Raw genomic sequence first — 144,179 nt, 5'->3', positions numbered from 1 at the left:
TACTTAATAAATATTAACTTCCAATTTTAGCAGAAAGATTCCAGTTCTTCTCCACTATATAGATTTATATGATTAAAGTGTTTGGTCGATACTTTTTGTCAGAATGAAGAAATCTTAATTTAACCCTAGTTTAAAACGATGAAAAAGTAAAAACTACAACCAAGAATACTCTACCCAGCAAGGCTCTCATTCACGTGTGATGGAGAGATCAAAAGTTTACAGATAAGCAAAAAACTAAAAGATTTCATAAGCCCAAGCAATCTGTTTAAAAAGTATTAAAGGGACTTATAGCAAAATTAAAAGGCTAAAACTAGAAACATGAACATTGCACAAGGAAAAAGTATTAGTCACTCAATCATGTCTTACTCTTTGCAACCCCATGGACTGTAGCCCATCAGACTCCTTGTCTATGGAATTCTCCAGGCAAGAATACTGGAGTTGGGTTGCCAACTCCAAAAATACTGGGTTGTCATTCCCTTCTCCAGAGGATCTTCCTGATCCTCAGGAAGATCGAACCCAGGTCTCCTGTATTGCAGTCAGATTCTTTACCATCTGAGCCATCAGGTAAATATATCATACAGGTAGTAAATCAACCACATATAAAGCTGCTGCTGCTGCTGCTGCTGCTGCTGCTGCTGCTGCTGCTCCTAAGTCACTGCAGTCATGTCTGACTCTGTGCAACCCCATAGACAGTAGCCCACCAGGCTCCCCCGTCCCTGGGATTCTCCAGGCAAGAACACTGGAGTGGGTTGCCATTTCCTTCTCCAATGCATGAAAGTGAAAAGTGAAAGTGAAGGCACTCAGTCGTGTCCGACTGTGCAACCCCATAGATGGCAGCCCACCAGGCTCTCCTATCCATGGGATTTTCCAGGCAAGGGTACTGGAGTGGGTTGCCATTGCCTTCTCTGACATATAAAGCTAGTATAGGTTAAAAGACAAAAAAGTAAAATAATCCACATCCATAAGAAGCAGATATGACATACATAAAACTAATAAATGTAAAATGGGATGTCAAAAACAAATTACTATGGGAAGACCATAAAAATGCAGGATTGTTAAGATGCATTTGAAATCAAGAGATCAGCAACATAAATTAATCACACATATATAGACTACTGTGTATCAAACTCGTGGTAATCACAAATCAAAAATCTCTAAGAGATACACATACAGAAAAGAGAAATGAATCCAAACCTAACACTAACATAACACTAAAGACATAACACTGTCATTAAATCACAAAAGAGAAAAAAAAAGGAAAGAAAAATAACTACAAAATAGTTCCCAAACAATGAAAAAAATGGCAGTAAGTACAGATGTGAATTACGACTTTAAATGTAAATAGACTAAATGCTCCTATTAAAAAACATAGCATGACCAAATTGATATAAATGCAAGACCCATATATATATGTGTGTGTGTGTGTGTATATATATATGGCCTAGGAGAGACTCACTTCAGGTCTAAAGGCACATGCAAATTGAAAGCATGTGGAAAAAGGTTGTAAGTAGTATGTGCTCAGTTGTGTCTGACTCTTTGCAACCCCATGGACTGTAGCCCACCAGGCTCCTCTGTCCATGAGATTATCTTGGCAAGAATACTGAAGTGAGCTGCCATTTCCTCCTCCAGGGGATCTTCCTGACTCAGGGATCAAACCTGCAGCTTCTGTGACTCTGGCATTGGCAGGTGGATTCTTCACCACTGAGTCAAGGTATTCCACGAAAGTGGAAATCAAAGCTGGAATGGCATTACTTTCATCTGACAAATAGAATGTAAAACAAATACTGTTACAAGAGACAAAGAGGATATTACATAATGATCAAAAGATCAAATCAAGAATATGCAAACAAAATAAGGCCATTTAACAGATGAAGTAACCGATAAAGGGAGAAACTGACAGTAACACAATAACAGAGGAGCTTCACATTCCTCAGATCATCCAGACAGAAGATCAATAAGGAAACACAAAATGACACAGTTTATAAGCTGGACATAATAGTTAAATGTGAACATGCCATCAAAAAGCAGCAGAATACACATTCTTTTAAAGTGCATATGGAAGAGTCTCCAAGACAGATCATATGCAAGATCACAAAACCCCTCAGTAAATTTTAGAAAGCTGAAATCATACCAAGCATCTTTTCCCACCCCATGCTGTGAGACTAGAAATCAAATACAAGGAAAAAAAAAACTACTGAAAACACAAACACTTAAGAGTGCAAGCAATAATCCACTAGCAATGAAAGAACCATTAATGAAATCAAAGAAGCAATTTTAATAAATACACGCATATGGATGAAAATGAAAACACAACAACCTAAAATCTATGAGATACATCAAAAGCAGTTCTAAGAGAAGTTTATAGTGATACAAGCTTACCTCAGAAAACAAGAAAAATCTCTAATAACTAATGTAGCCTTACACCAAAAGGAATTAGAGAAAGAAGAACAAACAAACCCAAAATTTAGTAGAAGAAAGAAATCATAAAAATTAGAGCAGATATAAATGAAATTGAGGCTAACAAAACAGAAAAGATCAATAAAACGGAAAGTTCATCCTTTAAAAAGATGAAAAAGTTTAACAAGCCTTTGGCCAGACACATTAAGAAAAACAAAGGGCCCTAATCAATAAAAGTAGAAATAAAAAAGAAGTTAGATTTAACACCACAGAAATATAAAAGATCTTAGAAGACTACTATGAACAACTATACACCAATAAATTAGACAACCTAGAAGAAATGGATCAAATCCTAGAAATGTACAATCTCCCATGACTGAAACAAGAAGAAACAGAACATATGAACAGACCAATTACCTGGAGTGAAATTCAATGAGTAATAAGTTCCTAATAAATAAAATCCAGGACCAAATGGCTTCACAGGTAAATTCTACCAATCTTGCAGAGAAAAGTTAACACCAAGTCTTCTCAAACTATTAAGAAACATTGCAGAGGAGGGAACGCTTGTCAACCCATTCTATGAGGCCAGCATCACCCATATACCCAAATCAGACAAAGACACTACAAAGAAAGAAAATTACAGGGCAATATCACTGATGAACATAGATGAAAAAAATTCTCAACTAAATACTAACAAACTGAACACAACAATACATTAAAAGGATCATATACCATGATCAAGTGGGATTTATCCCAGGGGTGTAAGGATGGTTCAATATTCATAAATCAATTAATGTGTCATATTGCCAAACTGAAGAATAAAAAACAAATGATCATGCTATTACATGCAGGAAAAACTTTGGATAATATTTAATACTATACATTTATGATAAAAACTCTCCAGAAACTGCATACAGAGAGAATATAATAAGGGCCTCAGAATAATAAGGGCCATCTATGACAATCCTACATCTAACATTATACTCAAAGAGGGAAAGCTGAAAACATTTCCTCTAAAAAACAAGCAGGACAAGGACGCCCACACTCAAAACTGTTATTCAATATAGTATTGTAAGTCTTGACCACATCAAACAGACAAGAAAAAGAAATGAAATCCAAACTGGAAAAGAAGAAGTAAAATTATCACTATTTGCAGATGACATGGTACTATACACAAGAAATCCTAAAGATGCCAGAAAAATATTACTAGAGCTCTTTAATGAATTCTATAAAGTTGTAGGATATAAATTAATTACAGAAATCTGTCATTTTTCTATACACTAACCATGAACTATCATAAAGAGAAGTTAAGAAAACAATCCTATTTATATCACATCAAAAAGAATAACATACCTAGCAATAAACCTACCTAAGGAGGTAAATGACCTGAACGTGTAAACTGTAAGACACTGACGGGCAAACTGAAGACAACAAAAACAGCCTGAAAATACATCATGTTCATGGATTGGAAGAATTAATATTGCTAAGATGCCAAACTATAACGCTTTTTTGGATCTGTCTTTTAAAGCAAAGGAAACAAAAACAAAATTAAAAATTGGGCTTAAAACTTCTACACAGCAAATCTAAATCACTGACAGATCAAAAAGACAACAATGAATGGGAGAAAATATTTACAAATGAAATGGATGATAAGGTGTAATTTCCAAAACATATAAACAGCTCATACGAATCAGTATCAAACAAATAACTCCATTAAAAATGGACATTTAAATAGACATTTTTCCAGTGATGACATACAGATGGCCAACAGGCACACGCAAAGACCCTGAGTTCTCAATAATCAAAAAATAATCAGATCCTCAATAATCAGAAAAACTCAAATCAAAAACACAATGAGATATCATCTCAATTCTATAAAACTGGCAATTGTCAAATGACAGCAAATAATGAATGTTCACTAAGATATGAAGAAGTAGGAACCCTGCACTGTTGGTGGAACTGTATATTGGTGCAGCCAGTGTGGAAAACATTATGGGATTTTCTCAAAAAATTCAAATACCCAATGATCCAGCAATTTCACTTCTGGGCATATATCCAAAGAATACAAAAACACTAACTTAATCAGATACAGGCACCCCAAAGTTCACAGAAGCATTATTTAGAAAAGCTAAGATATAGAAGGAACATAAGAGATGATGCATAAAGAGGATGTGGTCTATATATACAATGGAATGTGACTCAGACACATAAAAGAATGAAATTTTGCTATTTACAGCAACATGGGTGGTTCTGGAAGGCATTATGCTTGGTGAAATAAGTCAGACAAAAACAAATAGTATATGTTATTACTTATATGTGGAATTTAAAAATAAGCAGTGATTATACAAGAAAAAAAAACATTCACGGATATAGAGAACAAACTACTGGCTATCAGTTAAGTGATAGAAGGAAAGTAGTAACAATTTGGGATTAGAGGATTAAGCAGTAAACATTACACAGTATAAAATAAATAAGCTACAAGGGTATATTGTACCGCATGGGGAATATAGCCAATATTTTATAACTGTAAATGGAGCTTAATTTATAAAATTTTGTATCTCTATATTGTATATCTGAAAGTAATGTAATATTGTAAATCAAATATACCTCAAAAAACAATTTTAAACAGAAAAAAAGTGTCCTTGAAATTTCATTATGAATTACTCTCAGCCCAGAATCCATTTCTCTCATCACTTTCTATAATCAACCCTCCTTTTTTGATGGTAGTGCTAAATAATTCAACAGTAGTTCCAGAGAAGAATCACCAGAATGTTGAAGTAACTTGATCAGGATTTTTCTATTAATTAAAAAATTTTTACAATGTTGTGCTGGTTAACACCGTACACCACCACAAATCAGCCACATAATTTAAAAAGATGCTTGCTCCTTGGAAGAAAAGCTATGACAAACCTAGACAGCATATTAAAAAGCAGAGATATCACTCTGCCAAAAAGGGTCCATACAAGCAAATCTATGGTTTTTCCAGTAGTCATGTGTGGATATGAGAGTTGGACCATAAAGAAGGCTGAGCACCAAAGAATTGATGCTTTCGAACTGTGGTGCTAGAGAAGACTCTTGAGAGTCCCTTGGACTACGATGTGATCAAACAGTCAGTCCAATAGGAAATAAATCCTGAATATTAATTGGAAGGTCTGATGCTGAAGCTGAAGCTCCAATACTTTGATCACCTGATGCAAACAGCCAACTCACTGGAAAAGAAGGAAGTGATGAAGGAATCGATAATATGAGCACTACTTCAGTTCAGTTCAGTTCAGTTGTGTCGGACTCTTTGCGACCCCATGAACTGCAGCATGCCAGGCCTCCCTGTCCATCAACAACTCCGGGAGTTTATCCAAACTCATGTCCGTAGAGTTTGTGATGCCATCCAACCATCTCATCATCTGTCGTCCCCTTCTCCTCCTGCCCTCAATCTTTCCCAGCATCAGAGTCTTTTCCAATTAGTCAGTTCTTTGCATCAGGTAGTCAAAGTATTGGAGTTTCAGCTTCAGCATCAGTCCTTCCAATGAATATTCAGGACTGATTTCATTTAGGATGGACTGGTTGGATCTCCTTGCAGTCCAAGGGACTCTCAAGAGTCTTCTCCAACACCACAGTTCAAAAGCATCAATTCTTCAGTGCTCAGTTTTCCTAATCTTCCTTCAAAAAAGTGTATTGCTATCTACTGGGAGGTTTTAGTCCAAGGAAAATAGTTACAGCATCTCCTTAACCTGAAATATTAGAAATCTAGACCCCATAGAAATAATTAAGAAAGAATTAATGAAGAATTAAACAATTCAGTTCAGTTCAGTATCTCAGTCATGTCCAACTCTTTTTCAACCCATGGACTGCAGCATGCCAAGCCTCTCTGTCCATCATCAACTCCTGGAGCTTACTCAAACTCATGTCCATTGAGTTGGTGATGCCATCCAGCCATCTCATCCTCTGCCATCTCCTTCTCCACCTGCCTTCAATCTTTCCCAGCATTAGGGTCTTTTCCAATGAGTTGGCTCTTCTCATCAGATGGCCAAAGTATTGGAGTTTCAACTTTAGTATCAGTCTTTCCAATGAATATTCAGGATTCATTTCCTTTAGGATGGACTGGCTTGATTTCTTTGCAGTCCAAGGGACTCTTGAGAGTCTTCTCCAACACCACAGTTCAAAAGCATCAATTCTTCAGTGCTAAGCCTTCTTTATGGTCCAACTCACACATCCACACATGACTACTGGTAAAACCATAGCTTTGACTAGAAGGACCATTGTAGGCAGAGTAATGTCTCTGCTTTTTAACATGCTGTCTAGATTTGTCATAGCGTTTCTTCCAAGGAGCAAGCGTCTTTTAACTTCACGGTTGCAGTAACCTTCTGCAGTGATTTTGGAGCCCAAGAAAATAAAGTCTGTCACTGTTTCCGCTGTTTTCCCATCTATTTGCCATGAAGTGATGAGACAAGATGGGACCAGATGCCATGATCTTCCTTTATTTTAATGTTGAGTTTTAAGCCAAATTTTTCACTCTGATCTTTCACCTTCATCAAGAGGCTCTTTAGTTCCTCTTTGCTTTCTGCCATATCTGCATGGCATAGTGTTATCTGCATATCTGAGGTTACTGATATCTCTCCCTGCAATCTTGACTCCAGCTTTCGCATGATGTCCTCCGCATTTAAGTTAAATAAGCATGGTGACAATATACAGTCACACTCCTTTCCCAATTTTGAACCAATCCACTGTTCCATGTCCAGTTCCAACTGTTGGTTCTTGACCTGCATACAGGTTTCTTGGAAGGCATGTAAGGTGGTCTGGTATTCCCATCTCTTTAAGAATTTTCCACAATTTTTTGTGATCCACACAGTCAAAGGCTTTAGCGTAGTCAATGAAACAGAAGTAGATGTTTTTCTGGAACTCTCTTGCTTTTCCTATGATCTAGGATGCTGGCAATTTGATCTCTGGTTCCACTGCCTTTTCTAAATCAAGCTTGAATATCTGGAAGCTCTCAGTTCACATATTACTGAAGCCTAGCTTGGAGGATTTTGAGCATGACCTTGCCAGTATGTGAAATGGGTGCAATTGTGTGGTAGTTTGAACATTTCTTTGGCATTGCCCTTCTCTGGGACTGGAATGAAAACTGACCTTTTCCAATTCTGTACCCACTGTTGAGTTTTCCAAATTTGCTGGCATATTGAGTGTAACACTTTAACAGCATCATATTTTAGGATTTGAAGTAGCTCAGGTGGAATTCTATCACTTCCACTAGCTTTGTTCATAGTGATGCTTCCTAAGATCCACTTGACTTCCCACTCCAGGATGTCTGGCTCTAGATGAGTAATCACATCATCGTGGGTATCTGGGTCATTAAGATCTTTTTTGTATAGTTCTTATATGTATTCTTTCCACCTCTTCTTAATATCTTCTGCTTCTGTTAGGTCCATACCATTTCCATCCTTTATTGTGCCCATCTTTGCATGAAATGATCCCTAATTTTCTTGAATAGATCTCTAGTCTTTTCCATTCTACTATTTTCCTCTCTTTCTTTGCATTTTTCACTTAGGAATGCTTTCTTATCTATCCTTGCAATTCTTTGGAACTCTGCATTCCGATGGGTATATCTTTTTCTCCTTTTCCTTCCACTTCTTTTCTTTTCTTGGCTACTTGTAAGGCCTCCTTAGACAACCATTTTGCCTTTTGCATTTGTTTTTCTTGGGGATGGTTTTGATCACTGCCTCTTGTACAATATTACAAACCTCCGTCCATAGTTGTTCACGCACTCTGTCTATCAGATCTAATCCCTTGAATCTACTTTTCACTTCTACTGTATAATCATAAGGGATTTGATTTAGGTCATACCTGAATGGTCTTGTGGTTTTCGCCACTTTCTTCAATTTAAGTCTGAATTTGGCAATAAGGAGTTCATGATCTGAGATACAGTCAGCTCCCAGTCTTGTTTTTGCTGACAGAGCTTCTCCATCTTTGGCTGCAAAGAATATAATAAATTTGATTTCAGTATTGACTGTCTGGTGATGTCCATGTGTAGAGTCATCTCTTGTGTTGTTGGAAGAGGGTGTTTTTTATGATCAGTGCGTTTTGTTGGCAAAGCTCTGTTAGCTTTTGTCCTGCTTCATTTTGTACTCCAAGGCCAAATTTGCCTGTTACTCCAGGTATCTCTTGACTTCCTACTTTTGCATTCCAGTCCCCTATGATGAAAAGGACATCTTTTGATGTTAGCTCTAGAAGGTCTTCTGGGTGGGTCTTCATAGAACTGTTCAACTTCAGCTTTCCCCACAAACAGCCCTTCCCATCAGGAATCTTCCACAACCCTCTTACTTATCCTTATTTATCTGAGGGCAGACTGAATGAAAATCACAATCACAGAAAAGTAACCAAACTGATCATATGGATCACAGCCTTGTCTAACTCAATGAAAGCATGAGCTATGCTGTGAAGGGCCACCAAAGATGGACAGGCCATGGTGGAGAGTTCTGACAAAATGTGGTCTACTGGAGAAGGGAATGGCAAATCACTTCAGGAATCTTGCCTTGAGAATCTCATGAACAGTATGAAAAGGCAAAAAGGTAGAACACTGAAAGATGAACTTCCCAGGTCAGTAGGTCCCCAATATGCTACCAGAGAAGAGCAGAAAAATAGCCCCAGAAGGAATGAAAAGGCTGAGTCAAAGAGAAACAATGCCGAGTTATGGATGTGTCTGGTGGTGAAAGTAAAGTCCGACACTGTAAAGAACTGTATTACATAGGAAACTAGAATGTTAGGCCAATGAAACAAGGTAAACTGGAAGTGGTCAAACCGGATATGGCAAGAGTAAACATTGACATTTTAGGAATCACTGAATTAAAAGGAGGGGAATGGATGAATTTAATTCAGATAACCATTATAGTTATTACTGTGGGCAAGAATCCCTTAGAAGAAATAGAGTAGCCATCACAGTCAACAAAAGAGTCCAAAATACAGTACTTGGGTGCAATCTCAAAAACAACAGAATGATCTCAGTTCGTTTCCAAGGCAAGCCATTCAATATCACAGTAATCCAAGCTTATGTCTATGGGGTCGCACAGAGTCAGACATGACTGAAGTGAATTAGCAGCAGCAGCATGACCCAACCACTAATGCCAAAGAAGCTGAAGTTGAACGGTTCTATGAAGACCTACAAAACCTTCTAGAAATAACACCAAAAAAAGATGTCCAAATATCCTGGATCCTAATTCCTTTGCTGCCCCCTGATTAGATGTTTGACCTTAATCAAACCTGTTTCATCATCTATAAAAGAGATAATAACTGTATCTACCACAGAAGACTGATATATGAAATAATGCAGGTAAAATATCTAGAAGTGTACTCAGTAAGTGTTAGCTTCTTTTTTTCCCCTGGTTAACAGATACGTTTCATCAGCATAGCAGTCAAATGTATAAAACCAAATGTCAATGGCATTAACACAATAGTCTCACATGACTATTTTTTCCTAGAGCAGAAGCCACCTTTTCATTTATTGTTGTGATTTATGATGGGATTATATTTGTGTAGGAAATGACTTTACAATCTAGGCCTAACTTTTTTCTTAATAAGCCAGGAAAGAAAATTTCTTAGGAATCATTGAATGACACTGAATTATATCTTATAAAATCAAAAGGGAAGAATAGCATTCCCTTTATCATGTGAAAGCAATTAGCATTCATACCACAGGCTGCTGCTGCTGCTGCTGCTAAGTTGCTTCAGTCGTGTCCAACTCTGTGCGACCCCATAGACGGAAGCCCACCAGGCTCCCCCATCCCAAAACAACTTAAATTTTGAAACTTTTTCAGGATTAACCTAATTTAAGGTATGTTCAACAGAAATGTTATAATTTTCCTTTCCACTTGTACCAGCTTTTCTCCATGCTTAAAAGCACAGCCTGGGAAATTACACTTTTTTCCCAAGACATCTGCCACCTAGATGAGAATAATAAGAATGGTATTAATAATTATGATAATAAAAGCACTTAAGAAGCACCGTAAGTATTTCACATGACTTATCTCATGGAATTACCATACTGATATGATTATGTAATACAATTACATACAAAAAAGACACATAAATGGTTTTGAGAAGTTGATCCCAAGAATAAGAAGAGGGCATGAGGTAGACATTGTGCTGTGCCACCCAGATTCTTCTTCTTGATGAACTTGTTGCCTCAGCTAGGAGTACTGTTGGCAGACAGTCTTGCCCATGTTAACACCTTTCAGGAATTACCTCAGTCAAGCTTCTGCTGTCAGCCAACCCATTCCAGGATTGCCTCAGAAGCAAAGAGCTTTGTCTAAAACCATGCCCCTTCCAGCATGGCCCCTATACAATGGCTGGCTGATATAGGAGTATAAAGACTTAGCCATCAAGGGCCAACTTAGGACAACCCTGAATGGCCATGACTAGCTACTGAGCTCTTTGTGGGGTCAGCTGAGACTGTGGTTGGTGTACACAGCTGGATTTATCCCTCTGCTTCCTTCCCCATGTTTTGACAAGTTTTAATCCCAAGGGCATTGCTTAATAAACATCCTGCATGCTGAGCTGTGTCTCAGAGTCTACTGCCTGGGAAGCCCAACTTGCAACACTGCAAGTACACTACCAAAAAACACCATTTTTACTCACACAAAACATCTCACATCTTTAATCATCTATCTTACTAAGTGTAGTTATTGGGGGGGGGAAAGGAATCTCAAACAAGTTACATTATTCTTAGTCTTATTCCACACACTTGTATAACCAGCAGGTTGGAGGGAGATGGTCATGGTGCAGCTGTGCTGTGACACACTTAGCACACGTCCCAGCATGTTGCTGTAGGTGAATGCTAGGGAACAAAATCTGTCAGTCCAATACCTGATCCTCTTAACCGAAATAAAATCTAAACAAAGAAAAGTAGAATCTTCTTCTGGAATAAAATTAAAATGTAAGAAATATATTCCGATTGGGTAAATTTCAGTTACAGAAATTTTATAAGACCAAAAAGGAGTGATCCATCTCTTTCCTTACCTCAACGCCTGCCCCATTCCCCAGAGGTAATTGCTGTTGGTTTGATGTGAGTTATTTCCAGAACTTTTTTCCATGACTACTAATTTATAAGTGTTTGAATATGAATTTTTAATAAAAATGGAATTTACTCTATGTGCTGCTCAGCAACCCACATTTGATAATCTGCTCTATTCAAAATACTGATTTAAATGCTAATCATATCTAAAAAATACCTTCACAACAACATCTAAACTGACACTTCAATGAAACATCTGGGAACCACAGACTAGCTAAGTTGATACATAAACTGTATCATTACAAGTATACCCCTTGTCAATTTGGCACTCTTTAAACTATACTTAATACCTAAATAAAGACAATAACAAGTGTCTTAGTTCAGGCTGATACAGCAAAGTACCATAGACTGAGAGGCTCATAAACAACAGAAATGTATTTCCCATAGTTCTAAAGTTTGGAAGTCTGAGGTCAGGGTGCCAACATGGTCAAGTTCTGGTGAGACTGCTCTTTTAGCTACTCTTCCAGTTACTGACCACTGATTACTTGTATCCTCACATGGCAGAAATCAGAAAGGGATAGAAATTCTCTTGCAAATCAAAAGGACAGTAATCCCATTCCTGAGAGCTTTATCATCCTGAAGTGAAGCAGTGAAGTTGCTCAGTCGTGTCTGACTCTTTGTTACCCCATGGACTGTAGCCTACCAGGCTTCTCAGTCTATGGGATTTTCCAGGCAAGAGTAATGGAGTGGGGTTCCATTTCCTTCTCCAGGGGATCTTCCCGACCCAGGGATCGAACCCAGGTCTCCCACATTGTAGGCAGACACTTTACCCTCTGAGCCACCAGGGAAGCCTTTTATCATCTTGACCCCATCTAATCCTAATCCCAAGAATCCTACCTCTTAATATCATCACACTGATGGGTGAGGTTTCAATTTATTAATTTTGGAGGGACACAAACATTCTGTCTATAACAGTAACGTTATACTTCCACACAATATGGTATAAGTATCCTTTGTTCAACTGAAAAAGTACTAAACCTTTCTCCAAAGGAAGATGCAAAGCTCTTGGGTGGTGTTCACTCTTCTTGATACCGTGCAACTTAAACATTATAATGTAAAAAAACAATACATCTTATGTTATATAAGAGGATAAAAAGAGAGAAAAAAACAAAGATACTTGCTAAGAATACACACATAACAAAATAAGGAAGAAATACTCATGACAATTACAGTTGTTATTACTACTGGTCATGTGGTCACAGCTGGTATTTAGAATACATTCTTCCACTCCCTATTCTGTATTTCCCCTTTTCCTCTGTAAACACCTCAGCTGGTTGTGGTTCTTTACCACACAGATAACTCAAACTCATTCATAAAAGGTCTGGGTCATTACTAGTCCTGTCTGAACTGGGTTGTTGCAACTTTCCATCGACTCTGAACACAGGGCGTGGTAATAATAAGAGACACCTTAAGAGATCTCCCTTATTCCAAACATACTCTTTCTAACTGCACTGTGAAGCAGTAGACCAATTTCCCCTTCGTTACTAAGGTCAATCACCCCAGACAACATAGTAACTCTCTTCTTTGTCCATTTATAGGCATGAGGAGCCCAACGTAGCCCGGTAACAGTCTTAACTTACAGTCCATTTTGTGTCTCCTGGTAAAAGCATTCTTCCATTTAAAACTAAGATACAAATAAGTTCACATTTTTCACTTATTCAGAGAGATCTATCCATATATTTCCTCCCCAAATTTCTTTGTTACCAGTTTTCCAGGCATACTCCTTCCAAATCTCTGACCATCCAGCCAAACAATTGGCCACAGCCCATGAATTAGTTTATAATCAAACATCCGGTCATTTTTCCTTCCAAGAAAAATGAGCTAATCCTCTTGCACTGTTGGTGGGAATGTAAATTGATACAGCCACTACAGAAGACAGTATGGAGATTCCTTAAAAAACTAGGAATAAAGCCACCATATCCCAGCAATCCCACTCCTAGGGAACAAAAATTGAAAGAGACACATGTATCCCATTATTCATTGCAGCACTGTTTACAATAGCTAGAACATGAAGGCAACCTAGATGTCCATTGACAGACGAATGGATAAAGAAGTTGTGGTACATATACACAATGGAATATTACTCAGCCATAAAAAGGAATGCATTTGAGTCAGTTCTAATGGGGTGGATGAACCTAGAATCTATTATATAGAGTGAAGTGAGTCAGAAAGAGAAAGATAAATACCATATTCTAACACATATATACAGAATCCAGAAAAATGGTACTGAAGAATTTATTTACAGGGCAACAGTGGAGAAACAGACATAGAGAATAGACTTATGGACATGGGGAGAGGGGAGGTGAGTGTGAGATGTATGGAAAGAGTAACATGGAAACTTACATTACCATATGTAAAATAGATAGCCAATGGAATTTTCTGTATGGTTCAGGAAACTCAAACGGGCTCTGTATCAACCTAGAGGGGTGGGATGGGGAGGGAGATGGGAGGGAGGGTCAAAAGGTAGAGGATATATGTAAACCTATGGCTGATTCATGCTGAGGTTTGACAGAAAACAACAAAATTCTGTAAAGCAATTATCCTTCAATTAAAAAAAAAATGAGCAAGCAGATGTGCCACTTGACATTCTGCCCACTGGGAGGATTTCCTTTTACCACCATCCTTTAGGGATGTCGCAGAAAGGGGTTGTAGTACTATAGCTGTCCATTTTCAAGCAGTGCCTGCATGTTGCACAGAATCATCTATAAACCAGACCTAAGATTTCTCTTCCTCTTCAACTGATTGTAGGCAACTCCTGATGAGGCCACAGACACAGGCTGGAAGAAGGTAATGTTGCAGGAGCAGGAATCTTTTTACATTTATACTATAAATCTAGCTCTTTCATTTTATCATTGTATCCCATTTTATCACTGTACCATAATACAGCCATCCCACTATAATGAGCTTTCAGCTTGTCTTCAATTTTTCTCCCTTTAAAATGTTCCAGGGAATTTAATAGGAACTGCATTGAATCTATAGATTGCCTTAAGTAGTACTGTCATTTTTACAATATTGATTCTTCAATCCAAGAACATGGTGTATCTTTCCATCTGTTTGTGTCATCTTCAACTTCTTTTATCAGCATCTTATAGTTTTTAAAGTACAGGTTTTTGGCCTCCTTCAGTTCAGTTCAGTTCAGTCGCTCAGTCATGTCCGACTCTTTGTGACCCCATGAATTGCAGCACGCCAGGCCTCCCTGTCCATCACCAACCCCTGGAGTTCACTCAGACTCACATCCATCGAGTCGGTGATGCCATCCAGCAATCTCATCCTCTGTCGTCCCCTTCTCCCCCTGCCCCCAATCCCTCCCAGCATCAGAGTCTTTTCCAATGAGTCAACTCTTCGCATGAGGTGGCCAAAGTACTGGAGTTTCAGCTTTAGCATCATTCCTTCCAAAGAAATCCCAGGGCTGATCTCCTTAGGTAGGTATTCTTATTCCTTTTTGCTTTTTCTTTTGGCCATGTTAGGTCTTTGTTGCTGTGTGCAGGCTTTCTCTAGTTTTGGTGAGCAGGGGCTGCTCAATAGTTATGGTGCACAGGTTGCTCGTTGCGGTGGCTTCTCCTGTTGCAGCGCATGGGCTCTACAGTGTGTGAGCTTCAGTCATTGTAGCACATGGGCTACATCCATTGCCAGGTGGCATGTGGAATCTTCCCAGACCAGGGATCAAACCCATGCCCCTGCAGTGGCAGGTGGATTCTTAACCCCTGGACTACCAAGGAAGTCAGGTATTTTACTCTTTTTTATGCAATGGTAGATGGAATTTCTTTCTGATCTTTCATGGTTAGTGTAAAGACGTGCAAATACCATATGATATCACTTTTTTGTGGAATCTAAAAAAATGATACAAATGAACTTATTTACAAAACAGAAAGAGATTCACTGACACAGAAAAGAAACTTATGGTTACCAAAGGGGAAAGGGTGGGGGAGGGATAAACTGGAGCTTGGGATTAACAGATATACACTACTATATGTAAAATAATCAATAAGGACTTACTATATAGCACAGGGAACTCTACTCAATATTCTGCAATAAGCTATATGGGAAAAGAATCTGAAAAAGAATAAATTTATGTATAACTTAATCACTTCATTGCACACCTGAAACTAACACAACATTGTAAATCAACTACACTCTAATATAAAATAAAAATTAAATTTAAAGAAATATTCTGGGGGAGAATATATATATCCCTGTGCACCTGTGAGATTTTCATAGAAAATAAAATATCAACCAAGACAACTAGATTGGCTACTCTGAAACACTCAAGGATGCATTAGGATCCTTAACCATTTTGAAATCTATTACAGGTATCCCTGACCACTCAGAATGGAAACTAATGACATTCTCGAGACTGTGTGTGCGTTAATGTGTGTAGACGCTTCAACATCAAACCCTCCAAGCAGTAGAAAAGCCACATATAAATTATAATAAGCCCTCAATATTCTGAGTTCCTCTGTATCCACAGTTCAGCAACACTGGCGTCAACTAATTTTTAGTCATGTAATATTGTATTATTAACACTATTGAAAAAAATCCACAGATAAGTGGACCTGTGCAGTTCAAACCCATTGCTGTTTGTGGGTCAATTGTACTTTACTGTTTATATTATTGAATTAACATTTAAACCAATACAGGAGTATTTTTACCAAAAATTTTGAGGTGAATTAGCAATTATTGCCACTCAACAAATTTGGGGTATTCAACAGTTAGAATATAGTCCAACTTATTTAAATTCTTCTGTTCATTGCAAGTACAGCTCCACAAATTACCTACTTGATCAGTTAGGTATTTAGTACTCTTTGATGATTGCTTCTATCTCAAGAGATGATCAAGTCTTGGGGATAATTATTTAAAAAATGGATTTTAAATTCAATAGAAGTCTTATACTAATGCATAATAATGTATCTTTTCTAACTTTGCCAAATTAGTGATCTTAATAATTTATACTTTATAAATCAAAAAAATTCATTCCACTGTAGCCAGGAGTATAATTTTTCAGTTTCTTTTATGAAGGATATATAAGTTTCATGCTTTGGTGGCTGGTTATATTTCATTTCACTGAACTAAAACTAAAGCCACCTCATTCATGAACAACCAAAATGCATTATCTCTATTTACAAATCATTGAGTTAGTAGAGATTTCGCCTCTTACAGAGCAAAAACTTCAAGTAAAGTGCTTTAAATCTTTGCCAGTTTCAAAAGAAACCAACTGCACAGGGCTCTCTTCTTTGGTGGGCCTTCTGCAAGCAGAGGCTGATTGTTACTTATAAAACCTTAAAAGTGAGTCCACTTGTGAAAAATTGCTCCATATTCTTTTTTAAGTTGCTTAAATTCCACTATCTGAGATTTTATTAGAAGTCTTTAAAACCTTTCAGTCTTCTAGGAAAAAAATCTCTTAAAATACAAATTCCTGGGAGAGTTAATCCCTTAAGTCAAGAGAGCAGTTATCATCTTCATTAAATAACTTAGAAATGAGATGGCCAAAGAGCCAAAGAAAATTTTTGGCCTATTCTACAATTTTACCAGTAATCTACTCTCATAAGATTTCAGGTAAAATAAGCCCATACTAAGTTAAGACAGATTTGGATGTGAATTTATCTTCTAAGATACTTCAGAATTTTGATCTGATAACTCTAGATGATACCTTATTATAGATAGCTCTTCTCTTAGACACAATTTCTTTTCAATTCATGAACTTTCTATACCTTGTTCCTTCTAGAAATTATCTATACTTGCTAACGCTAGAGAATGGATCTTCTGTTACTCTCCCATCCCCCTAGAGTTAACCATTATCTTTACTTTTTATCACAGTCATGTCCTTGCTTCCTTTAGTTTTACCACCCACGTATGTATCCTTAAATAAAACAATTTAGTTTGCTATTTTTGAATTTTATAGAAGTTGAATCATACTACATGTATTCTCTTTTGCTCCACATTGTTGTTTATGGCTATATTTGTTCATTTCACTTCTGCCTAATTTTCCAGTTTAAAATATCCTTTTATTTCTCCATTGTACAGCTAATAGACATTTATGATGTTTCAATTTGGGGACTACTAGAGACAAAGCTGCTATGAAAACTGTTAAACATGAACTGTGATGAATGTAAGCACACAGTATATCTCTCAGACTGGAATTCTTATACCACAGGACATGAGTATCCTTACCTGATGGCGCACTCTATTAATTTCCACAGCAGTTGTGCCCATTTACACTGCCACTAGAAATCTATGAGTGCTCCAGCTGCTTCTTATCCTGGCTAACCCTTGATATTGTCAGATGTACTAATTTCTGCAACTCTGCTGGGTGTGTAAAGGTATCCCACTAATCTGCACAGCCCTGGTTAGAAAGAAGGTTGCTAACCTTTTTTCATAAATTTCACCAGCCATCTGGATATCCTTTATTGTGAAATGGCAAAATGTCCGTTACATGTTTTGGTCTTTTTCTATAGGCTTGCTTTTTTTTTTTAAGGAGTTCTTTGTTCTGGGTACTAATAAATACTTGATTGGTCCTACAGGTTGCAAAAATCTTCCATTTTGTGTCATGTCTTTTCTGTCTTTTTAAAGTTTTCTCTTGACAAATTGTAACGTAGTCCATTTTTCCATTATGTCTAGTGACTTTTGTTGCTTGTTTAATGTCATTTAGGGGCTTCCCTGGTAGTTCAGTTGGTAAAGAATCCATCTGCAAAGCGGGAGGCCTGGGTTCGATCCCTGGTTGGGAAGATCCCTGGAAAAGGAAACGGTATTCTGGCCACTCCAGTATTCTGGCCTGGAGAATTCAGGACTGATGCTGAAGCTGAAGCTCTAATACTTTGGCCACCTGATGCGAAGAACTGACTCACTGGAAAAGACCCTGATGCTGGGAAACATTGAAGGCAAGAGGAGAAGGGGACGACCGAGGATAAGATGGTTGGATGGCATCACCAGCTCAATGCACCTGAGTTTGAGCAAGCTCCAGGAGCTCCATTGGTGATGGACAGGGATGCCTGGCATCCTGTAGTCCGTGGAGTCACAAACAGTTGGACATGACTGAGCAACTTTCACTTTACTAATGTCATTTAAAGCTTAAGGTATTCTCCTATATTTCTCCTAATAGCTTTATAGCTTTGACTTTCACATTTCAGTCATAAATCTACTTGGTACTGATTTTTGTCTAGGTGTGAGGTAGAAGTCAATTTCTTTTTTTCCCATAGAGATACCCAATTGTTCTAGCACTGATCTTCTAGAACAAGAAGAGTATCTTCTGAGTTGTTTTTCTTTTCTTTTAATCCAAGTGTAAGAAACCTCTAGCCCTTGACATCTGTTTCCATCTTACAGAGAAGGTAACAAGAAGGGGTTCTATTTATTACAATAGTTGTTAAAACTCAAAAGAGTTTTCTTTATATTGTTACTTGTAATCATTTAAGAGAGGCTAAATGTGGAAAAGACTTTGATGCTGGGAGGGATTGGGGGCAGGAGGAGAAGGGGGCGACAGAGGATGAGATGGCTGGATGGCATCACTGACTCGATGGACGTGAATCTGAGTGAACTCCGGGAGTTGGTGATGGACAGGGAGGCCTGGCGTGCTGCGATTCATGGGGTTGCAAAGAGTCGGACACGAGAGAGCGACTGAACTGAACTGAACTGAAATGTGGAAATAGGATTTCCTACCTAAAACTGAGATCTAGCATGCCTATTTTATAGTATAGAAAACAGGCTCAACTATATTAAGAATGAAAAAATGGATAAAATATTTATGGGCTTATAACATTTAACCTAATTCAACTCAACAAACACTTGAGAAGTAAATAAAATATTTCACAACAAATGGTTTTGGGACTTCCCTGGTAGTCCAGTGACTAAAACTCTGTGCTCCCAATGCAGGGCGCCTGGGTTTGATCCCTGATCAGGGAGCTAGATCCCAAATGCTGCAACTAAAAAGATCCCACATGCCACAATGTAGAGTAGAAGATCCTGCATGCCACAAGTGGGACTCACTGCAGCCAAATAAATACATAAAATGAATATTTTTTGAAATACCTAAAGATTATGCATGTTTAATTCTTGCTTATTTTCACAATCTTTGCAAATAATTGAGTTTTGAGGGGTTTTTTTCTGTCAAGATTCTGGCAAAATTGAGGCTATATCTCTATCTCATAAGCTTGATCCTATTGGTATGGCATCTTTATATCAAAATCTTCTCTACAACGTACTGCCCAATAGCCAACTATTTGAAGAGCTCACTACTAAACCAAAATGTGACGTATTTTTTTCATTCAGTAAACAAAATTCAACTTGGAGGGTCCTTCCAGAAGAAGCCTGATCCTTCTTCATCCTCTTGACTCTTCTAGTTTTGCCTTCTTTGGATGAAACAACACTAAGATTCCTTCATTCTTCCTTGATGTCTTAATGTCATATTCCCTGAGCACCCTAGCTCTTCTGAAGGAAGGGGCTGATCATATAAAACTGACTAGCAGCCTAAAACTCTCACCTTCTTTACTTCACATATAACACCTTCCTTAAATTGTTTCCTTTTTTCAAGCCATTTTACACCACTGTTTGTAATGCCATGCATAACTAGCCATAATAATAAAATTAAATGCTTATTTCTTAACACTGGCATTTTGTTCCTATTTAAAAAGTGACTGGGACATCCCTGGAGGTCCACTGGTTAAGACTGCATGCTTCTGCTTGGGGCTGGTGCATGGGGATGACCCAGAAAGATGTTATGGGGAGGGAGGTGGGAGGGGGGTTCATGTTTGGGAATGCATGTAAGAATTAAAGATTTTAAAATTTAAAAAATAAAAAACTAAAAAAAAAAAAAAAAAAAGACTGCATGCTTCCACAGCAGAGGACACAGATTCAATCCCAGGACAGAGAAGTAAGATCCCATATGCCACATGTTGGGGCCAAAATAAATAGATAAAAAAATTTAAAGTGACTGAGTCTCCTATTCCTACATTTCTCTCATTCTTAAAAAATAACCCCAATTATGTTGCTTATTAAATTGAAGAAAGTAGGGGAAACTGCTAGACCATTCAGGTATGACCTAAATCAAATCCCTTATGATATACAGTGGAAGTGAGAAATAGATTTAAGGGCCTAGATCTGATAGATAGAGTGCCTGATGAATTATGGAATGAGGTTTGTGACATTGTACAGGAGACAGGAATCAAGACCATCCCCATGGAAAAGAAATGCAAAAAAGCAAAATGGCTGTCGGGGAGGCCTTACAAACAGCTGTGAAGAGAAGAGAGGTGAAAAGCAAAGGAGAAAAGGAAAGATATAGGCATCTAAATGCAGAGTTCCAAAGAATAGCAAGAAGAGATAAGAAAGCCTTCTTCAGCGATCAATGCAAAGAAATAGAGGAAAACAACAGATTGGGAAAGACTAGAGATCTCTTCAAGAAAATTACAGATACCAAGGGAACATTTCATGCAAAGATGGGCTCAAGAAAGGACAGAAATCGTATGGACCTAACAGAAGCAGAAGATATTTAGAAGAGGTGGCAAGAATACACGGAAGAACTGTACAAAAAAGATCTTCATGACCCAGATAGTCATGATGATGTGATCACTAATCTAGAACCAGACATCTTGGAATGTGAAGTCAAGTGGGCCTTAGAAAGCATCACTACAAACAAAGCTAGTGGAGGTGATGGAATTCCAATCGAGCTGTTTCAAATCCTGAAAGATGATGCTGTGAAAGTGCTGCACTCAATATGCCTGAAAATTTGGAAAACTCAGCAGTGGCCACAGGACTGGAAAAGGTCAGTTTTCATTCCTATTCCAAAGAAAGGCAATGCCAAAGAATGTTCAAACTACCACACAATTGCACTCATCTCACATGCTAGTAAAATAATGCTCAAAATTCTCCAAGCCAGGCTTCAGCAATACGTGAACCGTGAACTCCCTGACGTTCAAGCTGGTTTTAGAAAAGGCAGAGGAACCAGAGATCAAATTGCCAAAATCCGCTGGATCATGGAAAAAGCAAGAGAGTTCCAGAAAAATATCTATTTCTGCTTTATTGACTATGCCAAAGCCTTTGACTGTGTGGATCACAATAAACTGTGGAAAATTCTGAAAGAGATGGGAATACCAGACCACCTGACCTGCCCCTTGAGAAATCTGTATGCAGGTCAGGAAGCAACAGTTAGAACTGGACATGGAACAACAGACTGGTTCCAAATAGGAAAAGGAGTACGTCAAGGCTGTATAGTGTCACCCTGCTTATTTAACTTCTATGCAGAGTACATCATGAGACATGCTGGACTGGAAGAAACACAAGCTGGAATAAAGATTGCCGGGAGAAATATCAATAACCTCAGATATGCAGATGACACCACCCTTATGGCAGAAAGTGAAGAGGAGCTAAGAGCCTCTTGATGAAAGTGAAAGAGGAGAGTGAAAAAGTTGGCTTAAAGCTCAACATTCAGAAAACGAAGATCATGGCATCCAGTCCCATCACTTCATGGGAAATAGATGGGGAAACAGTGGAAACAGTGTCAGACTTTATTTTTGGGGGGATCCAGAATCACCGCAGATGGTGACTGCAGCCATGAAATTAAAAGACGCTTACTCCTTGGAAGAAAAGTTATGACCAACCTAGACAGCATATTCAAAAGCAGAGACATTACTTTGCCGACTAAGGTCCGTCTAGTCAAGGCTATGGTTTTTCCTGGGGTCATGTATGGATGTGAGAGTTGGACTGTGAAGCAGACTGAGCGCCGAAGAATTGATGCTTTTCAACTGTGGTGTTGGAGAAGACTCTTGAGAGTCCCTTGGACTGCAAGGAGATCCAACCAGTCCATTCTGAAGGAGATCAGCCCTGGGATTTCTTTGGAGGGAATGATGCTAAAGCTGAAACTCCAGTACTTTGGCCACCTGATGCAAAGAGCTGACTCACTGAAAACGACTCTGATGCTGGGAGGGATTGGGGGCAGGAGAAGAAGGGGACGACAGAGGATGAGATGGCTGGATGGCATCACGGACTCGATGGACGTGAGTCTGAGTGATCTCCGGGAGATGGTGATGGACAGGGAGGCCTGGCGTGCTGCGACTCATGGGGTAGCAAAGAGTCGGACACGACTGAGCGACTGAACTGAACTGAACTGAACTGATACACTTATGTGTGTGTGTGTGCTAAGTCGCTTCAGTAGCATCCGACTCTTTGAGACCCCATGGACTGTAGTCCTCCAGGTTCCTCTGTCCATGGGATTCTCCAGAGAATACTGGAGTGAATTGCCATTTCCTCCTCCAAGGTATCTTCCCAACCCCGGGATCGAACCTGCATCTCTTACGTTTCCTGCATTGGCAGGTGTGTTATCACCAGAGCATCTGGGAAGCTACTTATGTACTTAGATGATCACAAATGGTTTAAAACATATACACACTTCTTGAGAGGCAACAGAACTCTTTCCAAGAGACTTCTATATTTCACTCTTTATATAAAAGTAAAGATTTTTTGGTCACTATTTTCTTCACTATTTTTTTCTTTTTTTAAAAAATAGAACAAGGACAATTTTGTTTCTCTGCTTATTCACAGTCCCTAGCATGTGAATACCCCTCTGAGAAAGTTTTTTTCTAGCACTGCTGCTGCTGCTGCTGCTGTTCCTAAGTCACTTCAGTTGTGTCCGACTCTGTGCAACGCTATAGATGGCAGCCCACCAGGCTCCCCCGTCCCTGGGATTCTCCAGGCAAGAACAGTGGAGTGGATTGCCATTTCCTTCTCCAATGCATGGAAGTGTGAAAAGTGAAAGTGAAGTTGCTCAGTTGTGTCCGACTCTTCGCGACCCCATGGACTGCAGCCGACCAGGCTCCTTGGTCCATGGGATTTTCCAGGCAAGAGTACTGGAGTGGGGTGCCATCGCCTTCTCCGATCGCCTTTTCTAGCACAGCCAACTATAATTTTGAAGTCTTTCCTTTATTCAATCATACAGGGCTTTTTCTTTTTGGAGAATTATGACTGATGATCAAAAAAACTCAATTATGCTTAGCAAAATTCCATCATCTAATTTTCCAAGGGCTACTGCCCCACAATCCAGAATACACAAGAACTCTGTTTTAAAGCAGCTCCACATGATTCCCCGATTTCTCCCTTGTGTTCTCCATAGCTGGGAATTACGTCTTTGAAAAACACAATGCCATGCTGAATGTGCATTTTTCATTAAAATGTGGCCTGTTACCAAGCTGGTATCTGAGCTCCACATTCAAGTAACTAAACCTTTGGCCAAATCCACACCCACACATCTTGGACATTCTTTTGGTCTAAAGCTGTCCCCAGAGCATCTGTCCTGTGCAGAATGATTGATGGGAAAAAAAGTGTATGTGCAGGTCAGGAGTCAGTTTAGTGACTGCACATCTCCTTTTGATGCTTGATCAGCCTACAAAATGTATGAGGAAACTATCAGCCACGTGGAGTCTATGGCTTACTCTAAAATCTTAAAATGTATGATTTCCCATTGTAAATACATGGCAAAGCAGCAAGAAAAAACACTTAGAGAACATTTTCTCTGTTTGTTTTAGTTCTTTGACATTTGATAGCCTCTTAGGATTTCTAATACTAGACTCTTAAAGAAAGCCTTTTCCTTAGGATTTTCTATTACAATCAAGAATCTAAAAACAGTTAGGATTTTTTTTCCCACAAGTGGAAAGAACAAGGAAAATACTATTTTAAATTTTTAAAATTAAGGAAGAAAAAAAGTTTATATCCATCTCCCTTTACCTAGAACTCTTTCTTTCTCTCATTCTCTATATCACCTCTAGGAAAAAGAAAAAGCATAAAGGTAACCAAATCTTGGAAGTGGAACCCAACATATATTTAAGAAAAATGTATTTTTAAAATGTAGATGTTGATACTGACATATCTTTTTTTTTAATGAATGCCATGCTCAAAGAGGACACTAAAAAGTGGTGAATAGATATTATTCTAAAAAGTCCCCAAGTTGGGTTGGCATATACACATCACTATGTATAAAATAGATAACTAATGAGAACTGACTGTACAGCATAAGGAACTCTACTCAATGTTCTGTGGTGACCTAAGTGGGAAAGAAATCCAAGGAAGAGGGAATATACGCATACATGTGGCTGATTCATTTGGCTGTACAGCAGAAACTATACATTGTAAAGTAATTACTCTCCAATTTAAAAAAGCTTCCCAAAGTATACTAGATAAACCCTCAGCCTCTATATACATTTCCCTCTTCTATACAGAGATGACTAAAGAAGCCTTACCAAGCTACGCCTGAGGAGATGGGTTTAGGGAATATATAGAGAGAATTACTCTTTTATAAGCAAAGATATAACATTTCTCTCTATCCCTCTGTTATATCCCAGGGCTATTTGCCACCCAGGCCATAAGGAGCCAGCACCTTCAGACATCCTGTGGTAGAACCTAATGAGTTCTTTTGACCAAAACAATGAAGATCCCCTGTTCTGGCCATCAGATGTTGTAGCCATCATCCTGAGGGTCCTGCTAGTGACCCTGACTAGTAAGTTGTCCTTCACAGCATTCTGTGCTTGGAAGAGCTACTATGATTGCCTCTCATTTTCCCTTCCAGGCTATAAGAACAGAGTCAAGTTTCCTCCTCACTGTGTCACCTCCCACACTCAGGAAGGCAAGAACAGAACCTCAGAGCTGGTCAATAAATGTTGCAGAAGTTAACAGAAGAGGTTACAGAAACACTGACAGAACTTCAGAAGAAAGTAGTTTCAACTATATTGCGTCCCCACAGCACTAGCCAGAGACATAGTGAAAATAATGCCACAAAAAAGAACCAAAAGAAAAGAGGAAAGACTAGTTCTCAAGATCAGGCTTTAGTTCCCAAGCCAGCAGAATTTGAGTGCAATTCTGGCTTACTGCAATTGTTATTTCTTTAAAAAAGAAGCAAGGGTACACACAAAGGGACACTGGTTATCTTAAACAGTTTTTACTATCTTTTCACTGTTCTAATTTAAACTGACACCTTTCAAAGGCTAGTGAATCTAGATCTCACTAATGCTTTCTCACAAACCTACACATTCACTTTTTTTCAGGTCACCAAGTAGAAAAGACGAGGCTTTGCTGAACAGTATTATCCCAGAGCACCCCCTTATGGCTAACTGCACTAAGGAAAGGACTTCCATGGGAAAAGTCAAGGGCTTCAAATCTTCAATATAAAGAGGTAGATACTGCTTTTCCACTCTTATGACTTTTCCCCTTTTTCGATGGGAAATTAGAAATCGCCTTGGCACTCAAAAAAATAGTCTCAGTTTACTTTATAAGTAGATTCATACACTGTTTCGAAAATTAATTTTTTTCATGCTAGAAGAACACAGAATCCTATACTTTATAGATTCATTCAATCATGGCAAACCTGATGAGCTTAACTCCTAGATGGATTCTTATACCACCAGCTGGACTTGAAGTATTCTGTGATATGTTGACTTTCATTAAACCATTCATACCCACTAATCTCTGAACTCCTCTTGGTTGCCAGCTTCAGAGCCCATTTATTAATACCCTCTGACCTGTCATTTACTGAACAGGATCATTGATCCTTATTGTTAAGATCATGAATGACTACAGCTATAAACGTAGTTCTCTGGAAGGTTCTTGCTGCAGCTGGAAACATAAGAGATGAATTAATAATTCTGAACCAAACAGGCAAATGTTTGTAATAATTTAGCACGACAGGAAATTCACATGTAACTTTTATCTCTTGTTATTTTTAACCCATTATTTAGACTTTTCAAATGTTCCATATGTTAGGAATAAATCTCTATGGTTTTTATGTTAAACATTAGAAAAAGGCATTCAGATTTAAACATATGATTAAGAGTTTGGTTTAATAGTATTTTTAAATGCTAATCAAGACAATCTAAACTTAATATATATTAAGTTTTTGTATTCCAGGTGGCTCAGTGGTTAAAAAAAAAAAATCCACCTGCAATGCAGGACAGGCAGGTTCAATCCCTGGGTTAGGAAGATTCCAGGAGGAGGAACTGGCAACCTACTCCAGTATTCTTGCCTGAAAAATCCCATGGACAGAGGAGCCTGACAGGCTCCAATCCATGGGGTTGCAAAGAGTCAGACATGACTGAGCAACTGACCACACATGCACACCTACGATCATTTCAGACTGGAGACACTATAATATATACCCCACTATACAGGGCTCCATAAGGTCAGCCCTAGCTAAAGAAGCCTGAGCCCTGCCGAGTTAGATGAGATCTAGGTGTTCAACACGGGACTAAGCCCAGGAGACTGCGGCTTGAGAAACAGGCTCACAGGTTCAAGACTAAACACCAGGTTAGATGCGGCAAAGGCAGGGGAGATTATTAATAGACAGAAGGCTCAAACCAAATGTCCAGACCAGCTGTTCCCTACCGTGAATGGGTCAGCTGCTGCCAGGGTTTGGGTCCTTGTGAACAGAGCTGAGGCAGCATAACCTCCCCAGAGCAAGCTAAAGTGAGCATATCTTGAGAAGTCTGTCCAGTAGATACTCTTAAGGAGTTTCAAAAAGCAAAGCAGATAATCAGGGTCAAGCAGGTCCAGTGGGCAGGCAACATGATCTAAAGCATGACCCTAAAGGGGCCAGACTGGACCCTGGGCACTGACTGTGAACAAAGTGGGCCTCATTGCGGTGGTTGAGTAAGGATGGATGAAAGGTACAGACTGAGGGTGAGACAGACAGAGACTGGGAAACTGAGAAACTATTTAGCCTTGAGTTGGAACTTTTAAAATGTTTGTTTTCTTCTCTTCCTCCTACCAACATGTCCCACCACTCAAAATAGAACATAACATGTGGAATACTTACTCCCTCTGTTTGTCTACAAAGCCCATTATGACTTTAAATCCCTCTCCCTGTTTATTATTTCAAAGAGAAAGCTTTTTTTTGCCTTCTAAAATCAATCCAGTGGGTTGGTCATAACCTAATCTTTGGTCCTTTAGAGAAATGTTTCTTCCAAGGGACTCAAGGTCTCTTGAAGTCCCTTTTAACCAGTGATGAAACTTGGTTCATTCAAATGTACCTCCCTCACCTGCCCCAGCCTTGGCCTTGAAGATGACTGTACATCCAACTGAACTTCAAGCACTAGGTAGCTCAATAGTTGCTCTAATTTCAGTGGTCTGTCCCTCCGGGAACAATGATGGCCCCTTATTCCAGGATGTCCCAGAAACTACCACAGAAGTCTACTAGAGGTCACCTTACTGCCACGTGCAAAGGATGGAGAAATTTCAGAGCTTCATTTCCCCTAAAAAGGTTATGAAACAGTGTTGGTATTGAAGTTCTTAAAAATATACAATAACAAATTGGAAATAAATTCTCTCTCCCATAGCGGTTCAGATAAAGGGTGAAAAAATCTGCCTGCAATTCAGGAGACCTGGGTTCAATCCCTGGGTCAGGAAGATTACCTGGAGAAGAGAATGGCTACCCTCTCCAGTATGCTTGCCTGGAAAATTCCATGGACAGAGGAGCCTGGGAGGCTATAGTACATGGGGTCACAAAGAGTCAAACAGGACTGAGAGACTAAACACTACACTAAAAAATGCCAGAGTACACAGAGCTCCCAGAATTTCAAAAATGAAGTTAAAAATGCTCATGGAAATAATGGGAAAGTGAGAGGAAATCAGCTTACTGCTTCTCAAAAGCCATATTCACTACTTATTCCTTCATGTTAGATCAGAACATGTAAGACTCTAGAAGGACACCGGTGCAGACAGGGTTCCTAACTTGAAGGTGGTACATTCATGGGCATCAGGAAGTCTGTAAATCTCTAAAACTGCATTTTTCTGAGGACAGATCCTCAAAGAGGTTTAAGAGATGAGAGAGAGAGATTCAAAACCACTGGAAAATTATGCTTTTCCCACTCTTTCCTGACACCAAAAAAAATTCAAGGAGACATCTGGACTCAGAAACCCCCTCCAGCTCTAACTACTTTAGCCAGAGAGAGATCACGGAATTGATGTTTGAGATCCTTTTCTTTAGAAAAAGCCTGAATGACAGAACTGAAAGGCTAGCAAAGCCTCAGCATTCACCACCAAACTAAAAGGTACAGAATAAATGATAATTGTCGATGGTTAAGGCAGAATGCAGATCAAAAACAAAAAGAAGATAAATGAGAATGGCTCACCAGGACCTGTAACCCCAGGCCCTGGGGACAAATGGTGATCACTGACATAGAAAAAGGGGTGGAAATCCCCAGTGTGATGCAGATTTGTTTGAAGCTGAGTGCCCAGCTCCTAGAGAGTCCCCATAGGCCAGCTCCTCCCTCCCCCACAGACCTTGTGAGCTCACAATACCTAGCCTTCTGATGGCAGTTGCCTTATAGGGATTTAAACAGATGAAAATGGAAAGCTTTGGATGAGTGTAACCGGAGTCAGCTATTAGCGTGAAGTCTGAGAATTCAGAAGGCTCTGAAGTGTGGACAGGTAAGGCTGATGGGAAAGAGAATTCAGGGAATTCTGATTTATTTCTGTTCCTTTAGGGATTGAAGTTTTGGGCCTTGATGTTTACTTAAACTGTATTTGTGGCATTTGGAGTTTAGGATGTATTAAAAAATAAAGGCCTTTGGTTTTTCTTGACCTTTTCCATCTATCAGCTAAATTTGACTTATTAACAATATCTAGCAAAAAGTGGCCAGCATACACAGAAGAACTATACAAAAAAATATCTTCATGACCCAGATAACCATGATGGTGTGATCACTCGTCTAGCACCAGACACCCTGGAATGCGAAGTCAAGTGGGCCTCAGGAAGCATCACTGCAAACAAAGCTAGTGGAGGTGATGGAATGCCAGTTGAGCTATTTCAAATCCTAAAAGATGATGCTGTGAAAGTGCTGCACTCAATATGCTGGCAAATTTGGAAAACTCAGCAATGGCCAGAGGACTGGAAAAGGTCAGTTTTCATTCCAATGCCAAAAGAAGGACAATGCCAAAGAATGTTCAAAGTACCGCACAACTGCACTCATCTCACATGCTAGCAAAATAAGAATTCAGCTAAAATTCTCCTAGCCAGGCTGCAACAGTACGTGAACTGTGAATTTCCAGATCTTCAAGTTGGATTCAGAAAAGGCAGAGGAACCAGAGTTCAAACTGCCAACATCCAGTGGATCATCAAAAAAGCAAGAGAATTCCAGAAAAACATCTACTGTTGCTTTATTGACTACACCAAAGCCTTTGAATGTGTATATCACAACAAACTGTGGAAAATTTTTAAAGAGATGGGAATAACAGACCACCTCACCTGCTTCCTGAAAAATCTGTATGAAGGTCAAGAAGCAACAGTTAGAACTAGACATGGAACAACAGACTGGCTCCAAATTGGGAAAGGAGTACATCAAGGCTGTATATTGTCACCCTCCTTTTTTAACTTAAATGCAGAGTTCAGTTCAGTTCAGTTCAGTCACTCAGTTGTATCTGACTCTTTGCGATCCCATGAACCGTAGCACCCCAGGCCTCCCTGTCCATCACCAACTCCCAGAGTTTACTAAATTCATGTCCATTGAGTCAGTGATGCATCCAACCATCTCATCCTCTGTCGTCCCCTTCTCCTCCCGCCCTCAATCTTTCCCAGCATCAGGGTCTTTTCAAATAAGTCAGCTCTTCACATCAGGTGGCCAAAGTATTGGAGTTTCAGGTTCAACATCAGTCCTTCCAATGAACACTCAGGACTGATCTCTTTTAGGATGGACTGGTTGGATCTCCTTGCAGACCAAGGGACTCTCAAGAGTCTTCTCCAACACCACAGGTCAAAAGCATCAGTTCTTCAGTGCTCAGCTTTCTTTATAGTCCAACTCTCACATCCATACATAACCACTGGAAAAACCATAGCCTTGACTAGATGGACCTTTGTTGGCAAAGTAATGTCTCTGCTTTTTAATATGCTATCTAGGTTGGTCGTAACTTTCCTTCCAAGGAGTGTCTTTTAATTTCATGGCTGCAGTCACCATCTGCAGTGATTTTGGAGCCCAAAAACAAAGTCAGCCACTGTTTCCCTATCTATTTGCCATGAAGTGATGGGATTGGATGCCATTACCTTAGTTTTCTGAATGTTGAGCTTTATGCCAACTTTTTCATTCTCCTCTTTCACTTTCATCAAGAGGCTCTTTAGTTCTTCTTCACTTTCTGCCATAAGGGTGGTGTCATCTGCATATCTGAGGTTATTGATATTTCTTCTGGCAATCCTGATTCCAGCTTGTGCTTCTTCCAGCCCAGTGTTTCTCATGATGTACTCTGCATAAAAGTTAAATAAGCAGGGTGACAATATACAGCCTTGACGTACTCCTTGTGAAATGCTAGGCTGGATGAAGCATAAGCTGGAATCAAGATTGCCAGGAGAAATATCAATAACCTCAGATACACAGATGGCATCACCCTTAGGGCAGAAAGTGAAGAGGAACTGAAAAGCCTCTTGATGAAAGTGAAAGAAGAGAGTGAAAAAGTTGGCTTAAAACTCAACATTCAGAAAACTAAGATCATGGCATCCAGTCCCACCACTTCATGGGAAATAGACGGGGAAACAATGGAGACAGTGGCAGACTTTATTTTCTTGGCCTCGAAGACCACTGCAGATGGTGACTGGAGCCATGAAATTAAAAGACGCTAGCTCCTTGGAAGAAAAGCAATGACCAACCTAGATAATATATTAAAAAGCAGAGACATTACTTTGCCAACAAAGGTCCATCTAGTCAAAGTATGGTTTTTCCACTGGTCATGTATGGATGAGAGTTGGACTATAAAGAAAGCTGAGCACCGAAGAATTGATGCTTTTGAACTATGGTGTTGGAGAAGACTTTGAGAGTCTCTTGGACTGCAAGGAGATCAAACCAGTCAATCCTAAAGGAAATCAGTCCTGAATATACATTGGAAGGACTGATGCTGAAGCTTAAACTCCAATACTTTGGCCACCTGATGCAAAGAACTGACTCATTGGAAAAGACCCTGATGCTGGGAAAGATTGAGGGCAGGAGGCTAAGGGGACAACAGAGGATGAGATGGCTGGATGGCATTACCGACTCTACGGACATGAGTTTGTGTAAGCTCTGAGAGTTGGTGATGGACAGGGAAGCCTGGCGTGCAGCAGTCCATGGGTTCAAAAAGAGTTTGCCATGACTGAGTGACTGAACTAAACTGAGCAAAAATCCTGTCTATTTGAAGACAGGATTATGTATCCTTAAACCTAGCTACTCTCCCTAATCCTTTGAGGAAAAGACCATATTCTCTTGTTTTAGCACCAAGCTCCATCAGAACTGGCCAGGCAAAGGAAAGAACTGGGTTTTATACTACGTCTTAAAAGCAGGTAAACTAGAATCCCTAGAGTGGAATCATCTCCAACTAGAGGCATAGTAGTGTGGAGCAGTATTTCATCCATATACTCATAAAGATACCAACCAGTTCTTTTTAAATTAAAGGATCAATTGGGCATCACTGTCTGCAAGCCTTTTGGGGAAAACGAGTCAAATTTATCCTTTCAAGCTAGTGACATCTGGTAGACCACAAAAAGCAACCAGAAACAAAACCAAAGCCTGCAAGACTGATTCCAGCTCCAAAACAAGTTCTGTAACTTTATCTACTCTTTACCACAGATAATCCATTTGACCCGACAGTCAGCGTAATACAGTGAAAAAGAGCAAAGATCTAAAGCCCAGACATTTATCCTTTGGAAACTTGAGTTCTAAATGCCAATGCAGTCACTTTCTAGTTGGATGATTTTGAAGTTATTTAACCTAAGTTTTTTTGTCTGTAAAATGGGAATAACAAAGGTTTTGCATGTGTGTGTGAGTGTGTAAACTATCTCCCTCTCAGATAAGAGGGAAAGACAAAATACAATGTAGTACACAGAAAGCACTTTTTAAAAATGAAAGTACTACATAAAGTAGTACCCTCAATAATGTAAGGATTACCGAGGGCATACTTCTGCCATCACACACAACGGAAGTAGATTAAGACTTGTTTCTGTCTATTGAAGTGGCTCTTTCAATCACTTGTAGGATAAACAAGAAGCCACCAGAAGACTAATTCCCATGCAACATCAGGAAAAGTTAACAACAGTGGTCCTAAAACTGGCTGCTTCTGGAGACTGTGAGTTCTTTGTTACTAGTAGCAGGACCTTAGGAAGGGGAATAAGATCAGAGGGGAATGAGCAAGGGACTCAAGGACATCCACATCATCTACTGGCCTGTACTGTATGAGGCATCTTTCAAACCTAAAAATTTCTCTTCGCTAGAGAAATTACGGAAGGAAATTCTACATGAAAGTGATGCTCTTGACAGAGGCTTCCCTGGTAGCTCAGTCCGTAAAGAATCTGCCTACAGTGCAGACCAGGGTTCTATCCCCAGGTCAGGAAGATCCCCTGGAAAAGGAAATGGCAACCCATTCCAGTATTCTCACCTGGAAAATCGTACAGAGGAGCCTGGTGGGCTATACAGTCCATGGGGTCATAAGAGTCGGACACGACTTAGCGACTAAACCAACCACTTGCTTGATTCCCAATCAGTATCTTTCCTACACGCTTTTGCACTAAAGAAAAAAATGTCATTTCCTACTGCTTTGCAAGTATTTCTAAAAACACCCAAGCATAGGGACTAAAAACCTAGCTCCATGAGACAGAGGTTTAAAAAGCAAAAGAGCTACATTAGTGACATAACACAAGATTTTGCAGTATTACTCACATTTGTCAAAAACAAATCTTTATGTGTATATTTGAATTCAATTCTCCAGTTTATCTTCTTAATAAAATAGTTGCCTTTTCATAAGAATTTTAAGAAAAACAACAACAACAAAAATTTCTTATAACAGTATCTGAATGCCTATTTACATTGTTTTTTAAAAATAGTCTAGAAGCCACCAAACAGAACTTGTGTGTGATATACCTTAAAGTAGACCCAAGACAGAGCACCTCCTTTGTCTGAGGGTGTGTAGAGACCAGGACACTGTAACACAGTAGAAATATGCGTAGGAATCTCTGCTGTCAAACTTCCTAGATTCACTTTCTGGTACCACCATCTGCTAGCTACATGCCCTAAAATAAGTTATTTGATCTCTCTGTATCCCAGTGATATCGTCTTTTAAATTGGAATAACACTCTACTTCATGGACTTATTGAGAGAATTAAATGACAAAATACTGATAAAACTGCTTGTGCAAACCACAGGCATGTAAGTGAGTGCTTATAAAATAATAGCAACTATTAACACAGTGGCTCCATCTGGATGGATGAGTGAAAACAGACCTTCTGAAATATTTAAAAAATGAAAATTTTATTATAGAGATAACACATTTAATGTAAAATGTAGAAATGACTACAAAGAATTTTAAAAGAACACTAAAATCCCCCTGATTCTACCAATTAGAGAAAAGGTTATTTAACATTTGGTGTATGTCTTCTGTTTTTCCTTGCAACTTTTTCCTAGTTGGTGATCATATGTACACAGTTTGACAGAATGAAGACTAGGGTTTGGAACTGGACTGTGAAATTATGTTGCACTTCCAAATTTGATGCATGCAGCAGGGCACCTAAGGCCCCTGCCCTGGAACAACCCAGAGGGATAGGGTGAGGAGGGAGGTGGGAGAGGGGTTCAAAATGGGGGGACACATGTATACACATGGCTGATTCAGGTAGATGTATGGCAAAAACCATCACAGAATTGTAATTATCCTCCAATTAAAATAAATTTTAAAAACCCAACTCACTGCCTATGAAACTGCCATTGTGTAAAGCCAATACATGTTTGAAGTGAAGTGAACTGAAAGTTGCTCAGCCGTGTCCGACTCTTTGCAACCCCATGGACTATACAGTGAATGGAATTCTCCAGGCCAGACTACTGGAGTGGGTAGTCTTGACCTTCTCCAAGGGATCTTCCCAACCCAGGCCTCCTGCATTGCCAGCAGATTCTTTACCAGCTGAGCCACAAGGGAAGCCCAAGAATACTAGAGTGGGTAGCCTATCCCTTCTCCAGCGGATCTTCCTAGCCCAGGAATCAAACCAGGGTCTCTTGCATTGCAGGTGGATTCTTTACCAACTGAGCTATCAGGAAGCCCAATAAATATTTAGTTTTTTAACACTAAAAAAAGAAAAAAGAAATTATGTTGCACTTCCTTCTTCAGTGTCAGAGGTAAGCTACTCCCAGAGACATCACCTTGAAAACGCTATTTTTCTTTTCCTATTCTTTTTCTCCAGGAATTTGCTATCTACCTTACCTAGTAAGAACATGGGCTTCCCTTGAGGCTCAGCTGGTAAAGAATCTGCCTGCAATGCGGGAGACCTGGGTTTGATCCCTGGGTTGGGAAGATCCCCTGGAGAAGGGAAAGGCTACCCACTCCAGTATTCTGGCCTGGAGAATTCCATGGACTGTATAGTCCATGGGGTCACAAACAGTCGGACATGATTGAGTGACTTTGACTTCACTAGTAAGGACATAGTCCTGTGATCCTTGGCTTAATGTAAATTTCTCACTTTCAAATGTATATCTCTTTCCTGAAGACTCTCTGGAGACCCTCTCCTTATTTAATTTACAACTTTTCTTTCCCCTTTCTCCTCAATACACAAACTCCAGACTCAGCAAAGCTCAAAGCCTGGCCCTGCAGAATTTCTCCCCGTTCCCCACCCCCATTGCTGTGGAGGATGATAGAGATAGAGCATCTTCCCACAATTTCCTTCAACATGCTTAAATATACAAATTACATAAAACTTCATAGATGTAATTACCCCTTTATCCTTGTATTAGATGTATGACAAACATAGCTTTAACCTAGATAGTCAAGATAATTCATTGTTCCCCACTCTGTAATAAGGCACAGTGGTCGGCAGTCAGGGATCATCAGCTGCTACCATCTAATCCAGCATTAAAAAAAAAAAAAAACATTTTGTTCATGTATTTCTTTTTGCTTGTCGCTGCACAGAATTTTCTCTACTTGCAGAGACCAGGGACTACTCTCCAGTTGCAGTACACAGGCTTCTCATTTCAGTGGCTTTGTCTTGTTGCCAAGCACAGGCTCTAGAGTTCGTGGGCTTCAGTGGTTGCAGCTTCTGGGCTCTTGAGCACAGGCTCAATAGTTGTGGTGCACAGGCTTAGTTGCTCTGTGGCGCATGGGATCTTCCTGGATCAGAGATCACACCCATGCCTCCTGCATTAGCAGGCATATTCTTTACCACTGAGCCACCAGGGAAGCCCCCAATTTAGCACTTTAAACTCTAGTTCCCTCTGATTGTAGCTGCTGCAATTTTCAGCAATAAAATGTCACCATAATCATAAGGTACTATCCCTACCATCAGCAACAACCTTCCATTTATCATAGGCCTGAATAGTATATCTATTATTTTTTACATATATTACCTTACTCAGTACTCAAAACAATATATTACCTCACTCAATACTCAAAACAATCTATGAGATCACATTTTGTAGGTGAAGAAAAATTCGAATCAAGGTCTGTTTTAAATCCAAATCCACTGAAATTTTATTCTAATTAATACTTTGAAAACCTTCTCTGAACCACTCCTAATTCTGGAGCTTGAGCCCAATGGTGTTTCACGATACTCTAAAAAAATCTTTTGGATTTATGCAGGAATATGAGAGCTGAGAGAGAAAGACATTAAAACACACACACACACACACACACACGCACCCCTGTGTCTGGGAAGGCAGTTCTCTTTGAAAGAGCATGGTTTCTGTAGGAAAACACATGAAGCGGGGAGACCAGAGAAGATGCCTGTCCAACCAGCCAAATTGACTAAATCTATCTTGGAGGCAGCGATCACCTCCAGCATAAGCACAGCCTCACAAAAGCAGGCTGGTACTAACATATGCAGGTAACCAAATCCCCTGGAGAGAGAGCAAGACAGTGCAGTGTCACGTCATCAAGTACTTCTGCTCTTTGGCTGATAGAAGAGAGGTTCTAAGGTTATATGTTTCTTCTATGACAATTATTCTATCACTTGGTGAATTATCTTTCAGTCGAAACCCCATAACCTGTAGAAACAGTATAATCTGTATTTTCTTCTGAGGACTAAAAATAAAAGCTCGATTTTCCAAAATGCTCTGGAAAAAGATGCCTTTTAATCCATTTCCCTGCCTCTCTGTGACATTTACCAGGTCCTTTACCTGGCCAATGGCAGTGAGAGTAGCAAGGGACCCAGGAAGAACAAGCTGCCACTGTGCTTCAATTTTCAAGCCTCTCAAAATGAACAGAGAACAAGCCCCAAATGTAATGCCTGTCATCCCGTCTACAATATCTATGGCTGGCCCTGCCCTACATTCACCCGCATTAACTGGCTTGTCTGGAGCTTCCGGCTGGTCTTTGCTATAGCTGTTGTTTAGTTAAGTCATGTCTGACTCTTCTGCGATCCCATGAACTGTAGCCTACCAGGCTCCCCTGTCCATGGAATTCTCCAGGCAACAATACTGGAGTGGGTTACTATCTCCTTTTCCAGGGGATCTTCTCAACCCAGGGATCAAACCTGTATCTGCTGCATTGCAGGCGGATTCTTTACCACTGAGCAACTTGGGAAACCCTCTGGCTGATTCCTCATAAAAGAAACTTCATCGTTACTGATCTGACTAATGATGGCGCAGAGAGAGTCAAGTTGAAGAGCACATGTAGCATACATATGTACTTCATGCATGTGTACACACATGTACACAACAGATGGCTAGCATCACACATACACAAAGGATATGCAGAAACCACACAATTTAAATAGGACTATGCTAGAGCATAAGAGCTGTATTAAGAGTTGAAAGGAAACATAAATGAACATCAATAATCAAATGAACTTATGTAGGAAAATTTAATCTTGAGAGTTTGACTGAATGGAGGTATGATTTCATAAGACCAGTCCTTATTTAATGACCACATATAGAAAAAGTTCAAAAAGGCTTCAAGGCATACTATTGATGTTAATATCTTAATTTGATTGTTGCTCCATGATTTACCAAGGGCTGTCAGCCATTCTTTCATTAGATCCTGACCATAGTTTAGGAAGGTAAAACCAAAGACATTGTTTTTGTTTATATTCAATTCCTTCCTTCCTTTCTTCCATAAAACATATAATGCCTAACATGTGCCAAATTGTTTCTGAGGTACTGAAAATTCAGCAGTGAACAAGACAGATAAAAGAGTTGCTGTTCTCATTATAATTTATGTTCTAGTAGGAGAGAGACAATGTACAATTTGCTTATATATATATATAATAAATCATTTAGAATATAATATTAGAATGATGAAGTAATTTAAAAAGTGTAAAATACTATGGAAAAATAAATAAAGATATTGGGAAGTGCTAGGGGGAGGACTGCAATTTTAAACAGCAGTGTCAAGACAGGTGTTATATGAAAGAGTATATCTGGGAGGAGAACAGTCTGTAAAAGTCCAGGGGCAGGAGCTTGCCTGAAAGTGAGGTCGCTCAGTCGTGTCCAACTCTCTGCAACCCCATGGATTGTAGGCTACCAGGCTCCTCAGTCCAGGGAATTTTCCAGGCAAGAATACTGGAGTGGGCTGCTATTTCCTTCTCCAGAGGATCTGTCCTAAAGTGCAACAAAAAGACCACTGTGATAAGGAAAATGATAAAGAGATGAAAACACAATGGAGAAGGGGCGGAGCCAGACCCTTTAGGACCTTAAAGATCTTTAGCTTTTACTCTAAGAGCAACGTGAAGCTGTTTTGGCTGCTTTGATGAGAAAAGACTACAGGGCAACAAGAGCAGAAGCAGGGAGACTATCTAGAATGCTTTTATAATAACCCAAGCAAGAGATGACTGTAGCTTGGTCCATGGTTATAGCAGTGGAGCTAGTGAGAAATGGATTCTGTATGCAATTTGAAAGTAGTAGGGATCTCTTGATGAAGAATGTGGGTAGCAAAGATACATGGTGCCAAGGAAGCTGCTAACATTTTTGGTCTGTGCAGCTGAAAGGACAGAAATGCTACTTATTGAAATGAGGGAAAATGGAGCAGATTTGATGATGCTGTTCAAGTGCAGCACTCAATAAATCAGCAAATTTGGAAAACCTGCCAGTGGCCACAGGACTGAATATGTTTTCATTTCAATCCCAAAGAAGGGCAATGACAAAGAATGTTTAAACTACCGTACAATTGAGCTCATTTCACATGCTGGCAAGGCTATGCTCAAAATCCTTCAAGCTAGGCTTCAGCAGTACATGAACCAAGAACTTCCAGATGTACAAGTTGGGTTTAGAAAAGACAGAGGAACCAGAGACCAAATTACCAACATTTGTTGGATCACAGAGAAAGCAAGGGAATTCCAGAAAAACATCTATTTCTGCTTCATTGACTAGGCTAAAGCCTTTGACTGTGTGGATCACAATAAACTGTGGAAAATTCTTCAAGAGATGGGAATACCAGACCACCTTACCTGTCTTCTGAGAAACCTGTATGCAGGTCCAAGAAGCAACAGTTAGAAGCAGACATGGAACAACAGAGGTTTCAAAATTGGGAAAAGAGTATAACAAGGCTGTATATTGTTACCTTGGTTATTTAACTTTTATACAGAGTACATCATATGAAATACCAGGCTGGATGAATCACAAACTGGAATCAAGACTGCCAGGAGAAATATTAACAACCTCAGATATGCAGATAATACCACTCTAATGGCAAAAAGTGAAGAAGAACTAAAGAGCCTCTTGATGAGGGTGAAAGAGGAGAGTGAAAAAGCTGGCTTGAAACTCAACATTCAAAAAACTAAGATCATGGCATCTGGTCCCACCACTTCATGCCAAATAGATGGAGAAAAAGTGGAAACAGAGGCAGATTATTTTCTTGGGCTCCAAAATCACTGTGGATGGTGACTGTAGCCATGAAATTAAAAGATGCTTGCTCCTTGGAAGAAAAGCTATGACAAACCTAGACAGTGTATTAAGAAGCAAACCATCACTTTGCTGACAAAGGTCTGTCTAGTCAAAGCTATGGTTTCTCCAGTAGTCCTGTCTTGATGTGAGAGTTGGACCATAAAGAAGGCTGAACACTGAAGAATTAATTGATGCATTCAAATCGTGCTGCTGGAGAAGACTCTTGAGAGTCCCTTGGACTGCAAGGAGATCAACCAGTCAACCCTGAATATTCACTGCAGCCAAAGCTCTAATACTTTGGGCACCTGATGTGGGAAAGACCCTGATGCTAGGAAAGACTGAGGGCAGGAGGAGAAGAGGGAACAAAGGATAAGATGGTTGGATGGCATCACTGACTCAATGGACATGAATTTGAGCAAACTCTGGGAGATAGTGGAGGACAGAGAGGTCTGGTGTGCTGCAGTCCATTGGGATGCAAAGACTCAGACATGACTTGGTGACCGAACAACAGCAGAGCAGATTTGAAGACTTTGAATTCAGTTTTGCAAATGTCAAGTTTTGCTATCTATTCAACCTCTCCACTAGGATGTTGAATTCAGATAGATGTATAGGGTTAGAAGTTAACAGGAGAAGTCTGGGTTGGAAAATATGGGAATTGTCTTCATTTAGTTGACATATCCCTGGAGAAGGGAAAGGCTACCAACTCCAGTATTACGGCCTGGAGAATTCCATTGACCATGCAGAATTCCATGGGCGCAAAGTGTTAGATATGACTGAGCAACTTTCACTTTCATAGATGACATTTAACATCACAAGCATAGATGGAATCACCAAGTGAGAAAGAGGTAAAGACCAAGGAATGGTGCTCTCCAATGTAAAAGGTGGGGAAAAGAGAAGGATTCGGCAAAGGAGCCTAAACAGGAACAACCAGTGAGGGAGGAGAAAAACCAGGAGGGTGTGGAATTCTTGGGAGGCAAAATGAAGACAGTATTTCTAGGAAGAATAAGTGATCAATTGTACTGATGGCCCTAATGATGAAAATTAACTGACCACTGTATTTAACAATGTGGAAGCTGCCATTATCCGAAGCTCAACAGAGTTGCTTCTATGGAATGACAGAGATGAGAGCCTGATTGGGATGAGTTTAAAAGATAATGGGAAGAAAGGACCTTTGCTATTAAGACAACAGAGGAATGGTTAGTGAAGAGATGGTATTTTTAAAATGGGAGAAATAATGGCATGTTTCTATGGTATTAGCAATAATCCATCAAGGAAGAAAATTGATCATGTAGAAGAAAGGGGAAGGATTACAATGTACTTGAACAGAGTGGATATGCAATCTCATTCACAAACCAAGACACAGAAAAGTGATGTATTCATGATTATACAACCAATAAATGATAAGAGCCTGGATATGAACCCAAGCCCCGTACTCAACATTCTCTAATACACCATAATGGAGGAGGCCTATGTCATCTACTATAATATGCTTGGCAAATGGTCATCAACCTCTGCCTAATAACATTATTTCAGAGCATATGATTTAATAAATAGTTCACTTCAATATATTGAATGTTTAACGTGTGTCAGGCACTAGGTTGATGGGGAACGAGAAAAGAATATAAAGGTGAATGACACACTTTCTCTGAGGAAATTTACAATCTGGTGAACCTTAAACAAATCACCAAGACAAGACAAAATAAATTCGTGTACTGATGCACAGTTCTAATGATGAAAGTATTCCCTTACACTGAGGCACATTCTACCTCTAGGCAACACCTCCCCAATTTGCTTCTAAGTCTGCCCTCTCCAGCAATGACAAGAGCTATTCTTTAGGGTATGTAGATGAATCACAAGTTCTTTCTCACTGGTAGAAAATTATTCCAACTGGATCTGGGAATAAACAATAAATCACAAGCCTAAAAGCATATACGATAAGGTAAAAGTAATGAAACCACCAACGTGAACCTATTTTATATCTTTATTTCAACCCCACCTTTTGTAGAATGAAAGACAATTCACACTTATTAAGCTCAATAGTGAAACTATTACAGGGTTTCACAATACGGAGATAGCTTATATTACAGAAAATACTCAAACTTCTTCAATTCTCTCAACATATACGTTAAATATTTCAGAAGAATAACGCTTTCTGACTATAAGAACATGAGTTCAATCCCTTAGCAAAATACCTTATATGTGTATGTGTGTGATTTCTTCAGGTTATTATAATAACCTTGTCGATTCTTTTTATTAAAACAGGTATAAACTCCTCATTTAGAAGTCCTATGGGCTTACAGAGAACAAAAATTTGTGGTCTTAAGTATCTTTTTCTTTCTATCTAATAACTAAGAACATTTGCATGAAAAAAGGCATCCTCTTCTATCTAGGGTATTCTTTTTTTTTAAGCCACAAAAGGCTTGTGGGATCATAGTTGCCTGACCAGGGGTTGAACCTGTGCCTTCAGCAGTCAAACAATGGAGTCCTAACCACTGGACTTCCAAGGAATTCCTTACCTAGGGTGTTCTTTTATAAGAAACCAAATCATCAATGTACTGCATATGCAGCAACTGTGATGATAACCAGAGATGAGTTAATATTTTGATGAAGAAAAACATTAGGAGCAGGCAGATATAAGAAACCACGATCTATTCCCTCGGCCTGGAATTCCCATATGCACTCCTCCTAGCATTTTGTAAACAGCTCTATTGTGAAACTACATTGAATTTATTGTCTCCAATTTACTTCCTTTAATTTATCTGTATTCCAAGTCTGTGAGCTTCTTGAGGGAAGAGAGTTACTGTATCTTTTCTTTGTGTTCCCAGTATACTACATAGTATCTGGAACATGGAAGGTATTCAATAAATATTGATGGAGTGAAGCAATGATGAATGAGTCAGTGAATGAATGAAATGAATGGAAAAGCAAAAATAGAACTAAAGCTTGGGGGAAAGTGAACAATGAGTTTTAATAACTAAGAGGTTCACTAATTTAGTCATACCCCCTTCATTTTACAGACCGGGAAACTAAAACTTGTATTAGTTAAATGACTTGTCTACACTAGTTTTTGTCTGTAGCAAGGCTATAGAGCAATAGGAGTTTGAGCCTCAACTAAGCCCCTGACCTTTTTTCATTATTATAACACTGACCACATTGTATTGTCAGTCTTCCTCATCACATCTAGTTCCTTGAAGACAGTAATGATGTTTTATCTATCTCTAATCTATCCCTTGATTATAATGATGAAGCTAATATTGCTCATGGTGCCATAGAAATAACCTCAAAATTAGACATGTGGACTTGCAATCCCCTTTAATATGACTTCTCTAATTTCCAGACATTCAAAGACATCTGAGTATACTTTAGTGAAATAGCTATTGATTCTGAGCTTCAGAATCAAATGAAGTTCAGTTCAGTTCAGTCACTCAGTCGTGTCCAACTCTTTGTGACCCCATGGACTGCAGCATGTCAGGCCTCCCTGTCCATCAGTAACTCCCAGAGTTTACTCAAACCCATCTTCATTGAGTTGGTGATGCCATCCAACCATCTTATCCTCTGTCATTCCCTTCTCCTCCTGCTTTCAATCTTTCCCAGAATCAGGGTCTTTCCAAATGAGTTAGTTCTTCACATCAGGTGGCCAAAGTATTGGAGTTTCAGCTTCAACATCAGTCCTTCCAATGAACACCCAGGACTGATCTCCTTTATGATGGACTGGTTGGATCTCCTTACAGTGCAAGAGACTCTCAAGAGTCTTCTCCAACACCACAGTTCAAAAGCATCAATTCTTCGGCACTCAGCTTTCTTTATAGTCCAACTCTCACATCCATACATGACCACTGGAAAAACTATAGCCTTGACTAGACAGAGCTTTGTTGGCAAAGTAATGTCTCTGCTTTTTAATATGCTGTCTAGGTTGGTCATAGTTTTTTTTCCAAGGAGTAAGTGTCTTTTAATTTCATGGCTGCAGTCACCATCTGCTGTGATTTTGGAGCCCCCAAAAATAAAGTCAGCCACTGTTTCCACGGTTTCCCCATCTATTTGCCATGAAGTGATGGGACTGAATGCCATAATCTTAGTTTTCTGAATGTTGGGCTTTAAACCAACTTTTTCACTCTCTTCTTTCACTTTCATCAAGAGGCTCTTTAGTTCTTCTTCGCTCTTGGGCGGTGTCATCTGCAAGTCTGAGGTTATTGATATTTCTCCCAGTAATCCTGATTCTAGCTTGTGCTTCCTCCAGGCCAGCATTTCTCATGATATACTCTGCATATAAGTTAAATAAGTGAGGTGACAATATACAGCCTTGACGTACTCTTTTTCTTATTTGGAACCAGTCTATTGTTCCATGCCCAGTTCTAACTGTTGCTTCCTGACCTGCATACAGATTTCTCAAGAGGCAGGTCAAGTGGTCTGGTATTGCCATCTCTTTCAGAATTTTCCACAGTTTGTTGTGATCCACATAGTCAAAGGCTTTGGCATAGTCAATAAAACAGAAATAGATGTTTTTCTGGAACTCCCTTGCTTTTCGATGATCCAACAGATGTTGGCAATTTGATCTCTGGTTCCTCTGCTTTAGTGAAATAGTGTAACAACCCTGAGCTTCAGAATCAAACACATCTAAGTTTAAATCCTAGCCCAGGTGATGCAGTGGTAAAGAACCTGCCTGCCAGTGCAGGAGATGCAGGAGTCGTGGGTTTGATCCCTGGGTCAGGAAGATCGCCTGGAGGAGCAAATGGCAACACACTCCAGTATTCTTGCCTGGAAAATTCCATGGACAAAGGAGTCTGGTGGGCTACTGTCCACGGGGTCACAAAGAATCAGATGCAACTTAGCATGCACACATGCATTAGGGATATTATTTAAAATTTCTGAACTCAGGTGCTTCATCTGCAACCCAGATCAGAAACAGGTGGGTTTGTATGGGGGGATTCAAAGATAATTCTAAGTTATTGAAAATAAATGGTTGATTAGATTATGATTCTAAAAAATAGGAAGTAAAAGTAAATAAATAATAGGAAGTAAAAGAACAAAAGAGGAGATTGGGGACTGGGAGGAAGGGAAGGACAAAGATATTTAAGACGTTAAAGCCTTTGCAAGTAACAAGTGGGCATTAAAAAGAGAGGGGGAAAGATCTAAGATATTAAAAATTCTTGGTTGGAAATATTTCTTTAGGAAACAAAGCCACTTCTGACCCTAAACTGTGCAAGACATAGAAGAGACTGGGGTGGGAGTAGAGGGTATGGAGAAAACAGTTCGTTCAGTGAGGCCCTAAAGGGCAGAAATAGGATCACAGAATAAATGTTACAAGCAAATTTTGATTTGCCCCAAGAAAGAATTTTATAATAGCAAGAGGACCTGGTTATGGAGTCACTAAGTTTGAGAGGCAATAACTTTGCTTTGGAATCCCAGAAGCTTAAGTATCCCATTGTATGACTTTGGACCAGTCATTTCACCCCCAACTTCAGCTGTCTCATCTGCAAAATTCAGACCAAAGGCTTTATCTTTTCTGTTTGGATGCTGGTGCTTACTAGGACACTTCCTATATCCCTGAGTGTATCAGAAGAAATTGATTTGTGACCGTCAGTACATTTCCCAACCAAACGTAGATGAGTAAATGAGGATATAACTCAGATCAGGAAGAGGAGGTAAACTTTGTGTATGAATCAGCTGATCCTCATACTCACCCTTTTAATGAGTAACACAGAGAACACATGCATTTCTGTTTCTGCTTTGAGACCTCTCTTATCCGTTTTTCTGTTTACTCTTTCAAAGGTCATAAGTTTACCTCTGGGTGAATACATTATGATAGAAGAGCTTTTATAAATTATAATAGAATGACTTTTAAATTGATTTGGACACCTTGAAATGTATGTGAAATTAGCTTGGCAAGGCAGCCATCTAACAGAAGATAAGCTGCAGGTTAAATTCTCTAAACTGTGTTTTCTGATTGTACTATACAAATTCTGTTTGGACATGGAAACTGTATGTATCAATTCACTATGAAATAACAAATCTAAGAAAAGACACTAAGTCTTAAACATAAGTTTTCCACAATTTAGATAACATTTTTCTTAACAGAATAGGGCACATTGCTAAAATTCTATTCAGAAAATGTGAGTAGATTAAAAATGAGTTTGATAAATTTAAAAAGTACAAGAAAATAAGATGTCTTATGGTCTGTATAACATTTGAGAATGTGTTCTGAAGAAAAATTATTGTCCCTTTGACATAACTTTGAAGACCTGAGCTAAGGGATGGAGGTATAACTTTGAAACTGAAAGAATCACTGTGCTAAATCAGAGGAAAATAAATCATAATTTAACATTTTTCAATTAAAAACATCTTTTCGGAGGTTCCAAAACACTATTCTGTTTGATATAGGCAATGAGATTTAAATCCATTTTTTTTTTCACAAGTTGAGAGGGGAAAAAGTTTTAGTAACTATTACTCAAATCATCTCTATGGTATGTATAAGGTACACAATAAAGAGAAATGGCTGGTCATAAGAAGACTTGTTTTCTAATCCTAGGGCAAGTTGCTACGTGGCTTCAGATAAGTCCTTTATTACCTTAATTTCTTCAGCTATACTACTTAGTATGAAGAAGGAGAATGTAAATGAAAATCCTTTGAGAGGTATAAATTGTTCTGCAATGAAAGATTACTAATGCATAATTCTGTTCCTCATTCTATTAATGTTGAGATGTCTTTAATATATCTTTCGGATAACTCATAATTCTTCCGTCCACCAGATTTGTTAAATGATGGAAGGCATTTTGGTAAGATAGGTAAAAGATTTAGTGAAAAAACCTGCTAAAGAAATAAAGCCAAATGCCTCTGAAAAACGTAAGGGTACATTAAATGAAAAAAGCAAAGATCTACATTTAATGTGTTCATAAGACAGATCTGTGTTTTTATTTTTCGAATTTGTCAGTTAAAAACAAAAGTAGTGGTGTAATATACTTGAGAGGTTTAATGTTACATTAATCAGAGCCGACAACCATGAAAACTATTTATTGTTGTATTTGAACCACTAATTTCAGATGAAATCTAAAACAGTCAAGCTCCAATTGTTAACACTGACATGCCAACAAAAACCTTAAGGAAATCTTTTGTAGCTAGATCACACTGTTGTTATGCACTCACTTGAGAAAACAAAATGTGTATGGAACTAAATCCTACCGTACCTCTACAGTGGTTTCGATAAAACACACCCAGACAGTCAAAAGTTGAGTAAATTATACTATAAAGCTTAATTTAAAATCTATGTTGTCATTCACTGACTTCTGCTAGCTATACTTTTCGATTTAGTGTAAGTAGTTAGAGCGCTGTCTAGCCTAAATGAATCCGAGGTTCCGTTTCTATTCCTACAGGAGTCAGTTAACTTGAAAAAGAAGAAAAAAAATGGACTAAGATAAATTGTGTATGGATAACTTGGGCAAAAAAACTACTTGAAAAGCCATCTTTGCAAATGAAGTACAGTAATGCTCCAAACTATAGATAAATAGGAAAAGAAATGAAAGTTCTGCTGCTGCTGCTAAGTCACTTCAGTCGTGTTCCACTCTGGAAGACCCCTTAGACAGCAGCCCACCAGGCTCCCCCGTCCCTGGGATTCTCCAGGCAAGAACACTGGAGTGGGTTGCCATTTCCCTCTCCAATGCATGAAAGTGAAAAGTGAAAGTGAAGTCGCTCAGTTGTGTCTGACTCCTAGCCACTCCATGGACTGCAGCCCACCAGGCTCCTCCATCCATGGGATTTTCCAGGCAAGAGTACTGGAGTGGGGTGCCATTGCCTTCTCCGGAAGAAGTTCTACTTAATCTAAATATAGAAACAGGGCATGCAGTGATCCAGTTAGGAGAAGGCTTTGTTCTCTATTGCTAAACCTAATACTTCCCAGAGCAGATCTTGTTCTGATGTGTGAATCTGAGCAAGTTGATTAAATTCTGAGCTTGTTTCCTCAACTGTAAAACGGAGATAATAACTGATCTCCATAGGAAAGTTATGAGAATCACAGTAAACAGGGACGACATCTGTGTACTGATAGATGTAAACTACAGTTTCGGGGGTGAGCACACTGTGTAGGGTTTAGAGACTAGAAGCAGAAATATGTGGTACACATCAAACTTACATAAGCAAAATTACCTCAGTAAAAAATAAATCTAAAATTTAAAATGAGAGAAAAATAGTGAATACAAGCTAACTACTAAGTAAAAGCAGCAGTAGCAGGAATAGCAGCAGCCACTGTTCTCACTCTGTCCTGATGCCTGCATAGGTCTTCAGAATAAAAACTAAGAGAGCTTTACCAAGCAAAGGGTGATCAACGTTAGCCAGTGGTGAAGGCTTTTGAATTTGACAAGAAATACCCTGTTTTAAGGGAACATTTTCAAAGCAGAAAGGTGGGAAGCCTGATTATAAGTGGCTAACAAAAACAAATAAAAATGGAGATGGCAGGATTGAGAAAAATAATATGACTGAGACTGTCTTGTTCCATGGGTTCTAACTCACGGACATGAAAAATGTTCCATTAGGGCTTGACAATACATAAAGCTATTATGATTTCTACAGAGCACTTTGGTGACTAATTAAAACTTGGTAAGTAAAGTGGGCATGGGAAGGTGAGCCATATCTCTAAGTAAATATGGAGAATGAATTTTTAGTGATTGTAATTAAATGTAGTCTCATGCCAACTAGATTATTTCTATGCCATTGAGATCTACTGATAAAAAACTTCTCGTTGATGATGTAAAGAAGAGAAACAAAGCGGCTGAGACAAGAAGCAATAGGACAGGCAATTTCTTTCAAGCTGTAAAAAACTGCATGTTTTAAGGCAGATGGTAAAGATCAAGGGAAAGGGAAGAGAACGGAAGATACAGAGCAAGAAAAGCTTAGTAACAAAGTACCTCACATATTGGGGCTTCCCCGGTGGCTCAGTGGTGAACAAAAAAAATCCACTTGCCAATGCAGGAGAGTCAGGGTTCGATCCATGGGTCAGGAAGATCCCCTGGAGTAGCAAATGGCAACCCACAACCCACTCCAGTATTATTCTTGCCTGAAGTTTCCATTGACAGAGGAGCCTGGCAGGCTACAGTCCATGTAACCGCAAAGAGCTAGACATGACTGAACACACACACATCCCCCTCACATATTAGGATAAGATTTAATAATATTAGCACCTAACATCTGTTGGGAACTATTATCATTTAAAAACTGTTACATTTATCATTTTTAAATTATCATTTTAAAATGATATCTATTATCATTTAAAAATGAACAAATGAACTATTATCATTTAAAAATTGTTATAATACAATTTACATCTGATTTTTATTGGTGTCAATATAAATTATAAATTAAGTAGAAACATTATTTATCCTCCTTTCAGACGCAGAATTTACCTTGAATTCATGTAGATTCATAGCTTACAAAAGCTTTCACATAATTCTCCTAAAACAAAATGAATCTGTGATCAGTTTTGTAATTCTTATTTTCAGGTAGAGAGACTGAAGGCATGAAGGGTAAATGACTTGCAAAGGAGGTTTTTTTTTAAATTTTTCTTAAGTATAAAGTTGATTATGAAGTTATTTTTCCTAGAGAATTTTTGGGGTTTGGGTAGGTTTTTCAGGGGTTGGACTTCATGACTAGCACTTAGTCTTCCACAAAAAGTTTAACATGCGTTCAGATTCCCTCTTTCTGTTTCCCCAAAGACCTGGGCCCTGAGGCTGCTCCACTTTTGATCAGGCCTCCCAGAGGCAACATAATATCCATGCACAGTTCTCATTTTCCCTCCTTATTCCTCAAATTTAACAACTTATTTCTCATTATTTTCAGAACAATCTTAACTTCTTTAATTCATTAATTTACACTAATATATCAGAACTAATAACAGTTTAACAAATTACTTCCTCCCAGATTTGCATTTTAACCTGAGGCTTCTTAATAATGTGGGCATTCCTGACTCTGAGAACCAAGTCAAAGAAGCTTGGTCTTTTCTGGCATCCCACCAATCAACACAGCAAAAGCATCCTTCATAGTCCTTTTTGTAGGAATAATCCTAACCTTTATTTCATGTGCGTGCATGCGTACTTAGTCGCTCAGTCATGTCTGACTCTTGCGACCCCATGGACTGCAGCCTGCCAGGCTCCTCTGTCCATGGAATTTTCTAGGCAAAAATACTGGAGTGGCTTGCAATTTCCTACTCCATGATCTTCCCGACCCAGGGATCAAACGGTCATCTCCTGTGTTTCCTGCACTGGCAGGCAGATTCTTTACCACAGAGCCATCTGGGAAGCCTCTTATTTCATGTAGGTTATATTAAACAAAATAATATGGGGAAAATATTCACAGTAAGACTAGTTAAAATTATAATTCTTTTGTACAATTTAACTTTGTGATTGGCTAATGACTGACCCAGGGATTGAACCTAGGTCTCCTGCATTGCAGGCAGATTCTTTACCATTTGAGCCACCAGGGAAGCCCCACAGTGATAATGTTAAAACCAGATTTCATCTTAATTCAATAAAAATGTTATGGGCATAAGCAAGTAAGTTATATGTGTAGGTCATCCTTTAATACTATGACTATCATTGATTTTTAAAGGGCTTTCCTGGTAGCTCAGCTGGTAAAGAATCCGCCTGCAATGCAGGAGGCCCCAGTTCCATTCCTGGGATGGGAAGATCCCCTGGAAAAGGGATAAGCTATCCACTCCAGTATTCTTGGGCTTCCATGGTGGCTTAGCTGGTAAAGAATCTGCCCACAACGCAGGAAACCTGGGTTCAATCCCTGGGTTGGGAAGATTCCCTGGAGAAGGGAACGGCTACCCAATCCAGTATTATGGCCTGGAAAATTCCGTGGACTGTATAGTCCATGGGGTTGCAAAGAGTTGGGCACAACTGAGCAACTTCCACTTCACTTCACTTCTGATTTTTAAGAAGAGAAGAGATAATTTCATAAGAGTTGAACAGTGAATTTATACAAATTTCCTATGATCATTTCTGAGGTATTTTAAAGTTTTCATACAAATAGACAAAAAAAGAAAACTTTATATATATTTAAAAAAAAAACCCAAAACCATTCATGTCACTTTTCTCTTTTTCTGATTGACTCATCCATCATTATTTTTTCTAAAGATCAGGAGCCACATATTTAGTTTTGAAAATTAAACAATCTGTTTCAAGCGTCATTCTGCTTAGTTCTGTAAGTACTAGTTCCAGGATCAAAGATAAAATGAGGTAGATGGGGCTATCCACTTCACATACAATCTCCTTGAGCCTTAAATGTACTGTGGAAATGTGGTTTTCTAAGACTTCATTAATCTCTGGTTAGCTGAGGGAAGGGAGGCTTATAGACGCTGCTTATAGATGGCTGAACCAGTGGTTATTACCAAGAGAAACTCTGACCTGAAAGGAAGCAATCTTGAGATGGCAGAGAAAAGCAGGGTGATCATCCTAGCTCTTGCAGGTGAAGAACTGTTTGTTTTTTTAACTGCATACATATATCCTGAATCTATAGTACATGGTTTCCGTTATATGATGAAGTTACCCACTGCCTTGACTGCTGTTTTCTATTCAGCTTTTTTGTTTTTAACAACTCAGGAGCAACACTGAAGGATTTCAATTTCCAAATGGTTTGGGAAGATGTAAATAATAATACAAACAACGAAGGTTAACCAACGATGCTTTTCTTATTCTACTTTTTTTAAACAGATGTGAACCTAAAGGCATGTATAGGATATAAAATAAAACTGAAGTTCCTCAATAATCTTCCCTCAAGAACAATTACTAGTATCTTTTGGCACGGTTTACTAAAACTTTAAAAGGTAAAATTTCCACCCCCTAACATTTTTCCTTTCGTTTCTCTCTCACTTTCCTTTTCCAGACCCTCTTCACCGCTTTCTGTGAGAAAGGGGGACTAAAACATTGCCTGCATGTTTCTCAGAATACTGTCATGATTTTGAAACCTCATAGTATTTATCCTCCAACTGTCACTTTAGTACAGAAGCAAAACTCAATTTAGAGAATTATAAATATGAACAAAACTCAGTTCTTGACCTCAAGGAACTTTATAGGGTAGTAATAATCCTAAAAGAATAACGATAAATACATTTACTTTTCTCTTTACACTTAAGGAAGGGTTACACATGCAAAACTTCATCTGATACTTTAAAATATCCTTGTAAGGAAGACAGGACAAACACTATTTTCCCAACATTACAGAGGAGATAGAGAAAAAACATGCAACATATTTAAAGCCATAAAAATAACTAGATAAACTTATGTTGTGATTATAACTAAATAAACATGTTATAGTTATCTATGTGTTGACCTTTGAACAACACAACTTTGAGCCACACAGGTCCACTTACACACAGATTTTTATCAATCAATAAATAATATTGTACCATAGGAACTACGGTTGGTTAAATCTGAGGATGCAGAGGAACTGCAGGATATGGAACACTGACTGTAAAGATTTACTTGGATTTCTGACTTGGAGGAGGGGTTGCCACTCCTAAACCCCATGTTTTTTCAAGGGTCAACTGTATACATACACACACACACACACACACACACGCACACAGCTTATCACCCTGGAAATGTGTTTTGGCTTAAGAAAATATTTATCACGTATTTAATCACATATATTTAATCTGCTATAATGCTTAAAATTTCATTTTAGAAAGTCCATGTGTGTGCGTGTGTACGTGTGTGCTCACTCACGTCCAGCTCTTTGCGACCCCATGGACAAAAGCCCACCAGGCTTCTCTGTCTATGGAATTTCCCAGGCAAAAACACTGGAGTAGGTTGCCATTTCTTCCTTCAGGAAATCTTCCCACCCCCCACCATTTCCTCCTCCAGGAAGTCTTCCCAACCCAGGGATTGAGCCTGTGTCTCTGGCATCTCTTGCAGTGGCAGGCAGATTCTTTACCTCTGCGCCACCTGGGAAGCCCCAGCAAGTCGATACTCTACAAGTATCTACAAGACGTTCCATTAGAGCATAGGCCTAAATAGAGAGAAACGCAAAAAAGATTACTGGATGCTATTACAAGTGGGTCAGTTTAGTACATGGTAATTGGGGTCCTTAGAAAAATGGAAGGTTGGGATTACTTTTTGTCCTAGAACAAAATGGGAAAAGTTTGATGGGAGGAAAGACAGAAAGGTCTTGATAGACTGAGGTAAAGCCCTGGGCACAAGCAGCCTGAGGATTTGTAAGAAACTGAACAGGGTAGAGGCAGTGAGGATGTTAAAAGAACTTGTTGCTGCAAGTTAATCAAACTTTAGGTTTGAGTTCTTCAGTATTCTTGCCCACTTCCTCCATTTAATCCTTCATCTCCTTGTAACATTTAAATGAAGGCTACGGACATTTCAGTGCCTAGCATGGTACCAGGCTCCTAGGTACTCAAAAAATATGTCATAACTTTAATTAATAACTTTATATAACTTTAGATAGGAACATTCAGTATATAAAACTCTGGAAATCCTTGGAAGTAGTTTCCTCAAAGTTAACAAGCTCATAAATTCATTCATGGAAGACTGGACTAGAAACTTCTACAAATCAAAGCATAAAAAGCAACTCTAATGTTTGCAAATTTTGCAGTCTATTTTGTCTTCCTTTAATTCATTCATATCCTCTTCTCAGGATATAGAAACTCGTTTGTGTTGCACCCACTTCAGAAGAAGATGTATATGGCCTCAGAATTGAGTATTAGAGTTTAAGAAACTGTCTGCTTATCTTGGGAAAAGGGCAAGTTGCCATTTTTCCCCCATATGGAGACTGTGGAGACAAGGGAAACCCCTCCACATTTTTCCCACAATTTCATATTATGCTAGAGAACTTCTGATTTTGTTAATTCATTAAACATTTTAAGAGTATTTTTGGTTTGCACTGTACTGAGTGAGGTATATGAAGGGAGTCAAGTGCACAGTCCTTGCCCCTAAAGAAGTTACAATGCAAAGAGAGAGAACCAGGCGCGGAACTCGGAACAAAAGCTGTGACTGCATAATAATATACTAGTGTGGGATGGGGGATGGGGAATCTGGAAGTCCAGTTGTTACTAGGAAAGTGGTTTCCAGGAGGTGAGAGCTTTTAGGCCCAGTCTGAAAGAGGTTGATTTTAATGATCTGCAGGAGTGAAAGTTAAAAGGCTTTCTACTTGGGAGATAAACATCTGCCCTGATTTAAATGTGGGAAGAGCCTGAAGTGTGGGAGACTTAAGGAGATTGACTTCCTAGCAGTCAAAAGGCGGATTTGGGAAAGGATTTGAGAATACAGCTGATAAGTTTGGGGAAGTCAGTTGATAAAGATGTGAAGGGACAGAGATTTTTGTTGTGGTTGTTATTAAAAGCTTAGATTTGATGTGCTAGGTAAACAATAAAGTAATTACATGAGAAGAATGATTTTTATGATAGCTATGTAACAATGAGATTGCAATAGAGAGGTCCTGATGCTCAGGAAACAAGCTGCTGCTGCTAAGTCGTTTCAGTCGTGTCCGACTCTGTGCGACCCCAGAGATGGCAGCCCACCAGGCTCCCCTGTCCCTGGGATTCTCCAGGCAAGAACACTGGAGTGGGTTGTCATTTCCCTTTCCAATGGATGAAAGTGAAAAGTGAAAGTGAAGTCGCTCAGTCGTGTCTGACTCCTAGCCACTCCATGGACTGCAGCCTACCAGGCTCCTCCATCCATGGGATTTTCCAGGCAAGAGTACTGGAGTGGGGTGTCATTGCCTTCTCCGCAAGAAACAAGCTAGATATACCATATTTTAGGCCTAGGTTGGTAAGACCTGAAAGAAAATGGTAGCTGAAGAAATTTCAAAGTTGAATAGATAGTAGTAATAAGGAAAAGGCTGTGTTATAAACTATCCCATTACTATTCTTTAATTATTAACTCAATTAACAATGATTTCCAGATAATTTATCTCCAGTCCCCCTCTCCCTAGTTTACACCTTTGTATCAAAGAGATTTTATTCAGAACATCCTTTTCAGTACTCTCCACCTATGCCTTACTCAGCTTGCCTTTGCTTCATCATCTTCCCATTTCACCTCCTGTTGTTCATTTAGTCAAATCATCAAATTATTTTAGTCCTTACAAGACCTTAAAGGCATTTATGATCTCAGAAAAGTCTCTGAAATTCTGGCTGCTAGGGACTTGGACCACATAACAACAACATAGGACTTATTTTCAAAATTAGAATTTTTGATTACTGATGGTACTCATTCTCTTTAAAAATGATCGTTGTAAAAACAGAATTACTTGTAATCTCGCCACCATTACTGAAATGATTTATTCCTTCCAAATGTTAAATGTGAATAATTTTCACATATTTTAAAATGCAGTATATATCTTTTAATTTCTTTTTAATGGGAGGATAATTGCTTTATACTGTTGTGTTGGTTTCTATCATACATAACATGAATCAGCCATAGGTATACACATGTCCCCTCCCTCTCAGTACCTCTTTGCATCTCGCTTTTAGTTTTTAATTTCATACGGTTATTTTGGAGGCTCCTAGAATTCAAGCAGTTCTGCTCAGAATTTTGCTAAGACCCCTGCTACTGCTCTCTCCCTATAATTCAGTCTCTACTCCCTGTATCCTCTGATTATTCATAACTTTTGCTCCCTTGTGGTTCTTGCTGCCTGGCATCCACCACTTGCCTACTCAATGCACCTTTAAACCATCATTCAATCCACCTCAGTCCCTCTTTCTCCTTGCACAGTGTTTGTGGAGAGCTTCAACCAGCTTCCTACAGAACTACTGCCCTTGGGTCTAGTGTCCATCCCAATCCACAGACTGCTGCAAAGAGGGAGAAGAGATCATGTCGCACCAGAAGAGAATTTATGAAGGAACCTCTTAGAGGAATGGGAATGGCAGACACAGCGGTCTTGATCTATATTCCTTCATTTCTTACTTTCTGAAAATAAGATTTTTGATGACTATATTCTGTCCTGTGAATATTCCAGATGTACCTAACTGTTCCAACAATGATGAACAGTTAACATGTCTTTGATCTTGACTATTATAAATAACAGTGGGGTGAGTAGCCTTCTAAGTTGCCTGAATCTCAGGTAAAAACTTTTTGGATTTCTGAAAGTTGAATTACTACAGAGGTGGCGATCTTGATAGAGTCTGCCAAATGAACTTTCAGAAAGAGTTTTGTGACTTTAAAATAGGAGCAAGGATTTTAACTTGTTATAGTTTGCTTACTAGGAACCACAGGGAAATCTATACCATATGCTAGAAATACTTATAGGAAATATTTGCTTTTAAGAGATGCTCTCACATAATGAATTCAGTGCATTTTACAAATGAAGATGATAGGGAAGATTACAAGACAGTAGTGTGTGTTTTGAGTGGGAGGAATACACTAGGGGGACAGACTTGAATTGGAAAGATTATGCACTTAAGTATATAGAAAAAGGAATGAAAGGCATATTAAGCTATACAAATTCATTCCTTATCTTTAGCCTTTAGTGAATATTACATTTTATGCAGTTGAGCCTTTCTGTACATATTTGGTATCTTTCAACTATTAATTGATAAAGCTATTACCATTTTGTGATCTGCAGAATTCCCGAGGCCAGTATCCTAGATGTTAGACTTTTCCCTTGGGTTAGAATTTTTTTCCCTTCAAATCTTTGTTGTTGGGATAGTTTTGGATAATACCCTATGAATACCTTTGTGTGCTCATTTTTAAAAAGTCATACCATTGAAAGATATTTCCCAAAGTGGAACTGTTGATTAAAAGGTATGAACAACATGATTGCTTGCTTATATACTGCAAGATACTGCGCTCCACTAAGATATTATTAACTTTGCACGTTTGTATCTCTGGTTCTCGCGTCTTTCCATTTTCCATCCTTTCCACGAGGTAGCGAAGCACAAACGGCTGAGAGCCCAGCGCAAAGTATAATAAAATCTCAATAAATACTACTGGATTAATCTTCCCGTACCTGTCGGCTTGATTTTTCTCCCTCAGGCTCTTCGCTTCGTTTTTTTCGGAAACTACTTCATTACCTTCAATCGGCAATTTCAGGTAAAGTAATTTTGGACAGAGGCAACTTCCGCGTCCCTTACATCTTACTTCCAATTCTGGAAACTTATTTGCCCAATTGCCGTCTAGAGGAAGCCAAATTCAAAGCAGTCACTGCCCGCTGAGCTCTCACACCCGGCTACCTCCTCGGGAAGGAAACGTTTTCTTGCAAACTTTCTAAGCCAGTCAACGTGGGCAGATGCCGAAGAAAACGAGATGGCCGCGCGTTTCTGTCAACCAAATTCGACGCTGAGTGGCAGAAATTCTATGAAGGGGTAAACGTCCCGGGAATATTTTGCATCTCACTAGCTTGGGGTTGCAGCTTGGAGTTGCCTTCCCCCAGGGCCCGACGGCTACGACAGGTGCGAAGCCCGCCCGGGAGGAGCTTCTGCCTTCCGAGCTGAGCCACAGGTCGCGCAGGGGAACGTCTATTCCGGGATGCCCCGTTGGCGCCTAGGCGCCGGGTTCCCGCACACCTCAGGCTGCCAACCCGCGGGTCCGCAGTCGCCGAGCCGAGGCCGGGAGGGGGTTGGGGGCGGGGTCGGCCGCGGCGTCACCACTGACGTAGCCGCCCCACCGGGCCGCCGCCGCTGCCGCCGCTGCACCGGGGAGCGGGGAGCTGGGAGCGGGGCCGCGGGAGACCAGCGCTAAGATGGCCGCTCCGGCTGGGGCTGGTGAGTGTGCGTGAGGGGCGCGCGCGGCTACGGCGGTTGGCGGACTGAGGCTCCCTGCGGGAGCGGAGATCCGACGGGAGCCCCCCAGGCCGGGAGGCACCTGGCAGCGTTTTCCCGCCACGCCGGTCGCAGTGGAGTTCCTAAGGGAGGGAGGGAGCCAGGGTTGCGGACAGACTCAGGGGAGCGAGCCGAGGGGCGCGTGGAGGAGGAGGTGGCGGCAGCAGCGGCGGCAGGTCCGGCGAATTTAGAATTGGCGCCTCTGGAAAGTTAAGGTGGGTCGAGCGATGCCCAGGCCGGTGCCGACCACTTCAGGAGTGCTCGGAGACGCTGCTAGGAGCCGCGTCCCCGGTGGCCAGGGATGCCGCGTAGCCACTCTGTGCTTTGCTGGGGGCGGAGGGCGAGTTGGGAGAAAGGGCGAAACTGGGAGACTTGGGGATGCAGACGGGGAGTAGTGCCCTGATCCGCGTTGCGGAGCCTGGAGATGTAATCGCAAACGATCGCGTCTCTGATGCGGGCCGGGGCGCTCTGCGGAGCTGGCGCTGTCGACATAGCTCCTGGCTCTGATTGCCGCCAAGTGATGCTCTAAGCGCCTCTGGGATGCTTTGGAAGGGCGGTTGATTCTAATCTTCCCTCTATAAGAAATGTCTTGCCTTACCCCATTGATCGGGTCCCGGCACTGCCAGCACCTGCTGCCACTTAGAGACACTTAGACTTTTGAATACCAGCTTCCTAAACCATTCCCGCTAGCTGCTAATAGGCTAAACTTCCTTGGGGCGCGTAAAGAAACATGTCATACATACATACATAAGCAGAAAAAGCTACTTAAGTTTAAGAGATGGGACTCGCCCTCTCCCTCCACCTCCGCAATAAAAAAAGTGAAACATTGTAATTGTTTAAACTGCAAATTTGAATTGTTGTAAATGCTGGTAACTGGATAATTTTTTGCAGTTTTAATTTTGGAAGTTAAAATAAGCAAGTCTTGAAAGAGCCTCTTCATCCTCTAGCCCCGTTCCCCATTTTTAAGCCTTAATTGTCAAGTCCTTCGAGTTAGGGGCTTGTAAAATTAGCATAGAAATACGACTTTCAGGCCGTGCACTTGAATTCCTTATTATCTCTTAAGTAGCTGCCTGTGGGGTAAAAGTAGGGGGGTGGCAACGTTGGGCCTAGAATTCCACTTTGAGTTGTCTTTAAAACCAGCTTTAGGTGTAAACAAGGAAAAAGAATTGGCTGTTCCCGGCATAAGTTAAGCACCTGTTTATAGACTTTTTCATTATCACCATGAGATTCAATACTCAATTGTCTTGAAAGAGCTGAACACTTTGTATTCTTGGAACCCTAATCTTTTTATCCTGAATTTAGTGTCTTAGGACGTTTGAAAAAAGGCTTAATACATTTTGGTTCATTTAGCCTCTCTCCCCCACACTGCAGTCTTTCTAGCTTTTTGTGTACTAGCTATTATTTTTGCAATGGATAGCAGATTTTTCAATCCAGCATTTATCATTGTAGACTATTCGCGTTGAAATGTAAAGACAGTCTGATATTGAACAAGTAGTTCAATACATATATTGCAGAAAGTTAAAATGTTTTGGGGCTGATTTGGTTGTGCATGCCTTATTTTCATTCAAAATATTGATTGTCCCAAGTTTTTTAGCTTAAAAACTTTTTAATGATTGGTGAATCTGCATTTAGCATCGAGGGAGGAAAGGAACAGGCCAAGCTAACTCCATCTTGAAAAAGAAGGAAACTCCATCTTGCACTTTCAGTGATCTTTGGACCATGTGCCTGGTAGCCATGGGGTTAACATACCTACCCCAAACTGGCCTCCTGGACTGATAAACACCAGATTCCATACCAAGATTTCCCCTGGCCAAAAAGAATGTAATAATCCCCTATGTAGTCAATCACCTCTGTAATCTTTATGGCACCCACTGGTGTAGGCTACAATGTATAACCAGCTGACCCTTCTGATTATGAATCATGGCTGTAACCTGATTGTATCTCCCTTTAACACTTCCCAGGCTAGGTTTAAGGAATTTGGGGATGTGGGCTTGAGCAGTACACTTAAGGTATTTAAGATTTTCACAAAAGTTGGTCGGGGCCCTTGGCTAAGAGGAGAGTCTGCCTTGGGCCCGCCGGTGTAATAAACTGCACTCCACTATCTGCATTGTCCTGAGTGAGTTTGTTTCCCGAAAGGCGTGGCTACAACAGTATCAGAACACAATAATAAAACATTTGGAATATTTAAAATGGGAAATCCATTGATGATTTGGGTTAAATGTTTGAAGTATATTGTTCTTACCAAATTGTCTTTACCCCTCTTTTTCACAGATTTTTTTTTTTTAGTTATAAAAAGGAATAAAGTATTATATATATACCTTCTACCAAACTTTACACCCTTGAATCTTACTGAGTATTATTGATAATATCAATGCTATTGATAGCATTTGTGGTTCACAAGAGGATTTCCTGCTTGTTGGATTGCTTGAAGGCAGTCTCTGATTATATTTTATTTGTATCCATAGCACCTGACTTAACTGCTTTAACATGAAGATAAAAAAACCTCTGTAAATGTTGCTGAATTGGGCTTTTGCTTGGTAGAAGTACAGAAGGCAACATGTTGGCATTACCAAGAAAGCGGGGGTGGGGGTGGGGGTGGGGGTGGGGGTGGGAATGTGCTTTGAAGTTTTTCTCCTTTCTACAATGTTAGCCAGAAGACACATTGCTCTGTCCTAATGGAGTTTTCTGGTTGAGGGAGAAGAGAGGCTGGAGCATGGGCTTAGGAGTCTAATCAAGATAGGAAATGTATGTTCAGTCATTTTCTGGATTCAGTAATGGGGACAGTTTTGCAATTAGGCCCAACCCAGGCTCCTCTATCCATGGGATTTTCCAGGCAAGAATACTGGAGTGGGTTGCCATTTCCTTCTCCAGGGGATCTTCCCAACCCAGGAATTGAACCCGGGTCTCCTGCACTGCAGGCAGATTCTTTACTAACTGAGCTATGACTAGGTTAAAATATAAAAGGATTCTACCAATATTGACTTCTGGCAAAGATTACTGTAAGAAGTATAACTGATTTTTCATAGCACTTTCAGACATCATAAAATCTTTATTATAAAGAATTCATTTTACATGGAGTTTTATGTGCCATAGAAAACTAATTTATAGTCCAAGAAAATATGTGTTAGACTAGATCATAGATGTGCTAAAATAATAGTCTGGCATTTTACACAAAGTATTTGAACTCAATTTATGACCCATAGTAGAATGCTCAGTCTTTTTGATGAATGTTTCCCCTATTGTTGCGAAGTTAGCTGCAGTAGGTTGGTATAATGATAAATATTTTGGAACAAAATTGCCTGTGAAGGAAATACTTGTAAGTTGTGGTGGGTGAGGAAATCAGATAATCTGGCTGCAGAACTTGCTTTTCAGGAGTTTTTTCGTGTGTCATCCACTAGCTCCAGTCTCTGTGCCTCAGGAGAGGTGTGCTAGAGACTAGAAAAGGTCCAGGGAAAGAGTCTCCTTTATTGTTTAATAAGGAGTTTCAAGCGAGATCAGGGTAATTACAGACTCTAGATCTCTAGGGGAAGAAAGAATAACCAGAGCCTTCCTAAGGAAAAAGGAAAGGAAATACGTCATGATTGACAAGGAGACATGCCAAAATACAAAATAGGCATAATAGCTTACCTAAGACGGAGCAGGGAGAGTTTGAGAGCCCATTGTATTTATTCGTTCAGTAATTTGTTCATTCAGAAATATTGAATCCCTTTCTATGTACCAGGCACTGTGTTTGACCCTGTGCATTTTATAAACATCTCTTGAGAGGAGAGGGTAATATGGCAGTGAAATAAATGGAAAGTTGAAAACTGCCTATTAAGGAGTGGACAGGCTTTACTCTAACACGGTGGATGTGCCTTGCTGTGATTAGTCGCTCAGTTGTGTCTGACTTTTTGTAACCCCATGACTGTAGCCTGCCAGGCTCCTCTGTGCATGGGGATTCTCCACGCAAGAATACTGGAATGGGTTGCCATGCCCTTCTCCAGGGGATCTTCCCAACCCAGGGATCAAACCCAGGTTTCCCACATTGCAGGCGGGAATTTAAACCACCAGGGAAGCAATACTGTGTATCACTATTTTCATTCTTATCCAAATACATGCAAAGATTGTGGTGGTTAGTAACTCCTAAGACTGAATTCTTACTGAAATTCCCATTTCCTCATATCTTTTATTATGGAAAATAACAAATCTTCCTACTCTTAAGAGCTTTTAGAGGATCTGTTTAGGGTATTTGGTACTTTTAAAAGAAAAATCAGTCTTGTTACAAAAATTATTGGCTAAATACTCAGCAGATGCTATTCTTTAATAACCGTCTCTCTTGGGAAGTCTCAGGAGAATTTTTTTTTAATGAGATAAAGATGATTACTGTGACAATTTTATTTAAATATTCTACTTTACTCCCAGTGATACATTTTTTTTCTTTAGTAAGAATAGAATTTATATAAAATGCACATACCCATTTCCTACAAAACAATAGTTCATATCCCAGTTATGAAAGTTTAAAAAATTAAGCTTATTCACATGTGGTCATTTGTATATAAAAATATTTTAACAAAAGGTGTGTGTGAAATAGTTAATCATAGATCTGAGTAGAAAGGTACATATTGTGCCACAATTTAAAAACTCTTACAGGTCGTGTTAAAGGAGTTTAGATTTATCATATGGGTATATCTTTGCTTTTCTCTTTTGCCTTTTGTTTCTCTTCCTTTCTCAGCTATTTGTAAGGCCTCTTGAGACAACCGTTTTTGCCTTTTTTGCATTTCTTTTTCTTGGGGATGGTCTTGATCACTGCCTCCTATAAAATGTCACAAACCTCTGTCCATAGTTCTGGGTGGTAGGTATAAGCAACTTTGTGCTGTTGAACCATAACAAGTTTAATATTTTACCTATAATCTGATGTGTGCATGAGTTAAACCCTTGACTAAAAATACCATTAATAAAATTTTGTTTTATTTCTCTTCTAGTCATTTTAGCTTTCTATTTTATAATTGCTTTAATGGTATGCTGCTGCTGCTAAGTCGCTTCAGTTGTGTCCGACTCTCTGCGACCCCATAGATGGCAGCCCACCAGGCTCCCCCGTCCCTGGAATTCTCCAGGCTAACTCTAAAATAATTAGCTTTCAACAAGTCAAATTATTTTGTAAACTTTAGAGATTTGCTGAAGGAGATTTTAAAAATAAAGGTGCTTGTTCATTGATATGGTATTAAAAGTTTGAATAGCTTGGTTTTCTTTTAACAAATTAAAATTTGTGTTGTCTTTAAGCAGTGAAGAATGACAGAGAAGCTTTCAGAATATTTATAAATCCATCTGTGGTTAAAATAAAGATAGCATATTTGGTTTAAAAAAAGCTTTTTCACAGCTGTTATTTGGAATTTCAAGTGTGAAACTTTTTTTTAAATGTATGAGAAAATGATATAGATGGTTTTAATCTTTACATACAGATTTCATTCAGAATATCTCGACTATTTGTATGTTGCTGTTATATATAGATACAGGTAATATTTTACCAGAATCCATATGGGGAATGCAAAAATGTTTTGTTAATTCTTTGTGAGATGAATATACTGCCAAAAATTACTTATGCTATCTGCTGGAGCCAGTTAATACACAGCCTCTCAGCAGTGGATTAGCAAATGAAAAGAAGTGCTCTGAACCCAGGAGAAGAAGATAAGTGTCAAGAAATACTCCCACCCCCCTTTCTTCTCTTCCAAGCTTTTAGATCTTTGTGTGATGAGGCTCCTCTGGGGATACCCTAGTAACTGTCTCTGAGCTGTGGCTCCCGGCAGCAGAGCAAACTGGAGATCCCTGGAGGCTGCAGCCTGGCTCTCCAGTTCCTGCTTTCTTCCCTGCCCTTGCCTTGGTTGTCCACCCCCTACTGGTTTCTTTCATAAATAGACTGGGTGAATGGGCCCCCTACTCTAAAATATTAATCTCGTGGTCTGTCATTCCACTATTCTGATTTCACTTCTTTGGATTTTTAAAAAGATTTTTTTCTGAAAGATCCCCTTTTAAAATGCAAATACCCCTGGGAGAGGTCAGACCTTAGTCCTCAGCTAACATCTCAATTGTCAGTTAGCACCTAAATTCACCTTAGTGCACGTTTGCCTGAGAAGAACCCTGGCTAAAAGTGATAAAACTAGTGGGAAGCTAGCATTTATAATAGTAGTAGTAGTAGTAGTAATATTATTATTATTGGGAGGTAAGATGTACTAAGAGCCAAATTATTAGCAGCCAAGAATTGTTGTAAGTGCTTTACAAATATAAATTTCCCTATTTCCCTCATCAACCTGTTGCTGTTATTACCACTGTTATTTTACAGATAAGAAAACAGGTATGTGGAACGTAAATGCTTGTGTTAAACTCAGGCATTTGGATTTCTTAGGGCTCTCTGTTTTGCTGTGAGACCTTCCCTGCTATATAGCCTCTCAGAGAGGTGGCATCTGATAAACATTTCACCATTTTGACAATTTTGCATCAAATGCAATCATGCTGTTTGATTATTGGCAACTTCCTGTTGAAGGTCAGGGGCCTTGCCATCATCTAAATAGATTTTTTAGTAACAACTGTAATGAAATTGACAAATTTCTTGTAACTAAGAGAATGTATTTGCAAGATATAGAGGAGAGGGAAGTAAAGAGACTAGTTAGTAAAGAGACTATCTTTCCTACTTAAAACTTACACAAGTAACACTCATTATTTTGAGGAATTTAAAATATGGATTAATAAAATAATTTACAGTAATTTATCTCAGGGTCTGAGATAACCCAAAAGTGAATGAATGAGCATATGTGTGTATATATACATATATTTTCTTCTCTAGGCTTTTTTTTTTCTGAGCCTTATTTTCTGAATGTTCTGGAAGATGTCAACTCATACCACCTCTTTAAAATTTCAGAATGAGGGACTTCCCTGGTGGTCCAGAGGTTAAGACTCCACACTTCCAATTCAGGGGACGTGGGTTCAATCCCTGGTCAGGGAGTTAAGATCCTATATGCCGCATGTGTGGCAAAATAAAAAATAAATATGTAAAGTAATAGTTTAAGAATGAAATAATTTTCTTTGAGTGTAAACAGCATTTCCCACTTCATCTCTGCAAGGAGTTGAACTGACAGTTATTGTCTGGGACTTGCCAGAAATGTGTTTAACAAAATTTTCTCTGTGTTCTTTTTGTGATCCCTTTCAAATAAAAAATAACCCTAGGTTCTTCCCTTGACCTCCATATCGAGTCAGCTGTTTCAACCAATGTCTGATCTGCGCTGACCCGCCACTGCTCCCATCTTGGCTTAAGCGGTGCTGCATCTTTAATTCCCTTGTGACATCTGGAATAGAAGTCTCCTTTCATCGTGCTCATCCTTCCTCTGGATCTGCCATTCAGATCCCTCTGTCCCTCTGTCCTTATCTGATGGTGTCATTGTTCTTTATAGAATTCTAGAGTGGCTTCTTATCGCCCCTTGTAGACCATGGAAGCAGGCTTTGGGAATGATTCAGGCAGAGAATTCTCCAGGTCCCAAGTAGCAGTTAAAAGGGAAGTTTGGAAGGTATTCTTGTTCCAGGTGGCCACATCCTCTTTACTCTGCTGACTGCGCATAATGAGGAACAGTCAGGAGAGCCCCCTAAAAGGTCATGGGCCCCCATTGTTTGGGTCTAAAGATAAAGTGTGCTGCTGCTCTGTGGAGAGTAAACTTTCAGTGGCAGCAAGTTTCAAAAATGGGAGACCACTAGGAGCCTAACTGCAGTAAGTAGTCCACTTGACTTTGGCTTTGTCCAAGGTGGTAGCGGTGGTGGTGGTGTTCAGTCTCTGGGGCTGCTGCTGCTAAGTTGCTTCAGTCGTGTCCGACTCTATGCGACCCCATAGATGGCAGCACACCAGGCTCCCCTGTCCCTGGGATTCTCCAGGCAAGAACACTGGAGTGGGTTGCCATTTCCTTCTCTAAGTTGTATCTAATTCTTTGAGACCCCATGGACTACAGCATGCCAGACTCTTCTGTCCTCCACTGTCTCCTGGAGTTTGCTCAGATTCCTGTCTGTTGAGTCAGTGATGCTATCTAACCATCTCGTCCTCTGCTGCCCCATTCTCCTTTGCCTCCCATCTTTCCCAGCATCAGGGTTTTCTCCAGGTGGAAAAGCTGAGTTGGCTCTTTGTACCAGATGGCCAAAGTATTGGAGTTTGAGCATCAGTTCTTCCAGTGAATATTCAGGATTTATTTCCTTTCTGAGTGACTGGTTGATCTCCTTGCAGTCCAGAGGACTCTCAAGAGTATCAAAAGAGTTCATATGCATACATGACTACTGGAAAAACCGTAGCTTTGACTATATGGACTTTTGTTGGCAAAGTGATGTCTTTGCTTTTTAATATGCTGTCTGGGTTTGTCATAGCTTTCCTTCCAAGGAGCAAGCATCTTTTAATTTCATGGCTGCAGTCACTGTCCATAGTGATTTCAGAGCCCCCAAAACTAAAGTCTGTCACTGCTCCCACTTTGATTTCCCCTTTGATTTGCCTTGAAATATTGGGACTGGATGCCATGATCCTAGTTTTTTGAATGTTGAGTTTTAAGCCAGCTTTTTCACTCCCCTCTTCATCAAGAAGCTCTTTAGTTCCGAAATTTTCACTTTCTGCTGTTAGAGTCTTCATGTCATCTGCATATCAGAAGTTGTTGATATTTCTCCCAGCCATCTTGATTCCGGCTTGTGATTCATCCAGACTGGCGTTGTACATGTTGTACTCTGCATGTATGTTTAACAGGGTGACAATGTACAGCCTTGTCATACTCTTTTCTCAATTTTGAACCAATCACTTGTTTCATGTATGGTTCTAACTGATGCTTCTTGACCCACATACAAGTTTCTCTGAAGACAGGTAAGGTGGTCTGGTATTCCCATCTCTTTAAGAATTTTCCACAATTTGTTATGATCCACAGTCAGAAGCTTTAGCATAGTTAATGAAGCAGATGTTTTTCTGGAACTCTCTTGCTTTCTCCATGATCCCATGAATGTTGGCAGTTTGATCTCTGGTTCCTCTATCTCTTCAAAACCCAGCTTATACATCTGGAATTTCTTAGTTCATGTACTGCTGAAGCTTAGCTTGAAGGATTTTGAACATTACCTTGCCAGCATGTGAAATGAAAGCAATCATATGGTAATTTGAACATTGTTTGACCTTGCCCTTCTTTGAGATTGAAATGAAAACTGACCTTTTTCAGTCCTGTGGCCACTGCTGAGTTTTCCAAATTTACTGACATATTGAGTGCAGCACTTTAATAGCATCATCTTTTAGGATTTTAAATAACTCAGATAGAATTCCATCACTTCCACTAGCTTTGTTCATAGTAATACTCTCTAAGGCCCACTTGACCTCTTGACCTCGCATTCCAGGATGTCTGGCTCTAGGTGAGTGACCACACCATTGTGGTTTTCCAGGTCATTAAGACCTGTTCTGTATAGTTCTTCTGTGTATTCTTACCACCTCTTCTTAATCTCTTCTGCTTCTGTTAGGTCCTTGATGATTTATGTCGTTTATCATGCCCATCCTTGCATGAAGTGTTCCCTTGGTATCTCCACTTTTTGTAAAGAAATCTCTAGTCTTTCCCATTCTGTTGTTTTCCTCTATTTCTTCACATTTTTTCTTTAAGAAGGCTTTCTTATCTCTCCTTGCTGTTCTCTGGAACTCTGCATTCATTTGGGTATATCTCTCCCTTTATCCCTTGCCTTTCACTTTTCTTCCTTCCTCAGCCATTTGTATAGCCTCCTCAAGCAACTACTTTGCCTTCTTGCATATTTTTCTTGGGGATGGTTTTGATCACCACCTCCTGTACAATGTTATAAACCTCCATCCATAATTCTTCAGATCTCTCTACCAGATCTAATCCCTTGAATCTATTTGTCACCTCCACTGTATAATCGTAAGTGGTTTGATTTAGGTCATACCTGAATGGCCTAGTGGTTTTCCCTTTCTTCAATTTAAGCCTGGATTTTGCAGTAAGGAGCTGATGATCTAAGCTGTGCCGACTGTATAAGGATTCAGGGTGAAACAGTAGAGATAATAAGTACTCAGATTCTAGATATATTTTGACAGTAGAACCAAAGATTTTTACTCAAGGATTGCTGTGTGGGGAGAGAGAGAGATTGGAGACAAGTATGATCTCAGGATTATTAACCTCAGGACCTAGAAGGATTTAGGATGATGGAGCATATTAATCACTGATGTCTTACTTTTGCCATTAGCAACTATTGTTGTTTGCTTACTCAAATAAAATACTATATTTGAACAGATTTTGGACCTCAGGAAATCTTGAGGGAAGAGGAGTGTACATGTGAGGTCTGGGGTTGGTAATTTTAAATCTATACTTGACATACCCTGTATCTAAAAGTGAAGAAATTGTGGTAGGCAGGAATATCTGATTGCTAAGACATTTTACAAGCAAAGAGGTAGAAAGAAACCAAAAGTCAGCTTTACCTTTGCAGTTTTCTTAGGACCTGGAGGTGGCATCTGCAAGTACTGTTGAAATTCATGTTGCTGTCCTAAAAAATTCAAAGCATTGATCATGCTGCACATAATGTTCTGAGTCTTCTATATCTAGATCCCCAGTTCAGTTCAGTTCAGTCGCTCAGTCATGTCCGACTCTTTGTGACCCCATGAATTCCAACACAGCAGGCCTCACCATCTCCCAGAGTTCACTCAGACTCACGTCCATCGAGTCCGTGATGCCATCCAGCCATCTCATCCTCGGTCGTCCCCTTCTCCTCCTGCCCCCTCCATCCCTCCCAGCATCAGAGTCTTTTCCAATGAGTCAACTCTTCACATGAGGTGGCCAAAGTACTGGAGCTTTAGCATCATTCCTTCCAAAGAAATCCCAGGGTTGATCTCCTTCAGAATGGACTGGTTGGATGTCCTTGCAGTCCAAGGGACTCTTGGAAGTGAAAGAGGAGAGCGAAAAAGTTGGCTTAAAGCTCGACATTCAGAAAACGAAGATCATGGCATCTGGTCGCGTCACTTCATGGGAAATAGATGGGGAAACAGTAGACACAGTGTCAGACTTTATTTTTGGGGGCTCCAAAATCACTGCAGATGGTGACTGCAGCCATGAAATTAAAAGACGCTTACTCTTTGGAAGAAAAGTTATGACCAACCTAGATAGCATATTCAAAAGCAGAGACATTACTTTGCCAACAAAGGTCCATCTAGTCAAGGCTATGGTTTTTCCTGTGGTCATGTATGGATGTGAGAGTTGGACTGTGAATAAGGCTGAGTGCCGAAGAATGGATGCTTTTGAACTGTGGTGTTGGAGAAGACTCTTGAGAGTCCCTTGGACTGCAAGGAGATCCAACCAGTCCATCTAGATCCCCAACTGCAGCCCAAAGTTTGTGTTCAATGTATGTTTAAATCAGTGAAGAAAACATTTCATGATGTCCTACTTTTTAACTAGATTTTGTTTTATTGTTTTTAGGTACAGGTAGCAGATGTGTTCCTTTAATTGATAAAGGAAAAGTTTGATCAAGATCAGATTTATTTTATTATATTGGGGTTTTGGGATTATGGGTTTGTTTTTTGGAGTAAGCCTCTAATTTCATGTAATGTTTAGGCATGCAAGAATGTAAAATCATTATATTGCCACTGATTTCTTATTTTTCCTTTTTTTCCTGCTATTTGCTTATACATCCTTGCACATTCCTCAGAGTGTAGTCAAACACAAAAGACAGAAGGGGAGAATACTTTCTCTTTTCTTAAGTCTTTTTTCTCTTTACTTAAGTCAAGTCTATCAAATCAGAGTATGTTGCAGAGCCATGAATTAAATAAAGGTCATTATGGGTATACTACTGGAAAGCCGAATTTTAAATAGTACTTAAAATTAGAATATTTAATATTATTTAAATAAATAGAGTGTAATATTTATTCACTATAGATGTGTGTCAAATATTTATTGTTTACTGAACATTTGCTCTGTGCCAGATATTTGGTTATCTCAGGCCTTTAACAATTCAGTGAAGGTGGTATGATTTTCCCTGTTTCACAGATGAAGTTTAGAGAAGTTAAAATGTTTGCTCAAGTCAGATATAAAGCAGTATGTGGCAGAGGTAACATTCAAACGTAAGTTTTTCTACTTCAGACCCCATGCTTACAACTATGATTATATTTTAGTAACTCCACTTAGGGCTCTTGAAATGGAGATATTAGTAAGATGTATTTAGGTCTTGCCAGTCCCAATTTTTAAGAAAAAGGAATGGCAATTGGTAAATGGAATGTGAAAAGTGGTCACTACCCATTCTTTACCAGTAGATGGTAGCATCAAATTGAAAACAATGTGTTTGAAAGGGAACCGTCAGAGCAAGTAATGTGTGTGTTCTTTCAGAGCAAGACGGATGAGAGATTAGTGAAGTCTAGTGTAAATTAAAAGTGAGAATTGCCTTTGGTATTATGACAGGCAGCCCAGATATTAGGACCAGTGAGAGCAAATTAACAAAATTATTCCTGGAAAAAGAAAATAATTCCTGGAAAAATACCTTGTAAAAAGAAAAAATGTTGGCTTTTTGTTTTTCTTTTATTAAAAATTGACATTGTTCTTAGTTTTCAGATGCTTCAAGTGTTGCCCACAGAGAGTTGTTTGGATTATGTGTTCCTCAGCTAGACTCAATAAATGCTAACAATGGATAAGTGCCAACACATTGGGCAGTTGCGGCTTGCTCAAGACCATTCCATCCTCAACCCGCAGAAGTGGCATTGTGTGGACTGCAATACGACTGAGTCAATTTGGGCTTGCCTTAGCTGTTCTCATGTTGCCTGTGGAAGATCTATTGAAGAACACGCACTCGGGCACTTTCAAGAAAGCAGTCATCCTGTTGCATTGGAGGTGAATGAGATGTATGTTTTTTGTTACCTTTGTGATGATTATGTTCTTAATGATAATGCAACTGGAGACCTAAAGTTACTACGAAGTACATTAAGTGCAATCAAAAATCAAAATTATCACTGTACCACTCGTAGTGGAAAGGTTTTACGGTCTATGGCTACAAGTGATGATTCCTATTTCTTACATGATGGCACCCAATCTCTGCTTCAAAATGAAGATCAAATGTATACTGCTCTTTGGCACAGGAGAAGGATACTCATGGGTAAAATCTTTCGAACTTGGTTTGAGCAGTCACCCATTGGAAGAAAAAGGCAAGAACAATTTCAGGAGAAATTAGCAAAAAGAGAGGTGAAGAAAAGACGACAAGAACTATTAGAGCATCAGGCTAATGCAGAATTAGAAAGTATGCCTCCCAGAAAGAGTTTACGTTTACAAGGTCTAGCTCAGTCCACCACAGTAGAAATAGTTCCTGTACCGCTGCAAACCTCAGCATTGCCAGCAAAAGATAAAGTAGTATCTACCTCAGAAGATGTAAGACTGAAAAAAGCTAGTGACTCCTCTGTTAAACGAAGGCCAACAGTAACTCCTGGTGTAACAGGATTGAGAAATTTGGGAAATACTTGCTATATGAATTCTGTTCTCCAAGTATTGAGTCATTTGCTTATTTTTCGACAATGTTTTTTAAAACTTGATCTGAACCGATGGCTGGCTGTGACTGCTAGTGATAAAACCAGATCATCTTATAAGCATCCTCCAGTTACAGATACAGTATATCAAATGAATGAATGTCAAGAAAAAGAGCCATACTCTGTGCGCTTCAGACATCCAAGTTTATCATCAGGACTAAGTGGCGGAGCACCGCAGAGTAGAAAGATGGAACTTATTCAGCCAAGGGAGCCAAGTTCACAGTACATTTCTCTTTGTCATGAATTGCATACTTTGTTCCAAGTCATGTGGTCTGGAAAGTGGGCCTTGGTCTCACCGTTTGCTATGCTACACTCAGTATGGAGATTGATTCCTGCTTTTCGTGGTTATGGCCAACAAGATGCTCAGGAATTTCTTTGTGAGCTTTTGGATAAAATACAACATGAACTAGAGACCACTGGTACCAGGTTACCAGCTCTTATCCCTACTTCTCAAAGGAAACTCATCAAGCAGGTTCTGAATGTTGTGAATAACATATTTCACGGACAGCTTCTTAGTCAGGTATGGATTGTTAAAAAAATCGTACTGTCATCTTGGGGAATTCATAAAGGGAAGCCTAAAAAGTGCATATGCTCTGTATAACTAGTGTGTTAGTGCTAGCACTGTTCTCAGGTCACATTAGATCACTTTTACAAGTGTGTATGAGGACGTCCGTTCGCTCCAACAGTTCTTTCACCTCCGTGAATCATTGGAAGTAGTTTCATGTCCATGGTATTAAAGCTTTATGATGGGGGTGGGGCGGGAATTAGGAAACAGAGCTTCTTAGGTTAATAATACTGCATTCATTCTCTGAGGGATTGAGACGAGGAGTTTAATTACACAAGGAACAGATTTGAAGATAACCTTTGTACCAGGAATGGTTTTGGTGCACACTTGAGTCGTTTCAGGAACCAAGAAAGTAGCCCTGGAGGATTTCCTATAAAACCAAAGGGAGCAAGGACTGAAAACTTGAACAGGTAGATAGGGAAGTTTTAAGGTAAACAGATGTGATTTTTATTTAGAAAGATCCTAAGTGGTTTTCCTCTGTTTTAATTACAGCTGTAAAAATTTCCCTTTGTGACAGTCACAGAACCAGAATCTTCCATCTAATTAATGATCCTCTAGAATGAGTAGACTCTTGGGTAGACTACTACTAGACGTCAGCTCTCTACTTTTCTAGAGCATAGAACTTTGAAAAAAATGTATGTGTTGTTATTTTTTAACTGAGGCAGTTGAGTCACTAGACACATATCCAGTTGAATAGTTTAAACATTTCTATGAAGTTTATTTCACTTCATGTTTCAGAATTGTCTAGATTCTACATTGTGTGACTTAGCAAATACGAGTTGTGGTTTTGGGGGTTGCATGCAATATTATTTTTCTATCATCTTTCTCTGTCATTTTTAACTTTTATGCAAAAGTTTAAAATACACAATTATAAATAAAAGTGATATATACCATATGGAAAGCCTATATAGCACAGTAAATCTGTGTAGAAGAAAAGAAGAAAATCATACATTAGTCCCAGAACTCCACACAACCCACACATAAAACTATGAATATTTTGGTACATGTCCTTCTAGTTTTTTCTGAATATTTATATATATTTGTGCCCTAATTATATGGTCATGTTGAATTTACCTGCTTCTTTTTCCACTTTATTTAATAATTAAGGATTTTTCATAGTCATTAAAATATTTGGTCATTTTTTTCACATTTCAGTGTCCAGCATATGTATATACCATATTTTTTTAACCATTCCCCTATTGTTGACTTGTGAACTATTTCCAATTTTTCCGTTATTATAATGTCACGATCAGTTACTACAGTTTTTCTAGTGATTTCCTTAAGACAGAGGAATTACTTGGTCAAAGGGTAGTACTTTTGATATGTGGTTGCAGATTCCTTTCCAGAAAGTTACCATTTCATGTTTTGCATAATGTGAGAGTGTATGTCCTTGTTTTTTTCCCTTTATGGATGAATTTTGAATTTAATGAAAGTTGTTGTGCCAGCACTTTGCTCTCTCCCTTTCTAATGTGTAATAAATACTTGGAGAATCGGTTACTTCCGGAGATTCAGAAGTTGGTTGCTGGAATGGCTTTTTACCCTGCTGTATTCAAGAAACTGTTCTCAAAAGGGCAAACCTTGGTCCTAGTGAGTCCCCAAACTATTAACACTAGGGGTATTCTTCTTTTCTTTGTGTCAGTGTATTTAATTTAAACTGTAAATTACAATTGGCTTCTTTATTTTGTTGTGTGTTCCAGGAATATAGCTTTTGTGAAAGAGTTTAGTAATATTTCATATCATGTGGATTATTAGATCTTTAAAGTCTGTCTTCAGTTATGGGCAGTGTTGGCATTAAATCCTGCTGAATGCTTTACTGAAGTTATTCTTTCCTTTTTCAGTTACTATATTTCCTATGTAAGTTGTTAGAAAGGCCTGCTGTTCTTTTGAGGTTCCTATATTTTGATCAGGATTTTAATGTAGTACTGTTTGCTTTAAGTGGAAGTATTTGTATGTATTTTATATATACTATCTTTTGAAAGTATTAGTTGGTAGGGCTTCAAAATCTGTATATACTAATGTACTAATATAAAAGTATGCTATATTTTAAAATTTGCATATAAAAATATACTAATAGCATTTTTCTTGCATTATGGTTAAGAAGTTACGGGGATTTGGGAAGAGAAAACCCATCAGTGAAAGATGAGAAAGGAAAAAGGGCAAAGAAACTCAAGTCTAATTAATCTAAGCACGTTAAATGTATATAAATATATATAGACACACATACACACACATATATATACACACAGTGTATATCTAATTAAGTGAGCCCAGAGTTTGTTTTTTTTTTTTTTCACTAAATTCAGACTTGACCGAACTTAGTAAAAGAAAAAGCCCTTAGAGCTTTTTAAATGCCTCATAGTTAAAGCCCATCAATGCATAGTGGGTTTATGGAAGAAAAATATTATTCCCTGAAAATAATATAAAGCAGATCATTCAGAATTCTGATAGTACATTTTCAGAAGAAAAGCTTATTTACAGGTAGTGACTTCTAGTGAAAGGAGTAAATATTTTGACAGAAGGATTGTAATCTGAGAAACTAATATTTTTATTTGCAGGTTACATGTCTTGCATGTGACAACAAATCAAATACCATAGAACCTTTCTGGGACTTGTCACTGGAATTCCCAGAAAGATACCAGTGCATTGGAAAAGATAGTGCTTCCCAGCCATGTCTGGTTACTGAAATGTTGGCTAAGTTCACAGAAACCGAAGCTTTAGAAGGAAAAATCTACGTGTGTGACCAGTGTAATTGTAAGTAGAGGCTGTATATTCTCTTTGTTTTTCTAAGGTTAGCAAAGAGAAACACAAATGAGGGGAAACTGGAAGAAATTCCTTAAGTAGCAGGTATAGAAATAAATAGTTTATCAAAAGAAACTTGGGCTACATATTTCTGCTTTTTAATTGATGTTTGTGAACTACATGTTTGTTTTGCCTTATTGATGACATTAAAATATTTTTGATCCTATAGTAAGTTGTAGAAAGGATTCATAAAATAAAATTTAATATGTGAGTAGAATAAAGTCGGAGAAGGTGATGGCACCCCACTACAGTACTCTTGCCTGGAAAATCCCATGGATGGAGGAGCCTGGTAGGCTGCAGTCCATGGGGTCGTGAAGAATTGGACACGACTGAAGCAACTTAGCAGCAGCAGCAGAATAAAGTAGTGAAGGGGAATGGTAAAAGGTATTTAGTACTGAATGAAATGATTGCTTTCTGGTGCACATCAAAACATTGATATATAGATAACATATGTATATGTGTGTGTATACATACTTATAAAATAGGAAATAATATACATTGCTGGACTGCTGCGATGGACATTGGCTTCATAAAAACAAAGATTTATTAAAAAACCATCCATTGGCTGTCTCTTCTATAATTAGTCATTGTTCTAGTCATTGTGGAAAGAGGAAAGACACTTTGAAGATGCTCACATACCTAGTGGAGAAAACAGACAGACAAGGTCTACCTACTGTGATTAGCTCTCTAATGTAAGTGAGCATAGGAACCCAGCACTGGGGGATGAAACAGCCATTTCAATTAAACAGAAGCATCCTCCTCCAGAGAAATGGTAGGTAAAACCACATCAGATCTGCTACGTCTTCATCCGGTTTCTTTCTCCCTATCAATGTGTAGTACATGGCATTTTAAATGTTTATACTATATATTTGCGGATATTCTCCTTAATCTCCATGTCTGAAAAAAAATGACTCTAGGGCATTAGATAATAAACTCCTAAGGTAATATAAAATGCTGTTCCAGCATTGAAAGAATGGCATATAAGTTGATGGTGTTCCAAAACAACTTATACCAACATTGTTTTCTGAGTGCTGCCTCAATATGAAATCTGTTGTAAAGAGGAGCCTAATATTTCTAAGATAAGAAGAAAATAAACCTTTATTGATAGTATATAGTGTTTATTTTCTTGAACATAAATGTGAATGGTCCTAGATGTTTTCTTCAAATCTGGGAGTAGAAAGATATGAAAATAAATGCAGAAAATTATAACATGTTTATATCTGCTGGGTCCACCAAATAAAGGCCTAAAAGAGCTGCTTGAATTTAATCTATAATGGCAAATGTTTAAAACTATAATTCAAGGAGTTAACGTGCTTTGTCTAGCTACATTTGTACCATATATTCTGGGAGACAATCCAAAGTTAAGCCCCTAAGATCCTGCAGCAGTCTGATACCTGGATCTCCAGAGCATAGACCTGGAGGAAAGACTTCTGGTGGAAAGAGGAGTTGGGTTAGAGGACAGCCTCATGGTGGACTGATTCCACTTCCTGTAAGAAGCAGCTTCTCCTGTGGCTGGAGTTGCGGTTGATGTACAAGCTGAAGGATAACTCCTGGACATCAGGAGCAAACTTTGGTAGCCAATGAATGGCCTAGAGAGAAGCTGCAGCACAAGGTCCCTAGGTGGACCTCTAGAGATAGTAGAGGGTAAAAAGAACCCTCAGTTCCCCTTGTTTGAGATCTGGTACTAAAATAGCAAGACACCGAGGGAGACCTCAGATACAGAGCTAATGAAGGCTTGCTTTCTCAGGCGGTGCTGGGTTGGATCTCCAGGAAGCAGGGAGGGGTGCTCTGGGCAGGAAGGTTCCATGCCCATGGGATCCTGATTAGCCCCGAGAAGTAAACTGACCATGATTGATTAGACTTTGGTAAGAGTATATTAAAGTATGTGTTTAGGGAGTAATTCTTCCTTTTAGTTGGCATAACCAAATCCATTTAAAAATATTATAGCACTATATCTTTCTGTTGCCTTATGTCAGGACTACATTAAATCATGTACAGTGTATGTGGGGGATTGGTTCTAGACACACCCGGTTATACTAAAATCTGCCAGTCTGCCAAACCATCCCTCAAGATTTCACATCTACAGATTCAACCAACCGTGGATGTAAATTTCAATCCATGGTTCGTTGAATCTGTGTGTGTGAAACGTACAGTCAACTGTGATTCAAAAAAATAAAAATCTGCATGTTAGTGGACCCATGTAGTCCAAGCTTTTGTTGTTCAAGGGTCAACTGTATTTACTTGTTACCTGTCTGCCTTGACTAGCTCATAAGTTTTGTGGGTGTGGTTTACATGATTGTGGGATTCCCTGGTATTTCAGACGGTAAAGAGTCTGCCTGCAGCGTGGGAGACCTGAGTTCGATCCCTGGGTGGGGAAGATCCCCTGGAGAAGGAAATGGCAACCCACTCCAATATTCTTGCCTGGAGAATCCCATGGACAGAGGCGCTGTCCATGGGGGCTACAGTCCATGGGGTTACAAAGAGTTGGATATGACCAAGTGACTTCACTTTCACTTTCTTTTACATGATTGTGAGTGTCTTGAGAGCAAGGCCATGCCCTTTATCTTTAGCCCTGTATAATGCCTATAACTCAGTAGATGTCTAATTGATAATACAAGCTTGGATTATTTTGAGTTTACTCAAACATTTCATTGTATCCTTAAATTTGCATCTTATTCTGTCTTTGATATCATAGCAAAACGTAGGAGGTTTTCCTCAAAACCAGTTCTACTCACAGAAGCACAAAAACAGCTTATGATTTGCCACCTACCTCAGGTTCTCAGACTCCATCTCAAACGATTCAGGTTAGTAGTAGAAAAAAGTTTAATACTTGACTGGGGGACTTATCTGCTTTTGCTTTTTTTTTTTTAAGGAGAAAAAGTTCTGTCATTATCTCTAGCCCTAATCGTAGACAACATGTTCAGTAACTATTGTTCTGATACTATTATCTTCCCTTGTAGAATACGTTGCTGATAGCAGACTCCTTGCATTTTGGTTTGCACAGTATAATATTCTCCTCATCTCTGCTTATAGTGTTTAATATTCAGCATGTTTTAGGTTCAAAATTTTTAAATTAAAATCTATTGCTTGAGAATATTTGACCTAGTTGCTTCATGCTTGGAAAATGCCTGATGTTGTTCCATATTCTTTGGGGAATATAAGGTAGAATTTTTTTCCTCAAGATTATAGTCAAGCATTCCCAGAAATAATGATGAAGTAGAAATACTAAGTACCACAAACTACATACAAATGAATTTATCAGAGCCCTGGAAGAAGGCATTAGCTGATATCTAAACATTCCCAAAGCCTCCCTAATGGCACAGGGGACGTCATGTAATTTAAATCTCAGTTCATATGTCATCTCAGGACTTTCCTGACCATCCTATTTAAAAGTAGCACCACCAACTCTTACATGTCACATTACCTACCCTATTTTTGCTTCTTGGCAAAAACCAATATCTGCAATAGTTGACTTATTAATACCTGTTTCTGTCCCCCTAAACAGAAATTCAGTAATGACAGTGGTCATTTCATTCCTGTATTCCAAAATCCAGAACTGAGCTCAGTACATAGATGCCCCCAGATACTAATGAATGAATTGGGTGTATGCAGGAGGAGGAACACTTTAGCCTGAGAGCAACGTGAGCAAAGGTATGAAGGATCAGGAAAGGGTACACAACAAAAGGTTTAGTGAAGAGTCCAGGTGAGACCTGCCAGGGTGTGTGAGACCTGCCAGGGTGTGTGAAATCAAGTGGAATGAAAACAAGAAAATTGTTATGCGTTAATATTGTCCAGGGGGTTTCCCAGGTTGTGCTAGAGGTAAAGAACCTGCCTGCCAATGCAGGAGACATGAGACACAGGTTCGATCCCTGGGTCGGGAAGATCCCCTTGGAGGAGGGCATGGCAACCCACTCCAGTATTCTAGCCTGGAGAATCCCATGGACAGAGGAGCCTGGTGGGCTACATACAGTTCATAGGGTCGCAAGGAGCTGGACACAACTGAAGTGACTTAGCACACACAGTATTGTCCAGGGCCAGGTAGCAAGGCCAGGGAGCATGGAGAGGTCAGGCCATATATGAGATTCTATAGATAGAATTAAAAGGGTTTAAATTTCTGGTACTCAGTTGGCTACTATAAATCATTGAAGAACTTTCTGTTCTTCATAATCGCCTCTTTAATCTGCCATTTGACACTCACCTTAATTTAAATCTATTTGCCTCCCATCTTCTGCAGAAAATACTTGTGATGCTTCCATGCCATATTTCTGATTCAGGGACCATTTTTATGCTGCCTTTTCCACCACATTTATCTTTTTCCTTTCTCTTCATCTATTAAAGATGTACTATTACATTTGCCAGTATATAAAATATATAGGGCATATAAAAGGGAGATAGGGATTGGGGAGGGGCACACAAGAGCTTTAGAAGAAACATAGGAAACAGAACATTTCTAGTACTTTACAAGCTCCCCATGTGTGCCTCCTAGTCCTAGTCCCTCTCTCAGAAATAAATCATGACTTTTTGGTACAGTGTTATCTTGTTCTTTTATCATTTTACTGTATCTTTATCAGCAGACAAAAAGGGATATCCTGCTCATCAATGGAAATAAATTATTTTCTAATTAGACAACTGACAAGTATTTAGCATAATTCAGTAAGTTAAGATTTGAATTTTATGGTATAATAAAAGAGAGAGAAAGTGAGAATGACAGCTGAGGGTAAGCAAGTTCCATTATTTTACATGCTTGGTACTAAGATTAAGGTGCACTGGATACAGGACTCTTTATACACTTAATAGGGAAAGACTGGGACATGACTTCTAGTGTGGCAGGTGACGTAATTTGCAAGTCTCACCTTTAGTTCCATACAATTTTACATCATACTAATTAAGCATTTCACATTTTTTTTTCTTCATAAAACCTATTTGCCTTTCTCCCTCCTTTACCTGCCACTGTCTTAACTGCATGTTTTAATACATTGATACTATATTTTCAGCTGTTTTTTGTTATTGTACTGTAGCACTCCAAGCTGGATTATAATCTCTTGAAAGAACTACCATTTATTACATTATTTTTCCCCTGTAGCACCAATTCATACTATTTGATGATAAAAGCATTGCTTTACATGCATAGATCCAGTACTGGGAAGCATGACCAACAGATTGAGAAGTTGACAGTATAGGGACGATATCTGAGTTTTGTCACTAATGGGTATTATACTGATTTACACACAGGAAGGGTCACAGTTTCTTTTTTAAGTATGAAGAGCTTTTGAAGTGTTCTGAGGAATTAGAGATGCCTGTTTTGTTTGGGTTTGTTTTTTTCCCCACACCTGGCCATGAAAGATCCAGATTATGTCTCCCAGGAACAAATTCTAGGTCCTGGGATATCCTCCTCAAAGTATTGACAAGACAGTAAAGAATTAAAAACCCTTTGGTGCCTCGAATTTCTCACTTCAAAGGGGGAAAACGCCATAAGGCTGTATGTTTTCTGAAAGTTAATTTTCTTCCTATACTATCCTCTAACTACAGAAGCCAAATAATTTATTTTAGAACCTCACTGTACTTGTTAAATAAGCCTAAATTCCTCTATTGTAGCCAACTTCAGTATTGAAAGGATTTACTATTTACACTTGTTATATAGGATTGTACTCTATGCTGTCTGAGGTTTCCTATGAGTTTGGACCAGGTACGTGGTTATGGTCCCTTGACTTTGTTGATAATTTTACCCTAATTTGTTTGCAGGTGGTCAGGACGTAATAACCGAGAGAAGATTGGTGTTCATGTTGGCTTTGAAGAAATCTTAAACATGGAGCCCTATTGCTGCAGGGAATCCCTGAAGTCCCTCAGACCAGAATGTTTTCTGTATGACTTATCTGCTGTGGTAATGCACCACGGGAAAGGATTCGGCTCAGGACACTACACTGCCTACTGTTACAATTCTGAAGGAGGTATAGATGAAAAAAAGTATTTTACCTTGGGGTAGGCTTTTGGAAGCCGGGGTTGAGTCTGCACAGATTTCTAAACTAGACACTAAGTAATCTTAAGAAAAGCCACTTGATTTGTTTTCTTTCAAGGAGAAAAAAAAAATTGGGGGTTTGTGCAGAAAATAGGGTATTCTATGATGCAGGACTGGGGTAGTTTTGTCTTGTAAGGGCTGAAGGGATAAAATAGTAAGGATGGTCTCATTAGTTACAAGTCAGAAAGTGCGAAAGGCACACTTCCAAGAGTAGGTCCTCTGTTTTCTGGTTGAATTCAGTTAATTTTATTAAAGAACAGAACACCTAAAGAACTGGGGAATCACAGATATTTGGAACAACTTTGATTTCAAGTTCTAACTTGAAACTTTCACTTACTGCTTCCATGAACCTTAAAAAAAGAGGTATGGACAAAAAGTCCATATAACCCAGGAAGGCAATTAACATCACCATGAGTTGTACACAATTTGCTTTACAATTACCAGCGAAAGCATTAACTGCTAAGATTATACCAGGAATTAAAGGTAGTGTCAAGTGAACAAATCAGATCCTATAACTTCAAATTACTTCTAGGACAAAGGTAAATGATTCGAGTAACATACTGCCCAAGCTGTATTTCTAATTTAAAGAACTAAATTGGCTAGACAATTATTTTTCCTTCAAAAAAAAACCCCCTCAACTCTCACTGAAACTCTTTAAATCCATGTTTTCATTTATACTAGAAATTTCTAAAGTTCCTTTGTAAACATTAAGATATATTTTTGTGCTTCACTCTAGGGTTCTGGGTACACTGCAATGATTCCAAGCTAAGCATGTGCACTATGGATGAAGTATGCAAGGCCCAAGCTTATATCTTGTTTTATACCCAGCGAGTTACTGAGAATGGACATTCTAAACTCCTGCCTCCAGAATTCCTGTCTGGTAGCCAGCATCCCAGTGAAGAAGCTGATACCTCTTCTAATGAAATCCTTAGCTGATCCAAAGACAGGGGGTTTTCTTCTTGTGATTTGTATATATACTTTTTAAAAGGGCTGACTTAACAATTTTGGGCTTCCCTGTTTTTATTTTTACTTACTAATCAGTGCACAGTGTTTACACATTTTGTATCTGACTGCAACAGATCTTTTTACAGAGATGAAGTTAGCTTAAGTATATGTGTATCAATGTCAGCAGGTAATTTTTTGTTAAATACTTGGGAGTTTTAAATTTTTAGTGTTTACCTCAGACTGGTGTTACCTTTCTTGTGTTTTGATGTCTTAATTGGCTCAGATCATGAATTTGTGCAATCTTCTACTGAAGTTCAGGTGGCATCATTTTATACATTTATTTTTTATAGTTATTTTCTATACAAATTCTTATCAGACAGATTAAACTTGCTTCACTAAGTCTTACCAGAAAAGGGGCATTTTTTTCAGATTTGTATCAAACGCCTGCAAAGGAAGTTCAACTACTACAAAGTGAAATATTACTTACTCATTATCATTCAATACCCCCGAGGCTTTGTGTTTGACAGGACTCAGAATAGACTTTACTTTCGTAAACAGAACTTCCTTTTTTCAAGTTTGTTGTAAAAATTATTCTTTACTTGGCATAGTCAAACTATTATACAAATGGAGATGACAGCTTTATAAATAGCATGTTTAAATGGCTTCAGTACTATGGACATGAAAATAATGATGGCTGAGACTTATATAACAGTGATTTGTCTGGCAGCAAACGTTTGTCCAGATTCTAATAAAGCAGTCATTAAAAAAAAAAATGAATGTAGCAAACAGTATATTATGGTGTAATACAAGTTCAGTTCAACTTGGATATGAGTTCATTTTATATATTTAACATTAGATCTAGTTTTGTACTATTGTATCTTGAGATTTTTGGTTTAAAGGGATAGAAATCAGTCTTGAAGAGAAAAAAAACTGCATAGGACACAGAACTGTTCAAAATCGGCATCTGAGCAAAATGTTCAGCATCTCACTTAGAATAAGTAACTAAAGCTGGATTAAATCGCCCTTGCTAGTATTATGTGACTACTAAAACCCTTTCAGATATTCAAATATTGGGCCCTTTTTGAGATTAAAATTACACTTGCATTTTATTAAAAATATAGTATGAAATACTCATTGCTCTTCCCTAACAACCTTATTAGGTATTTTTAAAGTCCTGCTGCTGCTAACTTTATTCGGAAGGAAGACCATCCACTAACCTCTATAGACATGTTCAGATCTTAGCTCACTGTTAACCACTGGAAAATCATTTATCTTTTTTCTCAGGTAGGTCTGCTTGCAGGTGAAATCCTCAGGGGCAGCTGATCATGAAGTGCAATGAGAATTTATCACTTCACAGATAAATCATTCATGCCGAAACTACAGCTTGAGTTTAAATGGCTAAGGTTTAAAAGTATTCATCTATTAAATACCTATGCAAGTTGTTACCTCAACTGTTAATGTAATTATACCTCATTAAAGATTTATTGTGGTCAAGATACTTGAGTCTAGCCTTTTTTAACATCAAGGATTAAACTATACCTTTTAGTGTACCTAATTTTAGTGCAACAGTTTAAAGACAACTCTGGAAGCTATGTTTATAGTGGTACAGTTGCTAGCCCTTTACTTTTTAAACCCTTAAAACTAAAACCGATGGGGGAGGCTTGTGTGTGAAGTCAAGGAAAGGGGACTATGGGAACTCTGTACTTCATGCTCAGTTATGCTATGAACCTAAAACTGCTCTAAAAAAAAAATTAAGGCTATTTAACAAAACTAAAACCAAGTCAAGGTTTCTTACAGTATATCTCAATGTGGATTTCTACATTCTGTTAAATTTATCTAACAAAAAAACAACGTATTTTGGTTGTAAAATAATTTACTAAAGGCACTATTGTTAAACATCAAACTAATAATTTGTTACCAATAAGGTACATCATTGTAAACATGACAAAATGATTTTCAAGAGATACATTGCTACCAGGTAAACAATACAAATTTTTTTTTTAAGTAACAGCTTTCCTATTTACAAGATCATATCCCTTCCAGCCATTTCAGGGGCATGCAGTAAAGCCATTGCTCCCAACTTGGGAAGGTAGCTTGGAGCTTACAATTAGTTAGAGGGTCACTACTGCTAGAGATCTTACAAAGCTCCAAAGGCTTGACTCAGTTCTAAAGTTCTTGGGTTTAGAAATAAAAATACTTTATACCTCCCACCAAAGCCCCAAAAGAGCTAGCTGGAGAGTCCAAGCCCTGTAACACGTCCAGGCGTGAACTGGTAAGCTCTGCCACTTGCACACCGTCACAGGAAATGGAGAAATTATTCAAAGGTAGCTACTGAACATTAGCACCATAATAAACATGGCTCATACAGCTAAAACCTAGGCTGTGTATCCCACAAGGTAACATTCATTTGTAGCTCAAATATGAAAGAGCAGCTTTTTAATGTATAGTAAATGATTTAGTACAGAAGTCAGGTTTCTCCTATGAGAAAAACGTTAAAACACAACACAAACTAAACAGCATCCCCGAGGCAATCTGTGCTAAAGCATATACAAATTAAGGCTTTACCCTGGTACACAATTTTGAAATTATGTGGGAACATTCCCAACAAATCATTTACACAGAATTCAAGCAATCTGTTTAAGAACTGTGGGGTTCAGTTCAAATATTTGGCATCTTACATTCAACTTACATACTTAGCTGCTATGAGTGTCACTGTAACTTCACTTCCTGAAAGTGAAATACCACCCAGGATGTTATTAATTCAAGCCAGTCTAGGGGCAGGGTGCTAGAGAATTTGGTTCATAATGAAAAAGCGTAACTGAAATAACTAGAATGAGATCTAAACATGGAAAGTACTGTTTTTCTTTGTGTGGTTTTAAGTGCCCCTTTGGCTTACTGAGTAAGCTAAATACAGTTTTCATTAACTACTACCACTGGACAAAGGATCTAAATGTTGAGATGTTAGTAAATCAGGGTTTTAAGTTGGCACAATGTTCCTACTAAGTTATGTTTTAATTATATCTTTCTAATATCAAGGGGTTAAATGAAAGACAAGCATTAATACTGTCCTAAAAAAAAGCAAAATATTCCTAGAGCTGTATATTAACTTAGAAAATTCGCCTCCCACTTTATGTATGTATAGTTCTTGTTTTAGCCACTCAGAAGGAAAGTTTCAGTGTGGGGGTCTACAATGCAGACAAAAAGCTCTACATTTTCCTATGTTATGCTATGCTAAACTATTTCCTATACAGAATTACAACCACAGACATTGAAATATAGCTCTCAGATCTGAAAATGTCTTTATTTTTTAGAAAATGGATTCCAGGAAGGTTAAAAAGCAATACCAGAGGGTATATAGGCGCAGAACTGGATGTAGTCATTCAAAGCATTCAATTGAGAATATGGCAATATAAATATCTGAAAAGCATCTCTTAGGTGTTTGAAACAAAATGTATAAGTCATTCCTAACTATTTGGAGCTTTACAGACAGAAAATGGTTAACATTTCAAAGTCCTGGAAGCTTTTTCCTTGGTTAATGACATTAAATGGTTTGCCTTTGATCAAATTCCTTCCTTTTTAAACATGGATAAAAGTATTACATAAGTCCACTGTTAAGACAACATGTTGCAAATTAAATCTGGTATAATGTATTCCAACAAAGCTTAGAAAATAAAAGGTGTTGCGGTGGCTTTGGACTAAGTTTAATAGTCGTCTCCTCGGCTGACAACTTCTTTACATGTTGGACGCAAAAGTATGGTATGTTCAAACTGTGCTGTATATGATCCTTTAATGTCACATAATGGTGGATATGGGTCTACAATGCCCAAGTCACACAGATTCTTCAGAGCCATCAAGTATTTACTTTCTCCCAAACGATCCAGCCATCTGCGGCAGAAGGCAAGAGTGCCAAAGTTTTCATTGATGACATTTAATAAGTGTTTTGTTCTTGGAAGCCTAAGAGAAAAGTGAAAGATTAATAGTTGGCTAAAAAGTTACCAACTCATTTCCCCCATTAAGGAAAACTCAAAATTATGACTTTACTTAGTAATTAAAGTTCAAAAAACACTCTTTGCTGCCTCTTTCAACTTCCAAAAACCAGACTGTATAATACTCAATTACAGATGGCAGATGGAGAGGAGACCAGATGAAGGTTATATATTTATATGTCTATGCATGCAGTGTTAAATTTCAAGTACAAACATCAATAATAGTAAGGTGGGAATTCCCCTTTTGGGGGAAATTTCAGCATCAAACTGAAAAAGATCTGATCATAAAGAAGATGCTTCAATCATATCCAAAAAGTTTTTAAAAAGTAAATAAAAATACAAAGTTTACCAATGGGAAAATAGTAACAAAAACCTAAGAATGCCAGCAAAGTAATAATCTGTAATTATTACAATTATTGGAAACAGGATATGAAGAGAATACTTAGATCATTTCATCTCAGTTAACATTTCTAATAGGGCTTTTTTTTTGCTGAATTATAGAAATTTACAGACCTTATTGTTAGGCTATAGAACTGTGCATTTATGAATGTACCACTGTGGATGTCCATCACACATTTTAAAATGCTGTTAACTGGGAAGAGAAACTCATCAATCTTAGAAAAAGAATAGCCTCTCACCTTATTGGCACATGTCCAACATCAAAATTTTTCATGTAATGTGAACATTCCATATCATCATGAACCACACCTTTTCCTGTGCTACCAAAGGTTTCAATGGCATATACTTCTCCTTCCTAGAAATATATGAGTAAAGGGAAACGAAGAAAAACTGAGAATGAATTAAAATTCCCATCTTAACCTCAGGCTGAGGTATTCCCCATTTAGTGTAAGAAATCACACACCTGGCAGTCCTTATCTGCCTTTTCCCGATTTACCTCCTTAGCACTTTTGATCTCTGTGTCGTCTATTAGAACTCAGACTTTACATGAGCAGGAAATTTTGCTCACTACTATTATACATTTCAGTGCCTACTAGAGACTGGCACCAACGCGATGCTCAATAAATAAGTATCGACTAAACCTCTGACATGCTTCACTTGCACAGCCAATTGGGCCCCAGTGTGACCAGACACAATCTGCACACTCAGAGAGCCCAATTCCTGTTGGGGTTAGTATGAGTGGCAAGTTAATTTTGCTCAACACACTATATACTCAACTACTACTAGCTTCATAGTTCGGAAGAAAAAAGAAGTCAAAATGCTTCACAGAATAATAGTGCTAATGGCATACATACCTCCATTCTTGTTGCCTCTCCTCCTTTCACAATGGGCACTGTTTTCCCAGCATGTATTCTATATGGCCCAATTGAATGTCCATTTAGATTACGGATTGGTTTCACTGGTGTAATAGAAAAACAACTTATTCAGGGTTTCAAGGCACAAACAGATATCTTGGCCTTTGGTACAGAGTTCAAGCATTTACTTAAAAATCAGGTTTGGTGCTATTAAATAACCCCACATTAGTCGTCTGGTGGTTTAGTCGCTAAGTTGTGTCCAACTCTTGTGACTCCATGGACTATAGCCTACCAGGCTCCTCTGTCCATGGGATTTCCCAAGCAAGAATACTGGGAGTGGGTTGCCATATCCTTCTCCAGGCGATCTTCCCAACCCAGGGATCAAACCTGGGTCTCCTGCGTTGCAGGTAGATTCTTTACCAGCTGAGCTACCAGAAAAGCCCAACTCCACATTAAGATAGTTAAATACAAACTGGAAAACTAGAGGGATATAAAGTTATTTATTGTAATGTTACAGATTAAAAACCAGGAATAGGGAAAATAATGAAAAAAGAATAAATTATGTGATGAGGACATAATGGGGGTCTATCTATGGACCATCTATGGTCCATCTAGGCATAAAATACCATGTATATAAGCATTACAAACAAGAAAAATATGTATTATGGTTATGAACCAAAAGATAATTTGAAAATAAGGATTGTGTCAAAACGACAGTATTAAGAAACCCTAAATTTTATTATTACATCAACATTTAAAGTGGTAAAAAAGAAAATCGAAACAACCCCAAAGTCCTAGAATCAATGACGGAATAAACAAACTGTGAGTATGTTTACACAGTGGAACACTTACTCAACAATAAAAATGAAAAGCTAGGGATATACTGACCTGAGATACAACCAAATGAGCAAAAGGCACAATGATATAGATATGATGAAATCCTATATATATACACGCACACATACAATTCAAAATTAAGCAAAATATACTAAATGTTTAGGGATGCATAATTAGGTAAAGATAAAAGGAAATGCAAATCTTTAGACAACGGCTTATTTGAAGAAGCCTTCTATAACCGAGAAGGGGTATATAAAGCTGGGGGGGCTTCTGTATTGCTGGCAATATTCTATTTCTCAAGGGGTGAAGTTACATAACTTTTACAATTGTTTAGTTCAAGTTTTTAAGTTGTGTGTATTTTCAGTTTCTGTTATATTCCACAATAGAAGCTTAAAGAAAAAATCTAGTTCTACAGTATTAGAATTCTCTATAGAATCCAATGTGAGTTACCTTTCTTCTAAGGCAGAATTAGGTAGCAAGGGTTTGTTATTTTTCCCCCAAATATTTAGCAATGACAAGCATATTACAAATTTAGGGGTGGTGCAGAAAAATAAGATTCTCAGTTAGCTTTTAAAAAAAGTCTTCCTTCTTATATAAATGACAAGCTAAATTTGCTTTAAAATTCAGCAAGCATTACTACTCCTCCAAGACCCAACAAACTGACCCCCTAGACCAACCAAAAATACACTTAAAAACATTTCTTAGCTATCCCAACCTAACACATATAACCAAGTTACATAGAAGAAGCAGGGCTCAAGGTACACAGGCTGTGGACAGTGGCAGGCTGATTCTGGAACCAACAGCTATCATGGTTATTTTCTAATTCTATAGCTTCCACTCCCTTGATAGCCTAGCCTGGTTCTGTTACGTGGTTTAGGGAAATTGCTTCTTAAAGTTCAGCCTGTAGTCCATTTCTTCATCTTCTAAATGTCATGATCTGTCTATACTCTTTCTGCTTAAATTAGTAAAAATGAATTCTGCTACCCTCAACTAAGAACCAGAGAAGGCAATGGTACCCCCCACTCCAGTACCCTTGCCTGGAAAATCCCATGGGCAGAGGAGCCTGGTGGGCTGCAGTCCATGGGGTCACTAAGAATCGGAAAAGACTGAGCGACTTCACTTTCACACACTGGAGAAGGAAATGGCAACCCACTCCAGTGTTCTTGCCTGGAGAATCCCAGGGACGGGGAGCCTGGTGAGGTGCCGTCTATGGGGTCGCACAGAGTCGGACACGACTGAAGCAACTTAGCAGCAGCAGCAGCAACTAAGAACCCTGATCAATACAATAACTGACAAAAAAGAAAAAAGCAGATGCTGAAAGAATAGAACCTAAAATGCTGCATCGGCTTAATGGAAGAGGTAAGAATGTAGATATTAAGGATTTCAACATTTCATGCAAGAAACTGTTATGTGGTGACTAAACCTTAAGTCAAACTGTCACCTACTGTGCCTTGAAAGGCAGACCACATTCCAACCAAGGTTGTAGAATAAGGAGAAAATGGAAGGGAAAGAGAATCTGAGAGAAACTTAAGTATTATTCGTTGCGGGACCAATCCCAAAACTGGGGGTGGGAAACAACAAATATTTTTTGAATACTAATAAATTCCAGGCATGTCATAAAATTTACATTTCTCAAAAACAAAACAAAAAACATGGTATCATGAATCCCATTACAGTCAGAGTTATAGATGTTATCTAAAGATGGTACTGATGAGCCTAACTGCAGAGCAGCAATGGAGACACAGACATAGAGAACACTTATGGACACAGCTGCAAGGGGGAGGAAGGAGAGGGCGAGATGGATGAAGAGAGTAACATGGAAACATATATTATTGTATGTAAAACAGCCAGCCAATGGGAACTTGCTGTATGAGTCAGGGAACTCAAATCAGGGCTAGATAACAACCTAGAAGGGTAGGGTGAGGAGGGTAGGAGGGATGTTCAAGTAGGAGGGGAAATGGGTAAATCTATGGCTGATTCATGTTGATGTTTGGTAGAAATCAACACAATACTGTAAAGTAATTAATCCCTCAATTAAAAATAAACACATTAAAAAAAATTAAAACCAAAAAATAAAAAGAAGTTATCTAAGCTCAAAGATAGACTTGCCTAACTCCAAAGCAAGTTTTCTTCATTAGCCGTTAACACCTCCCATCCATGTGTGAGAAGCCTTAAGAATTTTTTATGTGGGACCTCCCTGGTAGTGCAGGGGATAAGAATCCTCCTGCAAATGCAAGGGACACGCGTTCTATCCCTGGGCCAGGAAGATTCCACATGCCATGGAGCAGTCAAGCCCGGAGAGTCGCAATACTGAAGCCTGCGCGCCTAGAGCCTGTGCTGCATAACAAGAGAAGCCACCACAATGAGAAGCCCGTATATGGCAATAAAGCCTGCAGGCAGCAACGAAAACTCACTGCAACAACAACAACAACAAAAAAACACCAAGTAAAAATTAATAAAAATTAAAAAAAATTTTTTTAAAGAATTTGTTATTTGTACAGATGTTCACAGGTTTAAGGATCTGCAAGAGAGCAACAAGCACCATCAAGTCTTACAGGAAAGAAACACTGTGCAGTTGGGAGAGACACCAAGTCCAAAAGTATCAGCAGGGGAATGCAAGGACCACTGAATGATGTGAGTTTCCTGAGGGGCAAGGAGCATGAGCGTCTCCATGCTTCCTCGATTTGGTTAAAGAAAATGTAGGAAATATTCCATAGGGAAGTTTTTAAGACAAGAGACAGAGAGAGCAATGAGCATAGATTAGGAAGGAGAATGGTGGCTGGAAAGTGGTCGGACAGACCCTGGAAAGTGGAGAAAGGCTGGACTGACAACGCCAGAACATACAGGTGACTCTGGGATTGTGTAGATTGGCAATGGCTGTGAAAGACTAGGCAGTAAAGGGAATAAACATTACAGGAAGGGATTAACACAAGGAATTAACTGGTCTCTAAATTCTGAATTCAACATAAAAATAGAGGGGAGGAGTCATCAATGGAAAGGGCCTCTTACTTCTGCCTGAGCCTTGTAACTAGTCACAGAAAATCTAGCCTACATCTGGTCACCCTGGGATAAATCCTCCCATGTCTTAACAGCGACCAGAGAAGACTAACAGTTCCCAGCAACTAGCTACCACAGAATTCCTACCATGAACAGGTCAACTAGCTACCACAGAATTCCTACCATGAACAGGTCATTTCCCTTGTTTCCCCTCTTTATATTCTCAGTTTCCGAGAGAGAAAGATACAGCAGCTGACCCAAAGAAAGCACTCAACACCATCTTGCAAAATTATTTATGCCAAGTTAAGACATTTCAAAATAAGATGCATTTTTAGATAACATACCTTGGTATGTCTTCCCATCTATTTCAACTTCATAGGATTCCATAACTTCTTGGATAGCCTCACCAACATCACAGAGACGAACATCAATTCCGGCACACTAAGAATAGAATCACGTATACTCTGTTACTCAAGGTACAGAATTTTACAGGAACTTAAGTTTTTAATATCTTAAAATAAGGGACAATCAGAAATAACCTCACCTATAAAAGCCTTCCATACACTGTACTACAATAACTCACTTAAAACCCTAAGGGTGGTAGACCAGTCTTACATAACCCAAAGTCCTTAAACAGGCTATAAAGTGCTCAAAATATATTAAATGAGATGGTGCTTACAGTTCACATACCTTTATTCCAGTGTTAGTGGCATCTTTTACAGCTTTTAATAATGTATCATATTTGGGATTAAAAGTGACAGTAAAAGCACAATCGATAATTCTACCTGAAAGATAAAATTTGTGTTTAATTATCAGTTAGTCAAATTACCTACTTTATAGCATCTAAATTAACCTTGCTAATTAACAGAAAAACAAAATGATGGGCTCTAATGAAGGCAGAACTTCAAGTCCCTAGACGGCATTCATAATCACTGTTTCAAAATGACAAAAGTTAATTCCAGGGTTACTTCAAGAAAGCGCCAATTCAGTACTCACCAGGCAGTTATACAAAAATAGAAACAAATCAAACTGAGAAAGCCTGGAGAACTAAGTAGCACAAGTGGGCAGAGAAAATGTACAGGTGCACAGGACACTAACCATCAACTAGCTTCTCCAGTTAGTAAGACCTCAAGTGTTTAAATCTGAGCTTTGCTTTCTCACCTGTTAAGTGAAAGTAAAAGGTACTTACCTAACAGGGTGTAGGAAAGAACTGAGAAAAGCTAACGATTATATACAAAGGTTGGTAAACTCAAAGGTTCTGAGTAAATGTTTACTGTTGTTATATGAATAAAAAAGCCTGAAACAATGACCTGAATGAAAATGTAAGATTCTATTTTTCAGTCCTTGCTGTAAGAGGTAACAAACCTCAATTACCCAACAGTTTTCACTGAATTCCATTAAGTAGGATGCTTTAACATAAATCTCAAAATCTGCCTCAACATATTAATAGCTCTACTGAAAAGTGAGACATCAAAAAGGGAAAATGTTCAAAGAGTTCAACATCTACAGCCCTACCCAAGGAATTATTTCTAAGAACTCACCACTTATATGTGTTCCAAAGTCTATCTTACAGATGTCATCATACTGTAATACTGTTGTGTCACCAGCATTGGGAGTATAATGGGCAGCACAGTTATTCAGAGAACACCCGGTAGGAAATGCCAGGCCTGCGTTTAATCCATTCTCTTTTATTAACTTTCGTGAACAGTCTTCCAACTTCTCACTAAAAAAAGAGAAAGAACTTCTTTACTTTTACATTCTTACCCTTGATGTACCTTACAGCTCATCAAGTTCAGAAAGTTGACTGAAACTCTTAAATTACTTTCTGGGAGTGATCTGAGCACCATCTGGATGTGACTAAGTAACAGTTCTCCGACTAAATAACTACTATGAAAACAGTTCATCTCTAAAAATATAAAGAGAATTTAACCCACTAGAAATCCACTAGAAAAACATGATCCACTTTCAGCTTATCAGGAAATAAGATTCTTGACTTAGACTAAAGGCTGATTACATTTTTCTCAATGTTGCAAGTTTTAAAAATTCTTAGAATCAGAGAATTAAGTTGCCCTACAGCTAATTATTTCTCAAGGGGAAAACTGGAGAAATAATCACTTTCTTCATTGCATTCTAAATGTTTTGTGTCCCAGAATTTTAATTTAATATTACTTGTTGGCTAGCAAAATAACAGGTTTCCAAACAGAAAATAAGAGCCAGGGATGCGTGCACCTGTACGTATGAGAACACGAGCACAGAACAGGATGGATGAGACGCAAACACCCTCTTACGGTTTCCTCGTTACATCAACACTATGAGGATTACAGAAGGTATTTCTAGAGCCTTCATTTAAAGATCTTTGACAAGGCAGTTATCAAAGACAAACATTATAAACCTGAAGAGTCAGAGCTAAAAACACTTTTTTATCACAGTCTTACAGAAACATGTTCCTTTTACCAGATTTCTATCATTGTCATCCCAGGCTTGATCCAGCTCATAACATATTTTCTAACTTGTCGATGTGCTTCTGCAGCTTCTCGAAAATCATTCCAAATCTCTTCACTAGCTTGATCTAATGCTTTCTTTTCTTCACTTGTAGTTCTCCAAGCAGCTGTTCGCCTTTATAGTATGCACAGTATAGCATTAGTTATTTAAGAAACAGCAAAATAAGCATAATAGCTGAGATAAAATACACTAAGATATTCCAGGCAAAAAATTACATACTCAGATTTTTATTAAAAGTCAGCAAAGTTTCTGAAATACAGTTACAACCAAGCCAAATCAAGTTAAACCTTTCATAAGACTCTTAGAAAAAGAGTCATTCTTTCACTCCAGGTAATATAAATTTTAAAGGTAAACCAAATATTAGCATTTAACTTCACCAACAGGGCAAGTACTAAACCCAAAAACATAAATTATGTGCTTTTGTAGGATTTTTCTAATTTTATACACACACACACACACACACACACACACACACACATATATAAAACATCTTCCTTGAAGGAGATGGCTCATATTCTAAAGCTGCTAGGGTAACTGATTTTTATATTCAGTATTTGGGAATGAAGAGATCTACTGACTCCCTTTTTAAGCAGTACATTTCAAAAACAGTAACTTTTCAAATGAAAGTCTTTTGTTCTTATAGTTTTCACAGATTCTTAAGCAATACTGAATACAAAATTCACAAGTCAGTGATCACTGAAGTAAAAATTATACTTAGTGTAAGAGTGATGCCTTCAAGAAATAATTTTTATTTGCCTCAAAGTTGGCGGTCAGCAAACTACAGCCTGCAGGCAAATCCAGCCTGGCACCTATTTTGTAAATAAAACCATTCTGTGACATAGCTATGCCCATTTATTTACATATCATCCATAGCTACTTTCACGCTCAACAGCAATGAATTAATACTCAAGACCTAAAATATTTACAATCTGAGTCTCTATAAGAGTTTACCCAACTGCTTTAAGCTGCAGCCTGCTAAAATAGTGACTCAAAATGCTTTGAGTTTTTCTGTGTGTCATCATCAAGTTCACTATGATTACTTCCTATTGCAGCAGCAGCTACCTGTGCCAACATCTACCACCTCTGATTTGCTACACAGGCCCGAAGGAGCTGTCCTATGTGAAACTTGGAGTATTTAAGAATCACAGAGGCTTCTTTAGCTGTTTACTGTTTGGAAATATATTTTGGATCTATCTACTGATATTTTCAGAAAACTGAAATATTACAGTACCACCAGTTTAAGGTCAGTTTTAAACCCATTACACACTTATCAGTCTAGCCTTTTCTCTCCCACAAGTCCAAATCTCTTCCCAGAAAACCAGGAACCCAAATGTTCTAAGAATAAATCAGTCTTAGGCACAAGAGTACTGGCTTTATTTTCAGATAATTCTGGCACATATAGCTATAGCCATTCCTGGCAGCAAAGGCTGAAGCATCTTTTGCTTCAAAAGCCAAAGATTTTGTGGAAAGCAAAAGTATCAACTAATGTTTGATAGAGTGGTAAGACAAAAGGCTATGTCCACAGGGAACTGATGGATATCATGTATTCAGGCAATGAAAAGAGAATTGGTCATTATGAATTCCCAATTTCTTCTCAATCCAACTGTTAAGATTCTTCAAAGTGATTTCTTATAGGTTAAAACATAAGTTTAATTAAATGTCAAATGCTATTTGACATTTTACAATCAGAACATGATACAATAAGATCCCCAATATTGAAGTCAACAGATCTCATGACTATCTTACACTTCTGAAGGTTGCATAGCTGCCTCTTGAAGCAGTGGATTCTTCACAAGGTTATGTAATGTTCTGCACTGCCAGTAAAGAACTACTGATCAAAAACTGAATTTAAATAAATTATTTTGCTAAGTCTTGAATTTAAGATGAAAGTCATTAGAGATATTGGAGAACCTACTGTCAGGGTCTATAATTTTAATTCAAGGTCCAAGTGAGAGAGAAAATATGAAGGAGTCTCCCTTTTCCTAAGTTTGATTTTTAATTTAAATAAATTAAAAAAAAACAACTGTAGAAAAAATGTCAGAATTAGATATTCAGCATTCTGAAGTCCTCATAAAATAATTGACAAAGCAAGGATCATCAACAGATATTAAAATAATTAAGATAGACAAAAATTTAAAAACCATTGTAAGTCATAAATATTTTAGAAAGGAATTAATTAAACTGACAGGTGACATATGCTTTTTTACAAAATTATGTCAAAACAGAACTATCAAAACAGTTGCTTTCAACAGAATCTTTACAGGAAATGTTTATAGAATATGTAAATTCTTCACACCTCTTTGATTTCTGAATCTTAAATATTTCATCATTTTTATTACTGGATGTGTTAAAAGCAGAAAAAATAGAAGACCAAAAGACACAAAGGTATCTGAAAGGCTCCTCTATCCATGGGATCCTCCAGGCAAGAATACTGGAGTGGGTTGCCATTCCCTTCTCCAGGGATCTTCCTGACCCAGGGACTGAACTCAGGTCTCCCGCATTGCAGACAGATTCTTAACCATCTGAGCCACTATTTGCATTTTAAGGTACTACATGTCACATTTACCAAAACCATTTAAAAATGTGTATCTTAAAAAAACACATGTCATTAGCCCAGAAAAAATTAAGTACACATGCTGACATCAACTCCTTCCTGTGAAAAGTGGTATTTAAAGAGAAAAAGAGGGAATTCCCTGGTAGTCCAGCCTTTAGAATTCTCCACTCTCCACTGCCAAGGGCCTGGGTTCATTCCCTGGTCAGGGAACTAAGATTCCACAAGCCATACAGCTTGGCGGGAAAAAAAAAAAGTGTGTTTACACTGTCTATGAGAAGACAGTACAGTTGGTTCCCAACTATAGCTGGTAAAGGAAAATTCTTCTAGAATAATGTTAACAAATAAGTGTATTGTAAAGTAATTAACCTCCAATTTAAATAAATTTAAAAAAAAAAACAACTGTAGAAAAAATGTCAGAATTAGATATTCAGCATTCTGAAGTCCTCATAAAATAACTGACAAAGCAAGGATCATCAACAGATATTAAAATAATTAAGACTTAAAAAAAAAAAAGAATATTCTAACAGTACCCTATAGATTACTTGGAAACTGCAAAAAGAATTTTAAATAAGAAACAGCTGGCTATAACCACATTAACCAAGTGATCAAATAAGGTAAAACTCATAGTAGACAGTAAACTGATTTTAATTCACAGGCAGATTTATGGAAATTTTTTATTTTCTCTTTTGCTTATCTATATTTCCTAATTGTATGACAATGAATATGTACTGCTTGGAAAATTAACAAATGTCCCAAAAAACTGCCTACTCAATTTAGAAATATAAATCAAGAATTTCAAATAATTCTTTGTTCCATTTCTATTGATCCGAAATGAGAAAAATCAGATTCAATTAACATACCAAGATGTTCACCACAGAAATTTTTCTAGTGGTAAAAAACTGAAAATAGTATTAATATTTGAAAATAGGGAAATAATAAAATTAGGCTAGATACAGACAGAACAGCATTATAGCCATTAAAAATTGGTTTCAAAAAACTTTAATAACACAGAAAATGCACATAAAATGTTAAAAAAAATTTAAGAGCAACAACCATCCTAGTAAAAACTGATTCCCAAAATCATGAATTTCTACATGTAAGGAAGATGTTCCTAAGGAATGAGATGTTTACATTCTCAAAGTAACTTCCCCAAAATTACCAATTACAAGAGGGAAAATAATAATGATACACCAAAAGAATCTGAATATCATCTTACCTAAGTGAAAGAAACTGACATCAGGAGCCTGCATATGTGGCAGCCATGGAAAGGACACAACATCTACTTCTCTGGTAGCCCACCCAAAAATGAACACCTCTCAAATACTTCAGAAAACCAGTACACGCATTATTTCTCCAAGAGATATAATAATATGTAACATCTTCCTGTATTGTTTCAAAAGCAGAAGCTACTTTACTTACACAATGTTTAATCTGCATCAGAAAATGACACCAAAAAGGAAAGGGTAGTTTCTAAGATACACAAAATTTCAGTTTTCTCCTTGTATTAAACATTACTTCCAGTTTCCTATTAACAGTGTATTAACAAGTATAGGAAATCAATGGCTTTCTGGCCCTTCAGCAATTAGAAAACAGAAATGGAAATAAAAATATCTCGTTCACATCAGTAATAGAATAAAATGTTTACAAACAAATATAACCAAAAAAAAAGAGGATGTATGTTAAAAAAAATCAGAATGGGTTGGAAAATATATAATGACATTGGATACTATGATACAACTGTCACTTTTCTGAAACAAATACATAATTATGATGGGATTCCAGTAAGAAGGGCATTTTTCTGTGCATATGTGTGTTAAAACTAAAAATATGACCAAAAGTACCTAAAAAAACTGTAAGAATTATGTTTGGTTGGGCTGTATGGCAGAGAAGCACATTGACTCATCAGATTATCAAAATAAATAGTACAGAAATAGACAAAGAGATGAGTGAACAGAATAAATAATACAGAAATTGGTTCCATTATGCAAGAGAAGAGAGTTCCATTGCATGAGAGCAGTATATGGCAAAGGTGGTCATTCAATTAAATAGAACAAAACTACTAAACAAACAACTGTAACACAAACTGACTACCCATTTAAAACAAAATAAAATTAGCACTCCAGACCTTACACCAAAAATTCCAGACCAATTCAAGATGTGATAAAACAAAAAAAAAAGTTTTAAGAAAATAAGAGATTTCTAAGAACACAAAAGTACAAAATATGAATACATACTGTTATTTAAAATCTTTAAATTTCCTTAAGAGCAAAAGAATAAAACCAATAATCAAAAGAGGCTCAAAATCACTAGCAATGTGGGAATCATAAAATATTAATATATTAATTTGGCAATTCCACTCCTGAAGAACTATCACATAATAAAACTGCTGGCATATATGGAGATATATGTGTCTATCCAAATACATATATGTATATATACATATATATGCATAAATATATGTACATGCCTTATTGCAAATGGTTTATAATGGCAAAAAAAACACCAAAACTGGAGGCAAAGTGAATGCTCATCAATTAAAATGGTGGAATAAAGCACTGTATGATCACACCACAGAATATTATGCAGCCATTCAAAAGAATAACAGAGCTTAATAATCGATCAATATTTTGATTGACTTGGAGGGACTTCCAAGATGCAGCCCTGATGAGAAAAGCACGGAGGAGAAAAAAGTGTACCTACAATCCTACTTTTGTACACCAGACAATGACGAAAACACTCTCCTTACACAAGTAGAGACAGATGTACACATACATCAACATAGGAAAATATGGAAGGCTACCTGCTAGGTGGTTACATGGGTCTGGAAGAAAGAGGAAACAAGCAAGCTAAATAAATAAATAAATAAGATCACATTAAAAAATAAGTGTGATCACATTGTATGTACCATGAAAATTTAGGTAATTAATACAAAACTCCATGTTTATGATATTCTAAAATGCTTAAGATAGGGATAGTGACTGATGTATTCAAATTCAAAGAAAAAATGCCCATGCAATAAAACATAACATCATGTTCCTTTCTAAGTTTAAAGAAAAACAATGATGTCTTTATGTAGGTCAAGGAAACAATGGGACAGTAGAAGCTTTCTTAACCAACTATTGCAACCACTGGATTATTGCAACTATTGCAACCAATGCTCCTGATTATCCCTGTAAATTATATGGACCAATGCCCACTGTATTCTGAATATTAGTGATTGGGATCCTGTTCTAACAGTAGCTAACACTTACTTAATGCTTACTATGTGTCTATCACTCTACTAAATACTAAATATTATTCCTCTCAACAATGCTATGAAGTGCCCATGTTATGGATTAGGATATGAAAGCACAAACATGATAAATTACTTGCCCAAGTCACAAAGCTAGTAAGTGTTAGAACTGGGATTCAAATGTAGATAGTTTGGTCCCAGCATCCAGACTCTTAGCTTGTCTGCTAACCAGAAAAAAACGTACTCTTTCAGAACACTTCCAAAAATCAAGTGATCTGTGCCCAAACCAGTATAAATCATCTGTACTTGCTACTGCAATGATGTAATTTAATTATACATTACTAAAAACAATTGTTTCTATGAAAACTAAATTGACTACTCTAGAGAAGTTTTCAAAAAACACTTCTGTCAAATGGAAATGATTTCAGAAAAAAGATGTAAAGATACAGCCATCAGCCCTCAGATTACTTAGTTCTTGCTGTTCACTGAAACTCAAAATGAAACGGACTCAGTGCATTATGGATATAGCTCACAGGAAAAAAAAGTGGAGTCCAATGCAATCTACACTTAAGGATCAACAATGATGAAAAACAAATGCCTGCTTTAAGTTAACTCTTATCAGTAACGATTAACCAACTACTGGTCCCAATCACTTTGGATAAGAGGGCTTCTACTGTATTTCCTCTGAAACAAATTCATAAGTTTTTTTATTTAGGTAGTAGAGCAAAGTTTCAAGAAAAATCAAATCCACTTTATTGCTAAGCTACAATTTTTGAACGTCAAACTGGAAGTTATTTTGTGATCCTTACCCATCTTGTGTGGGTGGGTATTCGCATTCTTGTCCTTTGGGAAATACACCATTAGGATACAGGTCACATATTGGAACTGAGGGAGGGTCTGTTTGAACTTTTGCTGTGAGATACAAATAAAGCATTAACTTCTGTAGTTAAAAACAAAATTAGCAGTTATCATTACAGTTTTTCTCAGTTCCTAATTGTTATTACATGTCCTGACTAAGGAACCTCCTTGTTATCACTTTTACAGTCAAAAACAGAAGATATTTCACCACAGTGGCCACCTTCTCTTATTTGGGAATAAAAATATTCAACTCCTCATAATTCCATTATGTATTTAAATAGTATATGCTTTGGCACAAAGAACACTTCTAATGTTTTTGTCTTCACTTACTATACTGGAAATGGAATAGCATATAGAAGCAGCTTTCACAAATAAAAATCAAAGCAGCGACAAGAAAATAAGAAATCCTACAGCAATAAAATAAAAAGCCATTATGTATTAATAAAACAGGTAAAAAAATTATTAGAAGGGTATATTATGTATAAAAGTTAAATATACATTCTCAGTGCTAAAAGACTTTAGGAACCACATACAAATTTCCAAATACTTGGAAAGTTTCAGTACTTGGCATATTTTTTAAGGACACATTATTTCCCAAACTATATTCTAAGACACCACTGTTCCAAAATGCTTTTTAAAAATGTTTAGAGATGTGTCTTCTAAAAGTCTGCATAAGACCTAGTTATATACTTCTTACTCTATAAAGAACAATGCTGTATCCAAGGAATGTCAGAAAGTTACATAATTTATACAATACATTGCTTTCAATGTATACCTGCAGCATTTACCAACTACCAAGTTGAAGTGTGTGGTTATCTTTTGATTATAACCTGTCTTATGTTACAGGTTTTTTATCTGAAATTTTAACACATATTTTATGACAACTGAGCCAAATCATTTAACTACAAACCACTTTTTGGTTCCTTCTTTTAATGGAATACTCAGTATTTCACGAACACTATTTTCCTCTTTTTGTGTAATGTTTAGAATTGTTCTATGGGCAAGTAAACTTGGGAAACACCATTTTAGGTTCCTCCTGAGAGGGAACATTTAGAATTTTGAAATAAAAATGACCTTAGATGTCACCTACTTAAGCTTCACATTCAAGTCCAGGAATCCTCTAACATCCCTGACAGAAGGCACTACATGCCTGACAATGAAGGCAGTCATTATCTCCCCAGCTAAAATCCATTCATTCTGGGAGAACTATAGCTGCTATAAAGTAATATTCCCATTACTTTCATCTGTTAGCTCTACTTTAGTCTTTGCAGTTAAAAAAATTTTACTCTTCTTTTCTACTGCTTCCTTCCTCTCTGTGACAAGAAGCCACTTTAAGGGATATGGTTCTTAACACTTTCACTCATACTCACCAGCCTTCTAAGTGTTTAAGTTGGTACTAGATTTGACTTCTACTAATAGTTCAAATAAGGTATAATTATAAGACTACCCTGTTGATTCTAAAAATCCTGCTGCTACTTAAAGTTCTGGATTCCTAGCATTTTCCTTCACATTGTACAAGCATCCAAAATCCTTAGGATCCTACCTATCACCTTATACTAATTTTATATGTCTATTTAAATTTCAGATTGTTAATTCAGTTTTCTTTTGAAATCTTGTTTTTTTGTCAATCAAAGGATTATCTCATAATCCTGAAATTTATTTCATCTACAAATCTAATAAAGATGCTTTTTATATTGTCCACAAATTACTAAGACAAGATAAAGGACTCAAAAAGATCATCAGAGAAAACTCAAATAATTTGTAATCAAAATAAGTTGAAGCCTAGCCTTTACCACTTATTAGCTGTGACTTGGACAAATGGCTAAATGTGCTAAGCCTCAGTTTCCTCATCTACAAAACGAAGAACTAGATGAAATCTTGGATAACCTTTGATGATTATAATCTACTATGTCCAAGTTATTATCTAAAACTATGACAATTTTAAGTATCTGTATTGCACTTAATTATTAACTATCACTTACGATTCTCTCACTTTATAGATGAGGAAAATGTAAACTGCTCCTGATTACATTATTTGGATTATTTCAGAAGTGATTTATGACACAAATAAGACACATTCAAAGCAAATTAGAAAGCAAAAAAATCAAAACACAGAAAGAACCTAAAATAAGGCCAATACAAAACTAGATTTGGCTCTAAATCCTCTAGCAGTCAATAAAAAACAAAAAGGGGTTGGGGGGGTTTAGATTATTTGCATACTTCATATTTCTGCAACAAAACACTTTAACTACTCACGAAAAGCACAATTATTCTTGATACTAAGATCAGACAAAAAGAGGTCTTTCAAGAGTGTTCATAAAGAAATATAATGAACAGCAAGTTCAACAACCTCCTTAGAGGAGGTACAATAAACGCGGATGGTATCACACTAAAATGCCCTCAGTGGAAGAGTCTACCAAGGGCAAATACAAAGCAGCCTCTTAACACTCCTTCCTGCTTACCTATCTTCATTAGGAAGCAATTTTAGAGTATCTGGGGAAATAGATCTTTCTCAAGCCATTTTCAGGTAACATTATGTCTTAAAAGCACTCTATGAACAATTTTTGAATGGAAGGAATATGACATTATAATTCCTAGAGATTCCTAGAAAGCAAATAACCTATGCTCATTAAATACAGATTATGCTAGAGGCAGAAATGATGTCCTGAGTAGAAGGATCTAACCAGAATAGATGCCTGACTAGAAAGAAAGCAATGCCATCTACACCTGAGATTTATCAGGGAAATATCTAGCAGAGCTAACAGCTTTTCAAAAAACATAATTTGAGTATTTTCAACACAGAGATAAAAATGAAAGTCAAACCCTCAATATTCTCATTCATAAAATTTTATCCTAAAGATTTAGCCAGACAATCAATGGTCCCTGATGCCAAAGGGCATCCAAGATTAGAACTCATTCTGATTCCCAACCCAATGTTTGTTCCCCAATACCACAGTCACCCCTTATTCTCCCTAAGAGTTTCAGGTCCCTTAAGATGTTTGGCTGTATTATTTACAGAAACAAAATACAAGTAGGATCATATTTTAAGTGAATGTGAAATAGCACAATACAAATATTACTAATAAAAATTCACCATATTCACAAATTTTAAATAATGGGATTCCTCATTAACTATGTCAAGAATCTCTTTAATATCAAAACTGGTAGGTGAACTGCAAACTGTTTATTCTATTACCACATGGTGGCATTATTTAACTCATCACTGACAAAATTATCTGAATTATTCAAATTTTAAATTATAAAGTTCTTTAAGAATTCACCCCTAACTTGCAGTAAAATGCAACAAACTTATTATTATCCTTTGACTAAATAATAACTGAAGAAAATAATACTAATAAGTTTCACTAAATTCTAACTCTATTAGGCCATCATTTATTTCCCTAACATATACCAGGATCTTAGGCAACTTCAAACCTACTCTTCAAGCCTGCTGATTAATAACCACTTGTAATTTGGCAAGTAGGATCAACTAAAGACACTAACGTCCTCTCTTCTTCTTCTTCTTTTTCTTCTTCTTTCCAGTTGCTCCATCTCCATCACCATCTCCATCTAAGAGAAGACATGTCAAATTCATTTAAACCTCATAAGCAGAGGGACAAAACAAGCACACAAGTACACAGAGTGCATCTTAAATAGCATACGACAAAGTTGACCCAATACTCTAGAATTCTGTATGTTGTTTAGCTTCAAGTATCAGAATTTGACTTGTGCAATCAAAGGCACTAATAAACTTTACTTTGATTTATTATAAATATAAGAATTGCTGAATAAGACATTTTAATAAACAATGTATTAAATAACATTTTTTTAAAGCTAAGAAAAATAACTAGTGTTACTTAAATACCAGTATAATAATGACTATATAACTTCATCTTAAAGGATACTAGTTACAGTTGATATATGCTTTGCAGTTAAACACTTGTATTTCATGACCTCATGTGATTCTCAAAACAATCTTGAACAAGAAATGTTTAAGGGACATGCCCAAGATAATCCTAATAAGTAAATAGTAGAACTGGACCAAGAATATCACTTGATTCCTAATCCAGTGAGAGGTAATTGGGGTCTCATATTTTAAAATACCTTTTCCCACCTAGTTGTTATCAAAGAAAGAGTTCTCTTTATGTGTCAAATTGTATTAAAAAAAAAAATCTTACTTTTCCTAGGTTCTCAGATTCTCAAAAGAACCTGATGACCAAAACTGAGAACTATTTCCAAAACAGTTGGCAAAAGACTATCCAAAACAGCCACAATCTGCTTGTCAGTTTTTATGACAACTTTCTATGCAACCCAATGCCCATAAACTTAGAAAAAAAAAATAATTATGACCAAGATTAAATAGGGGGTTAAACTATTTTAAATAAAGGTATGAAAAATAGACCTAAGTGTCTGAATTTCTAAAAATGCTGCTCAATACATCTTAACAATTATTTCTGAAGTATGCTATTCTATTCACAAATAACATAACTATGAAAAAGGGATGAATCGGACACTGTTCCTGATAATTAGAAGTTGATAGTTTCATAGTATGACTAGCATATAGTATTTTTTTTTAATGTTTCACCTAGTGGTAGCAACTCATGGTTCTTTAGCATTAATAATTTTAGTAAAATCCACCTTCATCAAAAAATGTCAAATGAGTGCTTACATTTTCTGTTCGAAGTGCTCCCTTTTTACTGCTGGACTGATACAAGCCATAAAAGAAATCTCACCACACTCACTATATATTCTAATTATCACTCAATCACTGATTTATACTGACCTCTACTTGTCTGTGAGCTCCTTAAAGATTAGACACCATTAAGCACAGTGCCAAGCGCGTGATAAATATTCAATCTATTCAATAAACGAGTGTTCTTTTAGTTTATCCTGTTTATATTTATTTTCATCCAATTGAGATATAGGAAACAGCAGCTTAGCAAAGAGGAAGGTAAAATAATCTAAGGCTTTAATGGGCTGAGTGATAGGAAACTACAATTATTTGGCAATTTTTGACCAACAAAATTACGTTTCTTATATTCAATCTTCCAGCAGCAACAGAAACACAGTAGAGAAAACAAATACTACTGATTTACTCATTAGTGGTTTCTCAAGTCAAAGCTTTAACAAAAACAACACTAAAAATTTTGGAAAACACAACTTTCAACATCCTCATGTATCATATAATCTAATTCGCATATCGTGCTTTACAGTTTTAACAGCAGCCTTCTTCATTCATCCAGTAAATGTTTGCTGAGTTCTTCAGCGGCAGGCAATAGGAACAGAACAGTAAACAAGACAGTCTCTGTTCTGGACAAATATTCAATGTAGCACACTGCAATTTACCTTAGACTGAGCCTGAAACAAATGCTCCATGATGTATAACCAGTTTCAAACACATTCAAAATCCTGCCAGCGCTGTGACCTTGGGCAAGTTAATTAGCCTCCACCACCATGGTATCTTCATCTTTAAAATGGGTAAGATGACACTCCTCAGATACTTGATCATCCTAAGGTTAATCATTTTATCAACGTCCAAGGTTGCTATTCAGCACAGAAAAATGGCCACTTGTGCTAAAATGATGGTAGAGCCAGGATCTAAATTTTAATACCATAGGCTCATACTTTCACCTATCATATCATGCTACAATTTATATTTTTACATGTCTATCTTTCAGAGCATCTCAGGATACTCTAAGTAGACAGAGACCGTTCTTTTCTGCATTAGCACTATGCTCAAATCAATTAATACTTGATATGACAACTGGACATCTGTATGCTAAAAAAAAAAAATCTCAATCCTTACCTTGCACTATATATAAAAATTAATTCTAAATGGACATAGACCAAAGCATATAAAACATTTATTATATATATAAAGCAGTTCTTCCTTTTAACATTTATGACACATACAGAACTTACTGAGAAGAATACAAGAGAAAAATCTTCATGACTTTAAAGACATCAATTATTTAACTTTTGGACAGGACACAAAAAATATGACCCAGAAAGTAAAAAAGTTGATAAGCTGGACTTCATCAAAATTAAAATCTTTTCGGCTACAAACAATACAAGCATGGGGGAAAAGAGCTGTAAAATATGTAACTGATGAAGAACTTGGATAAAGAACTACTTACACCTCAGTAAGACAACAAATAACCCAACTGAAAAACAGACAAATGGTATTGAACATATACTTCAAAGATAAATGAAAGACAAATAAAAATATGAACAGATGACATGCCACTATACACCTACTGAGCTAAAATTAAAATAAACAGTGCCAGTGCTTATGAGGATACAAAGGGACCGGAACTTTCAAACACTCCTGACAGGAATGCAAAACAGCTTGATAAGTTTCTTAGGAGGTTAAACATACACTTAGCACATTACCAGCAACTGTACTCTTAGGTATTTACTCAGAAGAAATGAAAACATAAGCCTACACGTATGTAAATGATCACAGTAACTTTATCCGTAAGAGACAAAATCTGGAAATAATCCAAATAGTCATTAACTAGTAAATGGACAAACAAATTTGGAATATTCCTGAGCAATAAAAAAATGATGAATTACTGATACATAGGCAACTGGACAACTCTCAAAAATATTATTCTAAGTGAAACAAGTCAAACACCAAAATAGCTACATACTATAAAAATTCCATTCATACAGTATTGTAGAAAAAACTATAGGAACAGAAAATATATCAAAAGTCACCAACAGAAAATACATCAAAAGTTACCGGGAGTCAGCAAACAGAGCAAGAGAACCGAGTACAAAAGGGCAAAGGGAGCATCCTTTGTGGGATGAAAAGGTTAACTGGACAGGCCTATATGTTGGGTATGGTGCTCAGCTGTGTCAGACTCTTTGAGACCCGACAGACTGTAGGCTGCCAGGCTCCTCTCTCCATGGAGTTTCCCAGGCAAGAATACTGGAGTGGATCTTCCTGACCCAGGGGTCAAACCCTAGTCTCCTGCATTGCAGGCAGATTCTTTATGGCCTGAGCCACCAGGGTCAGCACATCACCAAACACCCACAGGATTAACTTTCCACATCAATACCCCCGTTTACAAATAAACAAATCTAAAATTAAACTCAGCGTAACCTTTTGGCCTGCAGCACCCCCTTCTAATCTCTTAACCAACTTTCCCTCTTTACCTCACCATTTCAATCAATGGTACCAACATCCTGTCACCCAAATTCGAAACCTAGACCCCCAGAGTCTGCTAGTTTCTCCTCTCTCCTCTCCAGATTTTGTTGCTGTTTAGTCATTAGGTTGTGTTGACTCTTTCATGACCCCATGGAAAGCCCTCTATCCAGACTGAAAGCCTCTAAATCCTTTGAATTTTGCTTCCAGGATCGCTGTTCCATTGGACCCTTCCTTTCCATTCTCATTACCACATGCTTGAGGCTATTGTCAACTGGCCTCCAAAATGATCTCCATGCCTCTATTTCCTCATTTCTAACAATCCTGCATGTACATGAAGTCTATATTATCTTTTCATAACATTTTTCTTTTACGAATGCTCAAACTCATAGAAAGAGAGATCAGATTTGAGGTTACCAGAGACGGGGTGGGCAGATGAAGGTGGTCAAAAGGTACAACTTCCAGTTAGAAGATAAATTACTACGAGGGCTTCCCTGGTGGCTCAGATGGTAAAGAACTTGCCTGCAATGCGGGAGACCCAGGTTTGATCCCTGGAGAAGGGAATGGCAACCAACTCCAGTATTCCTGCCTGGAGAATTCCATGGAGAGCCTGGCAGCCTACAGTCTGTGGGGTTGCAAAGAGTCAGACACAACTGAGCGAATCTCTGTCTTCGAGAGATGTAAGGTACATGATTAACATAATTAATATTGCTTTATGTTATATATGAAAATTCTTAAAATAGTATATCTTAAGAGTTCTCACAAGAAAAAAATTTTTTTCTTTTATTTTGTATCTATATGAGATGACGGATATTCACTAAGCTTACGTGGTAATCATTTTATGATGTACATAAGTCAAATCATTGTGCTGTATACCTTAATCATACACAGAACTATATGCCAATTGTAAACTGAGAGGAAAAAAGAATGAACAAATGAAAAATGGGAAAAAGGAACTGCTCAAAGACTCCCTCAATGAATCACCTCATAATGAGGCCAGTATGCACTGTTTACTACACTTTGAATACTTTCTCAGCATTGTCCTGCCCCAAAATGGTCCCATTTGCTTGGCTTTTATTTAAGTTCCATTCCTTCAAATGAGCTTTCCTTCAGCATTCAGCTCACAATTCCACCTCCAAATTTCAATAACTTTTACGGCAGGTACCAGTATACCTTACCACCTCTATGTTGTCCTCCACAATGATCAATTTTCCTTAAGAACAGATACTGAACTACTAGCTTTCCATCCACTCAAAGACTTCTCACAACAATTAAACAGTATTGGCTGATCCTCATTATCAAAATGAATTAGGAATACGGTGAACCAAACTGGAGAAAACTACTAATATTCCTAAAATCTTCAATACACTGAAGATTTCCATTCTGAAAAGCAAAGTTTCCTTCTTCAATGTCTAGAGATTCACATAACTCTGCAGAAGTGCAATGAAACAAGGCATTATCTTCAAATCAGCGGATACTCTACACATAGTGAGTCAACAGCAACCTGGAATTTATAATTACTGTTCTTGTTAAGAATTCAAAATATGCTCATAATCTGAAGTATAAACCAAGGCAGAATGGACAAGAGGTCTGCTTAAAGAAAACAAAAATCTAACTATTTTCCTTTTCACTGAGTCTGAAACCAAGCAGGACCCTGTGGGATAGATCCTGCCTCTTGGTGGTAAAAGAGCTTTAAACTCTTGGGTTTTCCCTGAGTTCCAAAGAACAAATTTAATTAGAGACATGAGAAAAACCCAGAAACAAAGGAAAACAGTCCAACAACACAAAATCATAATAGTTTAGCCATACAGAGTAAAGGACCTGTAGTTTCTCCTCAAGAGCTATAGATAATACTGAGCCACATTCTTGAGCTGGTTTGCAGATAAGTTAGCTATATGCTGACCACCAGACTATAGGCTGACTCCAGATAAGCTGAAGCCAGAAAACTGATAACTGAGACTCCCAAAAAGTCACCCTGATAGTGCACAACCAACCAATCAGAAGATGTCCACAAGCTGATCAGACACATGGCAACCCTCACTTCTAATGCTGCCTTTTAAAATCCTTCCCTAAAAGCCTTGTTTAAGAAGTTCCAAAGAATAGCAAGGAAAAAAGAAAACCTTCTTAAGAGAACAATGAAAAGGAAAACAATAGAATGGGAAAGACTAGCGATCTCTTCAGGAAAATTAGATACCAAAGGAACATTTCATGCAGAGACAGACACAATAAAGGACAGAAATGGTACTGACCTAACAGAAGCAGAAGATATTAAGAAGAGGTGGCAAGAATACACAGAAGAACTGTACAAAAAAGATCTTAATGACCCAGATAACCACCATGGTGTCACCACTCACCTAGAGCCATACATCCTGGAATGTAAAGTCAAGTGAGTGTTAGGAAGCATCACTACGAACAAAGCTAGTGGAGGTGATGGAATTCCAGCCGAGCTATTTCAAATCCTAAATGATGCTGTGAAAGCGCTGCATTCAATATGCGAGCAAATCTGGAAAACGCAGCAGTGGCACAGGACTGGAAAAGGGGTTTTCATTTCAATCCCAAAGAAGGGCAACGCCAAAAAATGTTCAAACTACAATACAATTACACTCATTTCACATGCTAGTGAAGTAATATTCAAAATCCTTCAAGCTAGGCTTCAGGAGTATGTGAACCGAGAACTTCTAGATGTACAAGCTGGATTAGAAAATGCAGAGGAACCAGAGATCAAATTGCCAACATCCGCTGGATCATAGAAAAAGCAAGGGAATTCCAGAAAAACACTTACTTCTGCTTCACTGACTACACTAAAGCCTTTGACTGTGTAGATCACAACAAACTGTGGAAAATTCTTTAAGAGATGGGAATACCTGATCACCTTACCTGCCTGAGAAACCTGTATGCAGGTCAAGAAGCAACAGTTAGAACTGGACATAGAACAACAAACTGGTTTCAAACTGGGAAAGGAGAATGTCAAGGCTGTATACTGTGACCCTGCTTATTTAACTTATATGCAGAGTACATCATGTGAAATGCCAGGCTGGATGAAGCACAGACTGGAAATCAAGACTGCTGGGAGAAATATCAATAACCTCAGCTACACAGATGACACCACCCTAATGGCAGAAATCGGAACTAAAAAGCTTCTTGATGAAGGTGAAAGAAGAGAGTGAAAAAGCTGGCTTAAAACTTAGCATTCAAAAAACCAACATCATGGCATCCAGTCCCATCACTTCATGGCAAATAGATGGGGAAAAAAATGGCAACAGTGACAGACTTTATTTACTTGGGCTCCAAAATCACTGCAGATGGTGACTGCAGCCATGAAATTAAAAGATGCTTGCTCTTTAGAAAAGCAAAAACACCATTTTGACGACAAAGGTCCGTACAGTCAAAGTTATGATTTTTCCAGTAGTCATGCACAGCCATAAAGAAGGCTGTATGCCAAAGAATTGATGCTTTTGAATTGTGGTTCTGGAGAAGACTCTTAAGGGTCCCATGAACAGAAAGGAAACCAAACCAGTCAATCCTAAAGGAAATCATTCCTGATTATTACACTGGAAGGACTGATGCTGACACTGAAGCATCAATACTTTGGCCACCTGATAGGAAGAGCTGACTCATTGGAAAAGACTGATGCTAGGAAAGACTGAGGCAGGAGGGAAAGGGGGCGACAGAGGATGAGATGGTTGGATGGCATCACTGACTCAATGAACATGAGTTTGAGCAAATGGCAGGACACAGTGAAGGAAAGGGAAGCCTGGAGTGCAGCAAGCCATGTGGTCGCAAGGAGTCAGACATGACTGAATGACTGAACAACAAAAAGCCTTCAGGGCTTTTGAGCATGAGATGCCCATTCTCCCTGCTTGGCATCTTTCAATTAAGCACTGTACTTTCCTTTGCTACAACCCAGTGTCCATGTTCGGTATCAATTCTTGGCCTTTTTTTTTTTCACTAAATTTGACCATAATCTCCTTGAAGGCTTACAGAACTTATCTTCCTAAAGGAAGCATAAGTGCTTTGCATTATCCTAACATGAAAGAGTACAGCAGGTATTTGTTGCTAAAGACTGGAAGGCATAAGCTCTAGCTGGCAGTTCTTGAGGAACAATAGCTCACAGCAGTATATAATTAAGAACAGGAAGCCCCATCTCCTCTTCTGCCTAAAGAGGCTATAGAATAATAGTTCTCCCAACTAATCACTCCCTCCACTGTCTTATTGATAGCATCAATTCCTACAATTCCAAGAAATGTTGTCTTTATAGAAACCTTTGGCAAAAGCTCCAAAATACAAGGATTTGGGGCCAGTGGATTCATAATAGGTTTTACAAGCACTCCAATGTGCTCCTTTGAAAATAAATAAAAGTACCTTTGATAGAGTACAAGGAACAGACTTGGAATCAGGAAGATCCCCTGGAGGAGGGCATGGCAACTCACTCCAGTATTCTTGCCTGGAGAATCCTATGGACAGAGGAGACTGGCAAATTACAGTCCATATGGTCACAAAGAGTCAGACATGACTGAAGTGACTTAACATGCACAGGTGCTAGATTTGAAACTGACTTTATTTATACATACTAGCTGTGTCAGACTGGGCAAATCACATAACTATCATTTCCTGTTTGCTAGGTTTTTGTGAGGGTAAAATAAAAATGGACAGAAGTAACCTAAGATAGTGCCTAGTACATATTAGTTGCTCAATAAAAGTTCAAGATCAACATTCATTCAATTTGATCTTATTAATACTCATCTACTACTCGGCTTTCTACCAAGTATGTTTTAAAAAGCTGAGATCTGTGTTACTTAAGCATTCAACATATCCAACTTTTCAAAGAGCTTCTAATAAATACCTTTTTGTTTTTACCTGTGACATTGAGGCTTTAACATCAATTAATAAAATATCCAATATTTACTTAATATCAATTAAGTAAAATATCCACTATAATCCAAGAATATCGGATTATATCAACAAATAAGCAGCTTTGGTCAAAGAATGTCATATTTTCTTGCCCTCCTAACCATAAAATTAAAATTAACCATTTACCTTCATCGTCATCATCTCTTTCTTTCTCTTCCAATGCTTGTCTTTCCAATTGTCTTGCCACCTCATCAACTGAGGCTCCTGCTTCTTTATCAGGTTCCTGTTGCCCTGTTGATCAAATATAACAACTAAATCAAATCTGACAAAGGTATCTTCCCACTAGAATATGTTCTAAGGATCCTAAAAAACGGGTAACTCTTCCTGACAAGGTTCAGGAAATGAAAACAGAAACATTGTAACGAGAATAGAATTTATTTAATAACAGAAAAGTCTTACATATCTAAGCGGTACAGCCCATTTAACAAGATACTCATTTAGGCATTCTCGGCTAGGAGCTAAATGGTGAGTTGGTCCCTACCCTTAAGTAGCTTAACTTTCTAAAGTATTTAACAATTAATCTACAGCAAATACTTTATTAACCAAACAGGAATTTAAGATGGGAAATAAAAGCTTAAGGCCTTAGTAAGAAGATGTCTGTGGGAAATCCTGGAAGCTTCAGGGGTTCAGATAAAAAGAACCTGTCAAGCTGAGCAAGGTAAAATCAAAATATATAGGAAAAGTTATTCCGTTACTAAAAAACAAAATTCCCCAACAGCTAAACACAAGACCAGGCCCTGCTCTAGAAGGGATTACAATCTAGCTATAGGAGTAATAGGTAAAAAGAGGTAGTATTACCAGGTAGTACATAATGAGGTGACATGCTAGCTACCGTAGAGAATTCATACTGAGATACACAACTGTTAAAAAAATATTAGGGTCGGTCTGCTAAACACCTTAAAAGACAAACTGAAGAGTTTGGATTTCATCTGAAAGCCAGAACAGCCACCAGACCATGTCCTGAAATTAAATTTTGCTTTGAAAGTGTCCCAGCACCTACAACTCTCCCTCTTCAACTCCCAATTAATCAAAATTTCAGAAAGATACAGGTTAACCCTCTTCAACCTCTCTCAACTCCACCTCATCACTTCTGGCCTCTCCATTTTTCTCTCATTCTTTCTGCAGATGATTTTAACAGTACAAATAATTTTTCCTAAAACGAAGGCCTCGATGCATCAACAACAATGACTTCTCATATTCAAATATTTAAGTTTCTAACTTATAATCTAACTGTAAACTTTCAGCTGTTTTCTTTGCCTTACCAGTGGATTTGGAGTAGCTTCATTCGGACTCAAGAATATTCTACCCAGACTGCCTACAAGTGGCATCATAATTCAGGCCTAAAAGCCCCAAAGCTAGGCGGTGAGGATTCGCACCGCAGCCACACATCCCGCTCTTACTACTCTGACAAGAGCACATTCTCAGACACACACACCCCAAAAGTGCAGCGCGCCACAAAATCACACACACCCATACACCTACCCACGCAAACAGTGACAAGAGCGCGTGGGCATTCTCTCACACACACACCCCAAATTCACACACACACTCAACCCCAAAGTGCAGCGCGCCACAAAAAAATCCCTCCGTAAACTAGGATGATAGGAGCTGGTGCAGTCCAAGTACTAAGACTTGCCCACTTCACCCCCACTCTCGACGAAAAAATGTCCCACGTCTTTCCAGCACAGAGGCGGCAGTGCGGTCAGAACCAGATTTTCAACAAGGAGGCCAACCCGCAAGGTAGAAGGGCTGGGCCCCGTGCACAGCTTCAAGTCCGTCGCATCGTCTGCGTGGGAGCGAAGTTCCGGCAATTTAGAGGCTCTGCCCCAGCAACCGCACAGAAACCGAGGCACCCTCTTCTCCGCCATCCCACACCCAAAAGACGCCTGGAAGAAGTCACCTCTTCCCGGGACTGGGAATCTGTAGCTCTCCCGGGACACACGTTCAGTCCGGGGAATCAGTCCAGGGTGCTCAGTCCCCGGGCCCTGTCACCAACGCCGAGCCCGAGTCCAGCGGTTCGGCCATCCCGGCAGGGACTAGGAAAACATAAAACTCCCCTTACCTGTGGCAGCCCCTTTACTCTTCTTCTTCTTCCGTCTTTTTTTCTTGGCCGCCTCCTCAGCCGTAGAAGCAGCTCCCTCCTCCCTGTCGTCTGGATCCAGGTCGCCATTCAGGTGGCTCCCGCAAGACGGTGCCTCCTCCACACCCGCCATGTTGCCCAAGAGAGCGCGAGGCACTGAAACAGAAGAGCGACGGCCCGCTCCTTCTTCACCCACCTACACCAGCGACGCCGGAAGTTGCTCTCGATGGTAGAGGCGCGGGGAATGTTGGGACTACGGAGGACTCGACTGTAAGGGCGGCGCGCGGGGAGGGGCCGGGCTTACGGCAAGCCTGCGGGAGCGCGGCCGAGGAGAACGTGAAACACCTGGCGAAACCAGACTTTTCCCTCTTCCCTCGCTTCGGGCAAACTTGCCTGCTTAGGGTCAGGTTGAAAGCCGGCGCCTGACTTGTGGACAGGTGTTCCCCCCCGCCGGAGAGAGGCCCCTCGACTGAAACAGAAAACTTTTAGATTTGTGGTTTTATACTGCGCACCAGAAGCGAGAAGTTCGAAAAAAATGCCTTACCTTGTATACACCTCTTTTTTATAACTCGAAAGGATTGAGTTTTTATTACTATTACAGCTCACGGCGAGGCTGTCCAAGCTGTTAAGAAGATGTACCTACAAAAAGGCCCTGACTGAAGCAGTCAGAGATAAAGAAAGAAAGTTAAGGCGCTCAGTCGTGTCCAACTCTTTGTGACCCCATAGACTGTAGCCTACCCGGCTCCTTCGGCCATGGGATTTTCCAGGCAAGAGTACTGGAGTAGGTTGTCATTTCCTTCTCCAGAGAATCTTCCCGACCCAGGGATCGGACCCAGGTGTCCGGCATTGTAAGCAAGACGCTTTACCCTCTGAGCCACCAGGGAAGTCAAAGATAAGAAGACGTTTATTCATAGAGAAGCTAAAGGAAGATAGCGTCTCAAGGAGGGAGTGACCAACTGCGTTGAGTGCTGCTAAGAAGAAAGAGCGTGAAAAATGTCAGTTGTATATAGTAGCCGTGGTAGCCACTGGTAACCTTCAGTTCAGTTCAGTCACTCAGTCGTGTCCGACTCTTTGCGACTGCATGAGTCGCAGCACGCCAGGCCTCCCTGTCCATCACCAACTCCCGGAGTTCACTCAGACTCACGTCCATCGAGTCAGTGATGCCATCCAGCCATCTCATCCTCTGTCGTCCCCTTCTCCTACCCCCAATTACTCCCAGCATCAGAGTCTTTTCCAGTGAGTCAACTCTTCGCATGAGGTGGCCAAAGTACTGGAGTTTCAGCTTTAGCGTCATTCCTTCCAAAGAAATCCCAGGGCTGATCTCCTTCAGAATGGACTGGTTGGATCTCCTTGCAGTCCAGGGGACTCTCAACAGTCTTCTCCAACACCACAGTTCAAAAGCATCAATTCTTTGGCTCTCAGCTTTCTTTATAATCCAACGCTCACATCCATACATGACCACAGGAAAAACCATAGCCTTTACTAGACATCCTTTGTTGGCAAAGTAATGTCTCTGCTTTCTAGTATGCTGTCTAGATTGGTCATAACTTCTTCCAAGGAGCATGTGTCTTTTAATTTCATGTCAACAGTCACCATCTGCAATGATTTTGGAGCCCCTCAAAATAAAGTCTCACTGTTTCCCCATCTATTTGCCATGAAATGATGGGACCAGATGCCATGATCTTAGTTTTCTTAATGGTGAGCTTTAAGCCCACTTTTTCACTCTCCTTTTTCACTTTCATCAAGGGGCTCTTTGGTTCATCTTCGTTTTCTACTGTAAGTGTGGTGTCATCTGCATATCTGAGGTTATTGATATTTCTCCCACCAGTCTTGATTCCAGCATGTGCTTCATCCAGCCCAGGGTTTCTTGTGATGTACTCTGCATAGAAGTTAAATAAGCATGGTGACAATATACAGCCTTGACATACTCCTTTCTTTATCTGGAACCAGTCTATTGTTCCATATCCAAGTCTAACTGTTGCTTCCTGACCTGCATATAGATTTCTCAAGAGGCAGGTCAGGTGTTCTGGTATTCCCATCTCTTTCAGAATTTTCCACAGTTTGTTGTGATCCACACAGTCAAAGGTTTTGGCATAGTCAATAAAGCAGAAATAAATGTTTTTCTGGAAACCTCTTGTTTTTTCAATAATCCAACGAATGTTGCCAATTTGATCCCTGGTTCCTCTGCCTTTTCTAAAACAAACTTGAATATCTGGAAGTTCACGGTTCACGTACTGTTGAAGTCTGGCTTGGAGAATTTTGAGCATTACTTTACTAGTATGTGAGATGAGTGCAGCTGTGTGGTAGTTTGAGCTTTTTTTGGCATTGCCTTTCTTTGGGATTGGAATGAAAACTGACCTTTTCCAGTCCTGTAGCCACTGCTGAGTTTTCCAAATTTTCTGGCACATTGTGTGCAGCACTTTCACAACATCATCTTTCAGGATTTGAAATAGCTCAACTGGAATTCCATCACCTCCACTAGCTTTGTTAGTAGTGATGCTTCCTAAAGCCCACTTGATTTTGCATTTCAGGATGTCTGGCTCTAGGTGAGTGATCATACTATCATGATTATCTGGGTCGTGAAGATCTGTTTTGTACAGTTCTGTGTTTTGTCACCTCTTCTTAATATCTTCTGCTTCTGTTATGTCCATACCATTTCTGTCCTTTATTGAGACCATCTTTGCATAAAATGTTCCCTTGATATCTCTAATTTTGTTGAAAAGATCTCTAGTCTTTCGCATTCTGTTGTTTTCCTTTATTTCTTGGCACTGATCACTGAGGAAGGCTTTCTTATATCTCTCCTTGCTGTTCTTTGGAACTCTGCATTGACATGGGTATATCTTTCCTTTTCTCCTTTGCTTTTCACTTCTCTTCTTTTCACAGCTATTTGTAAGTTCTCCTCAGACAGCCATTTTGCTTTTTTGCATTTCTTTTTCTTGGGGATGGTCTTGATCCCTGTCTCCTGTATAATGTCACGAACATCTGTCCATAGTTCTTCAGGCACGCTATCAGATCTAATTCCTTGAATCTATTTGTCACTTCCACCATATAATCGTAAGGGGTTTGACTTAGGTCATACCTGAATGGTCTATTGTTTTTCCCTGCTTTCTTCAATGTAAGTCTGAATTTGGTAATAAGGCATTCATGATCTGAGCCATAGTCAGCTCCCAGTCTTGTTTTTGCTGACTGTATAGAGCTTCTCCATCTTTGACTGCAAAGAATATAATCAATCTGATTTCGGTATTGACCATCTGGTGATGTCCATGTGTAGAGTCAGACATATAAATAAGGATAAAAGAATGCTAATACTTTGCTTACATCATTTATTATTTTCTATTCCAAGTTAGTCTGTCATAAATGTGAGGAATTTTAAAAGGACCTAAAAGATATGCAGTTTGGAGGCAAAGATGTGACTGTCAACCTCTGGAGAAATCAAAGCTCACCCTTGTTGAGGTGCAAAGCTACTGCCAGAAGCTTTTTACCATACTTATGAGTAAGATATGCTATATCAAAAATGCCTTCTAGCTTTGTTGTGACTCTTCCCAGTTCCGCAAGTTCAGGGAACACTTGGGCCATGGCTACTACCTCAGTCCTAGTGCAGGAGACTCAGGATCCTGGGGGACAGAACCTATAGGGTCAGTAGGTAAATTCTGACAAAAGGTTTCTTGAGGTATAAGTTGATCTACAGAGTTATCAATGTCAAAATAAAATCTTTTCAGTGAAAAAAAAAAGATGTTAAAATACACTGATGAAATACTGTTTTTTTGCTGCAGAGGAATTTACTCTACTTTTCGCCTTTTCTTTTCTGAAAAGAGACATGAAAACAAAACTTCTAAGGTAATAGTAGAATTACTTCATGGAAAATTAGCATCCAGCAAATATTCACTACCATACTGTCAGGCAAGAGTACTGGAGTGGGTTACCATTTCCTTCTTCAGGGTATCTTCCTGATACAGGGATCAAATCCAGGTCTTCCACCTGTGGCATGCCTTATTTTCACCATTTTTCTTCATTTGTTTTTTTTTCTACAAGAGGAAATTGAATGGGGTAAAGGAATGAGAAATATGGAAAACCTAAGTAAGATTATAGGGGATTGAACACAGGGAGCCAAGCCTGCTGCTCTGTGATGACCTAGAAGGATAGGATTGGGGGGATTGGGTAGGAAGGCTCAAAAGGGAGGGGAGATATATATATATATGACTGATTCATGATGTATAACACAAACCAACACAACATTGTAAGCAGTTATCCTCCAATTTCCTGATAGCTCAGTTGATAAAAAAAATCCGCCTGCAATGCAGGAGACCCCAGTTAAATTCCTGGGTCAGGAAGCTGCCCTGGAGAAGGGATAGGCTACCCACTACAGTATTCTTGGGCTTCCCTTGTGGCTCAGCTGGTAAAGAATCTGCCTGCAATGTGGGAGACCTGGGTTCGATCCCTGGGTTGGGAAGATTCCCCTGGAGAAGGGAAAGGCTATCCACTCCAGTATTCTGGCCTAGAGAATTCCATGGACCGTATTGCCCATGGGGTCGCAAAGAATCAGACAGAACTGAGCAACTTTCACTTTCAAAAACTTAAAAAATGAAAAAGAACTTAAGAGCATTTGTAGGTCTTCCCTGGCAGTCCAGTGGTTGACTTCACCTTCCAATGTAGGGGATGTGGGTTTAATACATGGTCTGCAAGCTAAGGTCCCACATGCCTTGCAGTCAAGAAACCAACACATAAAACAGAAGTGATATTGTAACAAATTTAGTAAAGACTTTGAATATAGTACATATCAAAAAAAATTTCTTTAAAAAAGAGAAGAAACCAAAACTCCTGTAGATCTCAAGACCAGCACAGACTAGGATATTTTTTTTAGCATTATTTGAAGTCATTTTGTCGCAGATAGTTAACTAGATAAGCAAGCAAAAATAAGATTTTTTCCCTTATGAGATACTTTTCCTACTGTAAAATCAGTTTATTGAAATATAATATTTATTATTTTGTCCAGAAAATGTATTTTTTGTGAGAAAACGTTATTCCAAAATGGACAACATAATTAGCCCCCACCTTCTTTTCTGTGAAGTCATTGTTAATGATATGGCTTAAGACAAATAACTTGATCTCTCCAAATTTCAGTTTCCTTATTTGTAAAATGAGGGCAGTAATAGTGCCACATCATAGGATATGGAAATTAAATCTCAAAATAGAAAGCACTTATGATAAAAATGTCTGACACAACAGTGATATGTATTAGCCAAGGTTGCTATTAATAAGCCATGGTCTTGAAATTCTTCTATTTGTATGGAATTCATGATGGCCTAAATATTTCCAGGCATACACATATTAGGTGACCTTTGGCAATGGGTTAATAAGAAATATATTAAGAAAAAAATGGTAAAGTTTGTTTGCTTGATATTAAGGGAAATACTGAGGATTTTTTTTCATATCTTCATGAAAAGTGCTTTATAAATTTTTAAATATATGGATAATATGGTATAGATACAGATATAAATTCAATCACATTTGAGAGTGGGGCTTCAACATGTGAATTGGAGGGAATATAATTCAGACCATATTGAAGAAGGAGGATGGGTGGTAGGGAATTGCTCCTGACTGAGAGCCACTGGCATAAAGGCATGAAAGAATGTGGTGAGAAATAAAATATTTCCTGCCATAAACAGGCAGTAAACAAAGGATGTCAAAGGTATCAGTGATTGCAGCCACCCCTGATGGTGAGCTCTGAGGACTTCCTGCCATCTAGAAGCCAGCAGACTGCAGTCACCCCTAACAGTGCAGCCTAAGGACACTCCTGATGAGGAAACACAAGATACTGAGCCCAGATAGCTGAAGTGAAGTGAAGTGAAGTGGAGTCACTCAGTCGTGTCCGACTCTGCGACCCATGGACTATAGCGTACCAGGCTTCTCCATCCCTGGGATTTTCCAGGCAAGAATACTGGAGTGGGTTGCTATTTCCTTCTCCAGGAGATCTTCCCGACCCAGGAATCAAACCCGGGTTTCCTGCATTGCAGGCAGACGCTTTACCCTCTGAGCCACCAGGGAAGCTGAGGTGTATATCAAAGGAATGATTTCAGTGATCCCAGACTGTACATCATCTAATACATAGAAAGGTGCTCAATTCCTTAACTTGGGATATCTAGTTTTCTTGTATTAATAGTAGCCTTTTATTCCGACTATGTGGTGGTGCTGCAGAAACCCCTCTATGTCCTGGCTTCCCTCTCTTACTCTTTGGAACAGTTTTCTCAGTGTTTATATGAGAGGCTGTCTGCCAAGCTTGAAGTCCTAAATATATCTGCTGAATAAAATATAACTCTGTGCTTTTAGGTTGTGCATTATTTTTCAGTTGACAGTGGCATGTGTAGGGGAACTTCTTGCTGAGGAGTAGGTAAATTGAGACCATATTATAAATGGCTTTCTACCCTACCCTAAAGAGTATCACTTTTATTGTAAGGCCTCAAGGTGATATGTGACAGGGACTATTTAAAATTGATATTTTTTAAATGCCTAAAATAAACTACCACAGGCATGTCCATAGCATGCAAACACAATGAACAATACTATGTAGCCGGGACCTGCCTGGTGGTCCGGTGGTTAAGAATCTTCCTTGTAATGCAGGGGACTCGGGTTCAGTCCCTGGTCAGGGAAATAAGATCCCACATTTGGCAGGGCAATTAAGCCCGTGCCACAACTAGAAAGAAGTCCACATGCCCGCCACAAGTCCAGTGTAGCACAGCTAAGACCTGTGCATGCATGCATGCTAAGTCGCTTCAGTCGTGTCCAACCCTGTGTGACCCTATGGACAGCAGCCCAGCAGACTCCTCTGTCCCCGGGATTCTCTAGGCAAGAATACTAGAGTGGGCTGTCATTGCCTTCTCCACAACTAAGACCCAATACATCCCCCAAATAAATATATTTTTAAAACTGTATAGCCATTAAAAGCCAGTAAAATGATATTCATATAGATGATGTGGATAAATGTATATGTTTATGTAATACTTACAGATGTCTTCAACCTAGGAAAACATGGTCATTTGTAAAAGATCACTCTGATGGCAGTTTAGATTCTAGAGCAGTGGTTCCCTTCAAGTAAGTCCCTTCATTTTATTTAAAAATTCAAATACATTTAAAGAACTGTTTACTGAGAGTATGGTATTTTCTAGTTTTTGAAGTTTGACGGTCTTCTAAAATTATTATTATGAGCTAATAGAGTGGAGAGTGATTTCTTGTGCCCAGACAAAAAAAATTTTTTTAAGGGGGCCTGGACTATGTCAGTTCTTAAAACCATTTTAAAACTTTTATCAGTAGTGATATCTCTAAGTCTGATGGCTTATATTCTAAAGAAAGTACTGGAAATGGCAGAGCCTGCTGGTTGGGGAGACTTGCTAAGATGTTATTGTTGATAACAATATTGATGAGAACTTATGTGACGGCTTTTGGGGGACTAGAGAGAAGAGATTGTATTGCAGAAACACTTCTAATTTAAAATTAAGAGAACTTAATGGTCCATTATGATTCCCTGGTGGCTCAGTGGTTAAGAATCTCAGTGCAATACAGGAGCCACAGGGAGACGTGGATTCAGTCCTCGGGTCCGGAAGATTCCCCTGGAGGAGGGCATGGCAACCCACTTTACTATTCTTGTCTGGAGAATCCCATGGACAGAGGAGCCTGGCTGGCTATGGTCCATAGGGTTGCAACGAGTCGGACACGACTGAAGCGACTTAGGATGCACACATGCAATGGTCCAGTATCTGTGAAGAGGGAGGAGTTGAAAATGACACTCCAAGCCAGCTTTCTGGCTTGGGTTTCTGGGTTGATAGTAGTACCACTCCCTGAGATAGCAAATAAAGGAGGAGGAAGAGGCCTTGGAGGAGGTGCAGGGGAAGATAAGCTTTGAGCATTTTAAGTTTGAGATGCCTACATGGCATCCAGGCAGAGATATCTAGTAGTAAGTTAGAAATATGGATCTAGAGATAGAGACATGAGAGTTATTAGGCTTGGGTGTGGTAGAGGCTAAGAATGAAGTAGTTGAGAGAAAAGTATTTAAAAAAAAAAAACACAACCCAGAGGGACACTAATATTTGGTGGTTTTGTTTATAACAAACAAGGGTGTTATAAAAAACAAGGTCGGAAATTCTGTAAAGGAAACTACAAAAGAAAGATAGAACAAGGAGAAGATGCGTTAGAAATAATCACATGGAAATAAGAAGAGAAGAAAGTTTTACAAAAGTTTGGTCAGGCATATGAAACTGCTGAATAAAGATCAAGGAATACAAAGTCTTAAATTAGACCATTGATTTTAGCCATTGGTGATTTTAATGAGATCAGTGTAATTAAAGCATATCAAAAAAATAATTCTCACAAGAAATTTTGATGCATTATCCTAGACACTAGCTGATGGAGCAAAGGATCTTTTTATCTTAAACCTAGTTCGTCAGCGATCTTGCAACGCTCTCCTCTTTTGTTCTCTTAAAGAGTGCCTTTCTTGAAATTAAATGTGACTCTCTTGCCACATTCTCTTCTGTAACCTTTTACCTATTTTAGCTCTGTCCAACAACATCTTGTTTCCTTTTATATTACAATATATTATTATCTCTTTTTATACCTGGAGAATAGTTAGATCCTTAATGATGGAACTTTACATTCCCCATAATTTCTATGTAGCATCCAAGTATTTAGGCTGAACTTCGGGAAAGATGTATATGGCTCTAAGCAATGTTCCCATAGGCAAGACATCAGGAGCATTATTGCCCACATGGAAGTTTCAAGTGTTCATTGACCAGGGCTACATGGGAGTCAGTATCTAGGGTTCACAAAAGAAAGATAAGAGCCCCATGAAATACTGGAGGACAAATGATAGTTTCCTACACGGTTCTCTCTATCCACTCCTTATTAAAGACTGAAGGTTATTTTAGTGTTGAAGGCAGAGGTAGGTAGAGTTGAACTAGGATTATTCTGTGGGTAAGATTTTAATATGGAAAAGGATTAGACAGAGGTTCTCAAACTTTTGGTCACAGGACCTTTTTTATACTTGAAGACTTATAGAGGACCCACAGATTTGACACACACACACACACACACAATTTAGCATAGACGACATACTTTTAAACGAATTTTGTTTATTTTTGTCGGTGCTCAGTCTTTGTTCCTCCATGGGCTTTTCTCTCTCTGCTGTGAGCGGGGACTACTATGCAGGTGTGGCCAGTGGGCTCAGTAGTTCCAGTTCCCAGGCTGTAGAGCACAGGTCCAGCACTCGTGGTGCGCAGGCCTAGTTGCTGCTAGGCATGTGGGCCCTCCCAGACCAGGGATCCAACGCGCGTCTCCTGCATTGGCAGGCTGACTCTTTATCACTGAGTCACCAGGGAAGCCCCTGGGTTTATTTTTTGTTTTTGCTTTTTTCTCTCTTGCTTCAGTTTGGATGGCTTCTGTTGCTTTGCCTTTAAGTTCACTTTTATTCTATAGTATCTAACTCTTGCCAAGCCCATCTGCTTAATTGATTTAAGACACTATATTTTTCAGTCCTAGAATTTCCATTTGGTTCCTTTTATAGTTTCCATTTCTCTATTAAGATTTTCTGTTTATTCTCTTATTATATTTATATTTTCCTTTAAGTAACACATTTATAATAGCTGCTTTAAAAATCGTATCCCCTATTTCCATCATCTCTCTCATTTCTGAGTTCATAAGTTTTTTCTCCTGGTCAAGAGAGAAAATGCCTAGTAATTTTTTTCTTATGCTGGATGCCATAGACTCTTCTTTGGGCAATTTTTGTTGTCTTTCTTATTAGGGTATTCTTTAATTAACTTTTTAATAGTTGTTCAGGCAGTAAATTTACTTGCATTTCAGTGTGGTACTTTCAAGGTTTGTTTTTAAGCTCTTTTTTATACAGAACTAGAATATCCTTTACTCTAAGGCACCACTGTCCTATATTAAATTCACTAGCCATGTTTAGCTGTTAAGCCCTTGAAATGTGACTAGTCTAAATGGAAGTGTGCTGTAAATGAAACATGAACACTGAATTTCAAGGTCTAGTATGACAAAAACATAGAATATCTCATATTCTATGTTGGGTACATGTTAAAATGACAATATTTGGGATATGCTGGGTTAAGTAAAATATTTTATTAACAATTTTATCTGTTCATTTTTACTTTTTTCAAGAGGTTACTAGGAAATTTTATTTATATATCTACCTATCTGGGAAAATAATTTTGTTTGGAGCAGTGAGTAGGGATCCAGTCTCAGAACTTCTGGAACTGTTTCTTAGTGCCAGCAGCCTTGGTGACCTTGAGCACATTGAAGCTCACCGTCCCTTGCAAGTGTAAGGGACCCACACTTGCCCACTGTGACAATGTCCCCAATCCAGATGTCCCTGAAGCAGAGGGAAAGGTACAGAGACATGTTCTAGTGGCATTTCTGGAAGCAGTTGTACTTTTGGGTGCAGTGAAGGTAGTCTCCAGATGACAATGGTCCCCTGTATCACCATCCCAGACAGGATCTGCCCTTGGATGGAGACATTACCAGTGAAAGGGCGTTTCTTATCAATGTAGGTGCCTTCAATGGCCTCCTTCAGTATCTCAGAGCCCAAACCAACATTCTGGTAATATCATGGGAGCTTCTCCTTGCTGCTTTCTCCAAGCAGGACCCTTTTCTTATTTTGAAAGTTGGTAGGTTGCTTTTGGTAGGCACACTTTGTCTAAAAGTCCACCATGTTCCTGGTTACTTGAAAAAAAGGTAGAAATTTTATGTCTGTGATATCTTGTATTTCTCTTGAATAATGCTGCTGTAGTGATAGACTTTCCCTACTACTAAGACTCAGCCTTTCTAGGGTGTCTGCTAAATTATTGGGATGGTTTATGAGATCTCTACGCTGTGGTTGCTTGAAACACTAACATCTCCCATCCCTTTGCAATCTCTGGTCGTTGTTCAGATCATGGTTCCCTGTAAGTTCTCTAACAGCTGTTCTTCGCCTAGTCTCCTGGAGTCCTTTCCTGTGCACAATTCTTTGTGCAGCTTTCTTCTCCATGGTATCTGTTCCGTGTCACCTCAGCTCAGTGACACCGCCATCCTTTGTTTGGCTTTTCCCTGATCTATAGTCTGAAAAGTGCATACACACAGAAAGCTGTGGTGATCATGAAGCTTGTTCATTTGTTTCCCTTTTATTAGGGATCAGAATTCTATGTTTCCTATTGACCAGTGTCTAAAAACAGTTATTTATACTGTGGAAGGTCTTATGTTCAATATCAGTTATTATATCATGATTGAAACTAGAAATCTTTATCATGATCTTTCATTTCCATGTTTCAGATTTTCCCTAAATGTCTGATGAGCATCGCTGGCCAAGTCATAATTTTATATGCAGCAGTGTAAAAACTGACTGTGACTTTTGTGTCAATGGGCAGGGCTTTGTCAAACTGGAAAGTTTTACTTTAATGAGAATGCATGATAAGTGGACCATAGACGTTGTATCCCCATAATAGGCACTTTTGGATACCTATCCTGAATTCTTTTTTAGTTTTTCTCTTGCTAACATAGGCCTGTTTAGGTCCAGGTATTTACTCTTTTCTGCCTAACCATGTTCTAATTGGGTGAGTCTGTCCTGAGTTCAAAGATGCATCTTGATTGAGCTGAGCTAAAACACAACAATTCCAGTCCCTCTTCCTATGAATTCTTGAAGCACAGAAATGTGTTGCAATTTTGATCAATGAGACAGGAAGAAAAGCCACTGAGAACTTCTGGAAAAGGTTCCTTAAATCTTTTAAAAAATGAAAAGAAAACATAGTCTTTCTTCTTTTAGATGTTCTCAAGGCTGAGAAAATGATCCCTGGGGATGAAATCTGGAAAAGAATGGAAAGATGCTGGCCCTTGACTGTATTATTCAGCCTCTGACTTGAAAAACCCTATGCTAGTCACTCTTCCTCCAAACATGTAAGATGTTACAACTCTATATTGTTAAAACAGATTCCTGGTACTTATAAAGTCATTGTAATGGGTACAAATTCAGAATGTAAAGGAGTTAACACTCAGTTAGGCATTCTAGATCTAGATATTCCAAGCTTATATTTCTGGTAACTGAGGATTACTGAGATGAAAGACTTGAACAGAATCAACAGGTCTTAAAGTTCCGAATGGAACACTGTTATTATTTTGGGGTTAGAATCAACAGCTCTCTAGTATTCTTTGGGTCTGAAAACTGGCAGCAGCTGGTGAGACTGAAAGTAGGTACTTTTTAAGGCATTCACATATTTTCAAGGACCTGATCTCTGGAAGTTGACATGTCTAGGTTGGAATGAGTTAAAGTAAGAACTGGCTGAAGCTCTTGGGTATCCCTTTTTAAAAATCTCAATAATTTACATGCCACGACATTCACCATTTAGTGTGCAGTTCTATGGTCGTTAGTGTAAGTGTACAACTACCACCACTATCTAATTACACAACATTTTCCATTCATCAGTTGAAAGACATTTGGATTGTTTCTACTCTATGGCTATTGTGAATCATTGCTTTGGCAATTCTGGGTCTTTTGTGGTTTCATATAAATTTTAGGATTATTTAGTTCTGTGAAAGATTTCATGGGTGTTCTGATAGAGATTGCATTAAATCTATAGATTGCTTTGAATAGTATAGCCATTTTAACAATATTAATTCTTCTAATCCAAGAGCACGGGATAGCTTCCCATTTTTTTGAATAATTTTTAGTTTCCTTTATTAGCACTTTACAGTTTTCAGTGCAGAGGTCTTTCACCCCCTTGGTTAAGTTTATTCCTAGGTATTGTATTTTTTTTTGACATGATTGTAAGCAGGATTTTTTTTTCTCTTTATGATGTTTCATCATTAATGTAAAGAAATGCTACATATTTCTGTATATTAATCCTGTATCCTCTCTCCTTGCTGACTTCATTTATTTGTTCTTAACAGTTTTTGGTGGAAACTTTAGGATTTTCTATACAGAGTATCGTGTCATCTGCAAACATGACAGTTTTACCTCTTCCCTTCCCATTTGTATACCTTTATTTCTTTTCTTGTCTGATTGTTGTGGCTAAGACTTCCAGCACTAAGCTGTATAGAAGAGGTAGGGTGGACATCTTCTGTTCCTGAATTTAGTAGGAAGGCTTTCAGCTTTTCACTATTGAGTATTATATTGGCCGTGGGTTTGTTGTAAATGGCCTAAGTTGTTCAGTCACCCAGTCATGTCTGACTGTTTGAGACCCCATGTACTGTAGCACAATAGGCCTCCCTGTCCCTCAGTATCTCCCAGAGTTTGCCCAAGTTCATGTCCATTGCATTGGTGATGACATCCAGCTATCTCATCCTCTGACTCCCTCTTCTTCCCTCAATCTTTCCCAGCATCAGGGTCTTTTCCAATGAGTCGGCTGTTCACTGTTGATTATATTAAGTTCTCTATACTCATGTTGGTGAGAGCTTTTAATCCTAAATGAATGTTGAATTTTGTCAAATGTTTTTCTCCACATCTTTTGAGATGACCATGTGGTTTTTGTCTTTCCTTTTGTTAATGTGATGTATCACATTGATTGATTTGCATATGTCAAACCATTCTTGTGACTGTGGAATGAGTCCAACTTGATCATAGTTTATGATCCTTTTTAAGCATTATTGGATTTGGATTGCTAATATTTTGTTGAGGGTTTTTGCATCTATATTCATGAAATATATTGACCTATAGTTTTCCTTTTCTGTATTTTTTTTTTTTTGGTATTAAGGTGATGTAGCCTCACAGAATGAGTTTGAGAGTTTTCCTTCCTCTTGAATTTTTGAAATAGTTTGAGAAGGATAGGTGTAAATTCTTCTTTGAAGTTTTGTAGAACTTTCCAGTGAAGCAATCCTGTCCTGGACTTTTGGTTGCAGGGAGTTTTTAAAATTACAGATTCTATGTATGTCACTTACAGTGATCTGCCCAAATTATGTTTCATCTTGACTCAATTTTGGTATGCTGAATGTTTTAGAATTTGTCCATTTCTTCTCAGTTGTCCTATTGGTTGTCATATCATTGTTCATATATTCTCTTATGATTTTTTTGGTATTTCTGTGGTATCAGTTGTTATTTCTCCTCTTTAATTTTTTATTTTGTTTATTTGTGTTCTCTCTCTTTTCTTAGTGAGCCAGGCTAGAGGTTTGTTGATTTATCTTATCAAAAATTCAACTGTTAGTTTTATTGATTTTTTTTGTCTATTTTTAAAAATTCTTATTTATTTATTTGATTTTTGATTTTTATTGTTTCATTCTTTCTACTGACTTTGGGTTTTGTCTGTTCTTTTGCTAGTTCTTTTTTCTAAGTTAGGTCATTTATTTGAGATTTTTTTCTTCTTGTTTTTCTTTTTTTTTTTTTTCTGAGGAAGGCCTGTATTGTTATGAACTTCCCTCTTAGAACTACTTTTACTATAGATTTTGTAAGGTTGTGTTTTCATTTTTATTTTCCTCAAGGCATTTTCTAATTTCTTCTTTGATTTCATGCTGAATGTTTTAGAATTTGACCCACTGGTTTTTTTTAGTAGCATGTTGTTTAGTCTCCATCTGTTTGTTATTTTCCAATGTTTCTTTCTGCGGTAATTTCTAGTTCTATACCACTGTGGTCAGAAAAGATCCTTGAAGTAACTTCAATCCTCTTGAATTTGTTGAGGCTAGTTTTGTGACTTAATGTGTGGTCTATCCTAGAGAATGCCCCGTGCATTCTGGAAAAGAATGTATATTCTGGATTTTTTTTGGATATAGTGTCCTATAGATATCAATTAAATCCAAAAGGTGTATTGTATCTCAGTTGTGTCATTTAGGACCTCTGTTGCCTTTTCGATCTTCTGTCTGGATGAACTGTGCATTGATTACAGTGAAGTGTTAAAGTCTCCTACTGTTATTGTATTATTGTCGATTTCTCCCTTTACGTCTTTTAGTATTCGCTCTCTATATTTAGGTGCTCCTATTTTGGGTACGTATATGTTAACAAGTATAATATCCTCTTCTTGTGTTGATCCCTTTATCATTGTGTAATGCCCGTCTTTGTCCCTCTTTGTGGCCTTTTATTTTTTATGATATGAATGTTACTACCTCTGCCTTCTTGTTGTCTCCGTTTACATGAAATATCTTTTTCCATTCCTCTTACCTTCAGTCTGTGTGCGTCTTTCACCCTGAAGTGAGTCTTTTATAGACAGCACAGTACAGATCATGTTTGTTTGTTTGTTTTTTAATCTAGTTTGCCACTCTGTGTCTTTTGATTGAAGCATTTAGTCTATTGACACTTAAAGTAATTATTGATAGATATGTACTTATTGCCATGTTAATCCTTACTTTCCAGTTGTTTCTATAGTTCTTTTTTTGTTTATTTCTACTTTTTGTTTCTCCTTTTACGGTTTGATGATTTTCTTTTGTAGTATGCTTGAGTTCCTTTCTTTTTATTTTTTTTTAATCTATTGTTATGTTTTTGACATGTGCTTCATATGTAGTTCAAGTATGTTGACCCATAACTATACAATTTGCTTTAAACTAATAGATATACAAGTTCACACACATGCTAAAATGTGAACATTCTACATTTTTATACTCCCCTTCCCCACATTTTTCAATTTTGATGACTTGTTTTACATCTTCCTGCTTATCCTTTTACTGTTAATTGTAGTTATAATTGTTTTATAGTTTAATTGTTTTTAATCCACATTCTGTTTTATTTAAGTGGCCTAAAATCCTTACTATATATTTGCCTTTCCTATTGTGGTTTTCCCTTTCCTATAGATTGAAGGTTTTAAATATCTTAATTTCTAAAATGCTATGTTCAATGTTTGCAGTTTTGTTTTTTCTAATTTTTCTAAGAAATAGCAATAACAGCAAGATTGATTAAGAAAAATTAAGAAAAAATCCTTAAAGAGAAGACATGTGGAATAGGTGATGGCTGCATTTTAAATATTGATACTGAGGACCATGGTTTCCATAACCACTGCTTTATAGTTGCAGAAAGCCCCAAATGTAACCATAGTGCAACCATTTTGAACTGTGGCTTTATTTTGGTGATGCCTGGTTTTTGTATCAGGGTAATGTTTGCTTTGTAGATTGAGTAGGGAAGGTTTTCTTTTTCTATTTTTTTGATGAATGTAGGATATTCTTAGTGCTTGAGTTTTTGATAGCTCCAACTTTCCTTTTGCTGTGTGTCTGTGCTAGAATTGTTTGAAGTTCTTTAATGTTTGATGTTCTCAGAATCATCCTTTTACTGCCTTCTTTTTGCTATACTTACCTCCTTGATTTCTTCAAGGCCTGCTCTCTGTTTCAAGCTGATAATGACCTAATGTGAAACACTCTATATTTATTTTTAGCATAAGCTATTTCTTCTCTCTTCCCAATGAAACATTTTGTCTCTTTACCACAATTTCTGTTTCTATAATGCAAATTAGCCAATTATTGTTAAATAAGTGAATGATTTCAGTGTAAGTAGAAATTGTCATTCTTAATTTTCCATACCTGATTTTTCTAGTAAAGTGGGGGTCACAGAAGTAACAACTGGACAGGGAAAAGTCTTCGGTTCAGCTGCTGCATAGGCAAGAGCTCTTTCAACTCCTTAAAAATAAAAAAAGCTAAAAATGAGTACTAGTACTCAGGAATCATTTTCCAAAAGGGCACACCCCCAGAGTTAGGGCTTTTAGATTCTGGCAGGTTTAATTTCTTTCTGTACCCAACTTAAAGTCAATCCCATTGGCAAGGTCTACTTCATCCACATTATTTCAGTACTCATAAATTTGCATTTCTACTCTGTTTATTTTAAATATCCCCTGAGGCATCTTCTGGCCTCAGCTGCCTGCTTAGACTATTTAAGCTCTTTGTGTGGTGCCAGTTACTGTTTTTCTTTTGTGCTCTGGTTCCAAAGTGGCATACATTTTAACTAGTGCATCCTAATCTTATTTTTCTCATAAACCAAATTATTTTTAGTGCATAATTTTACAGAACATGATGTTTTTCACAAATGTATATATCAGAGCATAAATATCTATATTTACACTTTAACCAGGGATTTTGGAGATACAATTTATTCGAAATGGAAAGTTTAGCCATAGTGGCAAGACAATGAGCTAGAGATGTTTAATTAAACAGGAGCTTTTAGTGTACTTCAAGTCTTGTTTTAAACAGATTCTCAGCCTTGGAAAGAGTCAAGCCTGAGCCTCGGAAAAATTTTCTTATGAATAATAATAGCTAACAATCCTCAGTCTACTGCATGTCCCAGTTCTTTGATGCTGTTGCTGCTGCCCAGTCTTCCATCGTGTACTCATCTTCTTCATTGCAAACCCATGAGGGCGATTTAACAAGGTCCCAGGTGATGCTGACGTTGCTGGCCCAGGGACCACATTTTTTAAAAATTTTATTTATTTTTTATTTGGTGGAAAATAGAGTTTCAATTTTGTGTTGGTTTCTGCTTTACAAGAATATGAATCAGTCATAATTATACATATATCTGTATAATTATATATCCCTTCCCTCCTGAGCCTGCCTCCCCTTTCCCAACCCACCCCTGTACGTCATCACAGAGTGCCAGGCTGGACTCCCTGTGTTATTTAGCAACTTCCCATGTAATAGTGTATATAGGTCAGTGCTCCTATCTCAATTTGTCCCCTGCTGTGTCCGCAAGTCCGTTCTCTGCTAAATTCATCAGGACCATTTTTGTAGTGTCCGTATATATGCATTAACATGGGATACTTGTTTTTCTCTTTCTGACCTACTTCATGCTATATAAGAGGCTCTAGGTTCATCCACATCACTACAACTGACTCAAATTCATCCCTTTTATGACTGTATATTCCATTGTATACATGTACCACAACTTCTTTGTCCATTCATCTGTCGATGGACAACTGGGTTGCTTCCATGTCCTGGATGTTGTAAATATTGCTGCAGTGAACATTAGGGTACATGTGTCTTTTCGAATTGTGGTTTTTCTCAAGGTTTATGCCCAGTAATGGGATTGCTGGATCATATGGTAGAGTCATCCTAGTTTTTTAAGGAATCTCATACTGTTTTCCGTAATGGCTATATCAGTTTACATTCCCACTAACAGTGCAGGAGGGTTCCCTTTTCTCCATATCCTCTCCAGCATTTATTATTTGTGGGTTTTTTGATGATGGCCATTCTCACTGGTGTGAGGTGATACCTCATTGTAGTTTTGATTTGCATTTCTCTAATAATGAGCAATGCTGAGCATCTTTTCATATGTCTATTGGTCATCTGTACATCTTCTTTGGAGAAATGTCTTTTAGGTCTTCTGCCCATTTTTTGATTGGGTTTTTTGCTTTTCTGATATTGAGCTGTATGAGTTGCTTATATATTTTGGAGATTAACCCTTTGTCAGTTGCTTCATTTGCAGTTATTTACTCCCATTCTGAGGGTTGTCTTTTCATCTTGTATAGTTTACTTTGCTGTGCAAAAGTTTTTAAGTTTTATTAGGTCCCATTTGCTTATTTTTGTTTTTATTTCCGTCAAGCTGGAAGGTGGGTCAGAGAGAATCTTACTGCAGTTTGTCAAAGATTGTACTGCCTATATTTTCCTCTAAGAGCTTTATAGTTTCTGGCCTTATATTTAAGTCTTTAATCCATTTTGAGCTTATTTTTGTGTGTGGTTTTAGGAAGTGTTCTGTCATTCTTTTACACATAGCTGTCCAGTTTTCCCAGCACCACTTAGCGAACAGGCTATCTTTTCTCCATTGTATATACTTGCCTCCTTTGTCAAAGATAGGGTGCCCATAGGGGTGCAGGGACCACATTTTGAGTTGCACTGTTCTGATGACCCTGCCATCAGTAGTATCACTCATCTTCGTAAGCACCAGATCATTCCCTATCAAAATTTTTGTCTCCTGGCCATTACACTAGCATAGTCATTCCCAATAAGAGGCAATTTTAATTCCCAGGAGACATTTGGCAGTGTCAGGAGACACTTTTTTGTTGTCCAAGTAAGAAGTTATGCTACTGGTGTCTGGTAGGTAGAGGCCAGAGATGCTGCTAAACATTCTACAAAGCACAAGGCAACACTTTACAGCAAAGAATTACCTGGCCTAAAATGTCAGTAATATCAAGGTTGAGAAACTCAGTATTGACATGAGCATGAAATCCTGATTACATCAATGTTAAGTCAATAGCCTATGAAATGAATGTAGAAGTAAAGGGAGGGTTGTGCCCCCCCTTAATTTTTACACTTCATTGAAAATAAAATGTTTAAACTTTAAAACCATCAAGTGCTTTGAAATATTACCTACAGACATGATAACCTAACTTCAGAATTCCCCTTTTCCCTCTTAGGTCTCCTGGTAGAATGGAAGACCTTACTGAAATTAAATTTTTGGACACTGGACCCATCTATTTTTTTGATCAGGTAATAATATAGCTCAGTTTTGACAAATTATAATAGTTTACTTTTTTAAAAAGTAACTTACTTTTGACTGATATTTTTTTGTCTTTTTTAATCAGAAAGTTTTCTTTTCTTTTAGATAAAACCAAAAAGGAAAATATGGGAAAAGAGAAAATGTGAAGACCACTTCCCCCTTTTGGAATGCACTGAAGGAGCTAACTATAAGTAAAAGATATGGAATTTATTCTCTATTTGATAGGGTCACTTTACATTCTCAAAAGGTTATAAGGTGGTCAGGACCAGTCCTCCCCTATTCCTCATCCCCCAAGAAACCACATCAAGGAACTGCCATTTCAAAGCTGATTATGAAGTCAATGGAGAACTTTATTTTGGCCAAATTCTTGGTTGACTTAAGCAAAAGTAGTCAAATCAACCAGTCATCCGGATTTCCTTGCTATTTCACAACAAACCCAGCTCCACTTTTGCCTTAGGCGTTTTGTTCTAGATGTTTGCTTCTCAGCTTTCTGCATTGTATACTCTATTCCCTTTAAGTCTTTATTTAAGTATCACCTTTGTGGTAAGGCTTTTCTTATTTGCCTTATTTCAAATTTCCACCCTATGCACATTTTGGTATTCTTTAGTCCCCTTCCTAACATTTCTGCTACTCTTAATACTTTCTAACTTTATAAATGATATTTCTATTTATTTGTTTGCCCTCTCTCTCCTCATGAAAGTGTGAAGTCTATAGAGGTTAAGATAGTCTACTTACTTAATCACTTCTCTATCACTTCTCTATCCCCAGTCCCAAAGATAATGCTTGACATATAGAAAGTACTTAATAAGAGATTTGTGATTAACAACCATGAAATTGTGTCAAGCCTACAAAGATGAATGAAATAATGAAACTAGTCATTCCACAACACTTTTTACCCTCTAATTACGATAATTTCTTAATTTGCGAAGCGGAAATTAAAATACCTCAACCTGTCTTAGAACATACATCACAAAGCTTAGAAGTTGCCAACCTATGAGTTCTTAAGCAGGCAGAACTCCCCCAGCCCATTCCAAACCAGGGATGTTTGGCAATGTCTAAGGACCTCCCTTGTGGCTCAGCTGGTAAAGAATCTGCCTGTAATGTGGGAGACCTGGGTTCAATCCCTGGCTTGGGAAGACCCCCTGCAGAAGGGAAAGGCTACCCACTCCAGTATTCTGGCCTGGAGAATTCCATGGACTATACACAGTCCATGGGGTTGCAAAGAGTTGACTTTCACTTTCCCTTCACTTTCACTTTTCAAAGACATATTTGATTGTTAACAACTAGGCAGCTGTGGCACTATTGTCAATCTGGCGTGTAGCTGCTGCTGCTGCTGCTGCTAAGTCACTTCAGTCGTGTCCGACTCTGTGTGACCCCATAGACGGAAGCCCACCAGGCTCGCCCGTCCCTGAGATTCTCCAGGCAAGAACACTGGCGTGGGTTGCCATTTCCTTCTCCAATGCATGAAAGTGAAAAGTGAAGGTGAAGTCGCTCAGTTGTATCCAACTCTTCGCGACCCCATGGACTGCAGCCTACCAGGCTCCTCCGTCCATGGGATTTTCCAGGCAAGAGTACTGGAGTGGGGTGCCACTAGATGCTGCTAAATATCCTACAATGCGCAAAACAGCCAACAACAGAGAATCATCTGGTCAAAGATGTCAATAATGCCAGGGTTGAAAAGCCCCAGTAAATATTGATCTGCTCTGGTGTTTTTTGAGGCTGCTATAACTTCTCTCAAGATCCCAGCAAGTTGCTGCTCTTTTCAGAAGTCCACTGTCTCTTCATTTTCAACTCTTTCTGCCTAAATGAATTCAGCATAACTTGGTCAGTTTGCGTCCGCAATTGGTCTTATAATTGGCACTCAGTGGATGAAACCAGATTGTCATGTGAGCATTAAGTACGTCTATTTATATAAAGCTTCAGAGGTTTATTGGCTGCCCAGCTTTCTCATTTGATGTCTTCCTCAGGGCATGGCTTAAGTTTTGTTTCTGTCAACTCTGATTGGTAACACCCTCTTTCTTCCATTGGCTTTCCTACTGCAGCCATTGCACCAAGAATGAAATCCACACTCCTTATCATGAACTGCAGGCCTTTCTGTGATTTCCTTTCACACTTGTCCTCTGACCACTCCATGACACCTACTATGCCCCAGCTGTTATGTGCTATGAATTCATTTGACAATCAAGCCACCCTTACTTTACGTTCTCTACATTTGCTATGCACTCTGCTTCAGATGTTTTTCTTCCATATAATTTTATGGTTGACTCTTCCTCATCATCGTCTGAATCTCAACCTGAATGTCACCTCCTCTGAAAAGATATCCCTGACCTCCCAATTCAAAGGAGCCAAACACACATACCCCATCGTCACTCTTTTATACTGCTCTGTTTTAATTTTATCATTAGTTACCACTACCTGTCATTTCCTTTCTCTTTCCTCTCTTCCTCCTTCATTCTTTCCTTCCTCTCCTTCTCCAACTAGAATGTAAGGTCCATTAGGTCAGAGGTCAGTCCTCTTCACCATGTCTTTTCAGCACCTAGAACTGCGCCTGTTGAATTTTGCTGAATGGTTTCTTCACATGTGCTGTACCTGGAGAAGTGGGGCTACTTTAAGATTGGGCCAGGTCCTAACCCCTTTATTGTTGATTATCTCTTGTCAAGATTATTAAATCCGGGGGCCTCCCTGGTGGTCCAGTGGTTGAGACTTTGCCTTCCAGTGCAGAGGGTGTGGGTTCAATCCCTGGTCAGGAAAAAAAAAAAAAAAAATCCCTGGTCAGGGAGCTGGGATCCCACGTGCCTCATGGCCTAGGGGCCAGGGCGTGGAGCAGAGGTGATATTGTGGTGAATTCAGTGGAGACTTTGAAGAAGTCCACATCAAAGGAAAAACAAAGGATTGTTTAACCTGGTTTTGAACTCAACAGTCCATTATTTGAGCTGTTGTCTGAAAAGGAAACCAAACATATAAAGATTATTTTTTTCAAATGTACATTAAATTTCTTAACAACCCTATGAAGGAGCTATAATTATTGACATCATTTTACATGTGATAAAATTATTAACCTGGGCCCCCTGCATTGGGAGCACAGTCTTAGCTACTGGACCACCAGGGAATTAATAAATGATAGGTGTTACTATAATTACTGTAATAAGTACAGTCTCTATCATTTTATTTATTTATTTTAAATTGGAGTATACTTGATTTACAGTGTTTCAGGGTAAACAGCAAAGTGATTCAGTTATATGTATTTCCTTTGTCAGATTTTTTCCCATTACAAAGTGTTACAAGATATTGAATATAGTTCCCTGTGCTATATAGTAGAGTCTTTGTTGTTTATTTTATATATAGTAGTGTATATATTTTAATCCCAAACTCCTAGTTTATTCCTACCCCACTTCCCCTTTGGTAACCATAAATTTGCTTTCTAAGTCTGTGAGTCTATTTCTGTTTTGTAAATAAGTTAGTTTGTATCATTTTTTAGATTCCACATATAACTAGTATCATATGACATTTGTCTTTATCCAATCTCTATGATTTTATTTGAGCGATAGATAAATTTACCACTAATGCATTATATATAGGGTTTACAAAGAAAATAACATAAAATAGAGATAACACACTAGCTGACTCATAGGGTGAGTATTAGAAATTGCTAAGATAATATTTATGAGAGTGATTTTTAAGCTCTAAAAATATAGAAATTTAATGAATCATTACTATGAAAATATATTTACTGTTTTCAAAAATGGGCTTTCCAGCTTTTAAATATCAATGTAATAATATAACCAGTGCTCAGAGATAAAAATTTAAGATCCACATTTAGAATTCTTTTATTGTTTGTTTTCTTGGCCATACCATGCAGCTTGAGGGATCTTAGTTCCCCAATCAGGGATTAAACCAGGCTCCCACAGTGAACGTGCCAAGACCTAACCGCTGGACCACCAGGGAATTCCCCACATTTAGAATTCTTTTCCACCTCAAATACCTTTGATCTTAAAACAGTGTTCCCTTTGATCTCATGTTAAACACTTAGCTAGAAAACCTATGTCATTTTTTTCAAACTATGCTAATGGAACCACGATTAAGAAGGAAAATGCAACTGGCTCCTTTGCACTGCGGACCATTTTATAAAGACAGTGTTCAAGTGAAACTCCATCAGGTATTCCAAACTACATGGTTCCAAACCACAGTAATAAAGCAAATATCACAATAAAATGAGTCACACAATTTTTTTTGGTTTCTCTGTACATATAAAAGTTGTATCAAACTAAATTGTAGTCTATTTAAGTGTACAGTGGCATCATGTCTAAAAACCAATGTTCACATCACACTTTAATTAAAAAATACTTTATTGCTGAAAAATGTTAACCATCATCTGAGCCTTCAGCAAGTTTTAACCTTTTTGCAAAAGTAACATTAAAGATCATAGATCGCTATAACAAACATAATAATAATGAAAAAGTTTTAAGTATTGCAAGAGTCACCAAAATATCACACTACTATATTTGAAATGGAAACCAATGAGGACCTACAATATAGCACATGGAACTTTGCTCAATGTTATGTGGCAACCTGGATGAGAAGGGAATTTGGGAAAGAATAGATAAATATATGTGTATGACTGAGTCTCTTTCTGTTCACCTGAAACTATCACAACATAGTTAATTGGTTATACCCCATTACAAAATAAAAAGGTTTTTTAACAAATAAATAAATACCTCAGCTCTCTTAAAAAAAAATTGTTTGTAAAAATAATTTGAGGACCAAGATGAAGTTATCTTGTTCTGAAGGCAATTTAACATTTGTTTGTGTCAGAGGCTTGAGGAAACAGCCAGGGGTCACCTTAATTCAGTTTCAGAGAATGCAGTGATTTGAAGCTGTCTTTGAATGTGCTGGTCTAGGTCTACTTTTGGGACAACTCTTACTCCTAGGATGCAGCCTCCCATTGGAAAGCCTGGACTCCAAAACCCTTAGCCTCCACAAAACTATAAAAAGCCCTGATCAGTCTCTAAGCCTCTCAAATTCCTCTTTGGATTTCCATCTCTCTAGGGTATTGAGAGTAGCCCTTCACTATCTTGTTAGTTCTCTGTTGCCTTTAATGAGAAATTTTTTTAATATTCTGTTCAGCTTCTCTAGTTGTCTTCCAAAGTCAGGGTGGGGTACTTTGGATATCCCCGATGCTATTACCAAAAGGGGAAGACCACTTGAAAGTTTTAAACATTGTATGCCTAGCTGTTTTATAAACTGTGGCTTATAAAATTCCAATATCTGAAACACCTAGTCTTCTGTGAGTCTGTTTTTCTTGTCCGCTTTAGAATTTTAGCGTTACTATCAGTTTAGTTCAGTCGCTCAGTCGTGTCCGATTCTTTGCGACCCCATGAATCGCAGCATGCCAAGCCTCCCTGTCCATCACCAACTCCCGAAGTTTACTCAGACTCACGTCCATTGAGTCAGTGATGCCATCCGGCCATCTCATCCTCTGTCGTCCCCTTCTCCTCCTACCCCCAATCCCTCCCAGCATCAGAGTATTTTCCAATGAGTCAACTCTTCGCATGAGGTGGCCAAAGTACTGGAGTTTCAGCTTTAGCATCATTCCTTCCAAAGAAATCCCAGGGCTGATCTCCTTCAGAATGGACTGGTTGGATCTCCTTGCAGTCCAGGGGACTCTCAAGAGTCTATTCCAACACCACAGTTCAAAAGCATCAATTCTTCGGCACTCAGCCTTCTTCACAGTCCAACTCTCACATCCATACATGACTACTGGAAAAACCATAGCCTTGACTAGACGGACCTTAGTCGGCAAAGTAATGTCTCTGCTTTTGAATATGCTATCTAGGTTGGTCATAACTTTTCTTCCAAGGAATAAGCGTCTTTTAATTTCATGGCTGCAATCACCATCTGCAGTGATTTTGGAGTCCAAAAAAATAAAGTCAGCCACTGTTTCCACTGTTTCCCCATCTATTTCCTATGAAGTGATGGGACCATATGCCATGATCTTCGTTTTCTGAATGTTGAGCTTTAAGCCAGTTTTTTCACTCTCCTTTGTCACTTTCATCAAGAAGCTTTTTAGTTCCTCCTCACTTTCTGCCGTAAGGGTGGTGTCATCTGCATATCTGAGGTTATTGGTATTTCTCCTGGCAATCTTGATTCCAGCTTGTGCTTCTTCCAGTCCAGCGTTTCTCATGATGTACTCTGCATATAAGTTAAATAAGCAGGGTGACAATATACAGCCTTGACGTACTCCTTTTCCTATTGGGAACCACTCTGTTGTTCCATGATAGTAACATCTAATAGGAGTGTGTAGAGTGGGCTACAGGAACACAGAAAATGTACACTAAGAAATTCAGGGAAGGGTTTCTAGAAGAAGTGATCTGTGTCTTATCTTATAATTAAGTAAGTGAGTAAGTGAGTGAAGTCACTCAGTCGTGTCCGACTCTTTTTGACCCCGTGGACTGTAGCCTACCAGGTTTCTCCATCCATGGGATTCTCCAGGCAAGAATACTGGAGTGGGTTACCATTTCCTTCTCCAGGGGATCTTCCTGACCCAGGGATCGAACCCAGGTCTCCTGCATTGGAGGCAGATGCTTTAACCTCTGAGCCACCAGGGAAGACATCTTATAATTAAACAATTGAATAAACACATATAGAAAAGATATTGGTTTTTATCTTCTGTGTATAAACATAATAAATGTTCATGTAGAAAAGTATAAAAAGAGAAAATAAAAATTGACTTCTATAATCTCACAATGTTTGCTTTTGGGTCGGCATTTGCTTAGTTCTTTTAATGCCAGATATGTTTTATATATATATGTATATAAAATACATTTGAGATCTTTCTACACATGCAATTATGTATACTTTTATATATTATAACATAAAAATTTCCCCAAGTTATTAAGAGCAATTTTCCAAACAATTTTTTATGGCTACCTATTGTATGCTGCTGCTACTGCTAAGTTGCTTCAGTCGTGTCCGACTCTGTGACCCCATAGACGGCAGCCCACCAGGCTCCCCAGTCCCTGGGATTCTCCAGGCAAGAACACTGGAGTGGGTTGCCATTTCCTTCTCCAATGCATGAAAGTGAAAAGTGAAAGTGAAGTCGCTCAGTCATGTCCGACTCTTAGCGACCCCATGGACTACAGCCTACCAGGCTCCTCCGCCATGGGATTTTCCAGGCAAGACTACTGGAGTGGGGTGCTATTGCCTTCTCCGACCTATTGTATGAGTATGGCATTATTTACTTAACTATATCTCTATAAGGCCTTCGATTCTTTTCCATTTTTTTCTATATCAAAAATAATGCTGTAGTTAGCAATTTTATGCATAGATTTTATCGTTTTTTATTATACCTTAAGATGGGTTTCTAGAAGTCAAATTACTAGGTTAAAAATTATAAAATATCTTTAAAGTTCATATGTGTTTTTTACAGTCCTACAAGGAGTATATTTAAAGAAGTAGAGAAAGCAAGATTTTCTACAGTAGCTGAATCTGGGGAGAAAGATGAGTTCATCTCATCTAGTGTCTCACAAACTTCTAGTGTTTCTATGTTATCTACTAATTTTAAATTTTCCAAACTACAAACGCAAAAGTCTCTATTTGAAGAATACAAACTCACTGCTGCTGAAATACTGTACGAACTTGAGGAGATATTGCAGAAATATGCTGTGTATAACATTACTTTCCCTGTGGGAATTGTAAATCTTATGGATTACAGTTGGCATGATCTTACTGCAGATGCTTATAAGTATGCAACCAAAAATCCTATGTTGAAGAAACATCGTGCCTTCCAAGATGATACCAGTATCATGACTATGATCGACTTAAAGGGATACGAAATCAACAGCTGCTCAAGAGAAGAATATCATAAGAGGAACTGCCTGGTAAAAGTAAAAGAAGACCATCATGATGCAGCAAGTAAACCTATGGTAAAAACATGTAAGTAGAAGTTACTAGTTAGATTTATAAATAATCCTCCAGTTTTAAAAGTAAAAATGAAAATGGCAAGTAAGATATTGAAAACACATTAATGATACTTGGTTTGCATTAATCATTTAAATACATTATTAGTGAAGATCAGGAATAAGATACAAAATTTTAAATTGCTTTCAGTTAAATAAAGCATCTATTATGCTTCATATTCATGTGATATTAAGTCTCCACCTCAGGGGATCCTACAGATTCTCGTACAGGAGCTTGGTCCAGCAAAAATAGGATGCTAGCCACATATGTAATCTTTAAAATTATACTTTTTGTTTTATGAAAATTATAGACCCACATGTGTAAGAATTAATATAAAGGGATCCCATATACTGTTTACTTATTTTCTCCATATGACAATATCTTGGAAAACATTGCAACCAGAATATGGACATTAACACAGTCAAACTTCAAAACATTCCACCACAGCAAGGATCACTTATGTTGTCCTTCTATAATCCCACCCACATCCCTCCTGTCCCCACACCCTCTTTAACCCTGGCAACCACCAATGTGTTCTACATTTCTGTATTTTGGTTAATTTTTTTATTTGTTGCACCGGTCTTCGTCACTACATGCAGGCTTTCTCTAGTGGCGAGTGGGACTACTCTCTGGTTAGGTAGGCAGGCTTCTCATTGCGGTGGCTTCTCTCACTGCTGAACACAGGCTCTAAGCACGTGGGCTTCAGTAGTTGAGGTGCATAGAATTAGTTGCTCCATGGTACATGGAATCTCCCAGATCCATGGATCAAACCCGCGTCCTCTGCGTCGGCAGGCGAATTCTTTTCCACTGTACCACCAGAGAAGTCCTATGTATTTTTGTCATCTTAAGAACGTTGTATAAATGAAATCCTACAATGTTTAATTTTTGGTGATTGTCTTTCTTGAGTCAACTTAATTCTCTAGAGATTCACCTATGTTGTATGTAGTAGTTTGTCCCTTTTTATTGCTCGGCAGTGTGCGTTCCATGGTATGATGTCCCGCAGTTTAACCATTCCCTCTTTCAGTAGGTGGGGGTTTTTTCCCCCAGTTTTTGAATATTATGAAAGCTGTTCAAACATTTATGTACAGATTTTTGTGTAAATATAAGTTTTGATTTCTCTTTGATAAGTGCCCAGAAGTACAATTGCTGGACTATGAGGTATTTGCATGTTTCCTTCTATATGGAACTGCCAGATTGTTTTCTAGGATGGCTGTGCCATTTCATTTTATAATACATTTCTACCAGCAATGTTGAGTGGTCTCCTTCCTCCACATTCTCGCTAGTATTTGGATGTTGTAACTGTGTTTTATCTTAGCCATTCTTGGAGATGTGTAGTGACATCTCATTGTGGTTTTCATTTGCGTTTCTCTCACGGCTGATGATGCTGAATGTTTGCCGTCTGTATGTCTTCTTCAGTGAAATGTCTTTCATGTCTTTACTCATTTTCTAATTGGATAATATATTTTTTTTACTGTTGAGTTTTGCAAATTCTTTATATATTCTAGATATTGGTCCTTTGTTATATATGTGCTATACAAATATTTTTCCCAGTGTCTCCTCATTCTTTTACTTGGGTTTTTTGCAGAGAAAAAGTTTTACATGTTGAAGAAATAAAGTTTATCAGTTTTTAAATAAGTAGTGCCTTTGGTATCAAGATTGTGAACCCTTTGCCTTGCCCTAGATCCTGAAGTTTTTCTCTTTTTTTTCCTAAAAGTTTTATAACTTTACATTTTATATTTAAAGCCATTACCCATTTTAGGTTAACTTTTGCATACATCTGAGACTAACTTGAGGTTCATTTTTTGGGTTATGGATCTCCCGTTGCTTCAGCTTATTTGTTGAAAATACTGTCTTTCCTCCTTTGAGTTGCCTTTGCATCTTTGTCAAAAGTCGGATGGGCATAGGTATTTAAATCTATTTCTGGGTTCTGCTTTTGTTTCTGCTGATTCTCATTCATGTTTTCTTGACTCCCTGTGAATATGATTATTTTTTGTGCCAGATATTGTAATTTGAAAAATTGTTTTTAAAAATATTTGAGGCCTAGGATAAGGTTATCTTTAACTGGAGGTGATCGTAAGTGGGAACTCAAACAGATTTTTGTACAACCAATGCTCAGAGCAGCGCTATTCATAATAACCAAAATGTGGAAACAGCCCAAATGTCCATCAACAGATGAAAAGATAAACAAAATGTGGTATGTATATACAGTGGGATATCATTTAACCTTGAAAAAGGGTGAAATTCTGATACATGGTACAGCATGGATGAACCTTGAAGGCATTTTAATCTAGAAACAAAACAGCAAATATAGTATACTCTATAAACAACAAACATAGTATGAGGTACTTAGAGTAGTCTAAGTACAGAACTGTACACTTAAAAACTGGTAAAGTGATCAATTTTAAGTTACGCATATTCAACCACAATAAAATATTTTACTGGTTAAAAATGGTAATTTCGTTATGTATATTTTATCACAATGGAAAAAAGGGATAACCAAATCAATGTGAAAAATTAAGCTTTACTTTTTATAAGGGGGTAGATAAAAGGAATTGAGTGGAAGGACGAGTGTATCCAAGGTCATAAAGAGCATTTAATTAATTTCAGAGAGGGGAGTAAAAACTTGAGTCTGTAAGCCTAGAATTAGGAACCTGTGATAATGTGATTTGTATGTGAAATAGTGCAAACTGGCCCATTTTAAAGGCACTTGGATCATTGCTGCTTCCACAGCACATTTCTCCCCACCACTGAAGAAGAACTGCTTGTGTTCCCTCACTCCCTGGACTACATTATGACTTTTGTGGGTTCTGGGCACTTTTGCCTTCGTGAGTCCCTACCTCCATAAAGTTACTAAAAGTAACTTCTTATGACTGTATTGTTATGAAGACAAATATAATTTAGTTAGACTTGTATATCCATTGTTGTCATATTCGGGTTCTTTCTGTTTGAGAAGAAATTAAAATTAACACATTTTCTAGGTTCCTGGAAGGGTTGTGTGCCTAACAGAGAGATCAGTCCTGCTGCCTTCTTCCTTCACTTCTGAGGTACCACTCTCCTCTCTCAGAACGTTGCTTCATCCCATCACTTACTCTTAGTCTCCATGGTTTTCACAGCTAAAATGAGGTTTACTATTTTATTTCCAAGAAATTGATGCTATTCTCAGATGCTGAAAATTTGCAAGCCTAGAAATGTTTTTTAAAAGAAGCTTAGGGATCTGAAGTCATTGCTGATAATAATTTCAGAAAACTTGATAGGGAAATATGAGTAACTAGCATAGTCATGCGATTCAAAAAGGATGAACATCTTTATCAGAGATTAGCACTGCACAGTGAAGAAGAGTATTGGTAGACCCTGTTCTGACTCCTACTAGAGTGAAACTTTATGTTCAGAACCTTAATGTTTCCCATTTCACTGTCTATTGTGTTGAATATATATAAATGGATTTAGATGTAGCAAACTGCAGTCCATGGGGTCGCTAAGAGTCGGACACGACTGAGCGACTTCACTTGCACTTTTCACTTTCATGCATTGGAGAAGGAAATGGCAACCCACTCCAGTGTTCTTGCCTGGAGAATCCCAGGGACGGCAGAGCCTGGTGGGCTGCCGTCTCTCGGGTCACACAGAGTCGGACATGACACTGAAGCGACTTAGCAGCAGCAGCAGCAGCAGC

The 144,179-nt window shown here is 38.3% G+C and overlaps 2 protein-coding genes and 1 pseudogene across 2 annotated transcripts; 1 reads left to right on the top strand and 2 right to left on the bottom strand.

Annotated features, from left to right (window-relative positions):
• Positions 1-69,536: 69,536 nt before the first annotated feature.
• USP44 (ubiquitin specific peptidase 44) lies at positions 69,537-82,326 on the top strand. Its single transcript, XM_069584225.1, has 5 exons — positions 69,537-71,025; positions 73,626-73,821; positions 76,565-76,673; positions 79,612-79,817; positions 80,622-82,326. The coding sequence occupies exons 1-5, from the start codon at positions 69,607-69,609 to the stop codon at positions 80,819-80,821; spliced, it is 2,130 nt and encodes a 709-aa protein (XP_069440326.1). The 5' UTR covers positions 69,537-69,606; the 3' UTR covers positions 80,822-82,326.
• A 1,778-nt stretch (positions 82,327-84,104) lies between these two features.
• On the bottom strand, positions 84,105-114,078 carry METAP2 (methionyl aminopeptidase 2). The gene is made up of 11 exons (XM_069584226.1): positions 113,173-114,078; positions 111,237-111,341; positions 102,554-102,619; positions 99,001-99,103; positions 92,358-92,519; positions 91,445-91,626; positions 90,594-90,688; positions 90,248-90,344; positions 86,070-86,173; positions 85,455-85,570; positions 84,105-84,784 (listed from the first exon to the last, which is right to left on the bottom strand). The coding sequence occupies exons 1-11, from the start codon at positions 113,321-113,323 to the stop codon at positions 84,532-84,534; spliced, it is 1,434 nt and encodes a 477-aa protein (XP_069440327.1). The 5' UTR covers positions 113,324-114,078; the 3' UTR covers positions 84,105-84,531.
• Positions 114,079-123,431: 9,353 nt separating this feature from the next.
• Positions 123,432-123,901, bottom strand: LOC138438172 (small ribosomal subunit protein uS17-like; annotated as a pseudogene).
• Positions 123,902-144,179: the final 20,278 nt, after the last annotated feature.

Source organism: Ovis canadensis, chromosome 3, assembly GCF_042477335.2.
Source record: "Ovis canadensis isolate MfBH-ARS-UI-01 breed Bighorn chromosome 3, ARS-UI_OviCan_v2, whole genome shotgun sequence".
Taxonomy (NCBI): Eukaryota; Metazoa; Chordata; class Mammalia; order Artiodactyla; family Bovidae; genus Ovis; species Ovis canadensis.
The sequence above is the reverse complement of the archived record's forward strand: the minus strand, read 5'-3'. Positions and strand labels throughout refer to the sequence as shown.

Bases quoted from the DNA above. Each gene is read 5' to 3' on its own strand.
- USP44 (XM_069584225.1), top strand. From the start codon at position 69,607: ATGCTAACAATGGATAAGTGCCAACACATTGGGCAGTTGCGGCTTGCT. The intron at 71,026-73,625 runs GTATGGATTGTT...TTTTATTTGCAG, and splicing joins ACGGACAGCTTCTTAGTCAG to GTTACATGTCTTGCATGTGA. The intron at 76,674-79,611 runs GTTAGTAGTAGA...ATTTGTTTGCAG, and splicing joins CTCCATCTCAAACGATTCAG to GTGGTCAGGACGTAATAACC.
- METAP2 (XM_069584226.1), bottom strand. From the start codon at position 113,323: ATGGCGGGTGTGGAGGAGGCACCGTCTTGCGGGAGCCACCTGAATGGC. The intron at 111,342-113,172 runs GTAAGGGGAGTT...TTTGATCAACAG, and splicing joins GAGTAAAGGGGCTGCCACAG to GGCAACAGGAACCTGATAAA. The intron at 102,620-111,236 runs GTAAATGGTTAA...GTCTTCTCTTAG, and splicing joins AAGAGATGATGACGATGAAG to ATGGAGATGGTGATGGAGAT.